The sequence below is a fragment of the Harpia harpyja genome, chromosome 5 (genome assembly GCF_026419915.1).
Source record: "Harpia harpyja isolate bHarHar1 chromosome 5, bHarHar1 primary haplotype, whole genome shotgun sequence".
Lineage (NCBI taxonomy): Eukaryota > Metazoa > Chordata > Aves > Accipitriformes > Accipitridae > Harpia > Harpia harpyja.
In genome coordinates this window covers 49,459,147-49,603,019 of record NC_068944.1, presented here as the reverse complement: position 1 = coordinate 49,603,019, position 143,873 = coordinate 49,459,147, and the positions used below count along the sequence as shown (strand labels likewise).

At 40.0% G+C, this 143,873-nt stretch overlaps 7 protein-coding genes across 11 annotated transcripts in view; 3 read left to right on the top strand and 4 right to left on the bottom strand.

The window, feature by feature from the left end:
• LOC128141816 (carbonic anhydrase 3-like) overlaps positions 1 to 13,697 on the bottom strand; it is a 15,504-nt gene extending 1,807 nt beyond the window's left edge. Inside the window, exons 1-7 of the mRNA XM_052786988.1 lie at positions 13,584 to 13,697; positions 13,310 to 13,507; positions 10,000 to 10,118; positions 7,956 to 8,048; positions 6,056 to 6,121; positions 3,371 to 3,526; positions 1 to 2,159 (exon numbers count right to left, since the gene is read on the bottom strand). The exon at positions 1 to 2,159 is cut by the window's left edge and continues 1,807 nt beyond it. Of these exons, the coding sequence (XP_052642948.1) occupies positions 2,040 to 2,159; positions 3,371 to 3,526; positions 6,056 to 6,121; positions 7,956 to 8,048; positions 10,000 to 10,118; positions 13,310 to 13,507; positions 13,584 to 13,620 (789 nt within the window). The 5' untranslated portion in view covers positions 13,621 to 13,697 and the 3' untranslated portion in view covers positions 1 to 2,039. The remainder of the gene's footprint in view (positions 2,160 to 3,370; positions 3,527 to 6,055; positions 6,122 to 7,955; positions 8,049 to 9,999; positions 10,119 to 13,309; positions 13,508 to 13,583) is intronic.
• Positions 13,698 to 38,623: 24,926 nt separating this feature from the next.
• On the top strand, positions 38,624 to 45,285 carry LOC128142278 (carbonic anhydrase 1-like). The gene is given in 4 exon segments (XM_052788233.1): positions 38,624 to 38,630; positions 38,737 to 38,931; positions 44,119 to 44,288; positions 45,223 to 45,285. Coding segments are annotated over 4 exon segments (435 nt in total).
• Positions 45,286 to 60,659: 15,374 nt separating this feature from the next.
• On the bottom strand, positions 60,660 to 81,391 carry LOC128141818 (carbonic anhydrase 13-like). 3 transcript variants are annotated; one of them, XM_052786992.1, is made up of 9 exons: positions 80,632 to 80,653; positions 74,936 to 75,133; positions 73,790 to 74,577; positions 73,179 to 73,243; positions 70,924 to 71,042; positions 67,505 to 67,600; positions 66,289 to 66,351; positions 65,215 to 65,370; positions 60,660 to 62,880 (listed from the first exon to the last, which is right to left on the bottom strand). In XM_052786992.1, coding segments are annotated over exons 4-9 (549 nt in total). In that variant the 5' UTR covers positions 73,180 to 73,243; positions 73,790 to 74,577; positions 74,936 to 75,133; positions 80,632 to 80,653; the 3' UTR covers positions 60,660 to 62,766. The 3 variants fall into 3 exon arrangements, with proteins under 3 accessions (XP_052642952.1, XP_052642951.1, XP_052642950.1); XM_052786991.1 differs by having other exon boundaries at positions 73,179 to 74,577; XM_052786990.1 differs by lacking the exons at positions 73,179 to 73,243; positions 73,790 to 74,577; positions 80,632 to 80,653 and adding an exon at positions 81,250 to 81,391.
• A 794-nt stretch (positions 81,392 to 82,185) lies between these two features.
• On the top strand, positions 82,186 to 88,701 carry RBIS (ribosomal biogenesis factor). The gene is made up of 3 exons (XM_052786722.1): positions 82,186 to 82,357; positions 87,069 to 87,185; positions 88,533 to 88,701. Exons 1-3 carry the CDS (start codon positions 82,238 to 82,240, stop codon positions 88,599 to 88,601), a joined length of 306 nt encoding a protein of 101 aa, XP_052642682.1. The 5' UTR covers positions 82,186 to 82,237; the 3' UTR covers positions 88,602 to 88,701.
• Positions 88,657 to 105,303, bottom strand: E2F5 (E2F transcription factor 5). 2 transcript variants are annotated; one of them, XM_052786724.1, is made up of 9 exons: positions 105,047 to 105,303; positions 98,991 to 99,100; positions 98,169 to 98,330; positions 96,868 to 96,911; positions 94,039 to 94,103; positions 92,078 to 92,349; positions 91,176 to 91,369; positions 90,734 to 90,778; positions 88,657 to 89,395 (listed from the first exon to the last, which is right to left on the bottom strand). In XM_052786724.1, the coding sequence occupies exons 1-9, from the start codon at positions 105,191 to 105,193 to the stop codon at positions 89,286 to 89,288; spliced, it is 1,149 nt and encodes a 382-aa protein (XP_052642684.1). In that variant the 5' UTR covers positions 105,194 to 105,303; the 3' UTR covers positions 88,657 to 89,285. The 2 variants fall into 2 exon arrangements, with proteins under 2 accessions (XP_052642684.1, XP_052642683.1); XM_052786723.1 differs by having other exon boundaries at positions 91,176 to 91,376; positions 92,082 to 92,349; positions 105,047 to 105,297.
• On the bottom strand, positions 98,296 to 128,614 carry LRRCC1 (leucine rich repeat and coiled-coil centrosomal protein 1). 2 transcript variants are annotated; one of them, XM_052786720.1, is made up of 21 exons: positions 128,474 to 128,614; positions 128,104 to 128,309; positions 127,703 to 127,768; positions 126,752 to 126,919; positions 125,016 to 125,185; positions 124,709 to 124,918; positions 123,729 to 123,931; positions 122,777 to 122,963; positions 122,302 to 122,450; positions 120,918 to 121,122; positions 117,665 to 117,804; positions 116,177 to 116,378; positions 114,949 to 115,134; positions 113,535 to 113,709; positions 112,617 to 112,780; positions 111,543 to 111,751; positions 111,197 to 111,334; positions 109,210 to 109,345; positions 106,993 to 108,593; positions 98,991 to 99,100; positions 98,296 to 98,330 (listed from the first exon to the last, which is right to left on the bottom strand). In XM_052786720.1, exons 1-19 carry the CDS (start codon positions 128,530 to 128,532, stop codon positions 108,471 to 108,473), a joined length of 3,096 nt encoding a protein of 1,031 aa, XP_052642680.1. In that variant the 5' UTR covers positions 128,533 to 128,614; the 3' UTR covers positions 98,296 to 98,330; positions 98,991 to 99,100; positions 106,993 to 108,470. The 2 variants fall into 2 exon arrangements, with proteins under 2 accessions (XP_052642680.1, XP_052642681.1); XM_052786721.1 differs by having other exon boundaries at positions 123,768 to 123,931.
• Positions 128,615 to 133,774: 5,160 nt separating this feature from the next.
• On the top strand, positions 133,775 to 140,267 carry SLC7A13 (solute carrier family 7 member 13). Its single transcript, XM_052788459.1, has 4 exons — positions 133,775 to 134,498; positions 137,061 to 137,192; positions 138,880 to 139,244; positions 139,994 to 140,267. The coding sequence occupies exons 1-4, from the start codon at positions 133,775 to 133,777 to the stop codon at positions 140,237 to 140,239; spliced, it is 1,467 nt and encodes a 488-aa protein (XP_052644419.1). The 3' UTR covers positions 140,240 to 140,267.
• The last annotated feature ends 3,606 nt before the right edge of the window (positions 140,268 to 143,873 follow it).

Sequence of the window (143,873 nt, the reverse complement as noted above, 5' to 3'; positions counted from 1 at the left end):
AATTTTCTCAACACCAAGACCAACTGCATATGGATATGAGAAGAAATTTTACATGTAAGACATAGTACAGTAGAAAAAAATGTTGCTTATGAACTTTCTGTAGAAACATTTTTATGTGTTGAGAAGATGTACAGATTCAGGAGTTTAAAGAAGATCCAAGAGACTCTTAAAATCAATACTGTTCCAAGTACTGCACTCGTAATATCAAAAGCTGATCTTCTGATAAGATTAAGCCAATGCCAAAACATTTGTAAACAGGATTCAATCAATACTTTAGTTTCTGCTGACATGAACTTGGTTTTTAAAATGAAACTGGTTTATACTAAGCAAAATACACTTCTAATAAACTGAAATATTAATTCTCAATGGGAATTCAGCAATTCTTCGAATGTTTCTAAATGAATCCAAAGATCAAACTCTGCCCTCATTTCATTCCTGAATTCTCACTGAATTGTGCTGGTAATAACAGCAGAATTTGTCCAATGTTGCCTATTCGTGACTTCGCTGTTGGAACACCATTTTTCTAGTAACGGTGAAGAGTGAAATAGTGAAGGAGAACTGGGAGATGCCTATTCTAGCCATTTGTAACCCTCCTTTTTTCAGACTTTGACATACTCCTTATAAATGTTGCTGTGAACATGTTTGTGGCAACATCTCCAGAAGAATGCCCTCTGCCACCTACTGAGTTAGAGGAATACCGAGAATCCAGAAGCTTCATTTACAGGAGGCTTTACGCACCACCTCTGAGCACCCAATCTCCTGTATGTACAATACTGAATACACCCTGATGGTGAATATAACGTAACAGATCTTTACTCACATAGTCTGCATGTGGGTTCAACCTAGACGGTACTTGTGTTATGCTGTTTAAGAAGCATGCTGAAAGGATAAAGTTTACATGATGAAGGACAGGGGAAGATGATTTAGAATTTCCTGTCTGCCAGTGATTCCTTGCTCGGATCATATATGCGAGCTGATGTGTCTCCCCAGAAAGTAACAGAGCTAAACAGACTCCACTTCAGAGTCTCTTGATTACACAGAGTTACAATAAATAAACACTTAGGTGACTTAACCTGGATTTTTCAGTAGTGGGGAAGACAAATGATGCTTATGAGTCATCTACAAAGACCTTCTCCTTATGCAACAAAATCCCTAATAGGTGAAATCATTAATATGCAGACTAAGGTGTCAAAAATAAAAAAAACAGGCAGAGCATCAAAACTAAAAATCCATCATCCTGGGAGGTAACAGAGCAAGAGAAGAAGGCACTTCCCCCTCAGCAATACTAAAGCTGCTATACTAAATACAAGGCAACACGACACCAGCAGCACTCTACAGCTGGATGGGTGAAGTAACAGCAGCAGTTAAAGAAGAAAAGATCAATAGGCAGCAGCAGGACATGGCAAAGACAGCAAATGCTGAAAGGACAGCAAGGTATCTTTTCTTCTTCACACACAGAAGCTGAGTATGCCTGAGTGTATCCCCAGAATACTAATATAATCTTGGATAACAAACTATGAACAAGAGAGGGAAGGAAAAATCTGGTATGTTAAAGACAAACTTATTCTTTGGATGTTCGCAGTGGAGGTGGGATATCTGAGGAAGATCACTACTAGGGATGCTGTAGGAGCAGCCATTTTACGTCCTGTTCATGTACTATTGACCCACTGTTATTTCTGCTTTCCTGAACTACTGGTTCATTTTTCTGCCTTTACTACATTACCTTTGAAGTTCATTTTAAATATTGAAACTGAGCCCATTTTTCTTCCAAGACCACATGGCAGGGGAGTGACTGTATCACAAATGCTGAGGCATTTGTGGTCAAGAATCATGTATATCTCACATTTCCTTATTAAGGTTAGTATTCGCATACAGTATTTTTTCTGCTTTCAAAATCAGATTCAGTTTTACCACTCAGAATTTCAAGCTGAGAAACACAGATCTGGATCCAGAGGAAAAGCAGTAGACAGCAAAAGCTAGCTACACTTTGGGATGCAGGGATTTTCTCACTCGGGTTCAGCAGAGTGAGACTTGAGACTTCATTTGAACGAGGCTCTCACTATCCTGCCCTTCAAAGGCTGAAGTGGGCGCCAGTTATCAACCAGTGGCTTCACAGGTTCGTTCTCACCACTCTTGGAAAGGGTACGGAGCTTCGCCATCTGCAAGAAAGAAAAATTAAAGTGTCCTTGTGAATTCACCTGGAAGCAGTGTAGACCTTGATGCCTAGAACAAACTCTTGAGGCAGAAAAGGAATTTTCTTATATAATGACAAGCATACTGGTAGAGATTATTGGTAGAGATCACTGCAGCCCAACAGCTAGCGCTGTTTCTGTGGATCTTTACACTCTTCATCCACAGAACAATGCATCATCTGACCCTTGCCTGGAATTCTTTTAGGATTTTCCCTGACCCACAATCACAATGTGGAAAAAGAGTAGGGGCCTCCTCTGACCCTGCTGGAGCCAGACTGCAGTCAAATCACTTGTGAAAATATGGCTATCCATGAAGGAGGATGCACATCTAAGCCTATGCAAGGTAGTCTCATAGAAAAAGCTGGTCTGCAGAAGTTCGTATTTTGTTCTGTAAGGCAGAGAAATGTATGCCAACTGGATTATTAAGTTCAATCATGAATTCAGCACTTAGCCGTTGTTCTCCAAATTAATTTAAATTCAGTATTGCTTTGTTAATTGTTACCTTTTCATCAGAATGCAAAATAAATCTGTTCTGAAAACTGCCAAATCAGTAAAAAGGCTATACCCCGACTTGTACTGCTGAAGCAGAAAATAGTATAAAAACCCAAAAGTTTTAATGCAATAACTAAAAAGAAGGTAACCTTACCCAGACTGGCTCTCTGTTCTTTTTCCTGTGTAAATGCACATTTGAGCTATATGAATACAATTAGTACATTAATTTGTATTAACATTCAGGTTTGCAGGTTCTAGCTAGTTTGATCCTTCTCACTGACAGATTTTAGGAAGTCAAGGTCTCAAGCAATTTCTTAAACTGGGAAACCAGCTAAATGTTAGTCTCACTTGCCACTTAATGCTGAAGCACAGAGAATGAACTGAGGCTGGTGTGGTGGCTGAATTTTGTGGCTTAGGGGCACTTCTGCCTACGCAGGTTTTCAGGATCCCAAGAACACTCCTGCTGAAGCTATTCCAGGAGGTCTCTAGAAAGACAGCCTGATTCTCAAGGTCAGTTTTACAGTCCATTTCAACAGTCCATTCTCCAGGCAATTTCTCACAGTCCTCAGCTAAAGCTTTCCTTATCAAAAAACGCAAGGTAACATAGAGCTTGCAAATCATCACACTGACATACTGTGACACTGTTGCGAACTGGTAAAGGAGCAGCAGAACTAGCTGGAGTTTACCTGGTCTGAGCTGACTTCAATCGGCTCCCTCAAGAGAATCCAAGTGATACACTCCTCACATGGGGGTGTAGTGAACGAACCATGGTAGGTCCAGTAGTCCCGAGATTTGGGGAAAAGAATTGAAGGATCAAAGTGCTGAAAAGGAGCCTCTTTCCCCTTAGAGAAACAAAAAATAATTCTCTGCAGTAACTCTAGGGATATACATCTTAAAAGACATCAGTATCTATGTTATTACAAAGGAAGTAATTAAATATCAAGATTTATGCAAGAGATCAATCTCCTTTCCTTTCTGTCAAGCATTTGCCCCACAATTAATAATAACTGACATTTTGATTCCATTAATAAATGAAAAGAAATTACAAACTGACTTGTGTGGAACCAAAGCAAATTCATTGTTACATTTTTCTATTCTGGGATTATCAAAATTTTGTTTTATTGTGGGTCACTTGGGATAAAAGTTAAAGAGTGTGGCACTGGATGTACTGGTACCCTTTTTATCCAATAGAACACTGGCCAGGCATTTATCCCAGATTTGTTACAGTCTTCTCCTCTATCTGAAGGAATTTAAATCTGCATCTCTCTCCTCCCAAAACTGTGCTCTAACTACATTGTCATGGTGACACTCTCAATCTTTTTCTTGGCACTATTACACTTAATGTAAAAAATCAAAATATTTCCTGGAACAGTACTGGATTCTGAATGTCTTACAACTAAAGGTGATTATGACCAGACAAGGGAGAACAGAAGACACCAGGCAACATTTCCTGAGACGTTTTTCTTTTCCACTGAATAGGATACTCAAGAGAGTATCTCCACAGGACTGTGATGTCCCCTCAGGGCAACAAGAACTAAACAAGAAATTTCAGTTCTCTACTGGTATTTAGGATGCAGTTCTGGAAAGAAAAATCTATTATTCCTAATTCCTTCTCCTATCATGTAGAATCTTCCTTAGATTGGAACACAGTATTACTCTACAAAGTGCAATGGGAGGAGCTGAAATCTTTGCCACACATCTTGCACAAAATATGGGTAGAAGGAATAACATCAAGACTCCAAATATATCTTCCTGACAAAATTACTCTGTAAGTTCAATATGAGTTTGCAAATGACTTCACAAACAAAATTGTGCTTTTTCAGTAAATACAGTACAGTGCCCAAGAAACTCCTCTACCTGTAATGCATCACAGCAATTGAAACTGCATGTGCTATAAATACACCGGTGATACCATCCATTATTCTTTCCTAAAAAATAAGTAATCTTGGTAAAATGTGTGCAATGACAAGAAAGAAAATAAGTGTAAGAGATAAAACGCAAGATGTTGTTGTTTGCATAGGCACCTATCTTTCCCTGCTTTTCTTCAACTGTTGCTTTTTCCAGAACCATTACAGAGAATATCTGTATGTAGGAAATCAGACTTCTATTTTTTTGTTGTTAGAAGTCTTTAAATCTCCAGTTAGGCAGTCTCAGATAGAATGTAATGGAGTGGATATCACTGCCATCTTGTCAACATTGTATGACACAGTGTTTCACAGGGTGATTGATCAACTTTTTATTAACTGTGGCAAAGTTCTTCTGCATGTAAATGTCCAAAAAATGATATAGGGATTATGAGAGAAAGCTGAATCTGTATGAAGACAGATATCATTGACACAGCAGGGGGAGCAATGGGCAGGGTGAAAAAAATGACCTTCAGTTCCCTCAGCAGAAAGAACTGAATTGTGTCTGAAGACTAAGAAAATGTTGAAAAAATAAAACTAATATGACTCTGGGTGAGGGGAGAACATACTTCAGGCTCAGACCCATACATCAATGGCAGTACATACATAACTTAAATGCAAGAAATTCTGCTGAATTTGGAAGAAAATGCTTACAAAGTTTGTAAAATTCAGTCCTGGTGATCTAGTGGTATGTTCAAAGTCAAACAAAACAGGGACTTTTCTTTTAGCATCATTAGAATCATAAAGCTTATAATGAAGTAGAATTGCTGAAGTATACCTAGAGATTAGATCTATGTTAAATAACAATAGATGCAGTATCACAATTATCTGCAAAGAACTCCCTTCTGCAGTTCTATCTATGCAATAGGTATGGACTTTGGTCCTTAGATCATTAATTAAAATGGAATACAGTTTAGAATAGGTTTGCAATGCTATTTGTGCTGGTATCATAGGAAGCAGAACCTAGGACTGGTGCAGAAACTGTACCATGTAGTTCTTTTTATAAATGAATTCAGTTCCATCTTAAAACTAATAAAGTTTTTTAATCTCCCTTACACTGACTGGGAGCTTGCTCCATCATTCCTACTAGTTTCTTCTCATTTCAGGCTAACTAAATCTCTGACTCAATTTTATGTATTTGTTTTGGCCACTGCTGTCCTCAAATTCAAAAAGCTTTTCATGCTTCTTGATATTTGCACACTAGCATATTTTTACAGAGCAGTATCAATAAGACTATCAATTGTGCACACAAGCATTGATACAAAATCCTCTACAACAAGAATAGTTACAGAAGTCAGGAGTTATATGTTTACTTAAGTAAAAGAAAATGTCCTGCTCCACAGTCCAATGTATCACCTCTGGTGCTACTGTTAGATATCAGAATGATGCCAAAAAGTGAATCTGAACTTCCGATTTCTGCTGCTGCTGCTTTTCAACTACATTATATCACAAAAAATGTTTTGATACCTTGGTCTTTATGTTGTCAATTTCTTCAAGAATTCTCTTCATCTCTGGTTTGGGAGTTTTTCCAACCTGTAATGCAAAGCACAAGTACTGTATTTTTTCATAACGTTCCACAGTATTTTAAAGAAATTCAGTACATCCCATCTGTCAAGTTAGGCAGCAGTACTCTCAGAGCATCCAGTATAGACTGACACAAAATTATGTGTGTTAAAAGAACATCCGGAATAGCAGACTCAAGTAACTGGCTTTGCAATTAAAAAATGCATTGCAGGATTTTACAAGGCATCTCCCACTGTATGAGGAACAAGCTGCGTGCTCAGACAGTATCATCTACACCCTCCAGGGCCTAGCCCTTGGCTCCTGGTTTGAAAGCAACCCACAACCGCTGTGAGACATATGAGCACTTGGCGAAGTGTTGATAGTCTGAAGAGCTGGAGTTCCTGCAGACACTTCAAACATGCTGCAGCACATATGCAGTCAGATCAGACTTGATGTAAGACACATGAGGAGATTCATGTTATGACCTCCTCAAGCTACGGGGTCACTTTATTGCTTATGTTCATGACGTTCAGCACCTCCAAAAGCTTTGACACGGTTCTGCATCCCAGAAGAGTAAAGATAGTATGCATAAGACATGCTGTTACTGCCATGTCTTGTTCCAAAATAGCTTAAATTAAATTCTTCAGGAGATAATTCCATCTCTCTTTCAGCAATATCCAAAACCATGACAAACCCAGAGGAAAACAATGGCTCCTAGGCTGAAGAGCAAGAAGAAAACAGCAAAAGAAGGCCAGAGAAGATATACTGATACTACTTACTTTTCTAGACCCTTTAGCTGACCTTACCATGGTTAATAGGAACATAAAGTTGTGTTTTACAAGATAAAGCTTTAGCCTACAATAGACCAAAAGAAATGACAAAGGAAGAATAATTGAAGGACATAGTTATAGGGGAGAATCTGGACAGGTGCTGATCTTCAGTTAAACTAACCAGGTCAGGCTGGCTCACAGTATAACAGAATTAAAATGACATTGGATATAGCCTGTCCAGGGACACTGTGGCAAAATTAATTACATCCACTTACTACTGCTTGCACAAATGCAGCTTACTAAGTGACAAAACAGTAAAAGGAGAGCTATTCTCTGATGCTCTGTTCAAGCTGAAATGCCCACCTGCAGGTAAAATGACAGCCACATAGCTGAAGTCTGCATAATTTATCACTATTAGATGTCTGCCTGTTAGTGTTTCTCAGTGTCCTAGACCACATGCAGATTTGATACTAGGATTGCTTTCTTTCTGTTAAGTTTTTAAAAAAATCAATTGGAAAATATTGGTACAGTATTATTTTTTTATAAAGCTGCTGTATTTCAAGGTTAAAATGTTCAGTGAACTTCTTTTACCATCAATTCTTTCTCCTTGGATCAGGTTCATTGAACTCCTTTTGATTCCCAGCTTATGTGGGGATCAGCAAGAGACCAAGGGAATCAGTCAACATAACCTTGCTGACAGGCAGATACAATACCTGCTAGCAGACAAAGGGCAGGAGGAAACACTCTTCCTATGCAGACTGTCCTCACTCAGTACACACCACAGTAAAGAGCTGGTCAGCTACCAGGGACAAAATTAGCAAGTGTCCCAGGCTTGAAGCTGTGTGTCTCTTTTTCAATACCACCCATGATATGTGCCACTGGTGTCACGAATGGTGTCAGAAGTCGGCTCTGAAGGGGTTAGTGCATGGAATCTGGAGGGCCCAAGGACATATGTGACTTCAGTCTGTGCATCGCTTTGAATGTTTTCCTGTAAAATGATACAGTGCAGGGAAAAACGATGGAACTTTTTTCCCTGGCACTAGAGAAAGATGAAAAATACAGAAAATTATAAAGACTGAATATTTGCCACTTACTTTCAGAAAAATGCCCACAACAGCCACACCATCAGGTTGTTTCAAAGCTCCAGCAAAATTACCATGTTTTGGATTCCAGTGCACCATATGTAACTAAAAAAATCAATGAAACCTCAATTATAAATGCAAGAAATTGCCAACAGCACAATCTTACAAGCTTTTACATTAAGTTAAGAAAAGCTTCCAGTACATAGGTAAGTAAAGGAATGGACTATAGAAAACTATACACAAGTATTTCCTATTCCTGCTCCCATGCTTCCATATGCTCACACTTTCTATAAAGCATCACTTTCCATTTAATTGAAGCATAGAAGAAAATGGAGTTTACCACACAATACATTTAAAAATTAATCAGACAATTCAACTATAAACAGTTTAACTCAAGCACGTGACATGGACACATGCAGCGCATAAACCACCTACTGACATGCACTTCATCTCAAATAGATTTCTAGATCTTCACGTTATGTAGGTAACAGCTCAAGGATTTACACTGTGTTGTATGTAGCACCTCTGGTACTGTTTTGTATCTCATGCCACTCGCAGCACATTGTACTGGAAAGGAGTGGAGATAGTAACCTGACATTTCTTTCTCATTTCAGCTTTCAACAATGCTGTATTTTTCAGGATATATTTCAAGTTTTTTACATCTCCTTCCAGAAAATCTCTGGCTCCTGTATGTAGCTCCCAATGCTGCAACCAGCAGTGTGGAATCTCAAAATAAGTAGCGTCTGGAACATAGCACCATACAAAAAAAAAATAGGAGTCTGGTGCATATTTTGAATGCAGATTTTTTTTTTTTTAAGCACAGTAACAATTATTTAAAATAACACCAAAATAATTAACACTGAATATGAATTAATGTATTGCGCTCTGTTTCTTTACTCTTGAGGATAAAGACATCATTGCTAAGGATAAAGGTGGAGCAGCGATATACTTTTGGTTGCATTCTAGCAAAATTTCATACATTCCAGGCTTTCTTCTCCTGTCAATAAATATCTGAGTACTGCAAACAAAAGCAAAGTAAAAAGTCTGTGCTTGAACTAACCAAGAAATAACTTGAGGAAGCAGAATTTGTCTGTTTAGTTGGCCACAGAAAGTAGAACACTAACACAGTTCGGCTGTGGCTAAGGAATGAGAAAAAAACCCAAAACTATCACCCACAGTCATCTCTGCAATGTTTGCGCCCACTGACCCTGTAAAATATCTGCCCAGATTTTCTCCTATGATAGGTGGGCAGAGCCCCTGTAAGCTCTGCACCTTGATGGTATAGGTGGAAGGCAGGAAAACACTACTCAGACCTTTTGTGGGCATAAGCATGTATTTTGAGCCTATTCTCAAATAGATGGAGGAAGCGGGCAACTTTTGCTAGTAATTCACTAGCATCAATGGCAAATTCACTTACATTTATTACCTGAAGATGTCGTCAGGTCCTAGAGCAGCCATTAATTTTAGCAAATTTGGAAAATAGTGCAGTAGTTTACATTAAAAAAACCCTCCCAACATCTCTTTATCACAGTTCCCAAAAATAAACAGAGATTTTAAAGCACAGATGTTCAGAAACTAGAAGATACTCTTTACCACTCTGAATCAGTTTTAAGGTGGATCTGATTTTGAATGTCAGTTTATCAAACGTGCTTTTAGCGAGTTCTTCTATTCATTAGTAATGCTTTCTGAAACTAACTTAGTAATTCAAGCTATACCAGAAATGGCTAAAAGTCAAAAAACATCAGCAGAAAACAGATCCTCCTATTTGGAAATAACAGATCACTTTGTCCCAAATATTTTTAAAACATTCTAAAATACCAGCAAAAACTCTTGCTTGAAGAAGTGAATTCCATGTTAGTATATACTTGCAAAGATACATTTGTTGGCAGATGCAACTTAGCCTACTGCAGGCTGATGAATATTCACAAGTTTCACAGATTTTAGAGAAAAAAACATAGATAAATGCTTGCAAAAGGGAGAATGGTTAATCTGTTCAGATGCACAATCAGTCAAATCCCAGTGAGTACTGAATACTACTATTAAAAATAGGTCCTACCTCTGCTGCATATTTCACTCCATCTATAACATGCTCAGAGCCGTGGTCATCAGAGGAACCCCAATGCAAGTGAAGCTGACGCAGCCTGTAGGCTCCCGTGAGCGGCCCACCTCTCAGCACTGCAATTGATAATCTACATCAACACTAGCCTACAAAATACTGACATACAAATTTACTGAACAGCGACCTGTACTTTATCAGTGTGGACTACCTCTTGTCAATCCAGCTGACTGAAGTGGGGGTCACAACACTCACCAGTTTACAAGATTGGGGCTGAATTCTGTTATCACTCAGGAATAGTCCTGTTTGATGTGAAAACTGTGGAAGCTGCTGTGAGCCAAGCACAGAATCAAACCCCAGAAGCCTAACAAGCCACTTTTCTCTTGGCAAGTGGACACACTATAGTTCTTGATGTGGAGACAGAAGGAAGGTATTCACAGCTGATTCTTGTCAAGAAAATGGTCTGTTGTGAAATGGTTGGGGATAGGACTCTGAAATTAACCCAAACGTGCTTTGAAGTGTACCTCTAGCCCATGACTGGCATACCTTTTACAGTTCGGACAACTAAACAGTGGTTATAGCATAGTTTGCTGCTTCTAAAAAAAAGAATCTATCTCTTCAAAGTGCAGGAAGAGAAAAGAGTTTAGGTCAAATGAGTTAGAAAAGTGTTCTTGAGCAAGCAAAAGCTATAGTCCACATTTAACATTGCCACTGATGAAACAATTTAAGAAGCTATTATTTCTGATGTTCTGATGTTAGCCAAATAATGCTGACCATGCATCAGTCTGACAGTTTACATCAGTTCTGACTTTCAAAACATCACACCTGCTCTTTCAGTTTGGGGATTCTTTTGAACAGGGACTCCTCAGAGGATAAACTCTCAAATACATTTTTCATTCATTACGTAAGGCAGGAATGAGACGTGTTTCCTTACACAGAAAGGTGATAATGCAGGTCACAACTGCAGTGCCAGAAGACCTTGTTTAAATAGCATTCAAGTTTGAACTTCTACCAATAGCTTTGAAGTTCAAAGTTAACATTGAAATAATATTTAAATCCTCTTGTGCCCAATGGTCTCAAATTAATTCTTGATATCATATGTGTTGGAATACCTACACAGAGCAAGAGGTTTAACTTTGCAGTTTCTCTTTTTAGTTGGCAGGTGACACAGCCATTGGGGGGGGGCAGAAACAAAGCACTGTGTTGAGTTTTAGGCATGCAGTTCCCCTTATTTTTTGAGTTTGTTCACACATAAATAAATTTTCATAACTAAATCAATACAGTATTGAGTAAGCCTTCTGTAGAAGCCTTTAATGGAAAATAAGTCACGTAATAAAAATAGTTGTTGTTGTTGTTATTATTATTATTATTATTATTCTTTCACTTTTCAGTGTAGGATAAATACGGCATAGACTCTAAGGCCCAAATCCTCACAAGTATTTGCTTGCCATTTCACACGGGAATTAATGGGAGGCAGGAACTTTCAGGAGCTTAATTTATGGGATCTACCTACACTTACAAGCTAAATCGGTATCAGAGTTGGAAACTCATTTAGCAGTTGTTTCTTACAAGTGGTCCTTTCCAGAGCTCAGATCCTGTGAAGCACTTGGAAACAGCACTTCATAATGGTATGCAGATCTCTCTAGCATAAAAATAAATCTTTTTAACATTCAAAATTTTCCATGTGATTAGATCAAAAAAAGGTTATCTTCAAGCTAGATTTCTTTTTCCAGTTAAAATCAGATCTGTGACCACTACTTATTCTCAGCTGCTGCCACCACAGAAGCCAACGAATGAAGGTAAAGTTTATGAAATGCTCTTATGTGTTTTTTCAGAGCTGTCAAACGTTGCATTTGATTCCAGTCAGACACATCCCTATGAAAAGCTTGAGCTCTACTGTCCAGCAGCCTGAAGAAAGTTAGTAATAGCAGCAGGGAGTGAATGTACACCCTGGGTGCCCAGAGGGACAACAGAGATGATGGGGAGGGGAGAGGCAGGGAGAAAAGGGAGGGAAGGTGATTCAGAGGAAGGGCTGCACCAAGGGCTGCAGTCTGCTTGGCCAAATCAGGGTCTTTATCAATACAGTACCCTGGGCAGACACGTTCTTGAGCAGCCTCTGTCTAAACATTTCAGCCTTTAGGAAGCTGCAAAGACAGCAGAACCACCATGTGAAAACATTCATAAGCAATTTACTTCCCATGCTTTGAGTCATGGCATTGATTTTATGCAGTGCTTGCAGAAGAGCATTCCATGTTATAACAGAAGTGCAGTTTATGGTTTGTCTGAGGCCACTGTGTAGAAACTGGGGTAATAAATACTAAAGCACCATACAAATACATAACAAAGAGATTGTCCCTATCCTAAATAGCTTAGATACTGTCTGCGAGATGTGGAACAGTAACAGGTAGCTGTAATGGTAAACAAAGCAGTCCAAGAAAACAATGAGCTCATCAAGATAAACGACATAGTGATCTTTCAATGTACTGCAGATATATTTCATTAATTATATAGCTTATGAAGAACAAAATCCCAATACAAATGCCATCAAAGCAGATGCAGAAAAATACAATGGAAAGTAACTGTTTTCCATTAATTAGATTGCTTTCCTTCTTGATAAAGGACTGATCAATATTGCATGCTCTTGAGATGTCTTCGCATTATACGGTATTGTGAATTTATTATTCATTTTGACTGTTGTTGCCCATCTGCATTCAGAGCTATGCACTCATACAGCTCTGGAATCAAGTTTTGAACAATTTAACTTAGAGATTAGAGACTGCTCTCTCTCAATTAAATAACAAAGCCATTTCATAGATTTCCAGGAGCTATGAAATGTTATTTTCATAAATGCTATTTTCATAGCTTTTTCAGGCTGTGGAGGCTCTTAAGACTTCCCACACAAACAGAAGAAATCAAGATCACAGTCAGTAGAAACACAATGGGTTTTGTGTTTACAAAGTGCCTCAGAGTGCACACGAAAACCCCCTGGATGACATTCCCTCCCCTTGCACAAAAACTGAGGATGTGGTTTCCATGTTGAAGGAGGTGGCTTGGGGAGGAGAAGTCCACCTTCCAGCTGAGTCTGTATTTCAGGGGTGCCCCTGCAGCTACAGCCTCCCTGTCCCACCGATGGTGGACCTAAACATGGCCGGATCCACCAGAACAAGCACCGGGAGCACCTTTTTTATGTACCCAAATGACTTTTCTCTGCCAGCCTCCGTAGGCTGGGTACCACAGGATGCATTTTGATTCCCAGCACTTTGCAAACCTCGATTCCTAACAACCCCCGAAAGCTGAACCAAAACCCGACCTGATCGATCGAACATGTCGTCGAAGACGACTCGGCAGGTGCGCCCGTTGTTCAGGATGGTTTTCGCTGCCCCGGGATCGTAACTGGCGTGCCAAGGGCCGAGAGAATTGTCGTGCCGCACATCTTTGCTGTTGATCTCAATGGGCGACTGCTTGTCTCCCTTGGCCATGGGGTAGTTTTCATGCCAGTGCTCGGGTCCTGGGGGAGGGTAAGGCAAGGAAATGTCACCGCGGCTCAGACCCGGCCCGCCCGGCGGCCCCGCACCCCCACTCACCGTTGTGGCTGTCGTAGCCCCACACGGACTGGGCCATGGTGCCGCTGCCCGCGCCCCGTCCCTCGCCCCCCGCTGCGGCTCCACCGGCGCGGTGGCCTCCTCCCTCCCTCCGTCCCTTCCCTCCTTCCCTCCCGCCCCGGGGCACTTTTTATAGACCGCCGCGGCTTCGCGCCGTCCCCTGAGGGGTGGGCAGGGGGAGGGCGGCGGCGGGAGGCTGCGAGGCGGGCAGGGGTGAGGGGCGGCGGGCAGGGGTGAGGGGCGGCGGGCAGCGGCGGGGCGGGCAGAGCCATTTTCTCCACCCCTGGAGGAGGCAGAGGGATGCCGGCGGGAGCCGCCGGCTCCCTTCATCCACCTCCCGCGGGACACGCCTCAGCCCGCCCTGTCCTGGGAGCGGGAAAGAGGGGGCTGCGCCGCCCCGAGGGCCCGAGGAGAGCGGGCGGGCAGGTACTGGTGCTGAACCTGCGGCAGAAATGGCGGGAGCGCCCCGCAGCCCCCACGGAGGGTCCTGGGGCCGGGCTCGGGTGGAGGAGCGGCTGCGTGAAGAGCGAAGCTGCTGCGCAAACTCGGGGAGCCAGACAGAAGGCAACGCAAGAACCCCAGCCCGGCCCAGCCTGCGCGTTTTCCCCCCCATTTGCGGGCAGCGTTGCGGGCGTGAAGTCCGCCCGGATGATTTCGGGCGAGCTCCCAGGGCGGGCAGGCTTGGGAGCTCTGGCTTCACTGTTCTCACAAATGCTCCCGCTTAACAGCTCCGAAAGACACCGTGTCTGCCTGAAATGGTACCTCATGGCCTGCAAAACCACACCCTTATGCCAGGCTAGCCTCTGCCAGCCCCAAGGGAGGCCTGGCTCTTTGGTCAAATTCGGGTTTGATGTCCGGTCAATTCTCCTTCGCGCAGGGAGCTTTACACCAAATGCGTTTTCTCATGTTAGGCAACTTTGCAGTTAATATTTCGGCCAGGAAAACAGCTGTTTTTCAGGTGATGGAGAGTTAGTGATAGGTATGGTTGTGTTTGTTGGTTTTGTCTCTGCATCTGTGTTGGAATACTCAAAGATTTTCTTTCAAATGCCAGCTTCGCTGCAGTCTCCCCTGGCTTTGTCAGTCCATGTTATCACTGCTGCAACTGTATCTACCTCCAGCTAAATAATACCTCAAACTACATACCTCAAGCTAAATAATATCCCAAGCTAAATATTTGGGAGTCAGCCAAGAAGCATTGTGAACCATGGAGATTTCCATCATAGTTGCAGCAAACTTGCTAAAATGCTCCTTGTACCCGTCAGCGCTGGAAAGTAGCATGGAAATAAATCTGCGGCTTTGAGAGGTTGCAAACCCCTTGTGTTGGTGAGGTACAGGGAAAAGGTTGAGAAGCTGCAATATACAGAACCTAAGATTAATTTGGTATATTTCATGTCCCAAAACCAGCTGGAGGGTAAAGGTTCCCCTTCTAGCTTACCAATATAGCTAGGCTAATAAATAACTAAATACGGACTTTGTTTAGGGTAACTACAATGATTTCTTTAAACATGTTTAGTAAATCCTTCTAGCTCTGAGGTTAATCATAAATAGACAGCCCCCCTTTGAGAGAAAGGTAGGACAAGATCTCTCACTTAGGAATCTGCATCTGAGAAGATTTAAATAGAGATGTATATAGTATCTTTACGTAGAGAAGAAATGTCAGATTGAAACTCACTAAATCTTAGCAACTTATACGATATCATAAGAGGCCTCTTACTATCTTTAAAGGTACAAAGACGTCCTCATTATCAAAGTGTCCTTCAAAAAATGTAGTTTCTTATGTCTTCCTTAGGCAGAATTAAATTAAGAAAACACTAGGAGGTGATTTAGGTACAATGGTATGGAAAATGACATCTTTTCACTTTCAAAAGAGAACTCTGAAATAAAAGAAAATACAATCTTTTACTCTGTCATCAATCAAATGGATAATGCCATGTTTGTTGCAAGGACAGGCATGTAAAATTGACACCTGTTGCAATTTTAATTCGGAAAGCTTAGACATTAATCCTTTTGAAATGGTTTCTACCTCATCTTCCTAGAGAGAAACATTTGTGGGCTCATGAAATTCTAACTGGAGCAGCTCATTTTCTGTCTGTATAAACAGACAGCTTTGGTGGGCTTGTTTATTGAAGGCTCAGAGAGACTTTTAATCAACTTCATCTATACAAGGAATGCTTATTGGAGCCATTTATGGAGGTAAGGGACATGATTTGTATTGCACAGAAAAAGGTGCAAGTCAGTTCTTACCCTAGTATTTCAATTCATTGCTCTATGTGAGAACTTACACAATCTTTTCTGTTAAGGAGCCCCATGCCTACAGCAAAAGTCTTCATATTTTAGCTTTCCAGTGAGCTGGTCCTGTTGCACCCAGCGGAGCAGATCTGTCAGCTTCTGCACATTGCGGCTTCTAGACATTGCCTCACGCGTAAGCGACAAATGCTAGGATCAACAGTGTAGGTACTTGGAGTCAGCCCCAGGCACTGAGTCATATCACAGTGTCTCACTGACTTGGTGGTGGTGGTATTCTTTTCCTGTTGCTTTCATCATCAATGGTAGAGCAAAAAGAAAATGTAGATTTATCTGCATTAAGAGATAATCACAAGAAAATTATTTTTGCATCCCTTAGGACCTACCTTCACATTTATCCTTTTCTTCTGATACTGGCTCAGAAATTCATTATCATCTAACTTGCATAACATCGCTTTCTCTAGGAAGTAAATACTTCTGTCATGGAAAAGCCATTATAAATAAGAAAAGGCCACAGTTTTAAACATTTAAGAAGAGTGGTGTTACCTAGTGCATACGCAGCTGCATTGCAGTGATTTGTTTCTATTTTCTAAACCTCTGACATGTTTAGAAAGCCAGCAGCCATATGAAATAGCAAAGGCGAGAGCATAACAAGATCAATCTATACCATTCATGAAAAACTTCATGATTTCTGCAAGCCCAGCTGCAGTACCTTCACCCACAGTACCTCAGTATGCCACTAATAAAAGCATCTTCACAATATCTTCTGAAAAGAAATGATATTATACCTGTTGTTCAGGTGGAGAATTGAGTTACAACATTTTTAAGGAGGGCTTTCATAAAAGTTGTCCTACATCTCTTTTACACACTTTAAAAAATCCTGGCTGAAATTGCTTACCTGTGAGTAGGCAAGAAGACTGTAAAACAGCAGGGAATCCAGTACAGCCCTCCTTGCCCTATGCTTTAATCAGGTCACACTTGCTCAGGAACATAACTGCATGCAATAATAATCAGTAGCACTGGAAGACATAGCAAGTTGACATCTGTTTCATCAGAAAGATAAGGTTTCAGAAATCAGGGAAGCAAACGTAAGAGGAAAACTGGGGAATTGAAACAAACTGACCAAAGCAAATGGCAAATTTTAGCGGCATCATTAATGGCTGGGGCTAAAAAGTATTAGTGAAGTCATTATCTGTGATTTTAGTTGCAGAAGGAAAGCTGTGTATCTCTTCATAGTGTTCAGATTTTGTCCTTAAAGGTAGAAGTGATCTGAGTGTCAACTGCTAGGTGAAGTGCAGGCTGAAAAAATACAAAATCTGGCTTCTCTCAGACTGTCCTTTTAGAATGATCCAACAATACAGCACCTACAATGTACGGACTTAAGTAAAAAGCAAGCGACGTAGCATGGAAAGAGATGTCACTAAAGGACGCAGCTGATGTTTCAGCTTTGAAAGATGCCTGCCAGACAGCTTCCTATCACTGCTGTATCTGTAAAAATGTAATATCAACTAGTAGTATAATACAATTCCAGCAGATATAAACCAGCAATCTTCACACTAAACTGCTGCTCTGTTACGGTAATAAAACCACCCATGTAAAGTAGACAAGTGCATGCATCATACATCCTGTAACTGAAGAGAAATGCAGTGGGATGAAATGAGACCGAAAGTGAGAGGTTTTAGCCTACAGAGTAATTGCAGCCATGCTTTTGTCTGCAACTGGTACCCAATCACAGGATCACAGCTGGGCACTTGGTGACAACAGTTTACTTCAAAAGCTTAGGAGAATAAATAAAACATAGTGGTCCTGTTGGATACCTAACCAATACAGTACTCTTCATCCAAAAGAGGGTTTTGTACATTTGTCACCTAAATGAAAGATCAAAACAGGGACCAGTACTAATTAACATGCTATAGCTATGGGACACTGTCTGTTGGACTTGCAGTTCAGATGCAGTATTTACTTCTAAACAAACAAAAGGCACAATCATGCACATCTCACTTACGAAAATACCTTACCTTAAATCATAGGCACTTTCTTTGAGAATGGAAAGCAGGAATAAGTGGAGTCTGGAAAATGGCTCAGAGCCATGGCTTTACCCAGAGCACACAAAACACGTATAGAAGAATGATGCATGGAAAAGTGACTTACAGCAGCTTTGGGCTCTGCCAGCCATGACTGGCTTGGCCAATACCTTGACATAACTAGAACAACCAAAGTGCTGCTCCTCCTCAGCATGCCAATTTCCAGCAGTCTCCAGGGGACAGCGTGACAGCTAGGAAAGGCTGACTGTAAGGGGACACATAGAAGTAAATATGCCAGCAGGATGTAATTCAAGAATTCCCCTGCTCAAAGCTAAGTTTTCCAGCTATTTCCCATGGGTGATTTCATGCAAAGGGCTTTACCGGAGCACAGAACGTGCCCACAATGAGCACATTGTTAAATGAGCAAAAGCATTTACTCAATGCCTGTGGCCAATCTAAATATAAAATATCTTCCACTATATTTAATAGCTTGTGGAAGAAAACAATACAACAGAAAGGAATCTGATAATACACAATATGGAAGGGGCAGCAATGTTTTTTGACATATTGCACATTGCATGCCAGGCAGTGCAAGAAAGGCATGTCACTCAGTGCTTTTGATTGAGGGATGCCATGGTGGCATGCCATAGCCAAAAAGCCAAATTGTCATATGCCTTCCACTTCACTGAGATGCCATTCTATGGAAAACATTGTAGGCATGAATGGAAACCCCCATGGACGGCCAGATCTGTGCTGGAAGATCTGCCAAAGGAAAATGAGAAGCATATTGGGTCAATTTTGTTGTTTTTATACACAGTGAGTTCTTTAGCTACATTAACTTTATTTAATGAAAAGCAGAATGTAGCACATTTAGACAAACATTAGGCAGACTTTTAATGCACCTTTCCATTTCAAAAGGCATACAACTCAGCAGTCTGCAGTTCAGATTCTAGGACCTTGCTTGCAAAATCCAATCATTCTCCTGTTGTGGCTCAGAACCTACATTACCATTTGCAGAACTTAATATTTAGTCCATGAGATATAATAAACATGGAAATAATAAGCCAGACTTCAGATTTAGCAAAAGGAACTAAACAGTGAACAAGTTTTCCTTGTGGCAATCTATTAAAATGAGCATAGACTTAAAAGACTATCAGTAGCAAAAAAAAAAAAAAAGAAAAAAAGTAAATTTACTAAATAGCACATACAGATCTGATACATCAGTATACTGCCTGTTTAAGACATGTCTTCCAGATCTGACAAACTAAACTGATAAACTGCAGGAAGATGACTCCTCTCTTTTTCCCATAGGGATTTGCTTGTGTGGCACTCAGACTGAAATCCAAATCTGAGCTGGGCTGTCTACTTTTATACACACTGGCACAGTCTGACTTGAAATAATCCAAGTATGAGAATCTGACCTATACTGTTTGCTTTTATGAGATCTGGACGTGTCTGTTTGGAAATTCCAGCAGATTGGCAACTCTTCTATATCAAGGTAGAGTTTTATGTATGACCTTCATCTTGCGTGATACTCTGGCAGTAACATCTACCTGGGAACAGTCCTAACCAGACCACAGAAATGCTAAGATGAGGCTGAAGAAGTTCATAAGAGTTTTACAAAAGACACCTCAATGATATATGTCACATAGTTAATGATGCCACAAATCAGAAATACTTCATACATATTTTCCAGTGAGACACATACTCCTAAAAGAGAATTTTATAAGAAAATCATTGGATTTTTCCAGCCCTTGCAATATGCCCTCTGCAGGCAGCAGAGTTTTCAGCTCTTAATCATCTTCCAGAAATCCCTTGAGATGCCTGCCTCCCAAGGCCCTGAGAAAGTCACTCCTTATGAATCCATACCATTTGCGCACTTCGAAAGGTCAGAGCATAGCATCCCATTTTTATCAACACCTGTGCTTCTCTTCACTTTAATTTCACTCTGAGACCACAAAACAACTTTGAAAGCATCATCTGTAGGTCATAAGAAGATAACTTGATGTGTGGAAGTATAAACATTTATATGTGTATAGCAAGTGTAAGGACTATGTAATTAAAAAGGACTCAGTGTAAGGAACCCTATGCTTGTCAAATACACATGTATCAGCAACACATATTGAAGAGCAGGTATCAGAACAGAGGGAAAAAATACATAATAAAAAGCCTTCAGTAACTGAGAAACAATATTTGCTGGAAATGTTAATGTTCTTTGCAGAAGAACAGTTTAAGAAATTAACAATATATCTAAATGTATTGGGTTTGTGTGGCAAGGTTTTGGTAGAGGGGGGTTACAGGGGTGGCTTCTGTGAGAAGCTGCTAGAAGCTTCGCCTATGTCCGACAGAGCCAATTCCAGCAGGCTCCAAGACAGACCCGCCACCGGCCAAGACTGAGCCAACCAGCGACGGTGGTAGTGCCTCTGGGTTAACAGATTTAAGAAGGGAAAAAAGTTTCGGCAGGCACAGAAACTGCAGCTGGAGAGAGGAGTGAGAACATGTAAGAGAAACAACTCTTGGTGCAGACACCCAGGTCAGTGAAGAAGGAGGGGGAGGAGGTGCTCCCGGCACCGGAGCAGAGATTCCCCTGCAGCCCGTGGGGAAGACCATGGTGAGGCAGGCTGTGCCCCTGCAGCCCAGGGAGGTCCACGGTGGAGCAGATATCCACCTGCAGCTCCTGGAGGACCCCACGCCAGAGCAGGTGGATGCCCGAAGGAGGCTGTGACCCCATGGGAAGCCTGCGTTGGAGCAGGCTCCTGGCAGGACCTGTGGCCCCATGGAGAGAGGAGCCCATGCTGGAGCAGGTTTTCTGGAAGGACTTGTGACCCCATGGGGGACCCACACTGGAGCAGTCTGTACCTGAAGGACTGCAGCCCATGGAAGGGACCCACGCTGGAGCAGTTCATGAAGGACTGCAGCCTGTGGGAAGGACTCACACTGGAGAAGTTCATGGAGGACTGTCTCCTGTGGGAGGGACCCCACGCTGGAGCAGGGGAAGAGTGTGAGGAGTCCTGCCCCTGAAGAGGATGAAGCAGCAGAGACAATGTGTGATGAACTGACCCCAACCCCCATTCCCCATCCCCCTGCACCGCTGGGCGGGTAGGTAGAGAATCTGGGAGTGAAGCTGAGCCCGGGAAGAAGGGAGGGGTGGGGGGAAGGTGTTTTAAGATTTGGTTTTATTTCTCATTACCCTACTCTGGTTGACTGGCAATAAATTAAGTTAATTTTCCCTAAGTTGAGTCTGTTTTGCCCATGACGATAATTGATTGAGTGATTTCTCCCTGTCCTTATCTCAACCCACAAGCCCTTTGTTATATTTTCCCTCCCCTGTCCAGCTGAGGTGGGGAGAGTGATAGAGCAGCTTTGGTGGGCACCTGGCATCCAGCCAGGGTCAACCCACCACACAAAAGCTTTTTTTTTTTAACAAATCCCACAGAAGCAGAATAAAAGAATAATATGCAGTGATCCTAAGATGAAATCTTTAAAAAGCTGTCTGAGGATACAGTAATAGAGCAGTACCTAATTTTACAGTTGGTAGTACATTACAGTCTTATGGACAAAATCCTCAGATGCCATCCTCTGCATTCTAAGTCTCATTTCTATGAATTTATACTGATGCATCTCCATGGGCTCCTCTGCAATTTTCTGCTTTGTCTAACATGATCACAAGCTTGGGCTATGGGTTCTAAAACATGACTGCTCTTTAAAGTTGCCAGTACAACAAACTGAAATGCTGTTGGTCTGATGGTTCAGCATGACTCAGTACAGTGGCCTGTCTAGCACAAAAGACTTTGCTAGTTTCTCTCCCTTGATTCCTACCTTTCTGTGTCTTTCTGTTCCTCAGCCTCTTTCTTCAAATTTCTTTAACTTTCTCTGTGGTTTTACTCTCCAATCTCTACAAATGTGTTGGTTGCCCAATGCATCTTTACATTATGTATTTTGAAAAAAACCCTCTACTCTTTTTTCTCCTGAATGGATGCCAAGACTTCATGGTTGGTTTTGAGATCGATGCTAGACATATTTTATGTGATCTAGTCAAACTCTGCCATTCAAATCTTGTAGTCATTTCAGCAACCTTACTCACATCCCCACAGTAGTGCTGAGGTACAGAAATACATTTGAAGTATGGAGCCAAAGTACTCAGACCCTTTCAGAACGAAGCTCTTGACTCTTGACCTTAAGGGTGCTTCTGTGCTACCTTAAAAGCAGTAAAAAGTATCAACGTAATACTTACCTTTTGGATATTTTAATTGAGGTTTTTTTATTAGTAAACCTTTATGTCATTGTGGAACTGTTCTTCCTAGACAAGCACAGAATATTTTCTGGCACAAACACTCCACATCTTCCTAACTTGTATGCAAAGAAGACTAGTAAGGGCCTTGATGTGATAAGCTAGAGGTAAATAAGGAAATTGTGCTTCATGCTTGCAGTGAAGACAGTGTCGACTGTTACATTGTGCTGCACTTCAGGCTTTTTTGGAAGCAGTAATAGCATCATACCAAGGAGCGACACTGGGGGGTACCCTCTGGTATTTGCTGCTTCTGCCACTACAGTAATGGTCACGCCTTATAATCAACACATAAAGAGCTCAGTAATAGTGAACACTGAAACACTTTTTGTTATCCTAGAGCATGCAAGCACTGGCTGCTGGTAGCCACATGTGTGATCTGGAACTACAGACTTTGGCCCTCCCAACAGCAGTGATTGTATATCCTCCCTAGATTGTCACAGGCACAGATCCTCATCACTGTCATTGTAGGAGAACACAATTTTGACTGCGGAAAGCGGTTGACAACACAAATAATTCTCTTCGATTCTTCACATTTGCTTGGTGCTAGGTTGCTGTCTTTCCCTCAATTCTAGTGATTTCAAGAAACTCCTTTCTATGTAGTCAAGCAATCATTGTAGACTTTAGAAATGCTTTGCTTTTGCCCAGAGTTAAGATCAATGAAACCTTTGTGTTCAGGATGCACACTGAGGTGCATTCTCTGAGGACATGAATGATGCACCAGTTCACTACTGCACAGCCCGGATACAAAATGTAATTGACCTCATTCCTTAGTAGATCTTATTGGTTAGTTTTAAGAAAAATGCTTGGCTGAAATGGCGAAATAAGAATTAAATATATGATAATGAAGAATCACAGTTCAGGAAATACCTATAAGAAGTCTCAAGCCAGTCAATATTAGCGGTTTATATAACCAAGCAGTATCTGCCAATTTCTCAAACATCCCACAAGGACACAGCAAAGATTTCGCAGCTATTCAGAAAGCAAATTCCTCCAGGACAGCACAACTGTAGTGAAAGGGATATGACAAGAAACGAGAAGCCATTAAATCTAGTCCTGTCTCTAACACTGATGTCCTCTGAGGACCTGTGGGTGTCACTCCCTGGCCAGCGTTCATGTTACTGTAATCATGCAGAGTACAACACCCTACTCCCTATCTCGCAAGACTGTGTTAAAGATGAATAATATGATTACTGCAAACTCTTATTCATCAGAACACCCACACAAATGCTAAATGTTAGCTATCTACTTTTTACAGGAACACCTTCACTGAAGGGGGGAAATCTGATCTGTTCTGGGTGTCTGCACTGCACAGCATCACTAATCTATTTCATTATTTTCCTGTAGAGTTACGGTCTGCAAGTAGCATGCTGGGTGGAAAGAACAGCAGATTGAACACCCACAGCAACCTGAAATTTATGTTAGTATTTCTCAGTTTGCATCCCTAAACATTAGTGTTTGTAAAGCTAGTTTCACTATTCAGTCGTCTTCTGTGTGCTTCTGGCTGGGCATTTTCCCAGCTTTAACTACGTGCTTTTTGCAAAGGTTCTCTACAGAAATTATAGCAAAGTATTTTAAGGCATTAGACATGGAAAATATTTTTCTAACCTTGCATCACTATACCTTTTTTGACAGAGGCAATGAACCTAGTGTTTCAATTATAGGTCTTACACACACAATTGGGCAACAAGCCAACAATTTTCATCTGTGTATTCCAGGACCAGTAGCATTTGTTTAGCTATAAATTCAGAGATGGTGTAGGTTATGATCTTCTATCAGGACTGGGAGAAGACATGCCATGATTAAGCCCTTTCTCAAAACAGTTTAACCTAATTAATCACTTTCCAATTAAACTCCAGAGACTAAAACCTAATAAAATGTAATAAAATAAGGTATTTCTGATGAGAGATCAAGAGGCAGCATATGCTACTGCTCTCATTATTTGTCTTGCAGATGTCTTACTACTATGTAAAAAGAAAGGTAGAGATTATGTGAGAGGAACATTACAGTCATGCAACGTATGTCTTTTCCTTCTCTCACCTGGAATGTCTAGTATTAATTTGGACAAAGCAAGAGTAAAGTACAAGATGCCTCTTGAATTTCTCAGGAGGCTAGAACTGTATGACATTTCTGCCTCTAGCTTTTATCTTTTTATAATTTTTTACCTATGCTATGATTTGAACCTGTAAAGGTAGAGCCAGTCTATCTTTAAATGTGCATATGTCTTCATTTTCTGGTAACAAATTTTTGTACACAGAGAACACATATGCTTGTGTAACCAAAATATGTTTGCAAATGTATACAAGTAACTTCTTAATACTAGATCCTGAGTAATGAACAATATCAAATTTCAAATAAACATTAGTGGCACCAGAAGTAGTATCGTAAGTCAAATTCTCTGAATTAATGTCAGATGTCAGTTGCTAAACAGAAAATTAAAAACAAAAACAAGGTAAGAAAAAAGGTATTTTGAGTTAAAACTATTTTTAAATCTACTTCTATCACTGACATAATTTTCATCATTTGGTTTATTTTGAATTTTTAAAAATAAATTTAATTTGAAAATACAGTCTTGCTTAGCATAATGAATGTATCAAAACAAAATGTTTTATTTTCTAATATTTCTCCCATTTCTTTCAACAATCCCTATCACCAGGTTCATCTTAATCCCCTGATGACAAACTACATAACCTGCCTGCCTAAAAAAATTTGTTGAGCTCTGCTCTCAGTTGTATTACTACAAAACCCAGGGAACTGTGTGCGATTCCAAACTGACTTATCATTCTAGGTGCAGCAAATGAATGAGGGTCTTTAAACTCAACTACCTGCCGTCAAAGGCAAGATTTCAGTGATAAGGCTCCTAACTTTTACCCAAATCATCCTATCACGCACAGATAACTCCGTTTCTCAACTGCAAAGTCCAGTGACTTGTTTTCGTATGCCTTCACATATGATGATCTGGGAAGGAAAGGCAGATAAGGGTTTTCCTCTATCAGCCAAACAGTGCTCATTTCAGCAACTTGTTAATGCTTTTTTAAGAGGGATTTTTCTTTGTTGAAAGTCAAAAAGAAGAATTTCGGATCAGCTGTTTATATCAGCTGAAAGGCAAACAGTACAGCTGGTACAACTGCAAGCCAGTGCAACTGTAAATGATTAATCCTCGCACATGCTTTCATGGAGTGCTTCTGAGAGTTTCTTAAAAACATGTCTCACAAGGGTGAAGAAAATCCTCATCCTGTAGTGCCACCCATCTTTTAAAAAAGTTTATGTTCTGAACAAGCTTCTCAGTTTGCAAAGAATCAGAGAACCCAGGGCAGAAAAGAGTAACAGCAGAGAGTTTTATACTATCGATAGAAAATTTGATGCCCAGATAAGCCTGCAGAATATGAACAACAGTTTTTTTTCAATAAAAGAGCTAGTTATGATATGTTCTAATGCTGATATTTTATTCTGAATTCCAGCAAAATAAGCTTCCCAATGTGAAAGGACAATAAACCAAACCTGATAAAAGTTACCTTGTCACAAAAAAGCATAAGATCACCCTTGTCTTGCATTAAAAAAGCCCCAGTCTTGCATCTTTTGTTCAATAGGTGGTTACCCTGGACCTTGGGCTGGTAACTGGAGTGTTGGGGGATACTGTAAACACAACTACCAAAAGATTGCCTGCTGTTGGAAGCAGTGGGGAGGGCAGTATTTCAGTTTTATAAATAAGTTCTGTTTTACTCAGCTATTTTGCTGCAGTACTCTACATTGTCCTGTGCTTAACAAAGTTTAAATAATGCCATCATCTGAGTATCCAATGCATTGTTCTTAAGTTTTTATTTCTACTTCTCTGAGTTTAATAAAGGTCTGTGTTTAACTACGTCTTTGAGTATAACAAAATAATAAATTGTAATCTTGTAAAAAAAAAAAGTATTTAGTATGGTAAAATAATAGATAATCTACCCAAACCACAGAAGCAAATTCAAAGAATTCCATTTAAATAACTGGATGCATAGTTTATGAATTCAAATAACCCTTACCTAACACAATCTCTAAAGCTGAGGGCTTAAGTCAGCTCATATTGACTAGCAGTGCTCTAATCCCAAAATTTTTTAAGACACAAGGTATCTTAAGTCTCCTTGTTTCATTATGCATGGGACACCACCTTCATTAAGTACTGCTGAATTTATCAGCTTTGACAGCGGTCTTTTGCTTTTAGTAATAACATATGGCTTTCCTTTTTTTGGGTGGTGGTCTACTGACTCACATCTAATAACACTGGCTACTAAGCATCCTGAAATACCAGAAAGTGGACATTCTGGATATGCAGGGTAATTTGATACCCACACAATGTCCTGCCATTCTGCACGCGTTTGATCTCTCTGCTGTGTTGGATGTACAGCGAGTTGAGCATGCACATGCGGATCAGTAGTGCAGTATGCATGCAGCAGGTTTGACACATTCTGCATTTACTTCCTACGCACTGCACAGAGGCAATGGGAGCACACCGCATGGCTGTACTAGACTGACTCCTGACCCACTGGATATTTGTTTTGTCTGGGGGCAGGGGTTGGTTGTTTTTAGGAATGACTTCTTAAAATCCTTCATACATGGAATGGGTACAATTGCCTAGGGAAGCATTAATTGTCTCCTTACCCTGCTGCCCAAGGGTTTTCTAATTGCACGGTCAACTTAGCAGGCTATTGGTGTTGATGGTCCTTCTCATACGAACATACTTACCTCAAGCTGTGGTTTAAGAAGCCCAAGGTCACACACAAAAGTGTTTCTCCACCACAGGTTTATGTTTTAATACTCAGTCATGCTTATATACAGAACCCAACTGCACGAGTGATGCTAAACATGAGTCATTTGGTATGACAAGAGTTCTGCTGATTTTTGAAGAGAAGATGCATTAGAAACTGATGTCTCTCCTTCAACAGTCACCATTGTAGCTCCAGTGCCTCAGTGAAGGCAAGTCACATTCCCTGCAGGGAAAACCTCCTTATGGATCACATAAGATATAATTATCATCTATCATCCAAACCGATCATAACTGTTAGCATTGACTCAGAAAGACTAAGATTTGCTGTTACTAGACAGTCACTTAAATATTCAGTGAGTCATTTGCTTCTATGACCTAATAACTAAAGCTTTCATTTATTTAATACAGTGAGGAAGAAAACAGGAATTCAATGGACCACCGATACACTGTCATGGTGACATATTGGTGCTCTGAAGGACAAGATGCTTGCAAGATAGTCTCAGACCTTCCTCTGCCCCCAAAATTAGAGAAAAGGACTGCTGCTGGCCGGCTAAGCCATCTGACAAGCAAGCCCAACCTAGCAGAGAATTTAAGCATGTGCAGAATTTTAAGTTTATAACCAGTTCTTTTGATTTCATTTGGAGTGCTCACACTTTAAAGATGCTTGTACACTTTACAGACACAGTTCAGGTGAGTAACATTTTTTGTCACAGATATTGGAGTTTTATTTTAAATAACAGTGGTCTGTTTTTAAAGTCACATAAAATTTCAGTTTTGAAGAAACTATGAATTTGTTTCAAAAATTAATCTAACTTGATCTTGTTATGGAATTAGCTTACCAGATGTTCTTTGGGTGTGCTGGGGTGGACTTGGGAGAATCAAGCCTGCGCTTCCCTATTTAGTCAACGCATGTCTCAGCAAAGCACTTTATTTGTGTTCTCTTGCATCTCTAGCAGATGGTACAAACTGCCTGTCCTTTCTAAGACAGCATTAACCACACTCCTGAAAAGCCTTCACATTGCTACTAGTCCTGCTTCTTCTCTGGTGCTTCCTTCTGTTACCCACGTGTCAATGGCAAAGGCCAAGCCACATTTGCTGGTCCTCTACGGGAGGAAGGATCTCCCATGCTCTTTTGCTTATTCTCCATCAGAGTTTGAACTGTTACATATATGTGTACTTTGAAAACTCTCTGGGAACAGAGTAAGATACATGCAGAACAGACAGTCATCCTTCATAAGGTTGTTATGTTAATACCATGAATACTTGTGAACAGTAAATAAAACAGCAATGAAACCACTTCTGAGAAAAGTAAGCTTGCTTTTAAGAGACAAGGGATTCTGTTGTCTTCAGCAATCCATCTGCTTTCTTCAGAATTTACAGCACAGATTAGAGATTAAAGAAGCATCACCTATGGACATGTAAATAAAAATAACATAAGTTGGTGACAATTAATTGTGATGTGCTTATTATATTCCAATATAATAAGTAAACAGTCATTCAGCAATCACAGCATCATTAAAGGAAAAGTATCTGTTTCAGAGTTTACAAGATTGTCCTGAAATAATGGCAGACAATATTGTGTTTATAAGATTTGTTCTCTGTCTGCACTTACTACATGATACTTGATCTCACTATGGTATTGCACTTTGGAATGGAAAAAACCCAACAGTTTAGTCAGGCTTTTAGGAAGCATTAGCTAATTATAGCTTTTCTAATCCCCTTCATTTAGAACTAGTCTCCTGTTTGTAATAGCTGAAATCATCCCCATCTTGCAACATCCCACACAGCCACTTGCTGGATACCCTGTTTTTTCTACAAATATGCATCTCTGAACTCTCAATTCTGTTTGTTAGTTCATCTTAACAAAGTGATAGATTCTGGTCTGTTTGCTGTTTTACATTATTCTCATGATTGATTTCACCACAGATAAAAATTCAGAGAACAGCCATTATCAATGTTTGTCTTAATCCATATGTAATGAATTATAAAAATCATTGCACAACAATGTTCAAAATTCCCTAGGCAATGCCCACATCTCTGACTCATTCTTCTTCTCTTTAACTCTGGACATATTCTCTATACAACACATTCTTTGATTCCTCTATCTGATCACAGAAAATAAACAGAAGATAAACCAGCTCTGCTGAAACTCAATATAATTCTTATCTAGTGTTCCAATATTTTTCATAGTGACAGGGAAATGTTTTATAACATTCCAGTCACAGGACCATAAAAACACTTAGGTAGGAAGGGACCTCAGGCAGTCATCTAGTCCAACCTCCTGCACAAATAACAACCCCAAAATATCTCACGTATGTTTCAGAACATATATTAAAATGACATATATTAGTTTCACTAGCATATGACCTGCTTGCAGAATTTATTCTTAAAATGGTTGCTAAAATTTTATTTCAGTTACTGATAAAAATTTTGGAAAGAAGTAGAAGAACTAGTGGTCTCAGTAGTCTCTGAATGAAATAAATATACTTCCAGAATGGTTGGCCATGTAAAAAGAAATGTGTAGGGTTAATATACCAGAACCATCCGGTTACACCGTATGCTGATGTTCAATAAGATAATAGTGAAACAATAAGGGAAAATAGTATATCTGAAGTCCACGATCTTGCATTAGATGAGGTTAACCTTCCTACAAAGACAGCAGGTTTTAGTACAAAGGCAACAACAGCATCACATGGACAATTAAGAAAACATCCAGAGCACTACTTCTGTAAGAAAAACAGTGAACAGAAATTCTGTGGTTGCTCTGTGTGGCAGAGAGCAATACAAAGATGAGAAAAACAAGGACTAACCTTCACTTAACATTAGTACCTTCATCAAAGTACAGAATGACTATTATAAAGGCCAGAAATATTTTACTACTAATATCAAGCAGTGCTAAGACAGCTTTCTTCTATGTATCTGCGTTAGAGCTACTCAAGGTGTGTGAGGGAGCCACAGGCTAGAACTCTTATCCCACCAGGTTCTCCTACACATATATTTCCTTTCCATCTTCCCACGTCTTCAGTTCCAGTCTGGCCCCATGTTATTCTGCAGCTCTCAGATTGTTTTTGCATCACTAATACTTCTGCAGGTCCTCCATTTCCTGTTGGCATTTTACAGCCTCCCTCCAGACTCTTCACAATTTCTTGTTCAGTTTCTAAAACACAGAACCCAAAATATCTTTATTTAGAACTGTTTTCTTGTCACTTCAGAAAGCTGTCAAAGAGTGCTGTTATTGAGATCATTTGAGTGGTTTTAATCTTCCACTGAAGAAACACAAGGGCATAGTCATTCTGAGTAAGAGCAGGCATTTTTTAAGACCCTGCTACTGGGAGGTGCAAAATTGGGGAAAACTGCAAAGAAACACACAGAATGTGAATTCTTCACAAAAATAATAATTCTGATTTTTTTACTATCTATCCTGCCAGGTAAAGATATTCTTCAGAACTGAAATGAAATAGCTGGGAGACTCTTTCATGGTCTCCCACATCCCTGCTCTGTCAGCATGCAATGGGATGGGCAATGGCCAGGGAGATGGTCAGGGATAGGGAGATTTTTTCAGGATTTCTTCTTAACTTCTCTGAAGAGGTAAGAGCATGAATGAGTGGGTGTGCCACCATGCACTTGTCTCCCGTCAGTGATACTCTTGCTCTCTGTCTGTTGTCACGCTGACGTTATCTCACTGGCTCCTTTCCTCCATTTCAGTCTGTTTACATTGTTTCAGGTTTTCAAGGCCATCTCTGCACAGAAAAGGGCTGGAAAACTTCTTTTTTTAAACTGAGAGGAGACCTGCAGTCTGCTCTGCTGACCTGGGACTCACACAATTCTCTCTGATCCTTTGCCAGTACACCAGAGTTTATTTTTTTGTTGCCTCTGTGAGAGGAATAGGATAACTAGGCAGTACAACATGTGATTTCATGGTGGCAGGGAGCATGGAACATGCAGTTAATCTGAACTGCAACAGAAACTAGGGGAAAAAGGGCAAGGTCTATTTTTGACATTTTCAGGCACATCAGGCTTTTATCAGAAATTTGGGAAAGCTGCTGTTCATTTAAAATTAGAAAAGGTATCATGATTTATTTATTAAAAACAACTAATTCCTCTTAGTCCTGTTTAGCATCATGGGGCTCAGTAGCAAAGATGGTTATGGAATAAACATATGCAGTTTCTCGCAAAAACCTTGCTCAATTTCTGTAGAATTTGCATTAAATCTTGATCATTCCTCACATTCCTGTACTTCTGGTTTACACGCTGGGATGTCCCAATTGGCATGCCTGTTAGTTTCACTTCTGTAAGAACTCTACACAGGGCTAAGGTGGAGTTTTTTTAGTGCAGCTACAGAATGACGTGTCTGTAGGTGGCAGAGTTGGTCTAATGGCTCTGGGGTACTTGTGAATTCTGTGGCTTTCCTGAAAATATGTCTGTTTCTTAACAAATATGATTCTTAGATTGCAATTGTTAGTTGTGGTAGTTTTCAAACATGCCCCAGTGAAAAAGGAAAGGTACCGACAAGTCACACTGTGCACCAGCCAGGCTGCCCACGTGCCATCAAGCAGCTGGATATGTTTGGATACTTCTACAACTTGCACTATGCTTGTGGAATTTAACGTGGAGCATAAAAAGAGAGACTACTGCTAGCATAATAATATCTTTAGAATGAAAATCAGTAAAACTACATCTATGGTACATAAATATGCTTATTTGCATAGGTACATATTTGCATTTTACATTTGTAACAAAACTTGCGTGTGTTACTTGTGTGGGTGTTTTTTCAGCCGTTCAGTAGCTCAAAAAGAGAAATACTTTTGCAAAACAGCTGACACTGAAATTATGTTTTTTGTCCTGTCCCTTTGTCATTAAGAACTCTTTTTGAGAAACTGTGACAGAAGCACTGCATCCCTAACTGGCCTACAGAAATTATTCTTTGTGACTATCACCGATGTGGACAGTAAAATTAAAAGGTATGACAAATTAAAGTCAGAATAGTCAGCCAGAAATATAGCCAAATAAGCCTTGAATTGAGTTTTAAGCAGCATTTGATGAAAAAAATAATAAAAAGAACAACAACCTTTTCAGTAGCCACATACCATTTGTTTTTCTACTGCTGTTTTGATAGAAGAGTTAGCACTTTTTTACCCACTCTTCCTGAAAAAAGCATATATTTTAATGCTTTGTCACTGACAAAAGGAAAAAATCCCCAACCTTGTCAAAAGTTTTACTGCTCCTGTTTTTCACTGCTTAGTCTTTCAAGAGACTGGAAACAAAAAAATATTCTCACCCACCCAATGCAGCTTACAATCAAACATAGATTACATTTTCTGTAGCATTTTGACAAAAATTCTAATATCAGAAATTGCTTTTGGACAACAACCTTACCCTATAAAAATAGTTATGTTAGAAGATGTCTTTGAATTGTCCCATTTCATCCATGTTTCAGGTGAAAGGTATACAGGCTAAGTTTCTTACTGCTATATCTTCACTGTGCTCAAGCAAGCAGCAGAGGGCACAGCTCCCTGCTGAAAGCCTTCCAAGGAGCAGGTTGTATGTCTATGCCTCATTCTGCTTAAAATGTTTTCTGTCCCTCAGGAGCGATGTTTTGATTAAACCACTGCAGTTTCCACAGTGAGTAATGCCTCTGAAAGAAGGCATTTCTCTTTTACTATTTATGCAACTGTCAATTCTGTACAAAATCATGAGATTTAGTTATGCCTAATGCAACTTCCAGAATACAGGTGTTATCACAGACCACTGAAGTAATTATTTATATACTGTTTTGTACAGAACTCCAAAAATTGAATATGTTTGGTTACCTTGGACAAACATCTGCTCCATACGTAGAGCTCAGATTTGTTCACAAACAATAGCAGTAATACTTGGCAAAGCCATATTCAAATTGATCAGCAGCTCCAACTGAAGGGTCCAAATCTTGCAAATGCATCATGCAGGTAACAATTTTCAGCAGTCCCATGGCACACAAATGTGATTTTCAACTTCTGGCCCCAAACTCTGAGGTCTGTGGATTCTTTTCAAGGTGAAAGACAACCAAGAAGAGCAAGCCCGCTTTCAGTAGGCTTTGATTTTCTGTATCTTTGCTGGTAAATGTTTAAACATCTGGAAGTCAAAGGGCTGAAAACCCTTAATGTTGGGGTAATGCAAGTAAAACATACCATCATAGCAGTCCATCTTTCATATGTTATATCTATAAACCAGATTAAGTCTGTTGCAGCTATATATGCTTCTTTCATATGAAGGTACAGAATTAAAAGGAAAAAAACCCCATAGAACCCCATCATTTCTGATACAGATTGTTTAATGTTGTATCAGTCTAACTGCAAATAATAAAATTTGTATTTATTACCATGCCATGTCGACCTACAAATCTGTTCTATTATCTAAATGTATTAGTTGCAATTCAATATATTCCCTGAATATGAGGTGCATAATTACATTCATAAAGTTTTGTTAATATTTGTTAGAAAATATGGACTACATAAGCTCACAGAACACCTGGTAACAAGAAAAAATTATGAATACTTCATTATTTGGACACAACTTTTTTCCTTGCTTCAGACTCTGGGTGTTCTCATAACTGGGACAGGGAGTTGTAGGACAGGCAGTTTTATATTTTATAGGGCTGTCTGCACATAAAAATAGAGAGATGGATTATCTTTCACCACTTAAAATAAATGCTCAGTTAGTATTAAAAGCCTAAAACTGTAGCCCATAGCAGATAAAACTCCCCTGTTAGGCTGACACTTTTCCCTTAACAAAGGGGGGCCAGGTTTGATCCTATCCACAATAACCAGCTGTGTATAGACAAACTGAGCTGTGTCTCTCCCATTAGCAAAGCCTGGTGCAGGAAGCAGGCGCAAGGTAATATGAGACAATAGCTCTTTCACAGCCATTGCGGTCCTATTATCTCCCGCCTTTATGCCACAGGCCAATATTCACTATGTCTTTTTTTTTTTTTTTGTGATCCTTATCTCTTGCACCCTATGGAATACTTTGCATAATAATGGCCAGAACTTCCTCAGATCAAGTGATGCCTGATGGCTTGGAAGCAACCTCCTTCTAGTTCACTCCAAAACTTTCATAACTTTGCAACTCCCCTCTCACTAGTTTACTTACAATAGCTACAAGGGAAGATTATCTAATACAACTTATTTAATTTGACCAGAGCATTACAAATAACAATATCTTGATTCTCTGTAAACGTTAAAAAGGATCACTATGAGACCTGGTGAAATTTTTTTGAAAATTTTGTAGGATTTTTTCACAAATCAATTCACTATCAAGATACGTAGTATTTGGCACTTAAAAAATGAAAAAAATCCTTTGAACATTCTTGTAATTTAGTATTTTTTGGAAGAGTTTTCTTTTTTTTTCTGGCCAGTGTCCTTAAAATAAGACTATTTTACATTCGTTCCTATACTATGTTAATTTTTAATTTCTTACTCACAGATGAGGTCAATAGGTATCCTGCTATACATAAAGTTAGACACATCTATAGTGGTTTGCAGGTTCAGAGCTTTAGACATTAAAATTTTGTCCACAGTCATCTGGGAAGCCAGGGATCTACTTCTATTTATACTGTGAAGGTTTTGCCAAGGATATCACATTTCTTTAATCCCAGTTTCCTGGAAAGGTGCTAACACTTTCCCTGCAGAGTGTGGATGGCCTAAAATGTAGAGGCAATAATTGGTAGTTGATGGAATATAGGCTTGTGTTTTAAGAAGCTTATTACCATCCATGATCCTCAGCTTTCTTATGCCCTGTGCTGCTGGGACATTTTTTGTGGTTGCTGTCTCAGCAATTTAGTCCCATAGTTCTAATGCATTAGTGTAACGTGACAATGTCTGGACTACAAGTACTCTGAGGAATGCATGAAAGCCACAAAAATAACTATAAAATGCTTTAAATCATATTATTTTAACTTACATTCCTAGATAATCCCTATTGTGATTTGTAAAAAGCTTTTATTTTGGAAAATAGCTCAGTGCTCTTTGAGTTCAGAAGTGTTTCCTCCTCGCATGAAGTTGTTGTAAAAAGCCTTGAAATGTTTTTTGTCAGAAGACGGAACTGAAAGAAGTCGCCCAAATGGCAAGTGCTATGCAACAAGCAGTAAGATATCAGCCACCCTTCCTAAGCTGCATCACCTTAGTTCCTAGGAGTTCGTTTCAAGTCAAACCTAATTTCTTTGTCATCTGGAGAAAGGCTGATTGTACAGCCACATTGTAACTTCAGGAATTAAAAAAAGTGGTAAGTCCATTCAAAGAAATACTGGATTCTTTTTCTTTGAATCCTGGTTCATGAGCTCTTCAAGAGCTCCTTCATGACATTAACCTTACTCTCTACATTCATACAGAAAAAAACCATCTGTTTTTGACAGGTTTTATTTGAAGTTGTAAGAACCAGCAGCTTAGACTTTAATTAAGAAATACTAGTAATTAAATATTTTAGAAACAGTGATAGGGTCATAGTTAAAAGGTGAAGTGCACTTAGGGAGGTATAAAAGGGTGTAACGGGAGAAATCATAAGCCAGTTGTGTTAGGTTTCAAGACGCAAACCAGTTGTTGTGTCAGTCACACACACTCTGCTGCATTTAAATCAGAGGTCTAGAATTACTTTAGAGCCTGGCTGATGAGGCAGTAAAAAGGTCACAATTCTGAAATCTTGGCTCCTCTTCCAAGAGATCATTTTACTGAATCTCTGCCATGCTCACCTCGCACAGAAAGAATATTTCTCATAGTCAGAAAATTGACATTGATTATCTGATCAAGCATAAGATACTATGGCAATTTTTCCACATTATATTCCCATTACATCTGTCTAACAAGACAAGATTTATATTTCCTTTGGCTATTATTCCTAAAACTTTGTTCCTTTCTTTGTTAGAAAATTCAAAATTATCTTGCCCCACTCTTCTGCATTCTGTGTCACTGAGTTTCTTTATATTATATTGTCCCCACATCATGCAGGAACACACCATCTGTTTCACTCAAACCATAAACACAATTTCAGATCTTACTGGATTAGTCCTATCTAACTAGTCACTTGGGTTTTTTTAGCGGTCCAGCTGATAGTTCTTGACCACTGACAGAAGGTCTTTGATATTATCTATATAACTAACTCACAGTGACCAACACTGTCTACAGATGACTGATAGCAGACAAGGAACTGAGGTGTCTCTGTCTCTTTAACCATGCTGTGAGGGTGAACAACTGCAGTCGATTTGGTGCTGTGGCTCTCACAGGAGTGAAGGAACTTCTCCTACATTATTCTAAAGGAACGATAATAATTGACATCAGATCTGGTCAAAAGTCAGGATTTCTGTTCTGCAAGAAACACATTCTGTTTCAAAACAGTTCTTTAAAGAATTTATAAATTTTACTGATGGCTGCTAAATCCCCCCCACATGCATTCAAGAGTTCTTACTCTCAAAATGAAAAACTTTTGAGCCATGAAGACCTTTGCCCCAATGTACCAGGCTTATCTGTCCCTCCAGGACTCTGTCCTAGAGGACAGGCAGGAAGCTGGGAGGCTTACATGTCAGTAATAACCTTGTAACTTGGACTCAAACCCCAAATCTTCTCCTGCAGCAGGAGAAAGTCTCCAAGTCCTGAGTGCCCGGGATGAAGGTGGCCTTTTGGGGGCTCCTGGGCTGCCTGCTCTATGGCTCGGTTCTCCAGAGCAGTGGATTGAATCTTTTTAGTGTCTGGTGCCAGGTTTGGTTTCTGAAGCCTCAAAACAGTCACTGACACCAGCCTGAGTCTGTTTCAGCACTAAACATGGCAGTAATTTATCAGAGCCATTCCAGACCGTAGCAGCCAAGACAGCAGCAGGCCTCCTGGTTCCCCTCACCCCAACAGGGTGCTGAAGGCTTGACACGAGCCTGGTTACTGAGGTCTTCAGGCTCCCTGCTGGAGAACTACGAGTTAATAACTGGCCAGGTCCAGCATACTTAATATTTCCAGCTGATCTATTAGTTTTGCTATCTTTGTTTCTCACATAGCGCCCATAGTAAGGTTGCCCAAGGGTCATAAATTGTGTACCCTTCACTTCAGGCAGAAATTTCGTGATGTAGTGGAACACTGATATCATCTTAGTAATCTCACTAGGAAATTGGTCAGGGACTAAGCAGGTGAAGCTATCTCTCTTTCAGCAGAAGTTTGTTGTAGTAATTTTCCTTTGAACATTTTCCATTCTGGTAAAACATAATTTCTGAACAACAACAAAAAATTAACAGAAAATTGCAATCCACCTGTAACTGAGACATACCTAAAAGCTGTCACATTCCTAGGCATCGATGCCAGAAGTTTTACAGGTTGTAACATTACTTGCACAATAGTATCTGAAATTCCTGACGTCAGCTGTGGACATCTGCAAAGGCAGATATCAGTAGTTTCCTATTACTGAGAATAGTCTGTAAGAAAAACAGGAAAATGTCAACAGGTTCCATTTTTGCAATGCAGGATGACAAGGCAATGCTTACATAGTCTATGATAAACCTTATTTTATATAGAAATAATTACTCCATACACTCAGTTCAAATTGTTACAAATATAGATAATACCACAACTATTTAACCATGCTGCAGTACTTGTCAAGCATATGGTCCTAAAAATACAATCCTGCTTTTAAGCACGTGTGAAACAGAGTTTAAGCCAGGCAAAATCCTATATGTGTTACTAAAACTTAACTTTAAAACAAAGAGTGAGGGCATGGTAACTTATTACTGAAGAAATAGGTGACTGTGTGTAAATATTCTTGAACTACAAGACAGGATCTAGTTCAGGACAAAACTTTGGAAGTTGCATTTCAATCATGCACTTAATTAGGTATCAGTCCCCAAGAAGATTGTCTTGAAGATTCCCAGCAGTACAGAAATGGCTTGAGATCATTCCCAAAACATCTGAAGCTGCTAGGACTGAGTAAGCTTTGGACTTCCTCTTTTATTAATGAGAGCATTGCTAGTCATATTAATGGAATATTTAATAATATGTTGATCACTTCGTTGCACACTGATGTTTTTATTTGTTTTCCACCACTAAAAGCTACTGAGATTGACTATTTTTTTAGTGATTGTCAAAATTAATGTTCTAAAATTCACACACAGATATCTTAAATCATTGACATGGATTTTCAAAAAGGCTGAGCATCTATTGCTTTCTGTGTAGTCTGCACTTTTATACCATAATTATCCTTTGCATTGTGAAGATTTAGTGTAAAGGTCTTTGGACCACACTTGAACAGTTAGAATGATGTATATTTTAATGTGGCATCTAACTCATATCTGTCTTAATATCAAAATCAATATCAAAAAGTAAACAGATTGCAAACCACACTGTTTCCTTATTACAATCCTTTCTCTTATCACAGTTTCTCATGCCATTCTGAAATCATAAGAAATCAATAAAGGTTGGTTAGAAAATATTACTGTCTTTACTGTTTAGTCAGGCATATAAAAGCCCAGGTGTAGGTTCGAAATTCAGAAGAAAATCAAAGCAGAGATCTTGTCTTAACAGCTTTCATCAGCACCAGTAGATTTTTTTTTAAAGAAGACAGTACGTTGCAAGGAGAAAAAAATGGCATGTTTGAACTGGAGTTATCAAAGAAACAATGGAAAAAGCTATCTTTAATAGAAAATCAGATTTATTTATAATATATTGAATATTTATTTCTTTTTCTTATCAAAGTTCTTCAGAATTAATGGATTATTAACATGTCAGGTATCTGTATTATGTATACAATTGGTTCCAAGGGAAAGTGTCATGAATTCAGTATTAGTACAGAATTAGAAGTAGAAAACTTCAATTATTTATTTATTTTGCCTAGGACCTGACCACTGGCACAAGTTATACTCTACTGCCAACAGAGACCACCAATCTCCTATTGATATCAAACCCAAGTCAAAAAAAGATGCATCTCTGGAGCTTCTCCGGATCACTTGGAAACCTTCCACATGCAAAGAGATGCTCAATGCTGGATATTCATTCCACGTGAATTTTGAGGATAAGGACAATCAATCAGGTTAGTAAAAAGGGGATCTGGAGAGGGGGATGTGAGACATTTTCTTTTTTCATTCTCTTTTTCTCTAATTTATAATAAAAAACAAGACTAGTTGCCTTTCAGGAGTATTTATATAGATTAGGGTATGCTTGCTAATTTTGTTATACTATTTGGCAACACCCTTTAAGAGTCATAGAAGATCCAAATTTTGTTCTTTAAAATTAGGACTTGTTGGCAGGTGTTCTTGTGTTAATGGCAAAAGCACTGGTAATTTTCCAGTAGGAAACCTCCAGGATAATCACTGATTTGGGGAGGGGAAGGTAGGAGGAGAGTTTCTAAACACAGTTACTCAATTGTGCTTTTTTTTTTAAATCAAAATGCAGTGGGAGAGTTAGTTATACATATGTAAAAGTTACTCACAGTATAACTCCATATGGAATGACTGTGGACTAGGTTTTTTTCCTCAGAGAGTCTTATTGCCTTGATAGCAAAGGAGGAAATTTCTTTCTGCTGATGTAGAATACTGCAAGGGATGCAAGAACTCCAGGCACATATTTCTAAGCATCATGCACAAATACAGGTGCCTGTCACCACAGTGGGAATCAATACACGTTTATGTGCTTGTAAGGAAGGAATTAATGATAATGACCAATAAACAGTGTCAATAAAATCCGAGTACACCTGTGGCATCTCATAATCTAAATTCAGAAAATATCAAGTACCTATAACTGTTACTTCTGTGAAGAAAGAGACCTTTAAAATATTGTCATAAATAATACAAATATTAGTGGGAAGTGAATTCCATGAAGTAGGATGGTTTGTTCTGCAGTTATTAAAATCCAAGCACTGTTTCTGCATTATTTTTCCTTTTGTTTTCTCTCTGGAGTAGAAGGTGTATTCACATATATTTCACCTGAATTTTGGAACTGTATCAAGGAGACATGCAGATTTACTATAACCAATGCATTAGAATTAAAACCTTCAATAACTTTGGCCTAACTGCACAAACAGTTGGGTTTTTTTTTTCTCCAGATGTTTAAAAATAATCTAGTATCAAAACATGTTAACATGTTAACATGGAGAAAACTGCCTGCATGTTATAAAAACTTTGAAATCTATAATTTGCCTGTCAGGAAGACTTTATTGATTGATGTTTTTACCATACTTCATGCATTTGCAGTGCTGAATGGCAGACCTCTCACTGGAACATAGAGATTGTGGCAGTTTCATTTCCATTGGTGCCAAACTGATGAGCAAGGCTTGGAGCACACAGTGGATGGAAGGAAATATGCCTCAGGTAGAGTCAACCAAAGAAAAGTCAAAGTCAAGTTTTCAAAGTCTGATCACATATACCATCCCTAGGGGAAAAAAAAAATGTAGGTAGCTTTGATAATTATTTTATTTTGCAAAAGCAATACCACCTCTGTGCGTGCAAAGTTGACTTTGCAAGAGCAAATTGGGTTTTGTGGCCAGTACATATTAACCTAAATTTAGATAATCTAAATCCATATTTAAATAATGAAATAGGCTTGAAAGGTATAGGTATAAAAGTGAGTAACATCTGCTAAATGTTAAAAAGATCAGCTGTACAAGTACATTCAGCTTAATATTAAATCAGCTGCTTTTTAGAGAGTCTGACTCCAATGCCCCATTATAACTGTAGCTGGAGCTCCTCAAAGCTACAAGCACACTGATCACTCTAAGGTGGTTTTTTTTCCTGGCTTTTCAAGAACAGCAAATAAGAAGGAAACCCAGAAGAGATTAATGAAGCGAAAAGGTAAAAAAGTTATCTAGTAAGGGCCCCAGCAGCTGTCAAGTACATTAAATGTCTTCAGATAATGAAACAAGGTCTGTTTTACAAAAATTTAAAACCACCTCTAAAGTAACAGATTTTATACGTTTTCCAGTGCCTTAGTGTTCTGCTAATAGTCATCAGCATGCCAACAAACAATTCATGTTCAATCCATGTAATGTTATCTTTGGCAGCTTTTTAGATTTTAGGAACATTACAACATGACAAACTAATGAGATGGATTATACATTTTTAATTTAGGCATTAGGAACACACAGCCGTAAGTGTGTTCCTAATAGGAAATTTTCCGCTGTTGAAAGTGCTAAAGCTATCGCATTTGATACAGCCAAGATAAGAAAGGGGTGTCCCTTTAGAATTGCTTTCTGCTGTAAAGAGATAGGGCACTTAAGCTGTGTTTAAGCAGCACATGATTAAGTGTTTATTAGTTTGCTTTGAATCAATAGTTTAAAATATGTTGAAACAGTAAAGATGTTAAGTTGAAAAGACAGCAATTCAGCTATAAAAAAATACCAGAAATTTCTAAAAAATCTGATTTAAATCAGAATTTTAAGATTGTGTGCATTATATGATAATTTCCATGTTCTGTTTCTATATTTAGAATCTCCTCTTTGTATTTTAAGAAATTTTGATATTTTTTGTGACCATGTTGCTGAAACATTACACAAATAATCAAGGACTCGACTATTGCCATAGAGTTACATAGTTGTTAAGGAATCGCTAAGCATATTCATAGGTGAGAAGGCATTTAAAGAAATTCTTATGATTTCCAAGTTCTGTAAGTTTTGGAAATTTATATTTCACAAAAAATAGCTTAAGATATAATATGCAACATACTAGGCTGAACAAAAGTTCCTTAAAACTCTATTAAAGCAAATACTGTCAAATACTTCTTGAATGTTCTATATTGAATATAAACTATCCACAGCCATGATGTTCATGGCCATACCATCAATCTTTTGCAGTAAATGGGACTATTGCGAATAAATATTGCTCCATGCGTAACAAAGTGGTTACACTCCTGAAAATGCTATTTAATGTATTAAATTTTTCAAGGTATGGAAATAAAGGCATTGCACAGGAGACTGTTAGCAATAGAGTTAGAAAAATATATGTCCCTTGTAAGTTGTGACTTTCTACATCCCTGTGTACTTACCCCTAAATTGCTTTCAGGACTATGTGCAGTTCTGCCTACCCCAAGATAAAGCCTGGGTATGAGTCCTGACAATGCCAGGGCAAATCAGCAGAACACCGTAAATCTGCAGGTGTTCACAAGAGTGTTCTTGGTTTCATGGTCAGACCCGAAGAGTGCAGAGTGGCGTTTCTAACTATTTTACTCTAATTGCGGCATTTCTTTGTGATAGAACCAGCAAAAATGATCCTGTCAATCGCTTTTTAGCTTCATCTCTTTCACTGGAACACGGACAAGTATTTGAATGTAACTGAGGCTTTTGACAAGCTGGATGGCTTGGGAATTGTCAATGTTTTCCTGAAGGTCAGTTACTGACATACTGAAAACACGTCTCTTCCCTTTCCTTATGAAAACTGCAGTCAGTGCTTAGGACTAGGAAAAACACATCTTTGTGTTAAATCGGTGGAGACGACTGTCTCTTATCCTGATTTAGCCCATACTGCCAACTTTGCCCATGCTTCTACATGGATGTTTTACCCAAATCCCCAGTTCATCCATAAACCCATTCAAGAAGAGCTGTACTTTAAAGCATGGGTGCTAGTGAGCTTGTGGTGTTTTGTCCACCTTTGGGACTGCTCACACCTTTTGTGTTTGCTTTCCACTCCATTTGCAGCAATGTGAACTTTCACAGAAAGACAGTTTGAGTCACATGTGCTATTACTGTCTATCAATCAGAAAAGAAAATTCTAAATTGGAACTCCAAGAAATCTCGAATCTATGCATATTTAGCCTTTCAAAACCAACTGCAGCAGGAAAAATAATTTCTTATTATTAAGGACTTTGTTATATTAAGGAAATATCATAAAATAATATTATATATTACTATATACTGTTAAAATATAATCACTCATAGTTCACACTGCAAAAAGGATACCAGCAAAACCATCTCTCTGAATGCTTTCAAAGTGAATTTCAAGGATAAGCACATATGATCAAAGCAATCATATACTTCTGAATCACAGATTATTTTTGCACTACTGTTTGCATTAATCTGCAAAGCAGAAGCAAAACTTCCTGTTATTCCCTCAAAAGTCTAAATTTTGTCTCATTCATAGTGGTTTGCAAAGCTAAACCAATCAACATGTATAAAGTATATTCTTATTCTTGATTCTGTTAGAATAAAACTATTGTTACATATTTAGGATTTTAAAGTTTTTTTTTTTTTTTATTTACAGCTTGGCTTATGCAATGAAAACCTGAAGGCCTTGGATTCAGTAAAGACTGAGATAAACATTATCACAGCCTGATCATGATAATATAGAGAGTAGTTAAATTAAAATCTACACATTCTCTCATCTGCCTTTTTGAAGACTTCAGAATAATGCAGGGATTCAGATGAAGGAGGCTGTTGAGATATGGGAGCTGAAAGCATGATTCTGGACATGAGTTTATGGGATCCCATAAAATATTTTGTATTGTTGGGGCTCCACTCTGTAGACAGTTATGGGCTCTTTGTATAAGAGTAAGAGTATACAGTTCCTAATTCCTACCTAATCCTACATTTCCATCCGTCTGTCTATTTAAAATTACCCTTGGTGCCCATCACCACCATAGCCTCACAATAATCAAACTGAAGTCTTGCTCTGTTAAAGGAAGGAAAAAAGGGAGAAGAAGTAACACCAGAACTGCACTTTTCTTAAGCTGTCTTGTAGAGCAATGACTATTCCCACTAAGCCTCTCATAAAGGCACAAAATAAGCGCAGATAGAATCTGAATATCTGAATTTTAGTGAAGCATGTTAAAAATACACTACAGCATCTCCCACAGGATTTTAAAAAGGAATGTAGACTTTGGCCCTGGACTTGCAAACATTATCAACGTGTATGAATCCTCCCTTTAGTCTCTACAGACAGCTGAAAATTAATTATATGCTGAAGTGTTTTGCTTGCTTAGGAGCACAGAGTTCAGTATTTTGAAAAAAAAAACCACACCCACAGCCCATTAGTTAGTGATCACTGAACTCTTTGGTATCTGATACCATTTGAGGAGGAAGTTGGTTTTTGTTTGTTTTTTTTGAGTAATACTCCTCATTGTCAGTGGTGCCAGCCTAGATGTATCTCGGTGTCAAACTCAAAGGGCAAGCAACTCACCTCTGATGCTATGAGAAAACATTAGTGTTTTGAAACTACCTCCTCTGATTTAGGAATACACTCCCTTGTAGCCTGAGATGTAAATCCTATCTTACTCATGGGTTTCATCAACCCAGCATATCTTCCACAGGGTAAGTAAGCTCCCTTTTCTGATTTTGATCCTTCAAGCCTACTGCCTAAATCCATGGATTACTGGACCTACAATGGCTCTCTGATTTATCCTGCCCTCCATAGCAGTGTCATCTGGATTATCATTAAAGAGCCAATTACTATCAGCTCAGAGCAGGTACAGTGTTACAAGGAACAAGACCCTTCTTGTCTTTTAGCTTCAGGGACATTATCACTTTACATTGTATTGCTGCATTTTATTAAGTTCATTTGTCTCATTTTTACTCTAAAATGAGTACTACCTTTACACCACATTATTGCTCTTAATAAACAATATTCTGCCTCAGCTGGGTTAGGCTAGTCACGTCTTACAAAGTCTTGTGGGAACTGAGATAAGATGACTTCAGACTGGTGGAGTTGCTTCCATTGCTCCAGGAAAGGCGATTTCCTTATTTGAACTTCCTTGCAGTGCTGTGTCTCCCAAAGCAGAAGCCAGGCAGAAAGCTGAATTCTTTCCATCTTCATTCCTACAAGACTCCCCCAAAGAAATTCATATTCTCATCAAATCTCAGCCAAAAACCTGCCTGAGCAGGGAGTTTGATGACATGCCACAAGATCAAACAGCCAGAGTATAGTTCTCCATTCAGTGCTATCAGAGAGTGGATAGGAGCTGTACCAATTGCTTTATTATTGCATTATTTCCTAACAATGTCTGTAGGACAAGCTAAATATCCCTCACTGGCCTTATCGAGGTAAGTGTTCTTTCTGTTCTAAACTCTTATGAAACTGTCTTATGCAGTTAAATTATTGCCACCTGTCCTTCCAAAGGTGTTTGAATTGATATCTTTCCAGATAAGGCTAGTTAAGTACTTTAAATCTTTGAAAATAAAAAGCATGCATGTAGAAACAAATTGGTATTATGAAGATCCTTAATATTTGTTCAAGGTGTTATTAACAGGGCTGTTCAATGGATAGGGGACAGAAATTAAGTACAAACAGTTTGACATAAAAAGCAATGTTTAAAGCAAAGTTGAGTTAGTTCTAAGGCATTGGTTTTTACTTTCACAGTTGGTGATATTTTTAATTTATCAAATCCCAGGTTTTTTACGCAGGTGATAGCACAGTGGTACCAGTGTCTGAAAGTTTCTGTGACAGTTGGATATAGGGGTGAATAGGATATTCAAAGATGGTTGGTTGTTCCAGTACTTCTGTGGTACCATAAATCCTGACTGACCACTTGATTAATCCAAGATTATGAAGCTTAATTTTTTAAAAAAATAGAAAGTTAGTTGGGAAGTATAACAATTTCTCACTGACATTCAATATAAAAGTGAAAAGTTAAATATATCCCTTCTTTCCTTGCCCCATTTAGCTGGCTCAATTCTGTGCAATCCTCTCTTCTGCTGAAGAGGAAGCACCTTGTCCCATACTGAGCAATCACCAGCAACCCCGCACACTGAAAAGCAGAGTGGTGAGAGGCTAATTCTAGACAGCCAAAGCAAATCTGGAGCTCAGTCTGCTCATCAAGAGCAACACATCCAAACAAAGACTACAGAAAAATCTGCCAAAGAAATGAGAATGTGCATGGGTTCTTAGCTGCAATATTCCTGCCCTGCCAGAAGCTTTTGTAATTCACTGTGGCATTGGGCTAGTGCTTTTACTGAAATTATGCTATATTCTTTTTGTGGTAGGCAACTAGTCTGTTTTAATGCATAACTTTTAACAGTGAAATGTACTTTAAAATTTTTAATGAATCTTCACATTCCTTCTGACGTACTAAGTAAACCGTGGTGATAAGAAGCAAAGTAATTGTTCAGAGTGAAATTAATCAGTACTCAGCTTCCCACAAGGAGAGTTTATGCAATTGTATGAGATGTCTGTTGGCTTTTGCAATGAAATTGCTACTGTTAATGGCAATTACTAATGGGTTATTGTTGATTTGGCTAATAAAAATGGTTTCTTATTCTAGTTTAGCTGATATATGCCTGATTAAAATTAAATTAATAAAGGACTTTTTGAAATTAAACAGTATTGTAACAGTGCTACACTATCAGTGTTTTAAAAGAAATTGTGTGATAATTGCTGTTTTATTTCACTTGAAGATCTAATAAAGAATTGATAGACGTATGTCCATGGAAAAATAAAGCACCTTGGTCTGGCTGTATGTTTAAGTCACACACTTAGGGCACCAGTTTCACTATTTCTCAAGCAGAGCAGTACTCAGCTTTGCAAATGGCTCCAGCAGTGACAACTAAATTATGTAATAGCTGGCAGTGGCAAAGGTCTGAAGTAGATAAAGTCATACTCTACAAGGAACAACATAAAGCATTAGAACAGAAATTAGGTTTCCAGTTGACCCTATTATGTAACTTAAATGTTATTTTACTGAAATGATGAAGTACCTTCATTAAATTACGTAAGTGACTATTATCTGTTGGGGTTTTGCAGCACATGTTGCTACAGATATAGTTTCTTCTTTAACATTTGCATGCTTTTGACTATACAGTAAAAGCAGTGCTGTAAATATTTACAGTTCCTCACACTTCCTCTATAAAATACAGAAAAATTTCAAATGCATGTTCCCAACAAATTCAAAAGCTGATTTGCTTTAAATGCAAAATATCACCTCTGCTGCAGTCAGCTGCATTCAGTGGGACATATACCTAGGTCCACCTTTTCAGCTAACCAGTGTGTGTATCCAGCAACGGGATCAATAAGGCTTTGGTCTGTGACTTGCCACCCTGATGGAGTGGCAACAATTATCATACCAGAACATGTGAAATGAATAACTAATTACTTGCCCCAATCTGATTATCTTATACCTGATTGCCTTGTGTACCCTTGCTGCCTTGTGCCATTAGCCTGTTAAGCACAATGATAGAAGTCAAGACTTAATTTGGTGCAATGCATTTGTAAGAAACACAATAAAATCATACCAAGACCTTTCTTTATTCCGCTCCAAAACAGATGCCACATTTATGGCTAACTTTCCGTATGAAATAGGTTTTGAGATATCACAAGCAATTTACTCCTGAAAAAAAGGAGATGTCATTTAATCTTATTTTCCTAGCTTGAAATTAAAGGAAAAATTGTTAATTGAAATTGCAGAAGAGTGAGCACAAACTGCAGATAAGCACATAGCAGCTAAAATGTAATACTTCAGCTTAGTCTTAGACCTTCACTTTATGAACAAGAAACTCCCTTTTGTCAGGAAAGCTTCTTTTCCTAATAATATCAATCCCTGATGCAGAATCACGAACAAAATGGGAGCTCACCCATGAGCATGGGAATGAGGAACTCAGTATTCAAAAGCAGGCTCCACTTCTGTGCTAATTAAAAAGCAGAAAAATCAACATTCAGTCAGATATTCCTGCCATCTTCATCAGCAATACCTATTCTTATTACGTTATTAAGCAAAACTAGTAAAATGCCTCTTTCTGTTTATAAGCTTACAAATTACTAAGGTAACTGATACCTTCTTAATGAGCGATCTCCAAACCATACCACTTTTCTCTGCCTTAGTGCAACAACTACATCATCCCTTTAACTGCCGTGAACAGGAAAATAATAGTTTTCACTCCTCTCAGTTCTCCAGAAAAAAAATATGACGGTGCTTGTGGGAAAAGCGAGAACAGAGACACAGCTATATCAGTTCAACTGGTTTCAGAGGAGGTATCTTCCTTCTGATGGCAAAAAAATTAAACTTCACAAAGAGATCACAATGGGCATACATATGAGAAATGGGAACAAATCTGTGAGGCAGAACAATAGCTTCCTATACAGAGCTTTTTCATTCAGAGTCTCTTTAAAAAGCTCTCTAACTAGTGTCCTGAACTAGATCTTGTAATTTCTTAGATTTAAAGTGGGCCTGAGCTGCAGAGCTGTGGATTCAATCAGTTGGAGACCTTTGCATGTGTGCACAAGGGTGACAGGAAGTGGGCAGCTGGATCTACTGATTTGTCTCAAGTTTGTCTCCAACATAAATGACTTTATCCTACTTCTTTTTGTGTAACTCCTTTGGAAAATAACTTTAATAAAATACAAGTGAAAACATCAAGTAGGAACACCTGTGAAAATCAAGTGATTATGACAACCAAGAAAATGAATAAGCAATCCATAGTCTAGGAAACGGTAAGGCAAAGGAAATGTCCTTGATCAAGGAAAGGCAAGCTCATTTCATAGTATCTCTAGATTTTGACTACCAGCGAAGGAGATATCTCTTATCTTTATAGCAAAGAAAGAGAACAAAATATAAACAGGATTTTATTTTAGGACATAAAACTATCACTATATTGACATCTAACGGTACTTGCTGGCAATATAAAAGAGATGGAAAGGAAAACTACCCAGTGCAGTAGTTTGAATGGGTGGTTTCTCAATGCCAAAGACTTGAGGAAATTACACAGAAAAGCATAAATATTTTAAGTCTTATTTTAAGAATACAATTTCTGCCTTTTACCAGAATTAACTGTTTTCTCATTTGCTACTCCATATTTTATCTGTACATAAAAATATTGGTATCTGTGTGCTGTGCATCAATAAGCAAACCCCACAGTAACTCATCTTCAGTCCAAAATGACAGAGAAACAGGCAAATGCAAGCTACCGCAGTCGCAACTCATCTAGAGAACTTCTGCTAAGCTTCTCCTCATCTTTCAAAGACTTTCAAAATACAGTAACTCTGCTAAAATAAAGTTCTCTTGCGTAGCTCCGCAGCTGTGAAAAAGTAGTTAATGCTCAGCATTTAGTGTCTGATCAGCAGAATGGGCTTCCAGTCAGGCTCCAGCAACCCCTTCCATCTTGATCTCCTGGGCACATTAACCAGGACTCCTTCATTGGGGTTATAAGACAAAATTGGGTTGGTTAATGTTCGACATTAATTTTTTCTTTAGAAAATCCTTCCTAATTCAACTTTTTCCTCATGTGTACTGTTATAACCACAAAGGTGTCAACTGATAAGTGTGCTTTGAGGATGCCCAGGATTTTACTGTAGGGTCTGTAGATCTTTTGGAAAAGGAAAGACCTTGTACAAGAAGTCTCACTTCTTTCACAGGACTTTCTAGGAATCTTCTGCATCTTTAATCCCATCTATAACAGGCACAGCAATGCAGAGCTGCAGTGCTGAGCAAGCCCAGTGGCACAGGATGGGAAATGCAGGGCTTGGAAGCAGCTAGCAGCAGGGCTTGGAAGCAGCTAGCAACAGCACTGGGCAGTGGAATAAACCACTTAAAACTGAAGTCAGTTGCAGTAGACCACTTACTGAGAAAATGTCCAGATGTAATACTCATCTTGAAACTTTTAAAATTGTTTTTCAAGCAAAACTGCTTGTCAAAACCAACACATTTGCTAGCTATTCTGAATTTCTTGATTGCATTATTTATCAAAGAAAACAATAGAAAAAAATTGCTGAAAAAATCCCACCAGGATGAATGGGGTACTGCTGCCTATGTTATAGTAATGCATTATAGCTTCTTTACATGCCTTATTCAAGTTTTTCTGCATTAGCACAGAGCTCAAATAAAATGCATTTATTTTTTGAGTGCTTCAGCCATTAAGCCTTTTGCAATGCTCTGAGGTAACCAAGAGATCACACCATAAAAACTTTAAAATCAACAAACTAAATTGTGCCACAGAAGTCACCATAGTGTAGCTAGAGCTAAGACAGCTTAAATATAGTGTATGTGTAGGAAAAATACACCTATGGGATTGTGTTTACGCCAGTTCAGTATACTGTGACTGATTTCTTTAAGGGGTCTCCACTGCAGCGCTAAGTGACCCAAAGGTGTAAGGTTCCTCTCAGAAGGGTGCTAAAGGAGCCCAGGTGACAACAAGGCACCTGCTCCCCTGAGGGACCAAGTGCCCTTTGTCCCCAAGGCGTCCTGGCAGCTTCCAGCAGACGAGCAAAGAGTGGTGCTGCCACAGGGCGCTGGCCTGCTGGGGCCCGTGGATCCAAGCGGATGCGGGACCAAGCTGTGCCATTTTGGGAGCGGTGACAGCAGCAGCACTTTCTGTTACTGCAGCCTGAAACGAGCACTTCTCTCACCACCAAACTATTGCCACCTGATGATCCCCTTTTAGATATCCATTACGTTCACTTCCTATTTTGTCTGTGGAGAGCTACTGCTCACATTTGGATAAATCTGTGAAATCAAGAGGCTGGAATATCTTATCCCTAATATCCACTGTATTGGGCAAGGTGTAGCCTCTGCTTCATTTTCTCATAAATATACACACAGACACACTCCAGGGTGGAAATTTAAGAGTGATCTGGGGAAAGCCCTGAGCTTCCCTCTCTCTTCCCACCCGGGGGGGGAATCAGCTTCATTCCTCACATATCCTTGGAACTGCATTTACCTCTTCTCAGGACACCCGTGAGCTTAAATCCATCCCACCCAAGCACGAGAAACCCGAGGATGGCTGAGGGGCGACCGAGCGTGTCGCATGCCCAGCGGCCCTTGGCACACGTCACTCGGTGGGACGATGGCTGCCAGGGCGATGACACCTCAGTAACTGGATACGGCAGGGCAAGGGGGCAGCGTGTGTCTGCCATGGCCGGGGGACAGGCCTGCGGCTCGGCTGTGCGTGACCTACACCAGGCCCCGGCTGCAGCTGTGTACCTGAATTCAGCCCCCGCTGAGGCCGCTGGCCACCGGGCTCACCCCTACGTAGATGGGCACTGACTTTGTCAGCATTGGGTAAGACAGTTTCCTAAGCAGCATTTTTGACTTTTTGGTCACAAAAGCATCAGATCTGCAAAGGAATCCTGGTGACATGGGGATGCGCTTTTTTCAGACCACACAAATTTGATTTGTGGTGATGATTTGGCCTGCTCTTATTCTCACTGAAATCTTTAGCAAACTGCCCGTTGACCGAAGTTGAACAGGGTAAAGCAGTGAATGAGGCTGAAAGACTGAAAAAAAAAAAGTGTCTGGCATGACAAAATCTAATGCAATAAAACCTCATCTCTATCTGGGACATTCGGTTACCAGAGCAATGTAGTAACATGAACCAATATATAAGACCAAGTCATGCAGTGCCAATACTTTTATAAATGGTACCTCTGAACATACCCTCTCCTGCCCTGCTGTAAACTCACTCCTTCAGCTGGAGGGGTGTTAATCAGGAGAGAGCTGAGGGCCAGGGCAATCTGGTCATCTGGGCCACCCCTTGAAACCAAACTGCTTCCTGATGATAAAGAGACACTAACCCTTAGCACTCCAACAACATGCTGTCAGAAAACATTTAGATTTACCCTTGAAAAATGTGTTAGGACAGATTTGGTAGTAATGGCACAAAAAGCTGTCAGCAACTGATGCAATAGGACCACCCCTGCCTTATCGGGATGTTGCCCATGAGGAAGAGCAAGGAGGGGGACATCCACAGCCGCTTCTGTGCAAGCAATTGGGCTTCCCTGCAGTCCTCTGGGAGGGGCCAGATCTGCACATTCTCCTCCTTTCCTCACCAAACTGTGTGCGCTTCCATTGATTCGCACTGTTGTGAAGTGTGGTCTAATATCCTTTCACAGAACCTTATTTCTTAATTATCTACATGAAACCATATAGGCCATTTCTGCAATGGCAACATACTTTGGCGGCACAGTCCAATGGAGCCATTGTGTCTTCTGTCTTTGAAAATGCATATATGCAAGAGGAATGCCTGAAATGGTCAGACTCCAACTATTCAGAGTGCTTTCAGCCCTTGAACAAGTCCTGTAGGATTAACATTAGGCAGGATTTTACAAGGCTGCCAGCTAACGATGTTGCATTTTGCATTTCCATTACATATCCCACAGCAAAGTTTGTAACATGGATTTTTTTTTGTTATTGGGTCAAGGGAGAGAAAGGCTCCAGGAAAAGCCTCCAGACAGCTTTAGACAATTATTGCAAAGGAAAGTTCTGCCAAGACCTACAGAATTGTTTCCTATTTCACTCATTTTACCCAGCTTCTGGCCTCCTAGGTTTCCCTGGTATGAACATTGCTGAGCTATCCTGTGATCCTTTAGCTCTCCTTCCAAGTATTCGTTGTATGCATATTTCTTTCTTCAGCTGACATCTTAACTCATTTGAGCACATCTGATTGATGAGAGGGAGGTGGAGAACAGATAGTTGGCTCAAGCAATTGCCAGAACAGACACTTAGTTACAGGAGATCAAGCTCTAGATCTGTTTCTGAAATCTTATTTCTGTGATACTATGGCAAGTTGGGCCAGTTGTGAAAGAAGCATAGACTGAATTGAAATAAATTATTCAAAAGAACAATATTGTAAGTATAAAGGAGTATATATTAAAACTTAATTGTGTTCAAGGCTGTGACATACACAGCGTTCATACTCATGTTCTGTAGATCTGCAAGCATACAGGTATATAGTTATTCCAATGGGATGGTTAGACTAATGATAAGATTCAGCAGCTACTCCTAAGCCCTTATTCCCAAAGGTTATGCTTTGAAATCTCTAAACATCACAACAGAAGTGACCTAGCTTGCCACAGGGCTGGAGCTTCCATTAACTAGGAGATCTCTCAGGTAGTCAGTACTTCAAGGAAATTAAAATCTTCTTTTTAAATGCCTAAACAAGGAGTTAAGTACCAATTTGAAAATACTGATGTAATGTGACTACTGCAAAGCCACAAAGAAAAGTGGTGCAAAATTAGGAACAGAAGAGTTTCTGTGCAGGGCTCCCATGCTAAGGTGGCTCAGTCCCCTAGAACAGACCAACCATTAAAACACAGCTTTCCAAAACCACCTTCCACTGCTCTCCCTGAGACAGATATGTGACCTGCCCCTGACCTAAAGTCAACTCCTTCTACACATCCAGTTTTCCAGGCTGCAAACCAGAAGGCCCCTCTTTCTTCACAGAGAAAGAAGAGGAGGCTCAATTTCTAATTGCTCCTATCCTCCTTAATCTCACCCACATGCTCCTGGCTTTGACCATGGGACCAGTTGGTTCCAGTCTGACCACATACCTAACAAAGACGATGGCTGTTTCCATAGTTAAATCAGCAGTCACTTTTGTGCTGGCTTTTGCGACACAAAAGTCACAAAAATCTTGAGTTTCTGCTGAAAGACAACAAACTAATGAACAGAACAAGCATTAATGCACCCTTTTTGCAAATAAGGAGTGGCACAAGAAAGGCTTACAAAAGGATTCAGAAGATGCATTTTGGCACCTATAATGAAACTTAGGATGAATGCCAGTGGTTAAATTCAGTAAAGAACTCCAGAAAGTGGATGCCAGCCTGCCTCTCATTTACGAGACATCTAAATACCACTGTCACGCAGGAATGCTGTGTGCAGTGGTGCCCACGCAGCAGCCAGCTTATGGAGACTTAAGTGTCTAGACTAAGTGGGGACAAGATGTCATGCAGCCACTCCAGTTGGATTCAGAAAGGAGAGAGGTGATAGTGAAGCCCTGGGTCACACTGCTGCATGTGGCACTCCTAGCACACACCAGAAGTGTTAGCTGTGCTCATACTAGCAACTGGAGAGGGACAGGACTTGGCCATGGTCAAGTGGAAGCTCCCCAGAGTGGTTTTTGCAAATGTCAGCTAGAGCTTTCTCCGAGAGGGCCCAGACCAGGTGAAATGATGGTTCCCAGTAGACCATATGGAGAAAGGTACACAGGAAAGTTCAGCTGTACAGACTCAGGACATGTTATGGCCCTTGGTCCAGGACCAGAAAGTGGGCCCTGGCTTGTTTTACTTACCACGATAGGCACAGCTGTTAAGTTCACTGCAGAGCACAGCAGATATGCTCCATTTCCCTCTGGAAAAGCAGGGGGTGTTGGTAGTTAGCACACTCATTCAAGAAGCAGGTGGCTTTTCCCTGCTCAGCCTGAGGGATCCCTGGTGCCTCTGCAAGTGTCCTGATAGGCAGACTTTGAACCAGCTACACTGGTTTTTAACATGAATTCTTCACTGCTGTAACTGGCTAGTACTTACATTGTGGGTGTGATATTATGCCTCTCTGTAAACTCAGAAAATAAAGTGACAGCAACAAGAATATGCAACTATATTATTTCTTTTTAACTATCTAGCCATTAAATTGGTTAGTGGTTTTATACCTTGGCTGGGTAGCTTTTTCCCTGCCAAATGAGAAAGGTAATTCGTAGTGCCAGTAAGAAGCATTAGCTAATGTTTGTACAGTGCCTATCAATACAAGAGTGCTAAGTACTAGAAGTGAAGCACATCTCAGCACTCAAAGACCTGCATGCTGAATAGTTGACCCAGTGCCAGACTGCCATGACTACTGACTCTGAAGAGGCTGAATATAGCCTTAAGCCATAATAGAAAAGAAGTCCAGTACAGACATATAAAGTCACAACATGTAAAGCACAACTAAACAGCAATACACACTTTTCAGAAAATGAAATGGAACTTTTCCTGTTTCAATACAAAGCAGTTCAGTCAGTCATATTTTCCTCTTGCATGAATTACTGGATGCATGATGCAAGAGAAAATTCCTTAGTTTATCTTTAGTTTAGTCTTTTTTTTTAAAACTCAACCTGTTTTAGTAGGAGCTTAGTGCAAGTGGCTCTACAAACACCCCTGAACACATTGTCATGATGCAACACACCAGCGCCAGTCACTAGGGAAAAGTGAAGCACAATCATAAGACTTCTTAAGCAATATCACACCTAAGCAGTGTGTATACCCGAGTGATGTTCAGATCCGATATCCTGGGTGTTCCCACTCTGCTATTAGATGGCTGCACTGCAGGGCTAGGTTACTAGATTACTTCCTGATTGCGGTAACCCAGAGGTGCAGGCAGTGTAGGTTGTATATACCCTCTGTACACTAACACAGAGGGTGAAATCCAGATCAGTAAAAATGACAGTTATCCAATAAATTAATAAAAAAATAAGAAAAAAGAAAAAAAGCAGTAGGCCAGAAAAGAACATTTTGGTAGTGCATTTTCCTGTCCATAATTACAATTCCCACCTTTCTATAATCATGAAGATCTTTTTCCAGTTAACACATATTTAGTGTGCTTGTGTGAACCAAGAAGCCTGCCTTGAATCCTAGCAGTGATATTTGGATATCTCATAACTGAGAAAGACAGGTAGGCAAACGCTTTCTGGAACCTCACACAGAGAGTGAGGTGATAGTGGTGCCATGGCTGAAGTAAGCACCACCATTCATCGGAATCAGTCAGGAAACTGAAGCAGAAACCGGTTTCAAATAACTGGTCAGATTTTCTATATGAATCTTTACTGTTCCCTTTGCAAAACCCCTGCTCAATGATGATCACCTATGCTTAGTTGTATTTACTGCATGTGTGAATTTGTCCTTGCACGGAGTTTGCTCCCAGAGCTTCAGGCGCTGGCACAGTCTGCCCATGCTCTGCCCAGCAGCTTTCCACATGCTCAGGGAAGTCCAGCTAAGCCAGAACATGCTGGAGATACAGAGCCTGCTTGGTAGTGCTGACATGGCCATGCACAGTACACAAAGGCACCCTGTACACAAATGACTTACTTTTTTTTTAACGCCTGCGGAAACTTCCAGCTAGAAGAAAACACAGAAAAACTTAACCTTGCTCCTATCGTGGTTGTTTCTGTCATGTGGCTTTTAGGCATGTGTAGAACTATGTGATGGTAATTGCTTATGGAAAACAGGAGAGCATTTAAATACACTGATTCACCTAAATATGATCTTTTAAATCTGAACATCTTTTGTTATGTATCTGAAAGTAATCCTTTTTTTCATAATCCTTGTTTCACTTTTAAGAAAGGGGGTAAGTCACAATCAACAGCACATCCTTAATACCTGAGTTGTTATATTGCATACTCTTCTTCCACAAGCTGAGACTCCAGGACACCGTGGGTGTTATTGGGGATGTTGTATCGGTGTGAAGGTGACACCCAGACCATTGCCTTATTTACAGTGACATCTACCGGCAAAAGCAATCTGCAAAGGACCACTTTTTATATAAGAAGGGTTTTTTTCGGTGTTCATTCTCCCATCTTTGGCATTTTTTTCTTCATCTTCTTCACATCTCACCTCTCAGGTGTTCACAGTCAGTTCAACGTTTTAGATTATTGAATATAGTTTAGTCTGTTATCATCTTTTCAAAACCAATATCCCTGTCCTCTATCAATCATCCATCTATCTCCAGAGTATATGTCAAAACAGAAGATTTTGTATCATCAGCACTGTTTGCTGTTGCATGTAAGACTGCTGGGCATCTCCGACATGCAGGAGACACGGCTTCTGCTGAGGTAACATCGCCTCAACATTGTATATTGAGCATTCTCACATACCTACCTATTATATGTCGCTATCACTGACACCATCCACACACCAAAACTGAAGCCCTTCTGGGCACAGGACCTTGTCTGCAGACTTCAGGAGGCTGGTGAACTCCAGTGTCAGCTCAGTTCCATAGTACTCAACAGAATCCCCTGTGCTCTAGAGTCATCCCCCAGCTCTTCCTGTATATTCTGTGTGTGTATATATACATATACATAACATGTATATAGCATATCATGTATCTACTGATAAACATATAAACAGAAAGAATATATAGAGATAGTTTAGTATAGTTGCTAAACATTTTAGCAACAATATGTAGGAACGGTAATTACATTAACACCATGAGACTGTGAGTACAGAAGAGTATTTCAAGATTTTGCTCAGGACACCTGCTGAAAATACTACACACCATGCTACAGCAACTCAAATAATGTTAATTAATAAATAGTGTTTTGCTTTTATTTTGCCATATATAGTTATTGCTATGTATCAACCAGTTCAAAACTAATTCAGTCAAACAGGTTTGCTGTAGCAGACATTCGTGAAGGGCTTTGTTCTGGGCTTTGCTCTTCTTACAAAGGCCCCCTGAACCAGTCATGAAGATGAGCTAAACTATTTTGAGAGATTCAAGGTTTCTTTTGGGCATTGGGCCAACAGGCTGGAAGTTCTTTGGCTACTCTCTGCAGACATTTTTAACAGACTTCAAAATTAATGTGTTGTTGAATAGTATGTACCACGACTCTTGTATTATTTAGTTTGATACAACAGTAAGATATTGCTCTTATTTATAACTGTATTTGCAATGAAATAGGTAACAAATACTATTTAAATAATCTTCAGCAATTTTTGGATTGCCACTGCCATCTGCACACCTGGGGACATAGTATTCTTTCAGCTATTCATACATAGGTACCTATGCTTTCTATATAACCATAAGAATTTTAAAACAATTTTGGAATATAAGTTTGGATGCCGAGATTCTTAGTTTCCAGGTAAACTGTTTATTCATGAAATCATAAACTACATAAGAAACTGGAGTTTAAAGATGGCAAAAGGGAAACAGAAATCAAGAACAAACTCTCTGAAAAACACCAAGGATGAATGGGTTCCTTTTTTTCCTCAAAATTGCCAAAGTGCTGTTTTTTTAAAAATTTTATTTTATTGAAAGCACATTTCTGTCTGGTGTTCATACAACTGTAGAAAAGAGAAGAACTGGGAACAAAATGTTGACATTCAAATGGCTGATGCTTTATTCAAAATATTTTCAAATCAGAGACAGAAAAAAACCTAAATAGATCTTCATAAAAAATACATTTCATCTATCTATCTGTTGCATGCAACCTGTACGATTTACATCTGAAAAACGAAACTGTCAGAAGCATCTACGAATTATTCAAATTTATGTACCCAAGTACGTGGATGAAATTTGATAAAATAGAGGTGACACAGGATTTGACTGTGCAGCACATCAGTTCTGTTAAGTGGAGGCAGAGAACCTTTGTTTTCACATGACAATCCAGTACTCTCCTGTCAGAGACATTCCCTGTCCTCAAATTCTGCTGCACGAGAAGCCAACACAGATCACACATGCAAATCTTTCACCACAGTGAAAACTTGTACTCGGTATGAATGACGGAGAGGTTGACAGAAATAGGAAACAACATTAATTTACAAACATTTTTGTTTAAGCACTTCGGCATTATCTCCTGTCCCACGAAGGCAGCAGACACCCAGAAAAGGCCATCTGTCCATAGAGTAAGCACTTCACGAATAAAAGGTATGGAAATAACAGTATCTAAGAGATTAAGTCACGGACCAAATCTCTATTAGGCTAGATCTGTATAAACGAACAATAGCAAGACTTAATATGAAAAACAAGCAGGCTATCTATATGTGCAAGAACATCAGTGGAAACAGAACACTACTGTATTTTTGTAGGATGCTTTATAAGTTAAGGTTTTTATCCTAAGTCCTAAAGAGATGCCAGGGAAGAAGCATCAAAGAAAAATTAGCATAGGCAAGCAATGGTAATTAAAAATGAAAATGGAATGAACTCTTTACTCCACAGCTAAAACTACAAAGCAAGATCAGATTGTGGGGGGACCAACAAAATATGAGTTAGGTCAGAAGTTAGATGTAGTCTATCTAGCAGCACAGTGATAAACGAGTGTCCTGGTTTCAGCTGGGATAGAGTTAACTGTCTTCCTAGTAGCTGGTACGGTGCTATGTTTGAGTTCAGTATGTGAAGAATGTTGATAACACTGATGTTTTCAGTTGTTGGTAAGTAGTGTTTATACTAAAGTCAAGGATTTTTCAGCTTCTCATGCCCAGCCAGCGAGAAAGCTGGAGGGGCACAAGAAGTTGGCACAGGACACAGCCAGGGCACCTGACCCAAACTGGCCAACGGTGTATTCCATACCATGGGACGTCCCATCTAGTATAGGAACTGGGAAGCAGGGGTGGGGAATAGCCGCTCGGGGACTGGCTGGGTGTCGATCGGCGGGTGGTGAGCAATTGCACTGCGCATCATTTGTACATTCCAATCCTTTTATGATTACTGTTGTCATTTTATTAGTGTTATCATTATCATTACTAATTTTTTCTTTTCTGTTCTATTAAACCGTCCTTATCTCAACCCACGGGTTTTGCTTCTTTTCCCGATTTTCTCCCCCATCCCACTGGGTGGGGGGGGAGTGAGTGAGTGGCTGTGTGGTGCTTAGTTGCTGGCTGGGGTTAAACCACGACAACGAGATTGTTACAATGCTTTTTTATACTAGTTAATAGATAATAAAATAAAAAAACATCTCTAGAGCAGCATTTCTCTGGTATTTGTGCCTTCATGCTGAGGCTGCAACCTGAATGTGCTCTAAGTCTCTCAATTATTTGCAGCTTTTAACATCTGAAGGCTAGGCAAGGTTTATCTCTAGCAATCTGCTCCTTGCCTACCTAAAGCTACAAGAAACTAAATCCCAAATTTCCTTTCCATTAGGTTTATAAAAAATGTATTACATATTTCTTTCTATTATGTTACTTTATTCATATGCCATATTCTGCTTTTTTCAGTAAAGTTATTTTGAAATTGATTATTTGGAAGACTTGGTTTTTTTTCTCCTGGAATTGATTCCTTGAATTCTTTTAGGTCCCAGTTCATGTCTGGAAGGCCAGTAAAGTCCTGTTGCTTCAGCAGACAAATCTCTGTAGGAGCAGACAAAGCACAGGTACGTAGCAAGTGGGTGCATGGCAGCAAACAGATGTCTGCCTGATCTTCAGTCTCCTGTACTCCAGAAGGAAAGACAGCTACTTCCCAGGTTTTTTCTTTGACATAAAGAAAATTCCCAGCTGTTGTTAAACTCTGTCTTTGCAACATGAAAGACATCATGAGCATGACTGGCAAAGGCTATAAGCACAGCAGAGCACACTGCTTCCCTCCTGTGTCAAAACCAGCAGAGCTGACCCCAAGGCTCTACTGCAGTTTATTTAATTCTGAGAGTAAGCTTATGGGTGATCAACTATCCAGCTGTATACAATTCTTGACAGCTACTATTTTCAGCAAATACCCTATATGCTTTTTGGTCACTGAGCATTTCATTCTTCTTAGTACAAAGGCTCCAAGTGTGTCAGAGGGTAAACAGTTGATCAAAGAGATCTGGAGCTGGGGGAGGTGATGACATATTTTAGCCTTGTTTGCTCTAGAGTCATCTTAGTACAGTACAGAGCCCACACTTGAGATTTAATTCCCTGGGAGCACATCATGTAGTCCGGTTGAGATTCAGCGCAGCTTGGGCACAGAGCAAGTTAGTGACTGAGGATGCAACCAAGTGCTCAGTGCTGAGACTGGGTCCATGCTCTCACCTTACACTTGCAGCAGATGGATAACCTGGGAAGCTGTTCCCAAAGGATTTCAGGCAACTAAGCATTTCTAGTCTTTTTCAGATGCCACCACTAGCTTTCAGCCCAGATGCAGTACCACGCTAGGTCAATCTAATGTGAACACAGCATCTCCACATTGTGAGAATTACTGTGAATGTCTTCTAAAACTTATTTGCATAACTCTATAAAAAGTCAATAGTTCAAAAAAGCGCTATCAGAAACTTTTATGTACAGTTGATTGAATGTCTTACCACTGCCAAAGACATTTTACTTTGAACATAAAAAAGACACCTAATACTACATTGCCCAGAGATATACTTCAAATGAGGGGTGACAATTTTTTCCAAAACTAAAGCTGCAGATGCTAGTTATAAAACTGCAGCCTTCTCTATAAAACTTTAATCTCTTCAATAGAAAATACAAGACACATTCATAAAATCCATTTTTTATTTTGATAAAATCCTTACAAATATCAAAGCACTGGATCAACTCCACTGTTTTCAATACATAAAAAACATGTAAAACTTTTGTTTCTGATATGAAGCAGTAGCCTTATTACTTTCTCTTCTGAGGCAAACAAACTTTATCACCTTCGTGCAATTTGTAAACATTTTGTTCATGTTCTGCAGCTACTTACATGACAGGAAAACATATCAGATCCAACACTAAGTCTAAAAAAGGGTGTGAAAACACGCAACACACTCCCGCTCTCTCCATGCACACTTTCCAGACGTCCTCATTCAGAAAGAACCAACCTGAGGTCTTTTCAGCTGCATTCTTCTCCCTATACCAGAAAAGAAAAAGTGCCTGCAGGTTTTTCCCCTTTGGTTCATACTTGTATCTGCTGCCGCTGCCAAATGCCTTTTATTTTTCCCATGCTCTATTTGTGTTCTTTCCTTCAGAAAACATTCAGAAGGCATGGAGAGGCCTTGCAGCAATAGTAGCTGTATTCTGGGGGGGAGAAAACAAAAAAGTCCACCTATTTTAAACTAAGCTAAAATATCTATGTCTCTATGTCTAATTTACTCAGTTATAAGAAGGTATATAAAGTCAATCCTGATCGTGATTTCCCTCATGTTTGTCTATCTAAGATCAAAAGACCTGTTGAGGTAAAAGGCACACCCTATAAAACCTATAAAAAACCAAATTAATAGAGAGCAGTCATGGAAGATGAGTTGGTCAGAAGTACTACAGAGACTGGTGGTAGTTGCTGGCCATGAAACTTGTAGCTGCCTCTTTCAGGTATCACTGGTTTTCACTATGTAGTTCTCACAGTCTGAGCGTAAATCTAATCCTATACTAAGCTATATCCTATGGCAAGTTCATTAAAAATAATAAAAATAAATTTGGCGTAAAACAAACAATTATATTCAGATAACAAAAGCTCCTGAGAGGAACACAGGCTCAAGTCAGTTCATAAAGACAGACATTTCAACACATTGCTATTGAGGGTTACCCTTTTATTAGGTATTAACTTGAATCTGATTTCTTTGGCCTGCTCTAACTGCTATCTTTGGTCTTGGAATATAAGTGCAACCACCCAAGTTCAGCTATGACAGCAGAACATCAGCCAGTACCTAGGAGATGTTACATACCTGAGTAGTGGTGTGCTCCACAGCAAGATGTGAAGTATACAGCATGTGTTTCACACTGCAGCATGCAACGCTGTCTAGTATGAAACAGTCTGGAGCAACAGCTACCCCTGCCTCCTGATTTTAAGCGGTAGGAGTCTGATGCTACATGGATATAGTGTTACAGTCCCTATTGTTCACCAAATGCAACAGACTGGATTTAGGAATGAACAGTTCCCTCTATGCCTTTCCACCTTGCAGTTTTCAGGTTTCAGGACAATTTCATCACTATATGTGGTGGAATTCAGGAATACCTAATCCACCTGATGTGATCCTGCAATATACAAAATCCTTACTATTTGCTTTTAAAAAAAAAAATCAGTACATCATTACTGCTATGAAGCAGTCAGAATAACAGAATGATATAAATATCTGTTTTACTTAAATGCTGTTAGTCATTACTGCTTTTTGTAGGAAGGTAAGCATGGTATAGCAGAAGTCAGCAATGAAATCATATCAGCCTTAAAATATTTTTTTCTTGAGACTTACAGTGTGAAGTCTTATATAGAAGCTAAAAGTTATGCTAGAGACCAGAAGAACAATCCCAGAACATTCTTTACTGCCATTAGTATCAGGGATCCTGTTCAGTAATTTGGTAGCAAATTCTGGACACCTCCTTCACCACATCTGACCCTTATGATTAGCACTGCCCTCTGTACATGCAACACTAATGCCTCAATGCTCCCAAACCAATGCACTCAAACACAGTCAGACCTGTTAACATTGATGAACCTGCAACAGCTCAGGGCATACTTGTCTGTGAGAAATGACTGCATGGTAACTAGTAATAAAACAACACCTACTTGTTAAAACAACTCACAAAAAAAAATTAAAAATCACAAAGTATATTAACTATTAAAATGAATTCAGCCTTTGGTTTCAGAGGGAGACTACTCTGGCTTTACTCCTTTAATTCCTTCTGACTTCTCGTCCCTTTAAAGGCTGGGGAGGCCGGTAGTTTCTCAGCAAGCAGCAGGCGACCTCATCCTCAGCAGTGCTCAGGAGGCTGCGGAATTTGGCGAGCTGCAATCAAAAGAGACATAAGGTTCAGCAGAAAACCCTCACGCTCATACTAATGAAAAAGCATGTAGTAAATATTAAAGACACTTGTCACCTTTTTTCCGCCAGGAAGAATGGAACTGTATTTTTCTATGGCATGTGGGGAATGGCAATTTCACCATTTCTGTCCTCGCAAATGAAAAACGACGACTACCAAGAAGACCTCCCAAAATACACATCAGAATGAAACTGTGCATAAGGATTATTTGTCTCCTATATTCACACTTTGTCTTCCATAACCTGATCTAAACCAGGGTTTTTTTATATTTTTTAGTTTGATTTTATAGTTTGGAGATTCTGGAATGTTTCATGCCAAAAATTAGATTTCTTTTGTGCACCTATGTATGTCTTCTTGTTCAAAGAGTATATTCACAATTAACCTGGAACAGTAGGTGTGGTGCTATAGAAAGCTTCCGTAATTAACAGTTTTCATATATTAAACATGTACTCAAACCAGGAAAGATTCCAAATTCTTCCCTTGTGAAGACACAGAACAAGCAGTTATTCATATCTCAGCCTGAGCTTCTCTGCTTCAAGCTGATCTCAGCAGAAACACAGATCAGAGCTCCATGTCTAAACCTCGGGAAATCCGAGTCTGATTTCTGACCTGAAGTTTAGTATTTTGTCTAATTTATAATATTTCTAATATTTACTATTTCTTTATACCACCTTACTTCCCTTCTAGGTTACCAAAGCTAGGACAGCACAAAAATCATTCCATTATAATAGAACATTTAGTTGTACAGCACATTGCATCTTAATTGCATTAAGAGCAAAAAAAGTCAATACTATCTTACTTCACACCATTCTAAAGCTAACATTTGTAATTCAGGCTCCCTGTGAGTTTCTAAAAACTTGAAATTTATTTTTAATTTCTTTCAACCTGAAAACCGCACCAAAAGGAGGTAGTAAACTGTAAAACCCTGAAGAAATACAAACTTGAGGAATAAGATTAAATGGCGAAACAGTATCAGTCACAGTGATGACTGCTTGATCACAATGGTGGACATTACTGGAAACAAACACTTTTGACTACATGCATGCTTGTATGTATAAGAATATAGCACATTTATACTTTAATACGTAAGGTATAGCTACAGTTTGTGAAAAATGACTAGTGAAGAATCAACATATTTGACATTGCTTCTGACATCATGTCCTCTGAACTTGTTACGCATGGGTGTTTGTATACAGTATTTCACATTTTAGAATGCATTAATTATAGATTAGCCCAAATAAGAACCTTTTAACCTGAACAATGGCTTGTCTTTGGGAAGTTGATACGTTAACACAAATTTTCAATCCTAGATCTGTACACACTGCAGTGAGTCTTACAAAGCCAGATTGAGGGGAGTTAGTAAGAGATACAGATGAGAAAAATGCACACACTGAGCAAATACATGACTTCAAATCAGTTACAAACAGAATCTGAGGTCTCCTGACTAACAAGCGTCCCATTCAGTGAACTGTCTTAACATTTCACGCAAAACTGAAGTCACCATTTCTGCTGAGTATGCAGCCTAGGGTATTGAATTTTCTGAGGTATTCGTAATATTGACCATGAATGAGACAAACACTGTGGTACAAAAATTTTAAGGGTTACAGTATGCCCAGAATATTGATAACATATTGCAGGTGACATACTTATCAACATCCAATATTGGAAGCTATGATCTGACACACTTGAGTGTCTCTCCAGTGGGAAAAACTCTTTAGACCTAAGATGATCAACCCACTGGGTGTCACTGTTGCAACATTAATATATAGCATGAAGCTTCATTTAATAAGAACTGTAAGTAGACTCTTTTATGTGGTATCACGCTTTTCCTAAGATAGTTTAACATAAACCCCAACTTATTACAATTGTATTTGCTTTTCATTATTCTAGTAAATTCACCAAGTTTTACATATCTGGAATGCAAGAAGAAATTTATTATTCATCTGCCAAATAAAAATGCCAGAGAAGAGGTTTGAGCTGGATATGCAAATAATAAAATTGAATGGAATTCCAGGATTCCTAAGCATCTCCAGAACCCTTTTTTCTGTAAGTTCCTTGTGGGTTATTTTTGATTGTTAATTTTTAGAGTATGCACATTCTTTTTTAAAAATGGATAATAAATAGCTGTTATGCAAAGAAAGGCAACAAGAAGTCAGGATTTGATAGACATATTTTGTCCTTTGAAAATTTGATAAGGTATGCAATGCCAAGCTCTGCAAAAAATGTATTTTTGGGTCGCATTTACAATTTCAAGTCTTACAAAAGTAACGTTTCTAGAGCAGTGAAAAGTCAAAAAATACCTGTTCAGAACAAACACTTATGGGCTCTCTCAGAACAATCCAGATGACACTCTCAAGAAGAGGTGGAACAGTGAGAGAACCAAAGTAAGTCCAGTAGTCCAGGGACTTGGGAAGCAGACAGCTAGGATCAAAGTTTGTGAATAGTGCTCTTTTACCCTGGAAAGAAAAAAAAAATAGCTCATTGTGATTCTAGATTAAATATATTTAGAAATTTATTTCTTACATGAAGCTTAAAAAAAAAAAGAAAAAACAGGGCAATATTATTTAAAAGCAAGAGGCCAAGATAAATCATGCCAAAGGAGGTACAGCTTGTTCCACTATCGGGCAGGCTGGCAGCATCCTGGATGATCACAGCAGGTGAGCCAGTGCCCTTCTGATGAGGTCCTACCTCTGCGGCAGCTTTGCTGCTGCTATCCTTGATGCCAGCAGGACACTATCAAAGGTGTGTTAGCATAGGCTCCCCATAGTAAAAAATGAGATGGAAGTTGAAGAGAGAGGTGAGAAGATGTTGGACTTTCAACATGGTTTCTATGAGGCTGGCAGAGTAACCCCACAGGTTACTGCCACCTGCTCCCCTCCCCATTCACTCCTCCCAGGCCCACCGGTTACTACTTCTTCTCCCTGTTTCGGCTACCAGGCCAGACATGCCTATATGAAACATGATGTTGTAAGGCTGGCTGATTTCTCTCACACAAACAATACCTTATTTCTCACCCTGTAGCTCAGCAAAACAGGGGAGGAAACCTTTCCCTCATCTTTTTCACAACTTTCCACAAAGCATGTTCTTCCCCTGTTACTATTCTCATAGCAACAGATTTGTCAGAGACTAGGTTCTGCAAGGAATTGGCCTTTTCCTCTGATCTCCTATTGTATACGAATTATTCTTTCTCTGCTTAGTTTTCAACTTCACCTAACAAGAATGCTCCTAAACTGTCCCAAATCAGAGTTAGGTATGGATAGCTATGAAACTAGGGACTAGGAAACTTGAAGGTGAAGGGAGTAGCAGCCAGATTACCAAAATAACCAAAACAACAAAAGCAACCACCAATATTAGTATTCTTTTAGAAGCATCACCTTGATTCTGATGGTGTCCAAGCGGTCAGTAATCTTCTTCAGCTGAGGGTTGCATTCACCAATCTATTAACACCAGAGAAAAAAGAAATACTTGAGCTCCAGAGAAAAACAGCAAAAATAAAAAATCAAAAAGCAAATGCATAATGAAACTGTTTTATATAACTTTACTTAAGTGACTGTGAGATCTGATGGATTTTGTGAGTACGAGCCTGTGACTAGCTGGTCCTTAGAAATAGTACTCATTGTAAAGAAGATCCACTCCCTCGCTGACAGTATTTATTCTGGCTACTCACAGTAATTATTTCAGCTACAAAGGACCCACAATCTTTGCACTGCAGGGGAATAAAAGCAATTTATTTTTCATGTTTTATATGCAGGATATTAAAAGTTGTAGGCTTACATCTGAAATTTAAATTGCTTAAAACAGTGAAAACTTTGTTCTTAGGTATCCCAAGCAGAATTTGTGTGCTAAGAAATCCAGTGAAACTTTCCTTGAATCGTTATAATGTAAACTGGAAAGAGACCGAATTACTGAAGCAGTTCTTTGCAACTGCTGCATGTAATGGCTCCCTGACTGTGCCAGCACCAGCCCCAGCTGTGCTCAGGAGGCTGTGGCAGCCAGGCAGAAACCACAGATTTGCCCAAAGCCCTATCCTTTGTCATGGATTGTGTGAATTCTCCATCTGCTTCTTCATACAGAAGTCAATGAAGCTGTTGCAAGAGTTTAATTTCATCCTAGAACAGGTACAGAGGGCAAAGAGGTATATAATAATTCTAAGGAAATTCTCCAGTTTCTAGTTTTGGGTTTTTTTCATTATTATTTTTCAGAAGAAACTACCAGCTCAGAAACAAACCATTAAAGAAGTACTCAAATCAATTCAGATTGCCCTCCTAAATAAACCTGTTAGTCAAGTACAAGTTATTGGGATCCATATAGGGGCAGCTGAATTAAGTTCCACATCTTACATTGTACGGGAGTGCAGACTAGGCAAAGTGAAGAGTCTCACTGTCTTGAAAATCTATTAATCTGATATTTTTAATCTTCAAGGAAGCACAGCTTTCTATATTGGTAAGTAAATAGTATGAAGGAAACAGTGTAATTTAATGCCCATATAAAACAAGTATCTCTTTAGCAATAATTATAGCAAGCATCACCATTATTCCTTTGGGTTCATAATGCAGATTTATTAGAAGGGCTGAGGCATTCTTTTCTTACCTTCAGAAATACAGCCATGACTGCTAATCCATCTGACTGACGAGCTGCCTCAACAAAACTGGAATACTTCTCTGAGTTCCAATGGACCACGTGAAGCTGAAAACCAAGAGACACAGACAGCATCAACTCCCGCTGAACTCAAATAGTCACTAATTAATACTACAACTTCACTGGTTTTGATATTCTACTTTGCTCTTTTGTATTCAGAGCCATTCAGTTTTCTAAATGCAAATATTTCATGAGATTGGTGAATAGGTAGTTCACACAAATGGCAAAAGCATTTCCAGTGGCTGGGTTTATTCAAAATTTAGCAGCAATCAGCACACAACAATGCCTGGCACACTGCTGTTGGGTCCCCAGATTTCGAACAGAGAAGCTAAGACAAGATATCCCATGGTTATATAACTAAAGCTTTTAAATCCATTTTTAGTACAGCTGATTTTAAAAAGTGATTGAAAATCATGAGGACGTCACTAGTATTTTGGTCCTCTTTTTCTTTAATCAAGCTTTCAGTAACATTAATCAGCCACATAAATAGCTAGAAACAGGAAGAGAAACACACATTAAACTTGCACTGACCCCTTTTCCCTTGTTTAGTTTAAGCTGAACTTCAAAATTTCATTTTTGATACCCTTCAATTGTCATTTTCTATTATTACCTGTAGTTAGGCACTTACAAGCAGCTTGATTATCTCAGGTTTGAGCATTTGCATTTCCAACATGCATTATTCTGGAACCATCCTGTGGTAGTTGCTTAAGCAGCTTAAAGACACCACCTAGGCAGGTGGGGAAAGGAAAAGCCCATGACGTCTACCCCCATACCACCTCAGTCCCTCCTGCTAAGCCAGGTTTCCTAAATCCTGGCCACGCTCCACGGCGGGAGCTCCTGGTTCCCGGGAAGTGCCAGGATGTCCCAGCCTTGAGCAATGGTCCGACTGCCAAACTGGAGAGAGCACAAACACTCACACAGCACTTAAGACTAAGTACTTCAGAAACATTAATTACTCTCACAGATCCTCAGTGGATTAGTAGATCTTATTACCCATAGTTTTTAGCTATGGCAAGAGAGGCTCAGAAGCAGGGCATGGGACTAGCTTTTCTAAAATCGGTGCCCATCTTTTCAGACTTTGAACTTTACTCTTTAGGAGTGCTGAAAAGCAACTCCACCGAATGACTTAAACTGGGATGAACCCCTGAAAAAAAAGGCTTCCTTTTGGAACACAGCACTTCAAGACCTCTAAAGTAAGAGCAATTTAGGAAAGCTGGAACTTGCTTTAAAGGTTTTCTATGGGAAGCAACATAGCTGCGTGGCTGAAATAGGGATCTAGAAGTGTGAAGATTTTGACTCTAAATCTCAGTCCTTGCCTAACCTCTATGAGTTTCAATTTTCCGTATCTGTAAAATGGAGCTCTTATTTGGTGTTACAGAGTATAAATAATGTTTTTTAAGCACTTGGGCTCTAAGGTGCTGAAACATTACTTCGGCAAGTAAGGAATCCCACTGAAATCAATAATAAGGCATGTGTGCTCATGATGAAACACATGCTGGCTCACAGCTGCAGAGATCCTTGAAGGAAAGTTGTCAGGAATATTATAAATTAAACTGGCAAGAGAACATAGTCCACTAAGCCATTCTCAGGTGCATTAATATCCTGGAGCTCATAGTGCCTGCACCACTCACTATTACAAGTTCACAGAAGCTACATTAAACAACTTTTAAACAATTACATTTTTACATACACAAAAAGGAAACAGATACTCTCAGTCAGAATTGACTTTTATTGTGGATTTTAAAAAAAGCAAAAAACCAACAAAGAACAAAAAGGAAAATTCCCGCACCTAAATAAAGCCCACTCCTATTCCCTCATAGCTTGGCCAAAAAAACCCCAAACCAACCCCTCCAAAAACCAAAACCCCCAAACAAACAGAGCTGTGAAACACTTTTGGGTACAGCCCCATTCTCAATGGCTTGTGACTTCTCTTTAAGGAATATATGCCGTCTTACCACCGCTCTGTCACTGCAGCTTGTGAAGAGACCTTGATCAGACCATACGTTGTCACAAAGAATGGAGCCATGGATCCCTTCTGCTTCCTGGTGGGCTTAGGGGGCCGAACCTTGCAGTCTTCTTTACCTGTATACTAATTCTTTCTTCAACTCAGTCGATGCTTTTTCTTGAAATCTTACACATCTTCCTTACGAAGGTGAGCACTGAAACCATCCTCATGTCTCCTTCTGAGGTATTTTCTTTTGTGTGAACAGTGCTCAGAAGCCTTGATCTTAATTCTGGGTTTCTTATCCCAAAGCCAAAGTGACATCTAGAGAGCTTCTTGTGGAGGGCTACCCAACGAACAGGTAACGGAAAGGTTTTTAGACTGGCTAGCAATTCAGAGATATTTTCTCCTTCCATTTGGTTTCTTAGATGGGAAACATATATATATTTTCTCAGCTAGAAATTTGGTTTTGGTACTTAATGGTTTTAAAGCACCTCTATTAATTCTTTATATTCCATCTCACCTGGTTCCTGTGGAAAACATAAGCCTTTAAACACTGCAAATGTCACTTTTCCCCATTAGTGTTAGAAAACTGATTTTTTTTCTGACCACTATCTCTTACAGCATTTCAAGTAAAATCTGACCACACCACTGCGCATACATTTCATTTTTTTTCTTCTTTATATTATGTCTTTTTTTTGTCCATTACTATTTATTTTTATACTTTTTACTCCTTTTTAGCCCCAGAAAACTCTTCCACTGTCTGAACTATGTGTTGTTAACGAACTCAGCCTCATGAAAATACTCCATGTTACTTCCATTTGCAAAGAGGAATCAGATACTGAATACTTTTTACTGTAGACTACTCAAACGCACCGAAGGAGACAGAGCAGGAGCGAACTCTCCATGCCAGAGCAGACAGTGCATTTCTCCCTGTGGCACGCTGCCTCCACCGAAACGCAGTACCTCCACAGACAGCAGGCACCCCACAGATATTAAGGTGTGGTTCTCAAAGTCATAACCATCACATTGCTAAATGCACCACAAAATGCAACGCTCCTAAGCACTGCATAAACTTTACACTGCACAGGCCCCAAATCAAATAATCCTGTGGTTTTTAACTGCAGGTGAGTTTGAAAATATTCTCCAAGGGAGAGACAGTGAAAGACAACGTTTAAAATAACTCTTGCACATTAAATCTTGCTCTTATCAAGCTCTTGTCTTCTGTACTCCTTTTTTAATCCTCTCCAAATCTTTCAAATAGGTTCTCCTTTGAGAAAGGACCAAACATGCAACACTTCAGGAAGACCGCTTGTATTTCAATAAAATGGGGGGAGAATGAAAAGCGGGAAGAGGAGGGGCAACATTATTCTTACAATGCAAAACTAGTCACAAGCTGAGGTACAGATGACTCCATGTAAAGCCTTACCTCTGCTGCATACTTCATCCCATCCACCGCGTGCTCGGAGCCGGCTTCGTCGTTGGACCCCCAATGGAAGTGAATCTGGCGCAGCCTGTAGGTCCCGCTGAGCGGCCCCCCGGTCAGCACTGGAAACCCAAGCAGAGGAAAAGGCTTCACTGCAGGAACGGGAGCCGCTACGCACATCCTCTAACCTCACACCAGACTTCAGTCTTCGGACAGTCCCCTACTCCTTCTCACAAGCTGTCTCAGATGGCTTCCCATTTCTTTGAAGTACTACAGAAACCCTTACTTGTCCAGGATATGACTTTCAAAATTGCATTTATGTGTAATTAGTGGGTTATGGCCCGCTAAAGGGTATGTTGTTGTCACAGGTTTGTCTTGCTATGGGTTGGATATTTCTCAGTAGATGGGAAAATGTTTCTATTTTGCAAGTGGTTTCCTCTCCTGAATTTATTTAAAAGAATCACTGAGAAATTAAGCTTAAAATACAGGTTTTACGAACAAAGGGGAGGATCAGAAAAATATAATGTGAACATAATTTCCTCTCCTTTTTGAAAGTTGGAGGAAAGTAGGTGGAGCTTAAAAAAATTTTCCAGGTTCTTTCCTTCATTTGCAACTAGAGCCAGTTACATCAGATTGAAGTCTGAGAAAAAGGAGCATATACTAACATAAATAAAATGAAGCCAACACTACATATGCATTGTACAACTGCAGTATTACTGACACTTAATTAGCCAGGGCTGGAAGGAATGTCCTGTGAGGAATGGCTAAGGACTTTGGGCTTGTCTAGTTTGGAGAAAAGGAGGCTGAGGGGTGACCTCATTGCTTTCTACAGCTTCCTGAGGAGGGGACGTGGAGAGGGAGGTGCTGACCTCTTCTCCCAGGTATCCAGTGATAGGACATGTAGGAATGGTTCAAAGCTGCACCACGGGAGGTTTAGACTGGACATTAGGAAGCATTTCTTTACCAAGAGGGTGGTCAAACACTGGAACAGGCTTCCTTCAGAGGTGGTCGATGCCCCAAGCCTGTCAGCATTTAAGAGGCATTTAGACAATGCCCTTAACACCATGCTTTAACTTTTGGTCAGCCCTGAATTGGTCAGACAGTTGGACTAGATGATCGGTGTAGGTCCCTTCCAACTGAAATAGTCTGTTCTGTTCTGTTCTATTCTATTCTATTCAACTTAACACACGTATGGGTGGGCTTTTCACTGTTTTGCTTTTGCAAGTGCTTGTGCCTCTTGCTAATCAGATTTGGAACCAAACCATCTCTGCACAGAGACCTGAATGTGAATCACATTCAGAAAGATTCCTTATTCACCGCAAAACAAATCACCCCACTCTCCCAGCTCTGTATCTCCTCTGATGGTTTGGGAATTAGTCTGAGCTGGTTTACTGGCTCATTACAGAGATTTTAAGGGGAAAGGATGGGAGCTTTAAACAGATGGTTTTTAAATTAAGAGCACTGGGGAGGACAATAGTCATTTTTTCTCTCTTCTAGGTTTACTCCAAAACCTAACTTCATTAGGAACAAAATACACCAAATAAAGATAAAAGAAGAATTTCTTAAGTTGCCTATCTGCTAACACAAGTAGCCTGGCTAATGAAAAGGAACTGGAACTGTTTATCTGTGGGGAAAAATATTTGACCTCCTTAAAACTTCAACTCAAAAACATGCTTTTACAGAGCATATAAACCTAATGAACAAAGGGGATGGGGAAGTGGCACTCCTAAAACAAATTCCTTCTTTCAAGGACTGAAAACTTGGAGGCAAATGATCCTGGAAATGTGTGAAGATCAGTGTTCTAGCTGGCTGAGGGAAATCAATTACATAGAAATGGATCAGTGTTCAATGAAATACTTCTGCTGAAAAATGTGGAAAATGGCCTGATGGTGTACTTGTGCCACATCATACAGTGATAGTAAAACCCTTCCATTCCAACAGTAATTAAGGAAGAGGTTAGGCAGAAGCCATTTAAGGCAAATACCAGTATCTCAAAGTTTGAAAAGAGCTGGAAGAAGAGGTCTTTGGAACATCAGTAGATCAATTTCAGAGAATGGAGCTAATGTGGTACCGAAGAGGATAAACAGAATCACACAAACAGTTACAGACTTGACAGCCCAGTTTCAATGCCAGCCAAAGTGAAGAAATAGTTCATATGGAAGTCAGTTAATAATGCATTGAAAGATGCTAATGTATTTAGTACCAATTAATTTGATTTTTTTTTTTCCATAAAACCAACATATGGCAGGAGTGCTTACTTCACAGGGGTGCCCCAGAGACCAAATTTTGGCCCTAGAAAATTCAGTATTTTTTGATCAATGACCTGAAAGAAAACAAAAACATTACTGATAAAGTTTGTCAGCGACAAATATTAGGGAAAATAGTGAATAACTCAGTTTATGGACACAGAAGGATTTGAATTCTTTGATAAGTAAGGCATGATAATGGCCAAAATGTAAAGCCATGTATGTGGCCTGAAGAATCTAGTCCATACATAGAAGATACAGAGTCTTCTGAAGGAGACTGGGGTTTATATTTGTTATCTGATCAACATCTGTCATTGCTTTGCCATGACATGAACTATATCCTTGGAGATACGGCCTGAGGAAAGCAGTAAGAAGAGGATCACATTACCACTGCTTTGGTACCAGTGTAGAGCCTACAGAAATACTACGTTCAGGCCCTGTCACTTCATGGATGGAGTTAGAAAGTGGAAGAGGTTCTTGGTGTATTCATATTCATATTTGTTACTTTTTAAAAAAAAAAAAGAAAAGGAGTTTAAAGGCTGAGTTGATCTAAGTCATACCAGAAATAAAGTGTGATTTCGATTTTTAAATTGTGAGGGTAATTAACAATTAGAACAACTTACCAAAGGCTGTGGTAGTTTCGTCATCGCTGGAAATTTTGAAATCAAGATTGTATGTTTTTCTAAGAGATGTGCTTTAGTTCACCCACGCCTACTAGGCTTGAAGCAGAGATTAATTCTGGGAAGTCCCATGGCATCTGACACACTCGAGGTCAGACCAGATCACTGACGGTCAGCTGATGGCTTTCAGGCAACATCCAATGTTGCTTGTATCGACAGGAAATTTAAGAATTAAACTAAGACTGTCCAGAAAAGCAAAGTATGATGCTCTCTCCACCTATGTCTCTCGCTGTTGCCACTATAAGCTAACTGGTCCTCAGGACTAATGGACAGGGTGATCATAAATTAGTCTTTCTCTGGCTTTGACCCTTGTGAAAGCATCATATGGGCCTGGATCCTCAGCTAAGCCTTACACAACCACAAGAGGATTTTATTGCTTGAAGAATCTGTGCTCCTACAGTTTCAAGGGGAGGTGTGCTAGCTTGCCTACTATCCAAGAGAAGGTTTTGAAGATGAAGGCACTAACATTACAAAGACTATGGTAAACCAGAGAACTTCTAAATAAGAATTATTGCTTGCAAAAAGGGAAGCTACATACTCCTAGAAAAGCCTGGGACAGTAACACTTTTCAGAGAAGAAAAGGGATCACTTGGGATATATTTCATTTATTCTGTATTGGCTCCTTCCTGACATGAGAAGTCCAAGTATGGATTGTAAAAAGGGAAAAAATATATAACCAAACCTGCAGCTAAAGTCAGATAAGAGACTTGAGCGATTCGGTTGGAATGAACCTGTAATGAGACACAAAGGATTCATCTGCAGTGAGAGAGAGCAGCATTTGAAAAATTGTACACAACACTGTTCAAACAGGGGGGCTGGCACTATCTAGCTGGTTGGGGTGGATCAAACCAACCCTGTGAAAAGGGAATCCTAGCACTTTCTGAGAAATGCAACCTCAAAGTCGTGTCCACATATGTTCCCACATTGTATCATGCTGAAAGACAGGGAAAAAAGGAATCTCTCATCTGGAGGAGCAAAGCCTTATTGTTTATGAGGAGTTCATACCCAGCAGTGAGACATGCCCAGGCTGTATGTGATCTATTCAGGAAATGGTGGAAGAAGACACAGTGCAACAGGAAAGGAACAAACCTGATTTGTTGATGGTGTCATCAAACTCAACACTGGTGGAGTGCCCATTGTTAAGGATGATTTTAGCAGAAGCCGGATCGTAATTGGGATTTAGAGGACGGAGAGAGGGATCATACTTGGTTTCCTCAGTTTTGATGTCGATGGGTGACTGACGGTCTCCATTAGCGACAGGAAAAACCTCCTTCCAGTGGGCGGGCCCTGCAACGCATTGAAGAAGCCTAAATTGATGGCAGTACCCTGCTTCATATGAAAGAAAACTCTGCTTGAATTGTTCATGTTTGCATCTTTTAAATTCAGAAAGGGTGCATCAGAAAAACACAGATCAAAATATTCAGCTACTTTTGCTGCACCACATTGCAACAGCAGTTCTCAGGACCCCTTTATCTACCTTGCATGGTGTATCTAACTGTATTTGGCCTTTGAACAAGGCCACATGCAGTAGGTAGATATTTAACTATTTACAGTTAAGCCTCAACTATGCACAAGACATATCTAACAAATGCTCATTCAAATCAAGCATCCTGTATCCAACAGGCACTGTGCCCCAACAGATTTTTTACATGCCATTTTTGTCTAATACCATGTTTTATTACGTGTTTAAGGATTACCTCTTGTCTATCCGAAATCCCTGCATTAAAGGTTTTTTTATACGTTAGTCATTGGCTGCAAAAGACCTGAGAACACATCTTCTACTGACTATGCTGAATGAGATGGGGAGATGTCAAAAAAGATAAAAAGGCTGAGTGGTGCATGGGCTCTCCTGGGGCCTGATGGCAGTGCCTGTAACCTAAGCATCGCTACACAACTGATCACCTCCTCCCAGTGCATCAACGCTGCAAACCAGCTGTCAAAACACAAGAGAGAGTGTCACCCTCTAACCATAAAGTCTACACAGACACCCCCACACACACATACACACACGCTAGTATAGTGCTGACAATATCAGCAAAGAGCAGGAATACTCAGGACAGTGGTGCCTGCACAAGGTTTGGATTTCTACCACCTCCTGCTGATAAATGAGAGCAGATCTTCCAGACACAGACTTGCACCACCATTCACCAGAGTTAGCTAGAAATTAAAACACTAAAGAAGCTGTTAATCAATACTAGTGATCTCGAGTTAACCTTCCTCTCTCCATGCAAGCTAAGCCAAAAGTCAGCTGAAAAGCATTGTCTCTGTAAATCAACAATATGGATATTAGAAAAATGGCAAATGTCATTCTAAAATAGTAAGAAAAGCTTCACAGATGAGACATGTGAGGTGTCTGTTCTTACCTACTAAACATTGGAGGGACCTCACTAAGAATATATGTGCCACTGTTGAACCATAATTGAATAATAAACAATGTAGAAAGAGGCCATACAAGAAAAATAGGAACAATAAGTTGCTTGGGGAATGCATTCTATAAGGTAAAGATAGCAAACAAGGTTTAGGATGGAAAAGAGGGTAAGGTAAGGGAAAATGGAAAAGGAAAAATGGAAAAGTCTGCAGGGCTATTATAAATAGTATTATAAAGAGCATAGCACTTGTTTTTCCTCCAGGCTTATCATGGGTAAGAAGCATAATAAATCAACTGAGAAAGACTGGATGTAAGAAAAACTTAAAAATGATCATTGAAACTGATCTTGTAAAATCTGCATCACTGGAAATCCTCATAACTCCCTATGAACTCCTACCTACGAAGGTAACTGATCTCAGTCTAAAAATCAGCTTGTTGGTTTGGGTCTTTCTGGATGGCTTATCACTTAAATAAACAGGAGAAAAAAAAGGATAAAACTATATTACGCTGTGATTAATAGCCTAACATCAAAAGTTGTCAGATAGTTTTCTCTCCTCGACTTCAATCAAAGTGAACATAGCTCAGAAACTCACAGGTGCTAAAAAAACCCAAGCACCCCGGCAGTAAATCAGGGAGGGAAGTACCCCACGGCACCCTGGGGAAGCAGCTTGCACGGCCACCTGGGCAGAGACTGATGCTCCTCTGAGCAGCACCGAAAAACGGACGAGGGAAGGAGTAGCTTGTAAAGACCAGCCTAAGACTTAAACCTCAGGTAGCACAAAGGCAAGGGCCTTCAGTCTTGAGTTTGTTAAAAAGTCCTTTTGTTAATGACGTCATTAACTAAACTCATTAAGGAAACCGCTTCTAAGCAGAAGATAAAAATCCTACTGGTTTGAAATATAAAGCTGTTTAAACTTAATTCTTCCCACTTCACAAATGGTCATCAAAGCTATTCAATATTTTAATGACATATAGTAATTTTAATTTATATAATTTTAATTGTGTTTAGATCCTAGTACCCTGTAGTTAGAGATGCAATGCACAATTTTATTCATAAGAAGCACCACTCCATCATTTATACCTAACTACTGTGGTTTGGGATGCTCAGAAAAAGCTTATTGCTACTTAATTTTAATGTTTCAGACATTCCTTAACTGAGAAAAGGCAAAATATATTTATGTGCTTAACTACTTGGTCCTATTGCTCCATCTCAGAAATACCTATAATTATTGTACATTAAATAATATGAATTATTTGCATTTGGAAATAATATGAATGTGCCAAAAAGAGGACCCAAGTCTGTGATCCTGTCATTAGCTAATTATTCAACAATAAACTTCAGTTCTAGAAAGACATTGTACCTGCTTCAGTACTTGTCCTTAGCTTGGATGACCAAAATCATGTTTTGCTATGGTGATTAAACACCTATCAGTAACATAAGACTGCCAGAAATCTGACTGTTCAAAATACACAGGAAAATATCACGAAACTTCAGGTCATTTTGTACCACTAGGTTATATCAAGTGGTATTCCTTACTAGATTATCTACCAGCAATCTAATACAATTATCATACTCTTACCACTCTGGGAAAATTGTGACTCAATTCATTACAACAGACCCCACCCCAAAGCAAACTTTGTGTACGCCTGTTGGAAAATAAGTCATTACAGTTGGAAGAGATGCTCAAATGCATGTCATACAATCAGATTCAAGCCAATGGTGAAAATTTCTCCAGGGTGAAAATTTCTTCTGAATTTGGACCTGAATTACATGCTTCCATCTCAACATAATGTACACTTTAATTTTCCAGATATGTACTTTAAGACATACCCAGGAAAGTGTAACTCACGGGTTCACATCCCTTCATTTTTTAATTTACTGTAGGGACGTGATTAAATATACCCATTTTTGAACTTATGAAATCCCATTCTGTTGATGGGAAAATGTTCTGTTGCTAGAGGACATTACAATCAAAGCCATTGTGACCAAGAGTTAGGACAAAAAACCCGAACCATCTGCTCTGAAGATTGCATGCCTTTATTTTGGACACAGAATTACCGTATGCGATGCATACCTCTGTCACTTTTAGATCAGACTACCACTACTTATCGTACCCACCAGCACTGCACACATTCATTTCATGAAATAGATCTCATAAGGAAGGCAGTTACAAATTTGTCAGGAAATAAAACTCCCTATAGCACCTAACTTTTTTTTTATGCAGCTGGAGTTAAAGATGATGAGTTTCATCAAATGTATAGACTAACTTGAAACAAGCCTAGTGGAGACATCGCAGGATACGGTTCAGTTGCAGTGAGCCTCTATACTTGCATAAATAGAGCACGTACAGGTGAAAAAGTGGATTCTTTTTTTGGACAGTTTGCTATTATATGCAGAAAGGTCATTAGTTTGGCATGGTCTGACCTTTGCAGGATCACGTCCTCATTTATTCCTGAAGAGAATCCATTGCCCAGTTTACCATATACAAAATGCTTAAACTTATAAAGTTAGGTTTGCCAGTAATTTAGTTGCATATTGGGTTACAATAAGATTAGCTCAAATAAACAGTTGGAAATTCACAATGGGTAAAATTAAGTGCTGTTTTTTAAAGCAGACATCAAAATTATGTAATTATTCTCAGGGAGAAAAAAATAGTATAAGGAATTACGGTGGAGTCGATAATCTTAAAGGTCTTTTCCAACCTAAATGATTCTATGATTCTACGAATTCATATCCCCTTTTTATTTATAAAATGCCTCAGTGTTAATAGCAGTAACTGAATCAAGAGACATTTTTGCAGTAAAACATAATGCATATAAGTACTTTCCATACATTTTATTAAACAAATAGTAAACTGAAGGCAATTGATTTGTCTTCTAACTAAGGCAATTCCCCAGTTAACTGAAAGGACTGTTTCTGTGAAGGGGCGAGAACATTCCCCACTTCACAGGAACCCTGAGCAGCAAAGAAATGCATGCATCATGCCACAGTGAAGCCAGTTTTCAAGATCTCAGTATTATGCCTGCATACATAAGCACCATAAAAACTGTGAGGTAGGAACAGTGGGATGAAAGCAAAGGCCACGGTTTACATAGAAATAAAATAATGCCTCTTTGCATTTCAGAAATACGTGCATCAAAGCAGGGGAGAACATTTAATTCTGTGTGTAACAGTCAGCCCATGTCCTTATACATAGATATACCATATATGCAGACATGTATGTGTAATATCTTACAGTTTATGCACATGATGATTTATGTTGCTGTTATTATTGCTAAGGGGCAAATGAGTTTCCCTCTGGTTAAAAAACCAGCGCTTTTATCACTGCAGGTAACAAATGCAGAACTCAGAGTGAATGCAGATGTCTTTCCAACTCTTCAGGAAGTCAACTTTAATATATGACCGCACCAGATTTAATTAATTTCATTTTGTTTCTGCCTCATTAGTTGCAAAAGTTAATCTTAGTTTCAGGGAAACTATTCTCAGGGTCATGCAGGGCAACAAAATTTTTCAAGAATCAGAGCAATCTCCCACATCTGCTATTCAGCCAAACAAGAAGCAAGCAAACCCAATAAAATAAATGCATAAAAAAAGAAAAAGCTGAGAAACAAAACCGATGCTAGGGAAGAGCAGTGAAGTGTTGGATATCCATGCCTCTCTCCTTTAGTCTCCTGGGAAAGGTGGGGGGAAGGGGATGGACTGATGAGGAACTACCCACCAGCTGCTGGGGGCTCCAAGAAAGGAGAGAGAGAAAGCGAAACTCCACCCCAGATACGTTACCAGCCAGTAAGCAGAGTTTTATAGGAGAAATGGGGCCTCAAGCAAGGTCCAGGGCCACCCTGATAGAAATTCTGGTGCCCTCCACTTCCTAGAAGTTGAGAATAGCAAAGGAGGAGGGATAGGATAAGGGAGGGAAAGTGGGCTGCTTATCTGGACAGTGCAGGTGAAGTCCACAGCACTCTTGGAAAACATATGGAGAAACAAATTTGAAAAACAAGACTCATTTACGTCTTCAGGGGAGGGGTAGAGTAGACTGCACAACAGCAGATAACGCGCCTAATCATTGCAACATCACTGCGATCCACCACCACCCAGTTTTTCAGGAAAAGTATATCCACCCAGAAAAGATGGAACAAAAGGACCAGGAAGGAAAGGTAGCACTCATGCAAACAGTATTCCAAACTTGAAGTAATAATATACACGAAGCATACTCCTATAGGCATTAGTATGTGCAAATATATAGCTTTCTCCTTTTACTATGACGGTGTTTTATTTCTCTGTGTATTATAACAGACAACACAAGTTATTCCATTTATTTTATCAGAGCTGAGTCTCCAATTTACAAAAGCATTTTCATTTCTACTTGCATGACCTGTGAGCCCGTCTGCACACAGGAGCAGCGTTTGCATGACTTACAATGCAAAACAGAGGAAAGTCTTTAAGCCTGCTGATGAGCGCATCTTGGGACTTCAAAGACCGACGAGATTAAGGAAACCATGAAACAACTAAAATCCAAAAGCACCTCCTCTTAGGCACATAGTTATACATGCAAATGACCAATTCCAGTACCTAGTATTTCCCACCGTATAACAGAAGCAGAACACCCCCCGCCATCGGAAAGGCGCTGCCGATACAGCAGATCCGATCATCGTGGCCGTCTAACACTAATACTCGATACGTACAGGCAACTGATCCGCTAGACGCGCAAACCAAACCCCTACAGGGAGCGAGAGACAGACCCGGCTCAGAGCCACCCCCCAACCCGGCACTCGCAGGGGATGCTGCACGCACGGAATCCCTCTCGCAGCAGCCAGCCCCGCAGCAGTCCGAGACAAAAACCTCCTCGGCCTCACGTGGCACAGCCTCGACAGCGTTTCGGCTCTTTCGGCTTTCCCATGGGCTCGGGAGCTGCCGAAGCCAGCTGCGGGAGGTGCACTCGGGGGGTGCCCCGCCGGCCGCGGCCGCCCCGCTGGACGGCCCCGCGGGAAGCGCCGCCGGCGCCGGCCCATCGCCCGCCGCTCCCCGCCGCCCTACCGTTGTGCTCGTCGTATCCCCAGTGCAGCATGGCTCTGGTCTCCTGACGGGACCTGACGGGACGGGACGGGACGGGACGGGAGACGCGGCCGCGCCGTCACCGCCGCCCGCTTTGAAGGCGGCGGGCGGCGACGCCCCGATGCTCGGGCGCCGATAAGGAGCCGGCAGCGCTCCGCGCCCGCGCAGCTCGGCCCCGGCCCCCCGGCCCGTCCGTGCCGGTTCTTGCCCCGAGCCCTCCGCCGCCCCGCGTTCCCGCAGCGCAGCCCGGGGGGCAGCTGGCAGCTGCCGTGCCACCTCGCAAGGGACGGCTCCGACGGGGCAGAGGTGCTTGCCCCTCCGCCAGCCACCTTCCCGCAAGTGGCACGAGTTGTGCAGCAAAGAAGGACGGGGAAGTCAGTGTCTGTTCCTGGGGCTACCCCCCCCTCCCCCCCCAAAGTAAAGCAAAGTGAGGATGGCTGCCCGGCCCCGCGGCGGGCCCCGGTGTTCCCCTCCCGCCTTGCTCCCAGGGGGGTGAAGCCAATTGCCTTTGGAACTGACCGTAGAGACATCCACGTTTTACCGGCGGGGCCCCTGAGACAGAAGGGTTTCCCGCAACCCACTCGAAATTCTTTTTTTTTTTTTTTTTCCCTTGCAAACCCTGTGTTTCAGGGGCTGTCACGCACGTGCTTCAGCACCGTGGCGTTTAACTCGGCGGCCCGCAGTGACGGGCGCAGAAAGCCCAGCTCTCCCGTGCGGGAACCGGGCTGCGAAGAGCGGGAGCAGGCGCGGCGGACGGGGACGGGGACGGGGACGGGGACACCGCCCCGCCGCTGCCGCTCCCCACCGCGGGGCCGGGGCGGGGGCGGGGGGGGGGGGGGAATGGGGAGGCACAGCGCCCCCTGCCGGCGCCGCCCAATGGCGGTGCTGGCGGCCGTGGGGGGGGATTGGCGGCTTCCCCGGCGCGCGGCTGTGACGTCAGCCGGGCGGCCGTCGTGGCGGAGCCGCCGCCATGGGGAAGAGCCGGTCTCGGTCGGCGAAGGCGGCGAACGTCTTCCGCATCGCCCGCAGCGGCGCCGTCAAGGCCAAGGCGAAGGGCAAGGCGCGGCCCGTCACCTCCGGGCTGAAGCAGGTGAGTGGCGCGGAGGGGGGGGACGACGACGGCCTGCCGGGGGGTCGGCGCGGTGGCTTCCCACCGGAGGGCCTCCGTCCCGCCGCGTCGCCCGTAGGCCCCGCACGAGGCTTCGGCCTGGCGGGCCCGGCCGCTCCCGCGGCATTTCCTCCGGGCCGGGCTGGCGCGGCCTTTCCTCCTGTTGGGCCTCTTCTGCGGGGCGGGGGAGGCGCTCGTGACTGACTGAGCAGGGCTGCTTTATGGACAGAACCCTTCTGGGCACAACGTTGCAAAGTACACGATTTCCACCTGAAAATTAGGCTTATATGTGGATGACATCATCTTCAAGAAGAGAAGCACGAAAAGTTTATTTGACTAATCTCCTGCAGGCATCTGCCACATACGACTTAGAGCTGGTCTCCTTGCGGCGGCTCATTTAGAGAGTATATAGTAGCATCTCAGGATGTCTGTCCTAGGGAATGTGATGCTAAAGACAACATCAGTAGTTCAGTGAGTTTACGTTTACGAGACCACGCTTGCAGCGTCACTGATGGTGTAATTCAGGGTACGGTTTAACAAAATGGCTTGATCCAAACCGTGAGGCACAGATACTGCAAGGGGAGGTCCTGCTCCTTCCTGTCACCTTCCCGACCCCAGCCTCCTTTAGCAGGCTCCGGCCTCTGTTCCCACAGCTCTCCTTGATGCTGGCTTGGGAACTCATCGCATACTAGGTGATTCAACTTGCTAAATCAGCAGAAAAAGCAATTAAAAATGCATTTTGCGTTTTTCTGTGCTGGGTTGGTGAGTTGAACAAACTTAATTATGAATGAGTGCAAAGAGAAACATTTTTTGGGTGAAGAACCAGAAAGGATGGAGCCTTTTCTGATCCAGGAGCTCTTTGTTTGTCTCAGCTGTCAAGTAAAACCATGTCAGTGAGATACAGTGAACAGATCTAAGAGTGCGCACTGCCATATGTTTTACTCTTAATTCCTCTTTTCCCCTTTCTTGCACCTTAGATGGGCTGCGATGCTCTGCAGACCCTTCCTGCGAGCTGATTCAACACACTAAAGCAATGGAAAAGTAAACAAGCAAAAATGATTCTGCCCTTTTTGTGTCCAGAGAGCACCACAGCCCAGAAGAGGGAGGGATTGGGTCGTGTGGCTGGGAGCGATGCAGGGGAAGAGGGATGGAGTTGATCTAAGCAAGAGTTTTCCTCTTGGTAGCAGCAAGTCGTTATACGGTATCTCCTTCTCAAACCCTGCCTCCAGCCTGAGATGTGTGATCTGCTGAGAGTTCAGCTGGTCCCTCTAGGAAGGCATCTGAGAAAAAAAGCAGACGGTTAGTGGCTTATTGTTCCCATTAGATTTAGTTGTAGTCTGCTGGGCAGAGTTAAACAGCAGCTCTAAAAAAAGGCCCTTTCAAATTTTCTCCTGCAGGCTAAAGCCACTTGACAAGTTAATCTGGTAGACAGACAGGAATGTAACAAACTTTGGAAATAAACAACTTCATGTTGCTGGCATCACATCTCCGCTTAGTCTAGAGGGTTCTGTATAATAAAGGGAGAAACAAGTTTAAAAAAACATATTCAGGAAAAGTCAGTAGCTTATTAGGAGTAAAATTTTATTCTGTGCGTTTGAAGCTGTATTCTTTAATTCATTAAGCCTTTGGGGATTTACTTATCATTAAGCAGTATAGGAAGATGCTCAGAAAAATTTGTTAAAATAGGTTTATTCTTTAACAGAGAAAAGCCCATTGTAACTATTCAAACAACTTTTGATATAGATACACGTGCTAGCTATAGGGCCTCTTTCTGTGGAGGAGTCCTGCCAGAGTAGCTGAGGATACCAGATATTAAAACTGACTGGATCCTTTCAGCACCCCTGTGAAGCTGGAAAATGGTAACAAGCCCTGATGGGAAACCTAAGATCTTTGAAAATTGCATTGTCCATGGTCCCATCCACTCTTGATTTGAGTTAGGAGCTGAGTCTGTATTTCTCGAGTCACAATCCAGTTTATTATGAGTTAAAGTGCTAATCTGAGTAGGCTTATTTTATCAGCCTCTTGCCACTACTTTTTTACTACTGGTTCTCTTGCTCACTTAGAATAAATGGAATTGTTGTTAATGTATACACGCTCTGAAATTCTGGAAGCTTTGAAAGCAAAATGAATATGTGTCACCGTTCGTGGTTTGCTTCCCCCTGTGTAAATTGCTGAGAGGTGAACTACAGGGGTAGCCTTTGGAACAGCAGTAGGTATCCTGAAATTTGGGGTTGCCTGAAGATGTATCAGTGTGCTTCTGGAACATTTGCAATGTAATAGGCCATTATTTGGCTACGATCCTGTTTCAGACTTGGTGCTTCAGAAGCAACATGTGCTAGGGCTGAGATCAGCTGAACCTTACTTTGCTGCAGCGGTGAAAGAGTCTATGCCCCCTTGTATCCACCCTGCTCCACAGATTATTGTCCCCAGAGCACAGCACATGTCCATATCTTAGCTCTTCCCCTTTGAAAGCAAGGATCTTTGGTGAAATAACTTATGAAGGCAGACTTGGGCTAGTAAGTGAGGCTGAGGTGTCCAGGGACTACATACACATCCCCTGGTCTGCTACAGCCATAGAAGATTCTTTAAATACCATAGCAAAATCTGGTAGACATTGTTGGCCAGACCTATAGTATGAACATGTAGGAATGCAAGGTGTGATGTTGAAAGGCAAACTACTGGACGAAATTAAAAATGGTAAGATCATTTACAAATTGTATTGGGTTTGTGTGTGTCATGGTTTAACCCCAGCCAGCAACTAAGCACCACGCAGCTGCTCACTCACTTCCTCCTGCACCCAGTGGGATGGGGGAGAGAATCAGGAAAGAAAAAAGTAAAACTCGTGGGTTGAGATAAGAACAGTTTAATAGGACAGAAAGGAAGAAAATAATAATGATGATGATGATAATAATAAAATGACAGTAATAATAAAAGAATTGGAATATAAAACCCAAGTGACGCACAATGCTATTGCTCAGCACTCCCCATACAATGCCCAGTTAGTTCTCAAGCAGTGATCCATGCCCCCCGCCCAGGCCAACTCCCCCCAGTTTATATACTAGAACATGACGTCTCATAGTATGGAATACCCGTTTGGCCAGTTTGGGTCAGCTGCCCTGGCTTTGTCCCCTCCAAACTTCTTGTGCCCCTCCAGCCTTCTTGCTGGCTGGGCATGAGAAGCTGAAAAATCCTTGACTTAGTATAAACACTACTTAGCAACAACTGAAAACATCAGTGTGTTATCAACATTCTTCTCGTATTGAATCCAAAGCATAACACTATACCAGCTACTAGAAAGAAAATTAACTCTATCCCAGCCAAATCCAAGACAGCGTGGCAAGGTTTTGGTAGTGGGAGCCTACAGGGGTGGCTTCTGTGAGAAGCTGCTAGAAGCTTCGCCTATGTCCGACAGAGCCAATGCCAGCCGGCTCTAAGACAGACCCGCCGCCAGCCAAGGTCGAGCCCATCAGCAATAGTGGTAGCGCCTCTGGGATAACAGATTTAAGAAGGGAAGAGTTGCTGTGGAACCGAAACTGCAGCTGGAGAGAGGAGTGAGAATATGTTGAGAGAAACAACCGTGCAGGCCCCAAGGTCAGTGAAGAAGGAGGGGGAGGAGGTGCTCCAGGCACTGGAGCAGAGATTCCCCTGCAGCCCGTGGTGAAGACCATGGTGAGGCAGGCTGTCCCCCTGCAGCCCATGGAGGTCCACGGTGGAGCAGATATCCACCTGCAGCCCGTGCAAGACCCCACGCCAGAGCAGGTGGGTGCCTGAGGGAGGCTGTGACCCCGTGGGAGACCCACGCTGGAGCAGTCTGTGCCTGAAGGACTGCACCCCGTGGAAGGGACCCACACTGGAGCAGCTTGTGAAGAACTGCAGCCCGTGGGAAGGACTCATGTTGGAGAAGTTCCTGGAGGACTGTCTCCTGTGGGAGGGACCCCACACTGCAGCAGGGGAAGAGTGAGGAGTCCTCCCCCTGAGGAGGAAGGAGTGGCAGAGACACTGTATGATGAACTGACCGCCACCCCCATTCCCTGTCCCCCTGCGCTGCTCTGGGGGAGCAGGTAGAGAAAATTGGGAGCAAAGTTGAGCCTGGGAAGAAGGGAGGGGTAGGGGAAAGGTGTTTTAGGATTTGGTTTTATTTTCTCATTACCCTACTCTGATTTGATTGGCAATAAATTAATTTTCCCCAAGTTGAGTCTGTTTTGCCCATGATGGTAATTGGCGAGTGATCTCTTCCTGTCCTTATCTTGACCCACGAGCCTTTCATTGTATTTTCTCACCCCCATCCAGCTGAGGAGGGGGAGTGATAGAGCAGCTTTGGTGGGCACCTGGTGCCCAGCCAGGGTCAACCCACTACACAAATGAAGGAAGGAACCCTTCCTGGAACTTGACTCCAGCTAAGAGGAGCTGAGGGCAGTATAGCAGGGCCTGTCTACAGCCTAGCTTTTGTTTTCTCTGTGTTCTGTTTCTGGATCACTATGGACTCCGTTTCCAATAGAGCAAGTTTAACTGCTTTCATAATTTTCAATTTATTAGAACATTAGTAGTACATGACTAGATGATATAATTAACAGATAAACCTACTAATATGCACGTAATGCTGGCTGTGTAAGTTGTACAAAAATGGTGCAATTTCACATGCCATTGGAATTTCTGTTAAAAATACCAATGTGTGTTTTTTCTTTTCTCCCAGATAAACATTAGAAATGCTGAGAAAGTTAGCACAATAAATAAAGCATTTGCTGAAGTTCAGAAAGAAGTACAGCATCTATCAAAAGGCACTACAGCAGAACCTCAGAAGAGTCATAAGGTAATTTCCCTTTGTAAAAATCTGAGGAGGGAAATGAAAGGACTATACATGTTCAAAGCATTATATTCTGGCTCTAAGACTGCAGGCAATTCATGCAGTTGCTTTAAAGCTATAAAACCAGCTTTATTAATTTCAGTTATGTTGTAATGTTGAATATTCAAGTGCTATATAACTACTAAAGTAAAAAGAGAAGAGGGTGGGCAGCCAAGCTGGAGCATGCTCCCAAAACGTATTTTAAAATTATGTTGTAGCTGTTTTTTAATTTATTTATTTAAAGTTAATTCCAGCTGCAGCTGCTTGATATGAGACTTATGTCTCAACATGGATAGACACAAAGTAAGGATGAACCTTGCCATTCCCTACCTGAAGAACCTCATAGTGCTTTGAACCAAACAGCTCTGCCTCTTTCTGTTCCGATCCCCAAGCCTTCCTATTCCCTCACCAGATCTACTAACACCTGAAATTGCAATTTCTGTACTAGAGCTCTTCTGTAGCACTTAAGGTTCAAGACAGTGTTTCACTTGTCTTCCTTCATCTAGTCTCTTAAACAGGGCTACGTGCAGCCTTGCGCAAGAAATAATTCACAGAATTTAATTGCTGATGAGTTGCTGTGTATAAACTCTTTACGCTGACTCTTTCTGGTCCTCTGGATGTGGTTTGGGGGAGAGAGAAAGCAGATACAGATAAATCCATCCTGGCTGTTGGCGGAAGTAGAGGGACTTGGGAGAAGTGGACACGAGTTGAGTGTTATTTACTGTGCCTGGGGTGATCAAGTTTCTGTATGGCTGGGAGCAACAACATGAGTGTCAAATGCCTTAAGGAGAGGCTGAGGGAAAAATGAAACGTAGATGACAGTGCTGCCAGCACAGGATGAGGCCGAGCAAGGGTTTCCAGGCAGTTGGTGCCAGTGGCCCTGTTCCTGCTGGTTTGTTATTGCAGACAGCCAGGAATTTGGACTATACCACTGGTCCTCTGCTAGTAGGGCTATACATGACATAATGTTGAATCCCTCAGGCTGTAATAGTATTTTCCCCAAAATTGCAAAAGTGCTGTCAAGAGCGCTTGCGAACTAAAAGCTGAGCCTATTTCCATTTGGTCATGTATGTTACATTACTGGCATGATGCTTTGTCTTTCTCCTGCAGAATAAAGTATTGGCTGCTTATCTGTCAAGTTTAGTGAATCCTGTAATCCCCCAAATTATTGAATGATGACTGCAAAATTAGCCTAAATTAAATATGTAAAGACAAACTAATCTTCTAGACAACAAGTACTTATTAGTGTTTTTCTTCTAAGCAGACTAAAAAGAAATTGCTTTCTACTTTAAACTGAAAGTCCTTTTTTTTTAGGTTTCCACAAATCTGGAAGAGGAACCCGCAAATGTGGATGCTGCCACAAGCCTGTTATCTCAGTTGTAATGCATAATGGACAATGAAGGGATTGCAAGAAATGAAGATCACAAATACTGATGGCTTTGTTTGTACAATTTTATTAAAAAAAAATCTTGTTAATATACAAGTATTGGCACACTTTAATACAAACTACAAACAGACCTTTCCTATCATCTAGGAAAGTGGAATGTCAGAAGTCAGTGTGAGAAACTTAAAGTGCTAAAACAGAAGGCACTTCACAAAATTGGTTCACTGAAACAATTTAGCATAACTCAAGTTGATATCCTTCACTTTTCAGCTTGGCAGTGAAAGCTTCAAAATTGATGGAAAGGTTAAAAAAAAATATAGAAAGCTTCTTGGCAGTAAAGCTTCAAAGAAAATGCTGTTAACTGTGAGCAAGAAGCCTAATCATTTTTAAAAAAATGATCAAAAGGCTATAAAGCATTTTCACTTTTCTTAGTAAAGAAAATTCCAAATAACTGGATTACACAGAGGGCACTCAGGTGAAAAAACTTGCCAGAATTTTTGATAAAAGCCCTTTTTTCTAGTTGTTGAATTTGTTTTGTGAAGTAGTTAAAGGAAGCAAAAGGAAATATACTCCCAGAGTCAGTGAACTAAGAAGTTATACATTCATTATTCAAATACTTAGGTTATGAAGAAGTCTAGAATGTTATAGTTAGAGGTAGATAAGTAGTCTGGTTGACACAATATCTAATAATTTAGTATCTGCACATCAAAGAGATCACAGACTCCTTCATTATCATCCAGGTTAAAGTTGTAGTCATCTCCGGGAGTAGGAGAGAGTCGTAAGAGAGGAAAAACTGTAAAGCAGGAATAGTTTAGTTTAAATTAAAACACTTTTGGAATATCAGCCCTATCTCATAATTCAGTATGTTTGTCATCACCACTATCAGGGTTAGTCTTAATAATTAAAATGGTCTTGATAATCTGACAAGCATGCTAGGATACATACTGTGAATACCTGTATTGCCTTCAAACTAAGGCAGTAAGTGACATGTCTACATTTTTTGCTTTGTATTTTAAGTGAATTTGCTGAAACAGAGTGATAGCTGTGGAATATGGACTTAAATTCTCCTTCTGCAGCAAAGGAGCTCCTGAGCAGCTTTTGAAACTTTCATCAGAAAGCCATTTATATTTATATTCCTTCGTCTTGTTACAGTATTGCATATATCAGCCTTCAAATATTTATCGTTTTAAGTAAGGAAGTTACCATTATCCCTATTTTACAGATGAAAAATGGAGGCTAGCAGTTTCTCTGTGGACTGCATTTCAAGCATGGACTTGAAGCCATCTTTTGGGGAGGGAATGCAAGAAGAGAAGCCTCAGCCCTCACGCTGCACCTCAGGAACACTAACCTAGTGCAGATGAGCTGGGCATGCTGTACCTGCTCTGAAAGTGGAAACTATTTCCATTTCAGCAGCATATTGGCACATTCACATAATCCCATCATGCCCCTCGGATCTTATAATTACATGGTTCTTTCTGGATAAGCCCTGAGGTCTGCTTGGAGGGCAGATAGTAGTACAGGCTGCTTACAGAGCGCAGGGCAAGAGGAAAAATGCCAGCTGAGTTCACCTTTTTGCCTGCACCTCAGTGAGATAGAGCAGAGAGGCAGGGAGCATACGATCTTATTAGCTGTGGTTCAGTTCTGCACTCATGGCCACCAAGGTGCAAGAGCAGAAGTGGGTGACATTTGTCTGTTCTGTTAGTGTATCACAGCTGGCCATGTATCAGTCTGCATGCAGGCAGGTAAATATGTTCTGCAATGTTTACTCAAAGCTCCTGCAGGAAGCCTGAGGCAGAACAGAATTAAACCAGATTTTTTTTTTTTTTAAGGCAGCACTCTAGTCATCAGCCTGTTCTTTCTTTGTTCCTGAGTTAAGGACTGGTGAGTTACTCATGCATGTAAGTGCTTGCTGGATTAAGGCTTTCATATTTCGATTGTTAAATAAAACTGTTGCAGGGAATGGAAAGGGGAGCAAAGACAAGAATGACAGAGGAGGCAGTACAGGGGAAGGAAGTAGTTTCATACTGACTCTTGGCATCAGATTTAACAGACACCTACTAAGAGTGCTGTTCACACAAAAACGATGCTGCTACTTGTGATTATTAGAAAAGTAAAGATGCTAAATACTTACCGTCAGAAGACATGAGTTCATCAATGATATCCCCACTGATATTTCCTGTGAAAGACAAGAGCATGTGTTTATGAAAGGCAACAATATTCGCATTAAAACAGAACTGCAAAGTACAGTATGGCTCGTGCAGTGTAGGAGCTGTGGAGATGGCACACCATGTATACGTAAAATATATTCATCTTTGTATCCCTCAGTTTTTCCTGATACATTTCTCCCACTGATCCCTTATAACCCTACAGCCATGTACAATTTGAAGCTTATTTGGTGGCAGAGAAAGGTATTTTGCTCAAAATGAGTTTGCTACTCAGAGCTGGCTCAGTGGCTTCATTAGGAGATAAACAGAGGCCTGTCATTTCCTCTGTGTAACTCATCAGTAATTTGGTCACAAAGAAGGGCTCAGGAAACTAATAAAAACATTTAAACAGTAACTACTGCTTCCTACCTGTGGGCTCTTCCATCTTTGCTATGTCGAATGAGTTTGGCTTGAGAATACAGTTAACATCCAGGGGCAGCAAACCCTGGTAGTCATTTGAGCTAGCTGTAGCTTGGGTGACATCTCCTGTAAGGCTGGGGTACAACACCGACTCTGGAAGGCTGGAGTAAGGAGCTGCTGGGGTTGTACTGTTCTGCTGCACACTGCCGTCTACAAAGACACGAAAGGCATATTAAAACGTCTGTTACAGTAAAAGGCAACACAAAACGCCTGCACCTGACTTTGTCTTTTGAGGAGAACGTGGCCAGTGTCTGGGATGAGGTGAGAGGAGTCTCCCCCTTCCGAAGTCACAGGCGCTATTTAATCAGGACCCTCAGAAATGCAGTCTGTAACAATGACAGCATTTTCTAAAATCTTTTCCTATTACCCTACTATTATTATGAAAAAAAACCAACCCTGATATTCAGGCAGTCTCTCATTGTGGCTATGTGGAAGAAGGTAAGTGACCTTGTGGCACAAAAGCTGGAACTGGTGCCTGTATTATCTGTCTCATTAAAAGGTACATGTTCAAATCATGTCCTCTGTTAGAGGTTGGCAATTTCATTCCATACTGCATTTCTGGAGAAGCACCTCAGAATAATTAACAGGATCACATCCAAAACCTGTTTGGTATAAGATGATAAGCTACAAGAGAAGAATGTGTTCCACCAGACAGAAGACAGAAGAAGAAGAGGGTTCTCTCTAACCTCTTGAGAGCTGTTGGTAAGCCCTTGGGATAGTTTCTTAACAGACAGATGCTACGCTATGCAAATTCTTGACCTTTCCTTTATCTACCACCTTTTCTAACAGTTTCTTCTTTCCCTCCAGTTCCCTACCTCCGCCACCCATCTGAGGTAAGAAAAACCCTGGACCCACCTGATGGCGTGTCCGCAACTGATGTTTGCGGTAACTCTTGTCCTTGGTTCAGATCATGTTGTTCTGGTGGATTTTGAGGAGCTGTAGCAGGTTTAAGGGGAGTCGCTGGAGCTGCAGGCTGAGATGGGGGCTGTGCAAGGTCATCGGGCGGAGGAACTGGAAACACCATGGGCTTGGAGGAGCTTGATTCTTTATTTATAAGCAGCACATGGATAGGTCCTGAACTACTTTTAAGATTGATCTGGTATTTCTTCTGTCCATTCTGTCCCTGTGAAGGTGGTGTATTTTGAAAGTTACCGTTCCTTGAGAACTTGGAACTTTACAAAACATAACAGTAACTGCATAGCCTTATTTCCCAGAGAAAGTAATGAGGATGTTTGAACAGAATTCTCAAACTGATGCAGAAGATAAATACAGCGCCCTTCTAGTTAGATCGCTAGGAAGAGCTACGAATTGGCACAAACTTAACAAATCATACTCAGGAAAAAAAAATTTAAAACTAATACGTGTGATCTAATAAAAAAACCAAACCCAAACCAGATTACAAACCTGTAATGTATTTACCTGACCAGAACACAGTTACAGAGGACACAAATATACAATTCTTTGAAGTGCTTAACTAAATCTTGAATTCAAGTTACATGAGACTTATAGCAGGGCTACATCTTATCAATAACAACGATAAATAATGATTTCTGTACATTTACATCTCTTCCTTTTAAATGGAGCTTCAGAATGATCTTGGTTGGGACCAAGCATCCTAAAACAGTTGGATATCTCACCCAGACTGAGTGAGCACAGGATCATGAGTCAGTAGAAACAATTTCTCAGCTGATTTGCGAGGCCTTCTTTTGGCAAGTTACTTAAGCAATACAGCTAGGACTAACTTCCCCTAGCATAGTCTCAGTGAGACCGCTGACTCTGCAGTGGCTAATTTAGCGAATAGGTTTTCAGCAAGTATGTTCTAGGAAAAATGAGGATGAGAAAAGTGGGAAAGGAGCCTCAGGGAAGGGGAACCAAAACAAAAACATCCAATTTGAACTTGGTGATGAAGACTAAGATCAGCTGTTTTAGTCCTTGACAAAAAGCCAAAAACCCCACCCCAATATCACAGCGGCTAACTTTGGTCCCACAGAGAACCTTACCATTGCCTGAACTGATTTCAGCAGAGATGGATAAAGATAGTACCACTGATCAGCTTCATGGTTCTAGCTTTGGATGCTCTTATGATATTAGACTGTGCTTAGCCTCACTAAAAATAGCTTGTGAAACTTCTCAGGTGAATTTCAGCCTTCTACAAGCATAGTGGCTATCATGCTTCATACAATGCTCTCTCCCAACTATGTAAACCCTATTTAAAACAGAGCACTGCAACAAAAAAAAAAAAAAAAAAAAAAAAAGAAAGAGGGACAGAGGTAAGTAATTTCGCCTCCTGCTTTAATCTTGCCCATTTAAGCCTTTTGGCTAAAGCAAGACCGCAGTCTGTTTCTCTATCCAGTCTAGTACCATGAGACTAAACATAAATTAAATCTAAACTAAATCTAAATGAAACCTGCAACTAAATCTAAAGGGCTTTTTTGTAAGAGATCTGTTTTAACAATACAACAAAGAAATTTGACACATAAAAGTCACTGCTAATAAGTTCTAAAGGGAATTCATGACAATTATGCCTAATTTGGAAAGTTGCAACATTTGAAGGCATGAGAGAAGAAGAGAGGGCAAAGAAACCCACTACTATATCTTGTTTTTAATAGAAGACAGAGTTACCATTAGTCTATCTAGGTGTACAAACCCCACTTTTTCCCCACCCAGCCTCTCTTTTCTCAACTGAAACCATCTTAATTTTTATTTCTTTCCCCTCCTGCACACAGATAGAGATAAACCCTTCACTCTAATGTAGCTCTTCTTTTCCACTGTCCCTCTAGAACACTTAGGTAAACAAGAAACCAGTACATACCATTTCGGGTATAGGTACTTCTAACTGTGTACCACAAGGTGCTTGAATTGCTAGAAGTGTGTCTCCTGGTTAAATAGCAATTTTTAAGAAAGTGTTAAGTGTGCATATTTTTCTTAAGTCTTGCAAGGTATCCACTCAAATGAGATATGGTAATTCTCTAAGGCCACTTAAAATACTGCATAATTCTAGCATAAATAAACTTGTGGTGGGACTTGCAGATTTCCTGTAAGATCCAAGTATATAGCATAATATAAACCACAGAATTCCAATACTTAGACCATAGTTGCAAGAACCTTTTCTCATAGCGATACCAGATTTACCACTTCCTTTACCTGTTTGTTACTGTCCCCAGATCTCCTAGCTGTGTACTTAACGTGAGGTGAAAAAATTAATTAGTTTCTTTTTCAGCTAAAACAGCTCTCCGGTCCAGCTCACTTCATGGCTTTGAAGAATGGTGGCAGTACAGAAAGACTTAACAGAAGGAAGAAAAGGTATTAATGATCGTCTTCAGTGCCAGCACTTCCAAGTGTCTAAGTTTACACTTTCTGCAGCACATACAACCAGGATGTAACAGCTGACTATCAAACTCACCTGTAGCTTACTATGGACACTAAATCGTATTGGTTAAAGTCAGGAGATCACAATTACATCAACAGCACTGGCACAACCTGCCTTACACTGCAGGTCACTCACCTACCTGCACATCGTCTCCCCTCTGTCCATAACTTGGAATAATGCTTTTCCTTCTCTCCTCCTAAGAGACACTTACATGAAGTATTTACTATGTGACTGGCATACTAGATGCCTCCACATTTTGTAATGACTAACTCTTCAGTAACAGCTTAGTTTTGTTGAACTCCGCAGTAGTTGTCTAATCTTGCATTTTTATGCAAAAACAACCCCAAATTTCCTTGTGGCAAAGAAGAGATGGTTCTGAGCCTAGCTGGAGACTGAACAAGTCTTCCCTCGGGTACCCCAGGATCAGGAGAGGATGTCAAGGGAAGTAACTTCTTTGCAGGACAAACAGGGGATCAGGCCCAGTCAGCATGCGTTTATGAAAGGCAGGTCCTGCTTGACCAACCTGATCTCCTTCTATGACCAGGTGACCCGCCTAGTGGATGAGGGGAAGGCTGTGGATGTTGTCTACCTGGACTTTAGTAAGGCCTTTGACACTGTCTCTCACGGGATACTCCTTGAGAAGCTGGCAGCTTATGGCTTGGAAAAGTGTACTCTTTGCTGGGTGAAAAACTGGCTGGATGGACGAGCCCAGAGGGTTGTGGTGAATGGGGTGAAATCCAGCTGGTGGCAGGTCACAAGTGGTGTTCCCCAGGGCTCAGTATTGGGGCCAGTTCTGTTTAATATCTTTATCAATGATCTGGATGAGGGGATCGATTGCACCCTTAGCAAGTTTGCAGATGACACCAAGTTGGGAGGGAGTGTTGATCTGCTCGAGGATAGGAAGGCTCCACAGAGAGATCTGGACAGGCTGGATCGATGGGCCAAGGCCAACTGTATGAGGTTCAACAAGGCCAAGTGCCGGGTCCTGCACTTGGGTCACAACAACCCCATGCAGCGCTACAGGCTTGGGGAAGAGTGGCTGGAAAGCTGCCCAGCAGAAAAGGACCTGGGGGTGTTGGTTGACAGCCAGCTGAATGTGAGCCAGCAGTGTGCCCAGGTGGCCAAGAAGGCCAACGGCATCCTGGCCTGTATCAGAAACAGTGTGGCCAGCAGGAGCAGGGAGGTGATTGTCCCCCTGTACTGGGCACTGGTGAGGCCGCACGTTGAGTACTGTGTTCAGTTTTGGGCCCCTCACTACAGGAAAGACATTGAGGTGCTGGAGTGTGTCCAGAGAAGGGCAACCAAGCTGGTGAAGGGCCTGGAGCACAAGTCTTATGAGGAGCAGCTGAGGGAACTGGGGTTGTTTAGCCTGGAGAAAAAGAGGCTGAGGGGAGACCTTATCGCTCTCCACAACTACCTGAAGGGGGGTTGTAGTGAGCTGGGTGCTGGTCTCTTCTATCAAGTAACTAGTGATAGGACGAGAGCAAACGGCCTCAAGTTGCGCCAGGGGAGGTTTAGATTGGATATTAGGAAAAATTTCTTTACTGAAAGGGTTGTCAGGCATTGGAACAGGCTGCCCAGGGAAGTGGTGGTGTCACCATCCCTGGACGTATTCAAAAAGCACGTACACAAGGCACTTCAGAACATGGTTTAGTGGGCATGGTTGATGGCTGGACTCAATGATCTTGAAGGTCTTTTCCAACCTAAATGATTCTATGATACTATCTGCAATTTTTGGCAATTTCTTCAAACCTCCTTTACAAAAGGAATCTTTTTGATTTAGCAGCAATGCCCCATCTTTGAACTTCAGCTGGCTCCATTTATATATAGCATCATCAGGAGCTCCCTGTGGCCACAGCTGCCACCAGAAAATGTTATGAAATTTCGACCTGCCTCGTCTTTCTGGTGGGTTGGACCAACATGTCCTGTCCCTGGTGCCATTAACAGCCTAAGGCAAGCTGCTGCAAAGTATGAATACATAAAAAGACATCAAAAACCAGTACTCCAAAAGCAGCTGAGCTTCCGTTTTACACAATCTGTGACTACAACTAGAAAATGCCAGAACTGGCTAGTGATGAACATTATGAGAGGTATCTACTTAGTACTGATCACTATTGCTTAGTACTGATCACTATTGAATACTTCTAAATTCAAAATACTTCTAAATTCAAAATACTTGCAGGGAAAAAGCAGGATAATTAGCAAGTTAGTTTTCAAGTGGAAGATCGGGAAATCCCTCACTGGAAGAAATACAGCCTAGCAGCAACTTACCATTGAAGCAGTTGCAGATATCTTCATGGGTGACATATGAAAATGTAATTTATGTCAAGGAACATTTTTCTTAAAGCAACAGGAAACTGGTATTTGTTGCCCTTTAAAAGAAGTTTGTCCAAACTGAGCCTAAACTATAAACTTATTGCTGTTACTCAGAGGTGTAATCAAGGCATGATTTTTGGCTTTCAGAATGGCTAGTTAAAAATAGCAGAGTACTGTTTTTTAAAGGAAAAAAAAAATCTGTATCTGTGAAGAAAATACAAAAAGAAAAAGGTTGTGTAGCTTGAATGAGCAGAGAGGCTTCTAAAAAAGGACAACATGTAAAATCTTGTTTTGAAGAATACCATTTACCTCACTAACTTGACACTGTAGGACTCAAGTAAGTATCAGGACTTCTCAGAATCACTCAAAAAAATTGCCAGAGGGGACTTGAGAGTTCATGTGCCATCCCATTCCCCTGCCTCAAGGTAGGATCAACTGTTAAGACATTCCAGACAGACATTTGACTCCCCTCTCCTGGAAAACCTCCAGGGATGGATATTCCACCATCTCCCTGGGGGGGTCAATTCCAGTGCTAGCTCTCCCAAAGGAGAATTTCTCCTAACATCTAACTTCAATCTCCTTTGCTACAAAATCCATTTTACAAGAACAGTTTCTGTAGAGCAACTCAAGTAATTTTTAAGTACTTATCACTGGTGCTATAGATAAGAAGGGCACTTTCCTGCTCCCAATCCCAGGTGTCTATTTGCTCAATATCTTGCAAGACAGCTAAACACATGGTTACGAGCAGTGTAGCTGGAACCCTCTGCTCATGGGGTATTTACACACAGGATTTTTTTCCAGTTCCAAACCCAACAAGCTTCAGGACTTTGTCAACTCAATTTATCTTTGGGTTATAGCTTAATCTTTTCAAGAAAAGGAAGCAACACAAAAAAAGATTGATGTAAAGCACTGGTAAGAAAGTATCTATGCAAGTGCCGGAAAGCAATACAATTAATTTAAAATAAGACACCAGGATTATACTATGGACTTTAAAATTACTGCCATATATATATGTGTGTGTATGTATATACATGTGCTAAATTATTTTCAGGTTACCAATCATACAGTCACAGAAGTCAAAAAGTCATGTAAATAAGACTTGTATTTTCTTTGTTTTTGAACCAAAACCAGAAAAAATATTTGCCTTTCCACGCTTCTGGATAAAATGGACTACATTATGCTTTATCTGTTACCTACACTTTAACTGTTGCTGTAATTCTAGTTCCAAGATGCACACAATTAATTTAAAAGGATATTGGTGGTTTGTAGAATCATCCATGACATTCTTGATACTTTGCTGAAGCCACAGTTTCTGCTGATCCAATTCTTTTTCTTTAAGCTCTAGATCTTCAATTTCAGCTTCCAGGTACCTCAGCCTGTCTATGACTTCTTTTGTATTGCAACCAGCACCTACTCCTCTTAAAAAGGCATAAGGGTTCATGAAACCACAAGTGAAAATCTAAAGCAAACACGCAAAGATAATTTCAACATTTTGAAAATCTACTAATATTCAATATGAAGGAAATGAGCGTTTACCCTCCCAACAGTGTTTTAATAGAAAAATGAAAATTCTTAACTTCAGATCAAATTTAGAATTCCCCTCTACTGAAATTTATTTTATTTTGGAATGTAGTTTTTTTTCTGCATTGGAGATGGTTTGCAGGCCCTTCCTCCTTCCCCTCTAACTCTCAGCTTGAGCTTTCACCTTCAGTGACCCAAGAGAAAATAGGCATGGACAACAGGAGTGTAGCTGGGTGAAGACAGTGTGTCCCGATACCCCTCCAGATTCATCTAGAGTAAATTTTCAACTACAAGTGCTATTTATAAAGTAGCACTACAAGTTTTCTGCAAGTTTCTCTTCTGTATGCTTTAAACTTAATTTTATGTATCAAAGATGCAAGTTAAAGGGAAGACAAGTAAAGTTCATTTGCAACTTTACCGTAATTCTAAAATGTCGTATTGCTCATTGATGAGTGTAATGTTAATTTTACGGTGTCATATCTAGTCAGGAGAAGTGGAAAGAGGCAATTTTTATTGCTCTTGAGCACGTGAAAATTTGCAGAATTGACATGGCTTACTTCCACTGAATGCTGTTTTTTGACTTCTTCTCAATGAGATCAATCCCCTCCAAAACATTGGTGATATCATAGATCCTTCTCTTCTGCCTCACAGCAAGGGTATCAGCAGCCTGTCAAGAGAAGAACAACAAGTATCAGCAACTTGCATGCTGAGGGCAAAAGACAGTTAAGCCATTCCCTTGGAAAAATGCCAGCTAACGTCATTCTGAAGGGAGAAGGTTCAGCTCTTCAAGAGCCAGATGCTCAATCATGAATTCAAAAGTTCAGCACCTGCACGTAGTGTTATGAAGCATGCTGAGAGGAGTCACCTCTCTGAAGGCCAGTAGCCCTACCCTCATCAGAGAAGAGAGTTCACATGTGTTGCAAAGACTGTGTTTGGTATTTGGAGCATGTGCTATTCAACTGCACAGAGGAGCTTGCAATGCTCTTTTTGGAAAGTAGGAGAAAGAAGGGAAGGCAGACAGCAATGGCCTGCAGTGGAGCAAGCCTCTGAAGCTAACGATGTATTAAGTTTATCATTCCTTCCACTGACACTGGAGGTACTGCAGTCTTTGTTTGGATTAAACTGTGCCGGGATACGAAATGACAGGGCTGTAATTTCACAAAGTGGCTGAGGGAGAGCTGCAATACTTCCAGCCAGCATCATCCTCTAACACTTCACGGCATGAATCCGCCTCACGGTGTACCTGGGCTCGCTCAATCTGTCACATGGAGTACCAAGAGCTGTTTCACAGCCACCAGGACCCTGGTACAGCTCACAGGGAGGCTCGCTGCTGTCACGCTATCACTTTTACATTACAACTGGCTATGCTGTGTGTCTGTGTGCTGTCACAGCTCGGCACTCAAAGCAAAGCAGAGCGTCAGGCAGAGGAAACAGTCTGCTTCATGTCGTAATTCTCTCCATGGTGACTTTTACGTACCTGATGCAAAGACTTAAGATAAAATAAGCAAAGTTGAGCTAGTCGTGCCTTCCACACTCTCCCCTCTTTGATGCTGTAAAGTGGCTCAAGTTCAAAGAATATTAACCAAAAGGAGAGAAAGCAAAGAGGAGTCCAATTTTGTAACTACTCAGGACACTCAAGATACAACAATTACAAGGGATTATACGTATTAAATCGATTAAAAGAAAAAAGGAAGAAAAATAAAGAGAAGGATAGCTGGCAAAGACTTCTGCATCCCAAATATGAACTAATGCATAAAGCCAACTGATTTCCACTATAGGCACATAATGATTTATTTCAGTTTGTCCAATCTATTAAATTGATGCTTTTAGTAAAGTTGCCTGTATGAAGAGTACAACCTGAGACAACCACAAATAGGAAGGAAAACCAAATCCATTTTACAGCAAAGTCCATATAACTCCTTTTACAGTATTTTCTGAACCATAAAAAAACTCACTAATCTTCCAAAGAAATGACATTTTCCTACTAGAAAGTTAATTACTAGAACTCAGTAGTACAATTTTTTTTCTGCTAGTGAAGTAATATTAAAAGGAAAAAAAGAAAGAATGGAGATTAAAAATAATACTCTTAATAGCCATGAAGTATAAACACTGCTCTTTCTCCTTGACAGTGATGTACCTAATAAACACTGTTTCTACTGATACCGTTATCAACATTTATCTTTTGTATGGTCTTCTGTAGCAGTCTGTTAAAATCTTTTCCTATCTAACAAAGCAAAATACATACAAATACATATACAGTGCACACTTCAGTTCTCTCCAAGGAAACAGGCACTTCAATCACTTGTATCAGCAGGTATGTGCCTGCTATCTTAACCTATTTTTGCTGCCTGCATACACGCTGTTTCCGACTGCGAGAGAAGCCTTCAAAACCTAGGAAGTGACAAAATTGATGCCGTCTGTGCAATGTTTAATCAACACCCCGTACATTTCACAGTCTTCAGAGGCACGATTCCTACAAGCACCCCACATGATTCAGTGCAAGGAATGGACAGCACACACTTAATCGGCTGCTATTCAACATTCTGCTTTCTTCCCATTGCTCTACGTATGGACCTAGGACTTATTCTACCACTCATGGTTTGAACGATGAAGAAACTGCTCTGGACACAGATTTCATTACCACATGAGATTCTCCAAAAGGCCTGTCTGTACAATATATATTGTATTTCATATGCCCAAAGCACAGCTCCCATTAATACCAGCAGTGGAGATTCACCACTGCTGCAAACCAGGCTCCAGCACCCCAGGTTAGACACTGTGAAAAGGAACGACACAGTTACATATGTATTTGGCTTGACTGGCCCTGTATATAATTCAATCACAGCTACAAAGTCCAACTACTTACAACAAGAATTCCAACAAAGAAGTCAAATGGGCCAGTCTGGGAAGTTTAATCCAGACAGTCACTAGCTTTCTGGTGCTGGTCTTGTAACCTAATTATCTTCTCAAAATTTTATGGGGTGTTCCACAGATATTTTAAAAAACAATTGAAAAGTTCCTGCTCAACACTCTAGCAGTTACCGATATGACACCTTCTTGTCGGCACATGGCTCAGAAATTAAGCTCAAGCATTCAGTTCCTCCACACAAACCACGCACTAATGACTTCAAGAATTAAAAGAGCCTCCTGAGATAAATCTCCTGTTGTAAAAAACACTTTTAAAACTCATAATTTCTCAGCCTATGTTGAGCAAATGGTTGAAGCAGATCCAGCAGCACAAGAAAGGGACATCTACCACAATGGCCCTGCTAACATGGTTGGACGTAGCTTCCACACTCCTTCCCCTGAACCATTTGGAGTGTCTTCATAAAATCTTTTTAATGTAAAGCTGCTGCGCCCTAGTCATTCCTCCTAGTATCTCTTCATACTTTGATTAAGTACATATCCAAGACAAGCACTGTATGAGTGTCTCACAAACAAGTTCAGAACTGGAAGAAAAACATCTAAGTGCAGGGCTTCAGTTCTGCGTGCATGCAGATCATGCAACTTCTGGAATACAGAAAGCATGCTGTTCAGCACAGTTTCAGCTGCACGCATGCTCACACACACAAAACCCTGCCCAGAAATAAAGCAACCAACGAGAAAAAGGGTAATCGAGAGTTTGGGTGCATTCTCACACAACTACTTCTTTGCTCCCTGGGAGCTGACAAAAGGTAGTGGGAATCATCAGCTGCACACTCACTGCATTAGCATTGAAGAGCAGAGGAATTCGCTAGAGCACCGTGGCATAGTCATAACCGAGAGGCTTAACAAAGCAGAACGGCCAGCAACACCTGCTTGCTCTCCATGTGTCAAAGGAAAGAGGTCCTGCATCTTCCAGACTGTGCCCGTAGCAGATGACAACATCTTCTTCCCAAGAGGACTGTCAAAAGTTCGGTGGGGGTTTTAAACTGAACGGCGTGCTTGGCAACCTGTACGTAAAAGTACTGAGCATCACTGCACGCAAAAAGATTAAAGGAATGTAAAATTTAATAGATAACGCTTTTTCTTCTTCTGTGGAATAGGGCAAGTGTAAGCCAGTTGTTATTTGCTCCTGATCAATAAATTTCTAAAGGTAGTAACAAACAAGTAGGTTTTAGAGTACCTGATGTTTTGCGCTGATTATCAGAAACACTGCTCAACTTTGAGTACAGCAGGGATGGCATTCTGCTAGAAACCAAGCCTATTTAAGAAATCAAGGCAGAAGCAATTGTATGCTACTGAAGAGAAAGAATCATTCTATTTTGGGAGTCATTTCAGATGGGTTATCCCTTATCCACTCATCTTGCTCTTTTTCTCTCTTCCCTGCAATTCGTGGGTTGCTGCATATAGGAACTTTCTTTTCTTTCCCTTCCATCTCAACCCTTAACATCTTAAGCTTATTTCCATAACTAGATTTGTTTATACAGGGTTATTCAGGGACAATTATGCAATTATTTGAGAAGAGCTGTTTAATTTTAAAGCAAGCACTGCAGATTTAAAATTCCAAGTAAAGAAAACTCTCACTTCTACTCCTGCAATTTGTCAGGTATTAGCAGAGAAGTGTCCAGCACCAAAACATTTCCAAAAAAATTTCAGCATACAGACCTCCCAGGGCTCCCTGCACCTAGAGTGAGGAACCGTGCCCACACATAAGACGATGCATCACTTCTGCTTCACGATGGGTTAACACACGCATCCCGAAGTATCCTCTTAACTATAATTATAGATGTATCCAAAGATCACCAGGAAATGAGCTATAGAACAGCTTTTCATTCTCAATTGCTAAATCACAAAGCTACAAGTATGCTTAATGTTTCCAAATTGTATTTTCTTCACAGTGCACTCCTGGTTTTGCTACAGAAATACTGATCAGCAGCATCAAACAGTCAATATCTGTCAGTAGAGAGACATCTGAAGATGTTCACTACATTAATCATTTCTTGGAACACTCTGTTCCGTTTCAAGACCATCCTGTTCTTCAGTTCCCTGAGCATATCGACATAACGCGCATGCTGGTTTTCATTTTTCCTGAGATAAGTGGCTTATTTATGAGAAATACTGGTTACAGAATGTACATTCTGACTCACTGTTTATGAAAGTACCAACGATTTATTCACTGCAGTTAGTATTTAATTCCAACAAACAGTATCCTGTAATTCAGAAACCAGTCTCCAACAAAGGTCTTGAGCAGAAACGTCTATGACTTGTTGCAATGCCCGTTTACTTTGCCCTGCCTATCAACCCTTCCACTCCCTCTGGGTGGTTCCCTTCTTACAAAAGGGAATGAGAAACATCATCCCATCCCTCTACACAGCCCAACTTTATTGTGCAAATCCATCCTCTTTGGGTCTTTAAGCTAAGTTTTTTGGCCTGTTGTCTTACAAACTGAGTATGTTTTGCTTCTCAAACTGACCTGGAAGATGTTGCAGCACATGACAGATAATAAAGTAAGCTGCACAACAATCCCCAAGATGTGGACAGCTTAGTTCCGTTTTACTGAAGAAAGAGGCAGTTAAATACAAAGAAGTTCATCAACGTGTACAGACCACAACACAGCTAAAGGAGTATGAAACCAATCCAGTATCCTTCCTAGTTCACCCTGAAGTTTCACTAGCCACTGTAACACCGCTGAAGTGCTTGTTCTCTGAACAGAGATGCACAAATCAGAGAGCACCGCTCACCTCCTGTAGCCCACTAAGAATAATCAACAAGGTCAACTTTCCAGAAAGGACTTCAAGTAACCAAAGCACCAAGACAGCCTCTTACTGCACTTTGCTTAACTCCTCAGCAGTTCACTGAGGACCTTAACCAGCTGGGAAAAAATTCACCTTCGCCTCGACGCACCGCGCACGCCGACAGCCCGGCGGGCCCGAGCAGAGCCCCGGCCCCTCAGCTGGCGCGGCAGCACGCTCCAGGGAACCGGCGAGTGGGGTGCTGCGCCAAGGGTCCCTCCCGAGACGGAGCGACCTCCCAGCACCCGGACCTGGCGCAAGGCGGGCTCATCCCAGGGCCTCGCCGGGGGAGTCCTGCCTCCGGCCGCTGCGCTCCGATGCCTTCGCACCTCAGGGGCAGCAGGCTGCTGAAGCGGGAAGCGGATGACGATGATTTGCCACCCACCCCGCCAATTAAGTGCCTTTTATATACGTAAAAAAAGTACTAAAAAGGCAGCGGTCTGTTTTTCCCTTGCTAAAAGGATGTCGAGGGGGACGGGTGAGAAACAAGTTTAAATAACGGCCCGTACACTCAGTCAGCGTGCAGAGCAACGCAGCAGAGTAAAAAAATAAACAAACACCCCCCCGCCAGTGAACTACGTTTTACGATACACGGAAACCATTCCACCCTCTTTAAAAAGGGCCGGAGCGCGTACTTCAGCCGGCCGCGGCGGCTGTCAGCCATCACCGGGCAGCCGCAGCCTGTCAGCGGCCGGGGCACCCCCCGCCGCCCGGGGAGGGAGGGAGGGAGGGAGGGAGCAGGCGGGCGGCCCGGGCCGGCCCCCGCGCTGCGCCGCCCTCCCGGCAGCGCGGCGGGGCTGTGCGCGCCGGCGAGGCCCGGCGGTGTCGCGGGCGCCGTGCCACCCCCCCCCGCCCCCAGGCCGCCGCCATGGCGCCGCCGCCCCGCCCCACCCTCGCACCGCTTTGAGGTCCAGCACGCCGTCCTTGGCCTCCTGCAGCAGCGACACGAACTTGGTGGTCAGCAGCCCCAGGCTCTTCTCGTGGCGGCTGCTGCTGCTGCTGCTGCTGCCCCCGCCGCCGCCCGCCGCCTCGGCCGCCGCGGCCATGCCGCCCGCGGGGCCGCCCCGCCGCGCCACGTGTCGCGACCGCTGCAACGGCCCGAGCCCGGAACGGAGCCCCGGCCCGAGGCCTGCGGCGGGAGGGGCGGCGCCGCAGGAAGTGACGCCGCCGCCGTTGCCTGGACACCGGCATGTTTCGGCCGCGGGGGGCGAGGGGGCTGCCCGCGGGGAACGGGCCGTGCCCGCCCCTCGGGGCTGGGGCTGCGGCCGCGGGGCGGGTGACAGGGCCGGCCCGGGGCCCGTCCTCCCGCGGAGGCCGCCGGCCGGCAGAGCCGGGGCGGGAGGGGTGAGCCCGCGGCACGGAGAGGAATTGCGCGTGGCTGCGGCGGGCCGGGCCCGGCTTTGGCTGGGGCTGCCCTGGGGCGGGCGGCGCAGGCCCACGGTCCGCCTCGGGCGAGCGGCCCGAGCGCCTGATGCGCCCCGCAATACGATAGCGCCTCGTCGCTCGATTCACCGTTTGCACTGGATACAAAAACCCACTTAGATTAATTATAAACGGTGTTCTCACAGCGCCCGAGGGGGACGCGGGACACGCTGCTGGTCTGGCGAGAGTCACCGGGGGTTTAGGATGCTTTCCTGGTCCCTTGCACTGGTGTCCAAATGTACCCGTTCAGGTACGCCTCTTTCCCTCAGTTACCACCAGACAGAAGTAGAGAAGCTTTGAAGTCCACACAGCATAAGAGTTCAAGAGATGCACTTCAAGAAAGAAATGCTGTGGGGAAAAGACCCTCAGGTACCCCATCACACGAGGCAGTGGAGCACATTATGACAGGACATTACACGGAATGTGCCATGTCACCCAGGAGCTGTACGCCTTCATAGCCAACAGCACATTCAGGGTAATACATGTATGCATAGGAGCAAACAGGTCCTTGAATTCTGTCCCTCCTGGTCTCGGGTAACACAGGAACTTCATGACTGATTATACATTCAGTATTGATTTAAACAGATCCATTACCTTGTCCGGAAATGAAAGCAAAACAGAATCTAATAACAGAATCGGTTTTAAATTGCCATTAATGCAGGAGAACATGCCTTGCATTTGACAAGCTCAGAGTTCACATTTCATTTATTTTTTTTTAATTTATTTTATACCTTTCAGTAATGTCAGGCTGAAATTTATGCTTGCGAATAGGTAAATTTGGCACAGCTTTGACCTATACCATATTTTTATTATTTTATAATTTTGAAGATAGAAATCACTTAAATATCTATTAATGAAATCAGAAAATTTTGGAGGAAAAGCTCTGAGCCAATATTAATAAATTGAATCAGGGTTAAGAGTAAGTTCTTTTACCTTCCTGGTGCATTCCAGGTATTCAATTACTTCACCCAAAGTGTAGCTTGGTCAAATAATAAGCCAAGAAAAAAGAAGTGCCCAAGGAAACACTTGATCAACATGACAGAAAAGCACTCTGAAGTGGTGCAGCCTTTCTGCACCAGTAATATCCATTTAAATACTACAGAACAGCTTTCCAGGTGAGCATTTCCTCACGTAACATGGCTTCTGAAGAAGCAGGAGCATGTAGAACACAAGGTGAGAATGAAAAGTCATTTTCTCCTGCATTTAGGTAACAGTGATATATTTCTGTCAGCGAATCAAGAGGGATGGGAGCAGACCAATCAATTAGGCTAATTTTAAACTTCACAACAAAACTTACTAGACTGGCATTCATTAACCCCATTGTGCTGAGTTGGTTCTTATACCTTGCTGTTACCATGAAGTTTTGCATATTATCAACTCAGCACACATTCAAAGCAGTCAGTCCTTAACAGCTACATCCTACCTTAGCTGGGGGTGTACAGTGGAACAGAGCAGATGCCTCCTCGTTAGCGCTGACAGCTCCAGTCCTTGCTGGTCTCAGGGGCCAGGTGCAGGAACTCAGGATGCAGGGAGCCAGCACTGAAGCAGGTGTCTGCTTTCTGTCTCCTCCCACAAATTTGGGAGCTTGCCATTTTATAAGACCACGCAATCTCAAGGCCATGTTACTGTGCCAAGTGGGGTGGGGCTGTTGTTTTCCCAGCCACTGCAGGTGCCTTATTCAGTTGTTGGCTGTTTTTTTTTATTTTGCTTTGCTGCTGCTTCCTTTTTTAAAGCAAAAGCAGTCTGTTCCCAGCTCTCAAGGTTGTGCTTTCTCAAGGACCAGCCACTGACCATCAGTGAGTTGTTTTTGCTGCCGTGGCTTCTGCTTTCAACTTGTGCCCATGTTTTCAAGGCCTTTGTTACATCCCACACTTCAGCTGCTCTTCGTAACAAGAGGCAGCTGGTATCAAGCTCTGGTTCACACAGCAAGTTCTCATAACAAGTTGATAACAAGCCCAGTGGCCCTTGCACAGTTAGCCAAAGGCCAGGGCCTTTTACTGGCACTAGGGCTTTTACTGGGCTGCTGGGCACAAAAATGCATATACAGTTATACTGTATCAGCGTGCTTATGCCTGGGTTCTTCTGAACAAGCTGATGGTAAAGTCGGCTTAGTGGCTTCTATCTCATTGGAGCAACAGGACTATGCTTTAGCTCCTGCGAGGTGGGAAGAAATAGCTCCACCTGGTGTACCACATAACTGATTTTACTACTTACTATTTTACTTACTACTACAGCATTAAACACTTCAGAGCATGGTATAGTACAATAACATTTTAGAATCTTCTGAGAACAAGCAAATGAAATAAATGCCCAAGTATGTGGAGATGGTAAAGTCTCCATCATGAAAGAAGTATAAAAATGATATTAACATAAGGCTTATGATTAGCTTCCATAAGAAGCTGTTAGTTTATTATCTCCTATTTTTCAAAAGCCTAGTAGGAAGCCTGTTCCTTCAGAGAACCAAAATACACTGCCAAAAAAGCCACTCTAAGTTGCAGCAGTCATGCATTCTTCATCAGCAGTGGCAGATTAAACATAGTTTCAGGTAAATTCTTGGATCTCATTACAAGAATCTTTACCCCAGTGAAGCAGAGTTTCAAGCTCTTGTCTTAGCAGCAAAGGCCCAACCTTCTTTTCTCTTATTAACCATACTAATTCCTAATTTCAGATGATGCTTTTCATCTATATATTTTTTGACCCATTTTGGCAAAAGTTAAAAATAACCAAAGGTTAAAAATAACTGTTATATAAGTAACGTAAAAATATCTATGTCTGATTCCTGAACCATCAAAATATATCACAAAGAATTTATTCTCTAGAAAACAAGGAAAAGTGCATTGTAGTGTATGAATTTGCTTAAGTTTGTGTAATACGCATTCTTAGTGTACGTATTAATAATCTTCAAAGATCTTGTTGAATATCATTCAGTGCATGTGTAAGTCGTCTTATTTTATTTTCCATGGCTTTTTTATTGTTTGCTGTTTCCTGCAGAAGCTGCCGCATTTCTTCTTCAACATAGTAAACCTGAAAGAGCACATAAGGAAAAATAAGAATTCTATTTGATCTCTAATATACCTAAAACTATATAATCTTGGCAATTCTTAACACCAATAAGCAATGCAGGAGTTATACACTTATGGTAAATAACCAATGCACTACTTTGGACATTGGATGCAGTAGCAGAATTTTGCTTTAAAAAAAAAAGTATTAATTTGCTAGGAAATAGTGAGTAATGTATTAAAAACCAAAATACCTGCTACACAGAAAAAGCACCAGTTGTCACACTAAGGAAGAATGCAGTATATGACAGGAAGAGTAACTGTTAACACTGGCATAGGTGAGTGAAATGGATTATCTGGCACAATCATCATTATTCTTGCCTGTACAGATAAGGAAATGCTTAGCTATCGACTCATAACAGCTACATAGCATGCAACTTTACTTTGCTTGAATACAGAACCTCATGATGGTACAGCGCTAGAGATTTTCTTGCTGCGCAAAGATTGAGTACTAAAACAGGGCTTTCTCGTCCAGAGATTAGCCAGATAGATACAGACACGTGACTTCCAAGCACCACTGTTGTAGCAGCTGTAGAAGAAAAATGCAAATACAGTAAACATAAATTTAGTATTAACATTACTTTTTCATTTGCTGCTTCAATTTGTTTTTCCTTTTCGTTTGCCAGCTGCAATAGTTGTTCCTGATGAGCTGCCAACATTGACTCCAGTTGTTTTCTAAAAGCATCATCCATTTCATGAAGCTTTTCCACAGCAATCCTAAAAAGTGATAAAAACAATAAATCACACTCCTGCAAACAACTGAATTATTTTGCTTTGCCCAGTTCTGCCTTCGATAAGGTTTTAACAACAGACATGAAGACAATTATTTCAATATCTAGCACCAGAAGATGTCCTGTTTTCTCAAGCACGTGTTCTAGTTTTATGCGCCATGTTTAGGGTTTCTGGCATTCCTCTTAGCAGCAGCATTTAATCACTAGCAAAGAATATGAAGATTCGGGCTTGTTACTGTCAACGTGGATAAGAACTCCACTTATTTTCAAACATCTACTTACTATGCTTTTGCTTCCTGAGAAGTCAATGACTGAACTACGTGATTCTGTAAACAGCCTGTAAGCCTGTGTCTCACAGAAATAGAAAAGCGTCTGCTTCACAGTAGTGAAGCATTTCCTTCAAGCAAATTCTCCTTTTAGGGGATAATTCTAAACTATCTAGCAACAGAAAGCAAGGCAAATTATTCCTTATTGTAATTATACAATTAATTTACACCAATTTTGAGAGAAAACAGAACTATTTGGGACAAAATTTCAGTTTCACCACTGATCTTCCAACAATTCCAAAACCTAGTACTACTGACTATTTGAGGTTGTTGATTTTTGTTTTTTTGTTTGTTGTTTGGGGTTTTTTTGAATCAAACTTGCCCATCAAGATATTTTCTTTTATTTATTAATCAGATTACCTTCCTTAAAATAACAGCAAAAGTATAATTAATCAAAGTATTTAATTTAAAAGTGCAAAGCCAAATACTTTAGTCATACTAGCTTATTCCTTCAGTAACAGTGTGGTTATCACTGCTAGATAAATAGGCAGTCTTATTAACTAGCTAATCTTTTCTTAAGAATAATTGGGAGGAAGGAAGAAAAATAAGACAAGGGAGCCAAAGAATAAGGTAAAAATCACACTAACAATCTAAGCTCATGACAGGCAGCAGTCTACCATACTTCTCCATAATGCCAGAAGCATATGAAATAACTAAGCATCATCTAAGTCCCTGACTATTTTCTGGGTTATGACTATGTTTCAGTATCATCTCATATTTACTATTAACTGCTCAAAAAAATTGACAGTACAAGAGGAAAAATAAAAGAAATTAAAAACCTGTTGCTACTTGTATGGGAAGAGAATGAGAGAGAACTTCTAAACAGTCTGTCACAGACTGACATATTTATTAGTATTGTTGTGATAAGTATTGAGGATCTGTCCTCAATTTCCTACACAGTGCACAAGGTATTTTCATCATCCTACACAGATGTTTGTGAAGCACTGTGGCCTCTCCTCATAAGCCCAAATGCCAGCCACAGTTGCTTGGCTTGACCTGTGATTTGCAGTCAGTTTGTCCTACGCACCCTGGTCACAAGCTAGAAGGTTGACAGGCTCATGCTCAAAGAAACCCTGCTACAGACTGTGAGACTGTGCCTCACATGCACAAGCATCTTTACTGCATGACTCCAGCCAGCATGTGTGATGACTGTAGAAGAGTCCCCATCATGTAAGCAAGACATGGAGTTTCCTCAGAGGTAAACCAAAAGCATTGTGGTAGAATGGGCATACTAGGGAGGAACGAGTGTAGGCTCCCATTATTTTCAAAGAAAATGGGAACATAGCTAAGAAGTTTCAAGGACGAATGCTATAACTGAATGCAAGTTCCACAAAGTCAGTCACCTGTATAGCAAGAATTACTTTTATGCACACAGAGTTTGCAGCAACTGGGCTCACCAAGTACTTAAAAGTATTATGCATTCTTTCACCATATAATCAGACATTTTTGTATATATATTAACAGTGAAACTCTATACAAGCAGTCACAAAATAAGCTATTAAGGTGTTCACCTCTGAGTTTGAAGACTTTTATTTCTCTCTTCAATCAGCTTCTTCTCTTTGACATCAAAGCTCTCCTTCATTTGTTTAACCTGCACCTCCAGCTGGCTTAATAGCTCTCCTTTACCTTGCCACTTCTTTTTCAGTGTGCTGAAAATAAAATCACATATTTACAATGAATGTAGATACCACTTCTTAGGAGGGCAGACAGTTTTCCATGCTTCCATTTTTCCACGCTTCCATTTTTCCACATTTTTGTGGGTTTTAACAGCAAGGAAGTACTCCCTGAACATAGAGTAACTTCAGAGCAGTGTTGCATATTATTATGATCCCAAAGAATTATTGCCACTTGTATCACCTGTGTGCATTCTTAATGTCATCAAGTTCTACTTCTTTTTCTTCTAGCAGTTGCTTTAATTCCTCTTTTCTTTCATTTTGCCTTTCTAATTTTTCCATTAGCTCTTCAAATTCAACAGCTTTTTCATCCAGTTGTACTTGAAAAAATTTCTGAGCTTCCAGATTTTCTTCCTGCAGTTTTCTGATTTGTTTATCTTTTTCTTGTAAGCCCTTTAGAAGATAAATATTTTAGAACACAAACTCCCTTCATTTTAACTTTATTGTTACCCTTTAAGAGTATCTGTTTAGTCTATGCTGGAATAAAGCAGAGAAGGACATGTGAAAGTTTACTTTTCTAAACATATTATATGAAAAACACTTAGGAAAGCAACAGCCAGTTAAATAATCATCATCTGAAAGAAGTCAGAATTAAAAAAAAAAATTCATGAAAACATGAATCTGAAATTGAAAGCAAGAAAAAGTTTAGAACTCTAATACAACAACTTATTCTACATACACAAATCACTGAGCTCACATTGTTATGTGGCTATATAGTGAGTAACATGTCTAACCTTAACTGACATAACACACTATAAAACTTTGCTCTGATGAATAAGCTAAAGTCTTAAGTCTCTAAATGAGATGAATGGAATTAATAGAATAAAACATAGTAGCTCTGCTGTTTTAAATACTCATTTACAAGATTTACAAGCAAAAAAATACTTACATTGTAAAATAAACCTAAACCAAACTTTATTTTTTTTTCCTTTTCTTTTAAACAAACAGGAAGAATTATGCTGTCCTCGGTTTTCCTCTCTCAAAGTCATTACCAAGAATAACTTGAAGCAAGGCAAAGAAAAAGGTCTTTACATAAATATGGTTCAACGAGAGATTTGAAGTAGCATCTCTGTACATCAAGTTAATACAAGGCCCTCTTCCGCTCTCAGTGAAATCAGTTGCCACTGGCAGCCTGACTGTGCTTTCTGAGTTAGTAAACTAGGAGAGCAGAGCCAAATTTCATTACAGCCTTTACAGTAACTTTCACTGCAAGTCTTAATTTTAGCTAAGCACACAACTTGTCAGACATGGCACTTACTTCTTTTAATCTCCTAATTGTTTCTGTCTGATCATCCACTATTTTGTTTTTAATTCTTATAGTATCACTGTCCTGTTCCTTTTGCTTTTTTAACATCTCAATCTCATTCGTTAAAACTTCAATTTTTGCCTCCAGTTTTCCCCGATCTTGAGCAAGATGAGCTCCTAGATAAAACAGGATAGTCACACTACAGCACCCATTTTACAGATGACTTCAAGATGTATAATGTCCGGGGGGGGTGTGGGGGTGGTGGTGGTGAAGGTAAGAACCACCTTAAAAACATAACATGACTGACCATTTTACCCACTGGAAACACTGTAGGGCTTTAATGTGTAGGTAGGTAACACTTAAGATGAAATGTAGAACTGAAGGTCTGTATTTTACCCTTTGAAAACTTCTTGGATAAAAGTCAACAGTAATTCTTACAGACCCAGCTAGTCTCAAAGAACCCACAAGGTGGTGCTGAGTCACACGAATAAGGGAAAAATGAAAAAAGCCCAAGCTTTTTTTCACCCAATATTTAACTTTTTTTTTTTTTTTTAAAAATATATACTGAAATTTTCACATTAAACTTATCTGATAGACAAGTAACATCACATAACACTATCTACAAATCCTTGTTTTCCTAGTTTCATATTTAAAAGTTCTTTGTATAACATGGTGTTTTGACATTTTGGGGAAATACATAAACTATATTTGCAACCAAGTACCCCAACTGCTGTTATAGTTCCTATAATGGCCTGTGTACTACAGAAGATCTGTTTTTGCACATCATCTTTATGACTGGATAAGATCAACAAGGCATCCAGAGACCCTGTCATGATTACAACTATATTGGAGTGTTTATTTGAAAGGTATGACATTGAACACCACCATTTTTTCTGCAAAATGAAAAAAAAAAAAAAAAAGTTATTTTACCCTGTTGTGCCAACTCCTGCCCCCATATTTTTCTTTCCATTTTTAACCCATCAATCACAGATTCCTGGGCTGTCATCTGAGAAATAAGTTTTCCATTTTCCTTTTTCAGAAGTTCAACTTGAACAGCCTTCTGTTTGTCCTCCTCAATCAGAGTTTCAAGTTCTTCTGTTCGACACTGTATGAATGAACATTGAAAAAAGACAATTAAGATCCTTTAAAACAAGTAGTCAGAATTCCAAATCAATACTAAGCGGCTAGGAAGGTAATAGTTATACACCGCAAATTAAGTTAACTGAGGAATATTCTGCTTGCATACAGGGTTCTATCTGCATCTCCTCCCAATAACGAAACACAAATGTTTGCTTCAAATAGACATACTTCAATCCCAGAAAACTGTAAGGCTGATTTCTAAATAGCCACCTTATCAATGCCATTATAAACGCCTGTTTAGAATTATAAATGCACAAGTCAAAAAAAGAGAAACAAAGTCAAGTTAAGATATTAAAAACCAAATCAAAAGAAAACAGACAGAAGCTGGGATAAACTTCCACTTCCCATGATAAAGTTTTATCTTCAGTTATGCGGGCTACTTTGTTTTACAGATTACAGCTGTTTAACATAGCTATTTTTAAATTTTGTTTTTAGCAGCATCACTGACTTGCAGAATCCTATTCTATACCGCAGCACAATGTTTGGACACCCCAACTGCAACATGTACAGAGGAGATCAGAAACAGCTGTGCAGGGGTTGTACTGCACAGGAGTTTTAACATAAAGATGGACTGGATACATACATGGACCGGATCACACAACAGTTTGAAAGTTACGTTCCTAAGATCTTAAAGAATTATTTACAGACAATGTAGTACTATATGTTACCATATGGTGATCAGTAGTGTAAGGTAAAGCAACTGAGCCCACAGTATTTAACGTTAAAATTAGACAATTAGTAGATAATGACTAATACTGCTAATTTTATGCAACTCTCAGATAATAAGCTGCTAATAACGACACTTGATTATTTGTTCAATTTCATTTTTACTTCACATACAGGGACCACTGCAGAACCATATTCCAATTACTTTGAATTTACAAAGGGTGAGGGGCTATTAATGTAGGTTTTTAAATTCAGTTTAGAGTGACCACTTGACGATATACAAACTGCTAGAGTTCACAAGGCAAGAAGTGCACTTCTGAAGACATGAATGGTCTAGATTTTGCTATATGGGGAGCAGTGTTAGTGAGAAATAGAAGTGCAAGATTCAAGAATAAAGGCTGATGTGGAATACTCTGTTTCAGAGCAGCGGGAAACGCATGTCTTTCAGTCAATCTAACTTGTATGAAATTATTACTTTTATAGATAAAATATTACCAAAAAACCATATATATGTGTTTAAATGTTTTGAAACAAATACCTTCAGGTTTGCTGTAGCTTCTTCATTTGATTTTGTTAATTCTGCAATCTTTGCTTTCTGTTCTTTCACTATACTTGTCAGGTCTTGGATCAGACTTGCCATTTCTTTTTCCTTTTGTTCAAACTCAGACAGGGCTCGTTTATGTTCAGCTAGATCAGCAGCAACATTTTCAAAACGCTGTTTTACCTGAAGTTTTATAAAATAAGACTTGAAAAATGCTAACATTTCGAAGAAGTGTGTATACGTACACACAAATGACATTTGAATTTCAAATAAAGGAAGAAACAGAAGTTCATCAACAGTATGTGAAATTAGTGAACACCTGAAATTGGTTTTCTACCAGTTTGTTGGTGATAATTCAACTCAAAAAACTGGTTCTGCTCAGCTACGGATTTGCAAATAAATAAATAAATAAATAAATAAAATTCATGGGTAGATGGGAAGCAGAGCAGAAAAACCATAGCTTAGGAAATGAAAACAATGTCCAATGTCTTGGTTTAATCTCATTGTTAAGATTAACATTAAAATCTTGAAAGAATAATTTAAAATTAATTCTATTTTTTTTTCCTTCCAAGGGAAGGATTTGAAGGGTGAAAAAACCAGTCTTTTCTTTCCCTTCTTCCATATATCCAACTGATTTAAAATGAAGAAAACCAAGTTTAAGTGAAGGTGAAGCATTTAAAAATCTTAGTTCATTTAACATATGAAATAATGTGAACACTAGCCATAGAAATAAGTTATCTAAGGAATTTAGTAATCAAGTTCTGAATTTGAATTTCAAAATGCATATCCAAAATTTAGTTTTGAAAAGCTAAACAATAGGGAACTTTATTATTAAATACACTGGTATACATGTAACCATAACCTTATCAAAGCACCACAAAGAGTTTTTACAATAATTGAATATATTCTAATGGAACTCAACATCTTTTAGAAGATATTAATACCACCAGATAGAAGTTTTTCTAATTTCTTTTGATTAACTTTTACGTATGAACAAAAATGCTGGGTTTTCTGAGTGCTGACTTGGCATTTGGTGTCTATGTTCTCATCATTGATATTTCAAAGCTTACTACCAGAATTTTTAGATGACTCCTTGGACCAAAGACCTTAAGGATCAAAAAACCCACAAAAAACCAACCAAACAAAAAAACCAAACCCCAACCCAACACATTTAAGAGAACTACAACTCCACCTACTTTGAGATGAAATGTTCTCTTAGTCTTACCTCTTTAAACCTTTTTGCTTCAATAGTTAAAGCTAAACGAAATTCATCTTCTAACTCTTTGTACTTCTGGTTTAACATATTAATTTTCTCCTGAAATTCTTTAACACGCTGTTCATGCCTTTGTTCCTCTTTAGCCACTTCTTTTGACAAAGCATCTTGAAATTCAGGTCCATTTAAAGCAACTCGGGTTTCAAGTTCTTTCCTGAAGTTACCAAACATATACTTGAGACAAGAACTGCAGTATCTCTCAAAACTGTTTCAATTCATTTCCTTAGTATTTCTTAAAAAGGATAAATTACATAACAAATGGGATAAATTCCTTAGTTTCACAGACAGATTGCAGTCTTCTATGACAATGTCTCTGGGATGAGGAAGAGTGTGTTGACTACTGTTAAAACATCCAAAGGAACAACCTTACTTTTTAATTCAAACTTTTGTAGAAATTATTCAATTGCTTTTTTGCTGTTAATTAGCATTTATTTGCTTTGCTACTAAAGATCTGGAAGAGACATTGGAGTTGGGGAAAAGCACTGTATAGCCAGATACCCTCTTTGGCAGTGATTCTCTTCACCCTCACTGAACACCTGTTACTTCTCACTCAGACCCAAAACCTGAAAAGCAGCAGCAATGGAGACCTACAGGGTTCCAGGATAAGCCTCCTTCCTGTCTGGAAGCATCTCTATAGGAGAATGTTGAAGCAAAAGCACCCTGTACTTTAAGACTACTCTGTTCATCTGCTTTAAAACACAACCACAAAATGTATCCCCTGTCTTTCATTACATCTTTTGGAAATTTATGAGATAATAATTGGAAGTTCTCAAGACACAGCTATCAGATTCTTCCCATCTAAACCTGCCGTTATCTTAGTATCTCAATACATTTATCCTTGTAAAATTTAGCAAAGGTAACCAGTTTATTTTATTAATAACCTCCCTCACATACTAGTATACCACACACCACTTGTTGCTTTAGTTTATACACACATTTGATTGTACTAGCTAAACAGTATAGAACTTATGTTCAAGTATTCTCCAAAAAGAGGAAAACATCCAGGCAAGCCACCCACACACCCTAAAGAAAGACACTGTAGAAGCTGACTTTTTTTGGAACACTTTGTGTTATTGTAGTATATACAGATCTTCAGGAAATAATCTGAATGCGATTTTATTTCTATATGATTATTTCCTGGATTAAAGATCAAGTATTTAAAATAAAGAGTTCAGCCATATAATAACAAGAACCTATCAAATGAAAGGCCAGAAGAACACACTTGCCTTCATGAACTGATGAGTCAGGAATCCACAAGATACGGAGATATTCTTAAATGAGCAAGAAAATGGGTGAGAAGATGTCTACATTTTTACAAAGACCATCTCTCCCATTAAAAACAAAACCACACACGCTTTGCAGAACACATTTAAACAAAAAAAATGTTTGCAACACTAGCATCTCTATTAGCTTGTGAAAAGAAAAGAGAAAACCCCATACCTTTGCTCTTGCTCTCTTAATATAAGAAGTTCATGTAGTTGTTTTACTTTCTCCTTCTGTTGTCGGAAGGATATTCGAAGTAACTGTACTTCTCTTTCATTTGCTGATGCTCTAAGCTCTGCTTCTTGCACCTGTTTCATCTGTGTAGAATTCATAAAGAGGAATAAGATTTTCTTGAAACTGTAACTTACTCTTCATGTCTTACACTAGAATACAAAGGAACAGGTGCTTTTATACAGTTTTATACATGTCTATGTGGGCCATTATGTTTACAGCAAGCTCCACAATTCTCAGTATTTTTCACAAAATTTTATGGAATTTATTATGTTACCTAGCCCAAGACAAAGGAAGGTTTTTTTGGTGTATTTATTTATTTTTTAAACTTAATATATTTTGTTACACTTGCAGAAATTTAAGACAAGATGTTTATAATTAAGTTTTAGCTTAACTTACAACACAAAGCAACTTTCATGAAGAAACAAGGACATTTAATTAATCTATAAAGAACTTGAAAGTGTCCTGCAGAAGTCGAAAAAGTATATTGGCAGAATGATTTTCTCAATTACAAACTTTTGTATTGTAATACTTGTATTAGTTTCAAGCAAAACATTTTTACAGGTATTCAATATAACTTTCTTGTTTCAACACTCCAGTTACAAAAAAATGTATCTTTCAGAGTTTTACAGTTTAAAGTTGCTGAACAGAGCTGCTTTCTAGTGATTTTACAAAAAATGGAGAATCAATATAAACACCAGGTGGCATACTCGATGCAAGCTTTCATGAGTAATTCCATTTTATAATCTTAAGCCTTTTACATACAAAGCTGTCTTTTCTGACTCACCAAGTAGGAAAAAAATTATATGAAAAAAGTGATAAAAAAGGTTTTAATTACTCATGAAATGGTAATTCAGAATCAAGACACTTCAGAAGGCTGCAAGTTAGAACATGCAACAGAAATAGCAGAGGCAACGTTAATGGAGATATTCCTACTCCTAATCATTATTTGTAGCATTCATCAAGGATTGCCTTTTGTGCTCAATCAGTGAGCAGCAACAACTTATCTTGTCAATCTGTCCTCCTAAGCAAAGCAAAGGGTCTCCACCTTCTGTACTTACACAATTCTAATCTCTTTGCTTTCCAGAGTATCAAATCTGTGAATGGTTAATGGAGTACTCAAGTTTACTCTAAGTGTCAGTTATCTAATGGCAGAGCTAGAACACAGAGACAAACCAGTTTACTTTCTAACTCTCACAAGAAAACAAACAAAAAACCCCCAAACCCCACAAAACAAAAGACCAAAAAAAATTTCCCAAGCCTGTTTTCTTTCAGAATTCCATCACAACTATCCCCTCAACTTGATTTTTGAACAATCAATCAAAACAACAAATAAAAAGTTAAGGAACAGCTGTATGGAGTGTCCTGCACTGAGAAATAAAACATTCCAACGTTTATCATCTCCTGCAGTGTCCCTTAAGATACATAAGTGCTGCTGCATGTTACGAGTTCCAGCTTGAGAATGCCATACAGTAGTTCATACAGTAACTTCAGTTGTATGAAAATTGTTGTGAGGCTTGAGTATGAAGCTAAGTTTTTATGTTCTACATGTTAAGCCTCTTCATGGGTAACATTTGGATGCACCTCACTGTATTCCTGTTGTTTTGTGGATGAAGTGAAGCAATTCTCTACTAAACTGAAGCACTTAAACCCAAAAATTTCAAGTGAGAACACATGCAAATGTAAAGACTGCCAGAAAATAGGGTACACATTTAGATGCATAGTAACTTAACTTATTTGCATAGTAACTTATCTTGAATCCCTTAATCTAGTAATGTTGACTGAAATCCCTAAAGTTACTCCCTAGAGTAGCCATAATTTACCACTGAAGGTAATTGCCAATATGTACTATGAGAAAGCTCTATAAAATATGCTAGAATTTGTTAATCTTTGAGTTGATAATAGGCCAAAGGTATATTAAATCTGAACATTCAAAAAGAGCATTTAGTTTTTACAGCATGATTAATAATTATGTTTCAAAGAATAATCAAGAGTATTTGCTACAGGATCTTAAAGCCAGGAGCAAAGACTCTCCCTTAAGTTTTGCAGTGGATAAAAATGATGCTACTACTATCAAGAGAGATTACTTATTTCTATAAACTCATTAAAGGAAAAATAAAAACCTCATACACCAATAAGTATTTCCTTTCTTATAGGAAAAGAAAAAAACAAAACAAAAAACCCAACCACTTCTGTAAATCACTAAATTTAGTGCTTTTCAAGGTGACAAGCAGACACACGATGTAAACTGATGGTCACTTCTGGATCCATAATAGCTCCAGGGTATTTACAGGTAAGGAAAAAAAAATGGAAGAGCCACTCAGGTGCCTAAATAGGAGCCTAAAGTGGAGGGTGGTTAATCCATAACTTAAATGGCACTTGCAGTTAGGCTGTCAGTACACTCCCCAACTCTGTTTCCTTTTAGAGTATCCGAGTGATGACATACCCTAAAGCACCATACTAGCAGTTCAGACTTTTCAGGATGCATATATTCGGATTCAATTTCTGTAAGTGGATGTGTTCAGTGACACAGAAATGGGCTGATACAGGAATATAATCAAACAATAGGAAGAGATATTGGAGGATGCAGCAGTTGGCCACTGAAAATTCACCAATTATTGTCAGAAACAGTGGCAGTATCTGGTCCAGCATCTTGATATTATGTATTTGTATACAGAACAAAGTGCCTCTGACGACAAAAGCATCATCTTCTCCAGCTGTAAAAACAAAACCAAAAAAATCCCAAGCAAACCCCCAAACAACCAGAATCTTAAAATAAGTTCTCAGCAATTACTGTTTTGTTCTGGTTGCAATTAAAAGCATCTAATTCTTCAGATCAGCAAAACAAACAGAAACACTAGATTTCCATCTCGCTAGTAAAATCCTTGATTTCAGCAACACTTCAGAAAAATTGTCTTTGTTACTGTACATTTTCAAAAAATATCAACTCTCAGTGTTAAGTACATAGGACTTGTTCTCCTTTATCTGAATTCGCATTACATACTTCTATTTATAAAAGACATTCATTGACAATTAAAAAGGATACTTGTTATTAACTACTACTATGTAGAAAAAAAGCCCCAGCTTTTTTTGTGGAAAACTCAGGCTTAAGGCTTGTAAAATCTAGTGTTTCTTAATATCTAGGACTATAGTAGTCATCCTGTTGCCATTGTAGTATTTACTCATGAAAGATAGTTACCTCTATTGTTCGTTGTTGCAATCTCTGTGTCTCCATCTTGGATAGCGTTTCTTCTAAAGCTTGGATGGCCTTCTGATGTTCTGCTTCTTTATTTCTTGACTGATTTAACTCATTAGTAAGTCTTTCAGTTTCACCCTTCAACTGTTGGACATCTGCTTGCAGTCTTGTTTTAACATCTCTCTCTTTCAATATCAATTCCTTTAACCTGAGAATAAATAAAATAAAGTTGTATTACAAACATTTTAGTATTTAGTTTGATGCCAAACACCTTGAGAAAAAGACATTAGTAAGCATTGTAGCACCGTATCTTGTTCTTTGCTGGGTCTTACTATTTACAGCACTGTCATTAAAACCGTTTAAAAATACATAAAATACTACTGAAGTCATGTGTAGCATTACCATATGGAGCTTCATTTTAAAAGCAACTAAGCTCGAGACAACCTCATAGGTAGGTCTTTAAGGAAATGACATTCCAGAATCATTTTGCTTTACACAGAAGTTGAACAATTCATAAATTTGGAATAATTTTCTTCAGAAAACTTTGAAATATCCGTAAATATTCTAATAATTTTTGATATAACATCTATCTCAAAAGAAAAGAAACATAATAAGCCTCTTATCCAAGGTGGTATCAAATAAAGGTGGGAAGTAAACCTAGAACAAAAAGAAAAAAAAAAGGGGAAATAATCACAGTCAGTCATGGATGGTAACTCAGGAAGCATTTGTCTTGTTTCTTCCTTATAAGAAAGGAAGTGTGTCTTTGATAAATACAATGCAGTTAAGAGAGACAAATAAAGCAGACATCTCCAATCATAGCTGACAATAAACAATCCTTTGTTAGAAGGGAGAACTTTTTTTTTGGGGGGGGGGGGGGGGGGGATGCTGCTCAGAACTTACATGGATGGCAACAGCAGTCTATAGGAAGACATGCTAGGCCCAACCTACACAACATATTGCCTATTGGCTAACTCTGGTCTGCCAGAAACATCTTTGTTCAAGTGCACCACGCAGGAAAAAAAAAGAATGCTCTGTGTATAGGTGGAAAGGGAGATTGGGAATTGGAAGCTGAAAGTATGATAAGAGACAGCTACTAGAGCTTGAGCTGAAAGAGAAAGTACAATTACACAGATTGCTTGGAAAGTAATAGCTAGAAATGGAGGTAAGCGACACTGATACTGTTCTGAGAAAAGAACAGGAAGAAAGCTGTAGAGCTGCAGAAAGGAATTTCTTTAGGTAATAGTGAAAGAAATTCTAGCACTACTGCTTGATGTGTTATTTTCCAAGTACATTGTTTAAAGCTGTTCTCATTTCTTAAGCCTGTAAGTTGAATTGTCTTAAATTAAAAAAAACAAAACAAACTCTTATACTACAGCATTCTCCCTACCTGTTTGTAGTGTATACAGCCATACTTTGAATATTCTTTTCTTCTTTCGCATGTTTCTGTAGCTCTCTGACATGCTCTATTAATTTCTTCTCTGCTTGCTCTGCTTTCCATCTCCTTTCTTTCTCCTGATCCAGTTCTTGAATCAGCGCCTTAGCAAGAACGCGGTAAGCATCAACTTACTAGGAAACATTCAAATGTAGCCAAAAATGACAAACAATATTCATAATTGTAGAACAAGATTTTTTTGTCTTTCTGGAATTCATGGATGACAGAGGAAAGTGCAAGCGACCAGGTCAAAAACCCCCATAAAAGTGAAAATAAATTCTCTTCCAGCTGACACTACAAGAACTCCACTATTTTTTGATACTATCTACATGCAATTATTTTTGTCACCTCCAATTTTAAAGTTTCACCAGAAGACATATGCTTGGCTTCAGGAGAAGACATATTTAACTTGAAATGATGCAAAACATACTTGGTATGTTGATTCTTCTGTGGCATTTGAATTAATTTCTTCTACTTTTTCTATATTGCTTTGTCTTCCAGTTAATATTTCAGCTTTTCTTCCCACTACTTCCAAGTCTTGAGTATCTGATGATGAATTGAGATGACAGTCTCTCTGACTGGAGCGTGGACATGTTGAGGAACTCTTCTTCTCTTCCCTATAATAGCAGGACATCAAGGTGTATTTATGAATATGCAGAGTTTAAACAATAACAGGGGATTCAGACACCTTTTAAGGGACAAAGTTTTACAGTTCTGTGTAGAAGCCGAGTTGTAGAGAGTTCAAAACCACATAGAAAATAATTTGCAATCAGATCATAAAACAAACAGGTGAATTCGAATCTTCAGCTGTAAAAAATAATGTAGTACTAGTAGATGCTACCTGAAAAACATCTTATGATCACATAGATATGAAACAATGTTAGAGAAGCACAGTAGCTGTAGTAGCTGACTAAACTAATATATTCCAATTTATATAATCTTCTATTCATCACTTCTGATATTTACTATATAAATCAAACAAATTACTATGGCATCCTCAGTTTCATCACAAAATATGGACAGTTATATTCTTGACCATTGTTCTGACACCATGAAATTTTTACTTTTTAATGACTCAATTCTTCTGTCTGTAGAGAATAATTCTGTCACCACAATTTAAAACAAAGATGAAAATATAAGCTATTAGAAATCTGAAAGTGTTTGTTTTGGAATCTTCAGTTCAATTTCCTTTTCCCCTAAAGACAGAAAATGCTCATATAGGGAAATGACTGAGTGAAGCTTCAGTAGCTAATAATTTTTAGAGCATTAACAGAGCTAGTTTACCCAACCACTTTCAGCAAAATGTTTCAAGTCAAACTACATTCACTCTGACAATATTCAGCTTAATTCATTTTGGCTTTATGTGGCAAACACTGGGATACCTGTCAGTTACTTTGTTCTTAAGATGATTTGCATGATACCTAGTAGATAAGGTAGTTTTACGGTAAGTAGGGATCTTGCTTCTTCTCACAATCTTTCTGTTGTTCTCTTTCCCACTCTCATTTTCACTCTCAGAAGTTGGATCTGTGTCTCTCTTAGCTTTGAGAACATTTGGAGGAGCTTCCCTTTTTGAGGCATCAGATACCTAAGAACAGATCGAAGTTTCATCTATACGTTTTACAATTTCTAATTGGCTAATTTCTAACACTTATTCGGGTGCTATTTTTAAAAAGTTCACACAAAATAATTTTGTTAGAAAAGTAAATAACTGCTTCCAAACAACCCCTTTGCTCCTTGCTAAAACATTTTGTTGTTTTAAAGATAAAATAAACCCAACAGAACAGCATGCTTGAGAATGTATAGTTGTATCTTCCTGAAATACCTGAAGTTCGGTAAAATCCTTAGATGCAGACACTTGGTGCAAAATGTAAAACAAATACAGCTCTTAAAACCAAAAAAGCCTTGCAAACATGCAAGGTACACCACAAACTGTTACAAAAACATACCTGACAAACACATCAGACCAGCTATTAGCAAAATTAATTTTTACCAACTCTATAATCAGATATTTTGCTGCATTTCATATTTTACTCTGGTTCAGTTACTATATTGATAGCTTCAGGGTAAAAAACAGAAAATAATTTTCTAATATAATATGATCAGATAGTTCTCCTAGTCCTGTACACTATGATTTTTATTCAGTATGAAAGTTTTTGTGATTCAGAGTGCAATCTTCAGTTTTAAAGACTTGTTTTTATATTATTCCCAGTTTCTCAAAATTATTAAGAACACATTAGCATGAAGTCAGCACATACACAGAAGTAGAAATGCTCCAGTCTGTCCCAGCAAACTTTTGCATTATCAAAAGGTACACCTCCTTTTACAAACAAAACTTTCTGTGCAATCACAGAAAAAAATTCACCTTTTGCAGTATCTGTGAAATTTGATCTTCTATTTTTTTAATCCTTATCTCACTGTATATTTTATCAAGTTCGGCCTTCTCTGGTTCTGAAGACGAGACAATCTCTGTAGAGGAGCTGATGGCACTTTGTACTGGTATTCTTGTACGTTGATGAAAATGAGCTAACGCCTGGTCGATATGTGGTGTCACCACTGGTAAGGTTACATAGTTCTATCAAAAGGAAAGACAATCCTTGTAACATTGAGTTGTATGCAATATAAAAATAAAATGTATCAATTTTAAAATCAGTACACACAAACTGTGGCACCTGATCTTTGGATGAGGGGCACCCAGATGAAACCAAACAGCCCAAAATGTCTTCTAAACACTGGAAATCTGAACAGTTTTCTTCTGCTGGGTCCACTGGATCACCAGAAATATTTCTTCCATCTAGAGCTGTTAGCTGGGGCAACGTCTGAAGAACAGTTTCTCTATAACCTTGCAGAAAAGGCCACATGTAAATTGAAATTAATCTCCGAAGGAGGTGTGTAGTATATTTTAGGTACCCTGTCATCTTAAATTATTTGTTGCATTTTTAATAGAAGAAAAATAAGTAGCGAGATATCTACAAGTGTCTCGCCTTTCCCCACATGTAAGGCTTTCAACAGACAACATTACAAAACAAATTAACTGGGAAGCTGCCTGCCTAGTCCCTGTCTACACAGGGATTTCCCCACCATCATCAGCACACTGCAGTTGCACAGACAACCTTTTAGTATCAGCGTACTGCACCAAAACAGTTGTATCAAGTGCAAGGATACACGAACATAATGGAAAGGCAGGTTCTGAAAAGTCTTAGAGAACTTCATCCTTTTTCAGTGAATTAAATAAGGCATTATGAAACTCTAACTCATTGAAGCTAAAAGTCTTTAATAGAATTTGGGCTTCTAAACATTGCAGTTTCAAAAGTAAATGCCACCAAAGAGGTAGATAGGAAGAGGCATGTAAACACTTACAGAAGAAAACTAGTGGAATTTAAGTTATCCAGATAACTTTAATAGTCCTGTTACTGCTTCCATTGTGCCTGAATGCATTTGTAGAACTTGTTCATGGGTGCTTTTGAAAACACTACCCAAGACCTTATTTGGCTTCCCTCAGTTATCTCTGAGTTTTTTCTAAGAACTGTACACATATTACACCTGTATCAGTTATATGCTCATGATATGGTTGTTATTTTGTGTTATCGTAATTCCGACTGTTCTACTCCTTGTAATGAAATTATCTTTGAGCTGTCCCAAAAGTATCAATCCTCCACTTCTACCTTCCTGTAGGAGATTTTCCCCCTTATACACAAACAAAGAAAACAAACAAAACCTGCACCAAACCAGGATGCTACAATTTAACTTGTTTGAACACAGGGTACAACTTTTAAACAGCACAAGAAACCTACCCCCAACCCATAAGCTCTAGGCAACACAACTGAAAGTGATGTATTCACACGCATTCCTCTAATTTGTCTCCATGCTGCCTAGTGAAACCCCTGCCTACTTTTTGATGAAAATGCTAATTACTGCAGAGCATCTTAGAATCTGTCACTGCTTACAGAGGCTGTGGGAAAAGGAGGAAAGGCTAATAGTGCTCACTACTGATCTTCCTGTTGTAGTCTCTATCAATACAAGACCATCTACTTCCCAAGCCTGCCCTCTTTCTATATGGTCAATATCTCTATGTACATTCTTCAAATTCTCCACCCACCTTATAATATTAATATGCCTTCCCTCCTATTTCTGCAATACTTTCTCCTCCCATGACTCCTTGTCTATCTCCCACCTTAACCTAAAATATGTGAAAAGTTGAGCCTTATCAAAGCATATGAGAAGTTACATTTTGAGAATATTCCGGGGGGGGGGATTTATGGAAAACAAATTAATTTTGACAGAATTTAGATTTCTGCAGGCTGGCCAGTTTATGAATGAATTTGCAAGTTTCAGAACCTGGCTCACAGCTTAAGGGAAGTCACTGACTTAATGAGCACAAAGTATCTACCCAACATGAGAGCCATACCTGCTATGTGACAAACTGGATTGGCTTTTCCATTTTTTTCCAGTGTCAGACTCGTCAAACAGCGCAGCCCCTTTGTGCACTGAAGTAAGTGATTAATATTGTTTACACAGTTGCTGTGAAGGTCAATATGGCTAATCTTATGACTGGTTCCATGAAGGGACTGAAATCCTGAAAATTTAAGAAAACAAAATAATGATTTCTGCTACAATCCTAGACTGTAGGGTTTAGAACAAGTGGCATCTTGTTGAAAAATATTCAGTAAATAATACATCATAACTGGAACTGATGCAACAACTTTTGCTCCATATCCTTGTCTACGTACATTAATTAGCTATGGTACACTACCGCACAGCACAACACTTAAGCTAGTTATGAGGGCTAACTTCAAAGAAACAGATTATTTTCTCACTGTTAACAAGCACGTAAAAATAAACATTTTGCTTGGAGTTCCTTTTTAAAACTTAGTTCATTAACAAAATTGTTACCAATGTTCTTTTTAATATTCTGTCACAAACTCCCTTGATTCTGTAGCTTAAAATCTTAGTCAGAAGCAACAACTGACCATTTCAACAAACTGATTTAGAAGAGAACTTCCATACCACATCAAAATTTGCATTTTTGTCCTACAAAATGGAAAGATATGAATGTTTTGGAAGTATCTTCCGAGACTATTGCATTTTTCACTTTGGAAATAAGTTTGAAATGTTTACTATGCTACTTTGTGAACAAGCTTGGCCTTGTCAAATACAGGAGAATAAATTCCAGTTCAGAACAACCCTTCATGTTAGAAACTTGAAAGCTGAGAGTAGCAGCAATTACCACCTTTAGTAGCATTACTCAGCCAATTGGCTGAACTACTAGAAACTTCTAAAAATACACTTGGTCAAGTTTTTCAAAATTAAAAGTGAGGCAAATGCTTTTTATTCCACCGCACATGCCAAAGTCACTTACCAGAGAGATCATGTATGCGATTATACGACAAATTCAGTACAGTTAAATTAAAGAGTTTTTCCAGTCCTGAACAAAATGAGGAAAAAAAGAAACAGTAAGATTTGCAGAAGAATGCTCTACTTTCATCAAATCAAAACTTGCAGAATAAGCCTTTAAAAATTATAGTTACAAATTATGACAATAAACTATAATCATAATATAAAAATCAGGTTTTCCTTCTAAATGAAGGCATTTTGCTATGATAAAGCTTACAGAGACTATATACTCTTTCAAAAATTTAAATAATAATACACTTAGTAGCTCATACTAACTTCATATAACCTTAATTATAAGCAAGCTCTAACACAACTCTTAGAAAAGCTTCACGAGTCGCTAAACGGACAGAAACAAAGATTGCAGACCCTCCACTTTTGTTATCAGGTTACAGGATAAGCTTAGGGTGCGCAGATTAGCCAGGGAACTCAGCCCCTCGATCCGGCGGATTTGGTTTGACGACAGATCTAAATGCTGCAGATTCCAGAGGTGGCCGAGCCCTTCGATTCTGGCGATGCGGTTACAGTGCCCGTTGAGCGTGTGCAGGTCCGAGCTCAGCGAGACCTCCAACAAGCTGCGAAGGAAAGGCACCTGCCATCAGCCGGGCAGCTTCATTCCCGGGCCGCTCTACCCGCCCCCCCTCGCGGCCCACCACAGCCGCGGCCGCCCCTCGCCCCGAGGGCCCAGCTCCCCGCGCCGCCTGCAGTGGGGCACCTGCCCCTCCGGCAAGCTCCTCACCTCTTAACGCCCTTATCCATGAGGCTGAGCTCGCCGGGGATGGCGCGGTCCCCCGCCATACTGCCGCCTCACCTACACGGACCGCCACTTCACTTCAAACTTCCCTCGCCTCCCAACGGCGGCGCGCCGTGCTTTACGGCCGCGGCACAAAGCCCTCACGACAACCCCACCGCAAAGCGGCGCCTCCCGCCTTTGATTCCCGCCCCCTCCCCCCTCCCTCGCCTGGCGCACGCGCAGAAGAGGGCGTGCAGGGCGGTTTGCGTTCTCCTTAGGGAGATGTTTGGGGGCTCTGGACTTTTTTTAGGGCCGACGCAGTATTAAGAGTTTACTCCAGTCGTGGCTCAGAGCTTGCCACGGGCTCAGGTAGGCCTGGCCTGGCCTGGCCTGTCCTTGCCTCGGCAGGGGCCACAGAGTCACTGTGTAGAAGAGGGATTATCTAACGCACGGAAGCCCTGGCAGTGCTTCGAGCATTGGTTCAGTACTTGCCCATGGGCCTGCCAGCTCAGGGTCTGTTTGGTGAAATCTGGGGCTCCTACCGGATTTTGAAGAGCAGGGAGATCCCAGGTCTGTGTTGAGCTACTGGGGGGTTTCTGCTGGCCACGACTGGGGGATCTTGCTCAGCATGGCCTGCTTGCACAGCCAGGGAGGGCCTCCATGTGACTATAACTAGTGACAAGGCACTGGCTGTTACAATACAACTAGGATTTGGAAGAGAAATGTAGCTAAAGGTGAATTTTGGTTAAACAGTTTCAGTGAGGCTGGACTCGATGTCCTAATAGACTTCTTCCTTGGACTGGGCACTGTACATGCTATTTAATATCAGTGCTATTGTAGTACCCCTTTAACAGTACCATATTGACAATTTCTTCATGAATGGCTTTATTTTTCAGGGCACTACAGCAGCACTGTATAAGCTTAGAGTGCAACACTGAGCATTTGGTGTGGAAAATGCAAGCCTGTCCCGATATAAGGAAGGGTAGATTCATCTAACCATCTAAAAGTAGAAGCAGAATCATTTCCAGTGGGCAGTTCATGCAGCCATTGCTGGGATTGGATGAGTCTCAGCCTATCTTTTGCTATTTACTACAGGGGAAGCCTAACAAAGTCCAGACACTTAGCTTTTAAATGTCTGCATTTACACAGATGGGTGCTATTGTTGGACGTGCTTGCCAGCCACTGATTATCTGTTACTGCAACAAATCAATCAGACTTCACACATTACAGCCCAACAAAGAATGTATAGAGCAGCTCATGCAAACACACTTACATTGATGTTTTATCAAAGAGAAATACTTAGGAGAAGTGAACTCTATGGCTAGTATGAACAGCTGTATAGGATGCAAGTGCAAACATGGTAGCATGTCACAAAACAGTGACTTTCCCCATGTTTTTTGATTTGCCATTAGCTGACTACTATGTGGGGTCTGTTTCTTGATCAATAGCAAAAGTAGAATGATGTATCTGCCAAGGAAACAAATAGATCTGTAAGACTTTTAGTAAAAGGCAGATGGATAATAAGTTTGGCAGGGTACCAGGAAAAAAAGAACATTGCCAAGGCAGTAGATTGTCACGTGCCTCTACGTGCAGACTCATTTGCTAAATAAAAGTTTGTGAATACATCGTGGGGTCCGGTGTGGCAGATGGTAAACTGACTTCTATCTAATGGGACTTATGGAAATCCTTGAATAGCTGTTGAGCTCCTTTCAGAAGGCAAGACAAAGAAAAGTACTTTGAAATGTCATATTCCCAACAAAAGGTGAGCTAAAGAAGAGGAGATAAAAAAGGAGGATTATAAATAAAATTTGTCAGTCATATTAAATACAGTATGTCCCTTGACGTATGCCATGGAAGATTAACTGTGACTGTTTTTTTCCTGGAAGGTCTCTTCAGGTTTTTCCTTTGTTCCTCTGCTTTTTTATCCTTGGTGAATGTCAGCAGTAGGAAGCTTCTTCAGAGACAACACAGAGGAGTATTTATTGAAACTTTGCAAGACAAATTAGGCTCTAATTTTTGCTACATCTTCTCCCCTTAAAGGATTTGGGATGATGCTGAGAAAAGTCAATACCATGCTTGAAACACTATGTAGTTAATTGAAAAGGAACTAAATAAATGTTTTAAAATCTGACTTTGTTTAGACAGATGGGCTGCTTTCTAGTCCACCTAATCAATGAGTGGATCATAGGAAAGACCTAGTGAGTACAGTCAGAACTTGACAAGATTGAAATCAAGACTCCTTATCCAAGTACTTTGAAATTCAGTTAATTACAATTAGAAGATAATACATATACATTTTAGGCCACAAAAATATTCTTCTATTACTTTTCTGTATTGGTTTCTCTCTTAAATCTAGAGAAACTACAGTGACTGAAAGTGTCAGTCATGATAAGCATTAGATGGCTGATAATGAAAAACTTGACATTGAAGGGTAAAAGATTTTTGAAAGGAAGTTAAAAGGGAAAATCCTAAATGGTAGGAGAACTAGAAATGATCAGCTGAAGTTTCAGCTTTCAACCGTAGCTGTTATATAGCACTCTCTTGACCTCATTTTACTGTCAAAGAGAACTCAGTAGTTGGCACTCAAAAGAAATGTCATCATTCCCTGTTGACTATAAAAATTACAGTACTTTGGCATTTTATTTTGATGATGATATAACCTTTCTGTCTACTCCACATATCAGGGGAATCTTAGGCTTGTCTTACAAACATGTCTGGGTTATTTTAATCATTTATCTTTGCCCTGTATTCAGCGGTTGAGTCTATGGATAATGTCATCAAAGTGAATGTGACCAGGTAGTCAGTATGTAGTTGGGTGTGAGGCAGGAGACATTGACATATGAGACCTTGAGATAATCATGTAGACTGTGGCAATTTATCCTCTCAGCCAGAGGGAGAAGTTGGACATCTTACAGAAAACCTGGGAAGTGAATATTTATGATGTGCCTCAGAAGACTCTGTCCTTACATATTGAAAAAGAAAGCAGTCTGGCTGAAAACTACCTGTCGTGTAACTAGCTGTGTTTTACTGAGTTCTGCCCCGGTAATGCTCATGTTAGTGTACTGTTTCCAGAATGTCAGGTTTTGTTGGATTTGTAGGAATGTTGTCATTATCTCTGCTCTTGCCTCCTCCTTCTCTGGCAACAACACACCAAAATGAAAAGCATACTTTACATAAATCTCCAAAGCATTTCACTGAAAGTCTAGAAACATTTATCTGAGGTAGGCAGAAAGCACACACAAGAAAGTAATAATCTCAGTGGGGTTTTCTGAAATCAGGCAGCTTTGTCAGAAGTAAAAACCCCTTATTAATCTGCTGCTTGGGAGATTTTGGAAATGCCTTTGTTATACTGGAAATTAACATACTTTAGGGTGAACAGTGAAACAAAATCAATTGCATCTGTACTTTAAGCCGCCATTTAGTGTAATATTGATTTGTTTTAAAATAATAATCCAAATCCAGCTGTACGTGGTTGAACAGCCAAAATAAAGAGTTGCAAGATTGCTGGATATCAAAAAACGTGTGCATTCACAGAAAAGGAGACTCAGAAAAGGCACTGAAATAAAACAGGAAACTACATATTTTAACAATTTAAAACATTTGTCACACTTAATTTCCAATTCACGAATACTGGTGAATAAATATTTGAATTACTATGAATCATTCGTAGTACATGGTAAATGCATACTTGAACTTAAATACATATTGCAATTTATAAAGTGAGTAAATGCAATTTAAAATGCATGCTAATTTTTATAAATAGAGGTGTGTTTGGTGTAGAACTAAAATTTTTGTAGTCATAGGACTTGGTGTTTTTTGAAGGTGAAAGTATATAGTGAGCGCTGCAGTGATTTGCAGAAGATGGAAGAATTATCTTATGGTTAAAAGCTGCTCTGGAGCTGTGGGTTCTGTCACTGACCATTCTGCATAGTTTCTGTGTGGTGATGGAAACCCACTTTAACCGAGTCATTGAAAAAATTAAAACCTAACAGTCTGTGCACATGCCTATTTTAACTAAAGCTCTTTTACATGATAGCATATTACATAAACCAAATTTTTCAGACAAATTTGTTTTGTACTTGAGTGAAAATCCTGCTGTTCAGGACTGATCTGAACCACTGTGTCTTCCAAGTTGGGCCCTGTAAAAGCCGTGAGTTTTGTTTGCTGCGTTACTGAGCTTTGACCTTTGGGACAGAACTGGGTCCTCAATTTGACTGCCAAAAAGTAAGAACTTTACAGCAACTAGTTTGGGTGCTTAACAACCCCTAAGGTGTATACTGAGCTTCTTTTTTAGTTAGTTTCCAGCTTTCTGCCCATTTTTCTTTACATCCCTTAAAAAGAATAAATAAATTTTTCTTTGGGCAAAAGTCTATGGCAATGGTATATCCACATGTGATTGAGGAGAAGCTCCTTTTCCATATTTTGAACATATAATATACCACAGATTGTTAAATACGTAGAAAAATCAGTGGCTGCACCTTAAAGGGCACACATCAAACTGGTGGGAACTTTCAGCCTTCATCTTTCTGTTCCACAGCCCCCAGACAGACAATGGTGATACAGCCCCTTCCCCTCACAGCAGTGTCTGAAGATTAATACCTGCTTAGGAAGTGCTTAGGTACTACTATAATGATGAGTGCTCAAGAAAAACTGGGAATAAACTGGTAATTTTCTTTCTAGGGCAGTGTTTAATGAGCGAAGTATGAACAAACTCCAGTATACCCGGTGACTGATGAGCATTTGGCAAAACATACTGGTGATTGCTGCTTATCACTGTCCATTTTATGTATTGACGGTGGAAGAATAGTACCAGGCTGTTCAACTAATGCCCATGCCACTCTCAATGACATAAGGAGGGCTGATTTCTTTCTTCATGCTGCCATACTCTTCCCCTTTCCCTAGGTCTGATGCAGAGGTCACATTTACCCACCTCTCGCAGTTGTCCCTGAAGACATACATAAAAAAATTGAAATCTGTTGATGAAAATCAGCCGAGAAATGAGCATTTACTGTGCATTATTTGTTATGTCATTTTCTTTAAAAATACCTCCAGACCTAAATAATTTCTGAAGTACATATTAAACCAACATGTACATGATTTGCCAGTGTTTCTTGAAGTATTTGGTTAATCATCTTCACACAGAAGACATCAAAACCCAAAGTATGCTCTCTTTTCTGAATGATTAAGCCAAGCTTCCCATAACATTTCACTAGCAAGTGACAGTCTGCTAACAACAAAGTGAAAGGGAAATACATGTAATCCAGCCTCCGAAGTCATATAATCTGCTGTGAAAAAACAAGAAAAAAAATGGGGAAAGGAAAAAGCGATGATCCCAAAGATGTAAAAAGAAAAGAAAAGGCCAAGATGCAACTCAAAAGAAATATAGGTTATTTTGATGGGGTAAGTTTTATTATAGGATCAATTGTTGGGGCAGGGATCTTTGTGTCTCCCACAGGGGTGTTAAAGCATTCCTTACTCAACATCGGCGTCGCACTAATTATCTGGACTGCGTCTGGGCTGGTTTCTCTGATGGGTTCCCTATGCTATGCGGAGCTGGGAACCTCTCTGCCCTTCTCTGGAGGAGAATACAGCCATATTAAAAGAGGCCTTGGATCCCTACCTGCCTTCGTGTTTATCTGGACGTCAACGTTTACCAAGCCAGCATCAAATGCTGCTCGAGCCTTGCTGTTTGCCGAATACGCCACCCAGCCCTTCTACGGCATTTGCACTGCACCAGAAGTGCTGAAGAAATGCTTGGCCTTGGCCGTTCTCTGGTCCCTGGGGATTTTGAATGGCCGCAGCGTCAAAATGGCTGCGTGGGTGCAGACAGTTTTCACTCTGCTGAAGATGATGGCCTTGTCTGTAATCGCCATTGGTGGCATAGTTCTCCTTGTTGGCAAGAGAAAGGAGAGTCTGGCGAGGTTTGAGGATGCGTTCAGCTCAGAGATTCCCAACGTGTCACAGGTTGCTGAAGCCTTCTTCCAAGGACTGTACGCGTACGGTGGCTGGTGGTCCCTCAATTATATGGCAGGTATCTCACTCCTTTAGATTTTGTTCTGCAGTCGCCGTTCCTATGTATGTCAGCTCATCTTGGTAGAATTTGTCTCTCCTTCAAGACCATAGGGTCTCTCACGTTTTATGTGAGTACTGTGTTTGTTGGAGCTGGCAGAAGAGGTGTTGTTCCTCCCCTGGGAAGTTTCTTGCTTCTTGTGCAATCTCCAGAATGAGGCTGACATTTCCAGAGGAGTACAAGAGAAATCAAAATAGTTAATTTAATATCTCATGCATAAACAAATTTTTTCATACCTTAAAAAGTTGCATTTTGTCTTTCTCAATGTCAGTGTCAGTGCATTTTTAGAAAAGGATTAGGATATCTGTGCCAAACTATGTGCACAGTAAGGGCCAAATAAAAAAGATAATTGATTAATTTGTACTCAAATATCTGTACCTTCTCTGAGGTTATGTGGCTGGTTTGTACATGGACAAATTCATTTTGAATTGTGTTAAAATACAGTAATTTTATGGGATATACAGGATGATCACTAGTCACTTCCCTGGAAAAATAGTTTTGCACAGAAGGTGAGGAAGAATCTAAAGAAGGTGGTATAAATCCTTTCATATAACTTGTGCTCAATTTTAAACATTCAAAACCTTTTTGAATATCCATTTACTTATCCTATTCTGTATCTGATGACACACATGGCAGTAATAAGTAGAGCAGTTTTTCATGAAAGCTGCAGAGATAATGTTCATAATGTTAGTTATGCATGTCACAAGTTAAATTAATAGTGTTTTATAGTATCATCAGATTTATAGAATTAAGTTGTAAGCAAGTGGATGTTGCTTTTGTATCTTTAACCCTATTTATCCACTGACCTCTATCACATGTAAAACATTAAATAAACTGAATGTGTGAAATGCATAACACAAAGTTCAATGGTGAGAACAGTGTGAAAATAGGGTTAATGTTTAAAAAAATGACTGTTATTATTTCAATCCAGCTATTCCAGTGTTAACAATATGCTGCAATAAAAAAGGTGATATAGATCAGCAAAGTATAATTTTGAAATCTTAGGATTTCCTTAGAGGCAATCATTTAGCTTTGTAAACCTGAGAAAATACAAAATTATTGGTAAAATATTAATTTATTTTCTGATCAGTTAGCAGTAGTAATAAATACCATACACTGGGCAGCACAGCTGTTTAGACAGATGCAACCTATGCAATAGTCCCCTTCTGAACTGAATTCCCTATTCTTCAGCAATAACTTAATTCCTGTGAGCTTCAGCTAAAGCATCAGGTGCCAGCTGGACAGCAGGACTGTAACAAACCACAAAACAAATGGAAAGATAAATTTAAATTGGCAGTTTTGGTGATTGTCCTCTTCTGGGCTCAAAATTACCAAGTGTATTTCTTACATTTGAAATAAATCCCACATTCTCCGATAATCCGTATCTGAATTCTGCTGTTGTGCTCATTCAGTCCCTCTGGCTCTGTGCACTACAGCCGGCGCTGGGGCAAGCTCAAAGCTGAAGTTCTGGGCAGGAGACAGAAATTATATTTGAGGGAGGAAAGAGATTTCTGTCTCCTAAAAAGAGCTTAAGTAAGCTGCACATTTGACTTTTCATTTCTTCACCCTTGTGAGTTATTGGTTGGCAATACTCAGGAAGGCTTCTGTAAATGCTGAAGGGAAGTGAGGAGCGGAGAGGGAGCGAGAGGGGAGGGATGAAGGAGTGAAAGAGACAAAAAAGACCCTTTTTGACTGAGATGAGGATGAATTATTAGGGTTCTGGAAGCCAGCCCCATCTTTGCTGGGACACATGGTCAAGAATGTGTGCCAGTACCTCAGTTGTTCAGCTGCAAAATTTGGAGTTTTTTCTTATTTGATAAGAGTAGGTTTAAGCTAAGATGGCAGGCTTACCACTAAACAGTTTTCCTCCACCAGCTTTGCCCTCGAAAAGATAATCAACAGCAGAATCTAGCTGAGAATGGCCCCCTTTTAAAGCCACTGCATTACTGCTCTTCTGACAATACCTTCAGTCTCTCCTGTTACTTTTTCTGTATTTCCCGATATAAGGGCAAAGAGAAAGGGTTGGTGCAGGAATAGGAAAATACACTCAGAAAGTTTCAGGTCAGGACTCATGAGGTGATGTAAGAATAACTAATCTGACTTGAAAGTCTCATGTTTAAGCTAGTGATTTGAAAGTATGGCTACTTGAATATTTCTTACCAAATCAATTTTCTAATATAAGTCAAATCTGTGTTTAATCAAATCAAAGTTAGCAGTCCTTTTGTCATTTTTTTATCAGTCTATCAGACCTCCATCCATCCCTACTTCCAAGATAGTTGAAAAAATAGATTCTAAATAGGGATAATAAAAAAAAAAACAAAAATTGATTAGGCTTCTTTGATAATAAACTGTTTGAGAACCACTGTAGGACCTCACAACCAGCATAGCTTAACAGCCATGATTAGGGGTTGGGGCAGGACTTTGGTATCAGTCTTGGCAAGCTCTGTGCAGATTCACTACTGAAACACACTTGCAGAAGCTACACTGCTTGCTTTATTAGTCTTTTTAAATTGTATTTTTCAGAAGAGATGAAAAACCCTAGCAGAAATATCCCCTTAACTGTGATGACTGCTGTTCCTGCAGTAATTGTTTTTTATTTACTGGTGAACATCTCGTATCTGACTGTCCTCACACCTAAGGAAATTGTCTCTTCAGGTATGGATTTGAATTTTTTAATAAAAAGGTGTGGTCCATTAGCATACCCATCTGATGTCAATTTACTGGATTACTTCTGCTCATCTAACTTCACAGTCAGGAAGTTTGGGTTTCATTCTAAGTTTTAACAGAGAATTCTTGTTTAATATTACTGGATTGCACAAGTTGGACTGAATGCAGACAGATGTTACTAGGTGTTGAAAATGTTGGCTTACACCTGCACTGTCTAAAAAGAAATCAGAAGTGTATTAAAACCTGGAAAATCAGGTGAAGATCAGGTCTCTCTTGAGTATAGAGAAGGCCTTTGTTTTCCTGTAGTTTTAATCCTCTCTCCTCCTTCCTTACCTACCTCATGGTGTCTCAGGCTAAAGCCATTACTGTTTAGGAGGTGGACAAGTCTACTGTGATAAGTAATATAGAAAAGACCATGGACACAAAAATGTAGCCCATTTGTATGGGTTATTCATGATAAATATGGTGATTCCTTAGAAGAGCCTATACAAAAGTCCAAAGTATGTGAAGCTTCTCTCAAATCCTGTACCAATAAGCTATCCATGGAAAGGTCCAAGAGGAGCTGTATTTCTCCCTGATTGTCCAAACAGCACCTTTTAAATACCACTGTAATGAGACTGAGCTGTCAGACCTTGACTCCAGGAGTGGCAAAAAACATACCTCATTTGGATAGATCAATTATTTTTTTTCCTGTGAAAACAGCTCAATAACATAAATGGGAGCAGTGTACTATCACTCAGCACCTTGTATTAGCGCTCAGCCATTGTCAGGCTGTCTGCTGGGAGAGATGCATACATACATTTGCAGACCCATCCTACAATGAAAGGCAGAGAATACCAGAGTATTTGTGAATAGCAGCTGCCCAGCTGGCATGACCAGCTCCAAATGTACCAGGGAAGCTGTGCTTATCTATGTCAGCTGAGGAGATAGCCTTAAAATTATAGCTCTTGTTTCAAACATTGCATTGCTGTAGTTCTTGTTCTTTCACTACTTTTTTTTTTGGGGGGGGGGGGGGTCCCCATCTCTAATAACTTCCTATGCTGTGCAGGTCACTGCAAGACCTGTATTCCTCATGGCAGTTGGTTATAGACCCACTAAATATTAGTCCTCGCTACGATATGGGCTATAGATAATTTCCAAGCAATGTTGAATATCTCTTGTTCAGAAATAATCTTTCACATTTCCCAGTTCCACCCAAAGCAAAACCTCATTAATAACACGCTCGCTGACCCGTCTCCGCATGTACATGCACTCATGTTGGCAGTTTCCTCATAACAGTAGATCATGTCACTACTGTGGTCACACCGGGGACCAATGCGTTCATTTTCTTTCCCCGCATGGCCTTGCCCATGCGTGTATGTTTGTGATTCATGGTGGTGAGATGCAGCTTGCTCCCGCTAGGCAGTCCATTACCGTGGTATTGGCCCCAGCAGGTTTACCCGGCTTGCTCTGGCAGGCAGCACTCCTTCTTGCTGTCATCCCCCCCTGGAAATTTTTAGCTCCTGAATTAAATACCCTTAAGATTAGATTAGTCATGTTTGACTACTGTAACAAAAACCCAGGCATTGCTGGTAAATAGTAGGTGTTTCTTGTATTTTAAGTTTCATTTCTGTTGAGTCTGTCAGTAATTCAGGACATGGTACCTACACTACACTAATGCTTTGCTTTCTTACAGTTGCTGTGGCAGTCACTTGGGCTGATCGAGTGATCCCCTCTGTTGCCTGGATCATTCCTCTCTCTGTTGCTGTCTCAATATTTGGTGCCCTCAACAGCAGCATGTTCACACTAGGTCGATTAAGCTATGCTGGAAGTCAGTCAGGACATTTACCTGTTTTAATATCCATGCTTAACGTCCACTCCTGTACTCCAGCACCAGCCATGATTTTTTCAACCACCATTGCATCCATTTTTATCATCCCCTCTGACCTTATTACGTTAACAAATTACTTTGGATTTTCTGCCTGGCTTATGATTGGATTGACTTGTGCAAGCCTGATTGTACTTCGATACCGGGAACCTCATCTACATCGACCATACAAAGTAAATGGAAATAAGTTACAAAATATTTTTCCATTTTTTTTTGAGTTGTGGGTAGCATGCAAAAGTTACAGAAAAAGTGCAAGTCAAAAGTGGATAGTCAGCACAAAAATACAAATAATAATCACCATGTTTAGAGCCTTATTCAAAAACTTTGCTTCACTGTAGAAGGAAAAGAAACAAACAGATGGTCTCTGCCCCAGAGAGCTTGCACTTGAAAACAAGAGGTGAATATATGCAGAATGGGGGAGATGTGCAAACAATGTGAAACCATACTAGTGTGGAGCAGTAACCAGAACAGTGTGGGATCCGGGCTGGCAATTCACAGTTAATTAAACCTTGATCTGCTGTCATCTTTCCTGACACAACCACACACATTAAGGATAGGTTTAATTTCCTCTCAATCTAGCTGTCAGAAAGCTGGGTTAGAAGCATATGCTTACTGTGAAGGCTTCTTCTAGGCACCCAACCCTGAGTTTCTTTTAGGAGCCCATAATATCATATGTGGACAAATGCTTTTCAGGTACTGCCTGTCTCTCCCCCTTGATGCTAGCCTGAACAAGTATTTTAGAAAAGATGCCTATCTTGTAGGTAATTTGAGGTCAGATGAATCTCATCCTGGGTGAGATTGCAGCAGCATGAGAAATGGTACTCTAGTGTGGCAAAGAACACGTTATTACTCTTACGAATGAGGCATAAAATCACAGTTGGTCAATTTATTTCCTAAACCAGTTTTTTTCTTTCTCTTGCAGGTGTTTCTACCAGTTCCATTTGTGATGGTGGCAGTGTCTTTCTTCTTAGTTTTAGCTCCCATAGTATGGTCTCCAAACTTGCAATATGTTTATGCTTTCCTGTTTATGCTGGGAAGTCTTATTGTTTATCTGCCTTTTATACATTTTAAATTGCATTTTGCATTTCTTGATAAAATTACTTGCCACTTACAGCTCCTGCTGGAAGTCTGTCCTGCTGATGGATCTGCTGAGGGCAAATGTGAATAATGGCAAATGTTTAATCCCAGTACAACTAACAGCCAACAGAGGATTTTGTTTAACCAAGATTGTAGAAGATACAATTTAGATGTTAGGTGTGATATATAGGCGTGTATGCATGTGCATGCATATGTGTATATGTATATACATATATAGATGAATATACATGTATTGCATACATATATACATATATATACATATATGCATTTATATATATACATGCGTGTATAGATACATATATGCATATGTATGTATAGACATTAGCATAATGAGTTAATATGTATGTATTTTTGTGTGTCTGTGTGTATACATACATATATGTAGATGTATATGTATACTTTTTTAATAGGTGCAAAGAATCTCTCTTAATCTGGTAGAATCTGTAAAACACTCTCTCTTGCTCCTGAAGACACAGTTAAAAGTTGCATATATTTTTGCAATAATAGAAATAAGACTAAATTACAGCACAAATAATTATCAATATTATAATATAATAAATGAGTAAATACATACTTAATAGCATTATTATGTAAGTATACTTTTGGTCTCCAAACTAAATTGTCTGAATTATTTTTAATTCATAGTAGCTGGTTTATTAGAACTTCTGGTTTTGAAGGCTTTATACTTCTGTTCATCTGCTACCTTTTTTGTCTGAATTTATTTTTAATAAAAACCTTTGAAGAACATCATAAAATTGACTGAGACCTTTCTTAATCCCAAGAGAACCGTACATGGTGCATCTTAGCTACTTTAGAACAACACATACCAATTCAGGGTGAAATCTTACAAAACATCAAATAAGGCAATAAGAATTGTTTGTCCTCTTTGTCATGGCAATAAAACTAAAGATGTGTGGATTATTTTACTCAATTGTTGACATCTTAGCATTAATATTACCTTATTCCCTGGTTTCTTTTCCGTGTTATTGAGAAATAAGGGCTTTTTTAGGCCCCCTCTCCTCCATTTTTATTTTGTTTGTGAAAGCAAGATAAATAAATTCTTTATTTTGCTAATTGGGCCATATTAAGTTTACTGAGTATTTAAACTTAAAAACAAAGAACCAGTACACAAGAAACATCACATAATTAAATGATTAATCTATTAATATATGGTGTTATTTTTATAATTACAGCCAAATTACTTGTGTAAAGTGGTTTTTCAAATCTATTAAAGCTTGGCAACACAACCAGGAGATGGCTCCAGACTAACATCTCTTACACCGTGATATTCTGGGTTGCTGGATGTTGTATTGGGGAGAGAAATAGTTTTACAGAGCATTGTATTATAACACGTACAGTAGAATGAAAAAAATTCTTGCTAGAAGATTCAATTCTCTGATGTATCAAAAATTTAGAGGTCAGAATGATAGATACTTTATACATAGCTACCCAAAGTATAGGGTACCCACCGACAGTGCTGGGAACCAATTGAAGGTTTAGGAGGATTTGACTTTGCACTGGAACAAGCCCTCAAATGAAAACAAGTACATAAAGAAAGTGGCTTTTCTGACAGCTGGTGATGTACATGGAATGAAAATTTGAAGTAAAAATTAGACCTCTTAAAATGCTGTCCATGCAAGCGAGGAGTGAAGTGAATACAGCTGAGCTGGAGACTGGATCCTGCTGAAAGCAAGGCAGGAATCAATGTTTAATTTCACTCAATAGTGCTATCACAAAAACATTTCTCTTGCTATATAAATTTAAAAAATCACAAGACTCAACAAAATGTTATAGGAGTAATATTTTAAGAACTGAATTCGCGTGAGTATTAAAAGGAAGGAAGGCTTTTACTGAGACTAAAGCACCAACCAGGGATTTGTAAATGCAGGTATGGTGCCTGGCAGTGCCATAGATTTTCAACTGACCTTGTGTCACTTATTTAAACCCATGTTTTAATATGTAAATAAAAATGGAAGTCATAAGAAAAAAAAAGCGTATGGGACAATAATACTGTGTTGTAGACCACACGGTTAGAAAAAGCAGACATTGGGGGGATGTTGCTCAACTGGATGTGTAATTTCTATGTAATTTCTTGTTAGTAGATCTACTTGAGCTTGTTTATTCCACAAGGAGTTGGGTACCTAGTGAAGACATATGTCAGGGTATGTTTGGGTAATTGGAGCATGTATCTGTTAATCATACAAACTTTGAATTTAGAGGTTTAGCAGTTTCAACAAATTAGGGAACTCAAAAGTCCCAATGAAATGTAATATGAAATAAATTGCATCTGTGTATCTTTTTGTAATACAAAGTAGATAGTTTTTCTTTTAACAAAAATCTAGGAAGTGGCACATAAACAGGCACGCACATACCGCACAGTTTCAATGGTTATTGCCAAAGGATCAGCAAAGACAAGAACAGTTAGAAGAGGTCAGAATTAAAACTGCCCATGCAAACTTAACCTGCTCCCTTTGTGAAGGCACCATACAATGGCCCTTGATTATCAGATCATAAACTATTCTTTCAATGTACCCTTACCTCATTTATTGGATAGAATGGATGGTGCCCAGATAATTCACTATTTTCTTCCAGTTTCAGCGTGTGACCTTGCACTTTTTTTATCACTCTCTGCTCAGATGCTGTTTTTGATAGACATTATTAATTTCTTACAGACTTTTCTATGGTGTTCCTCACGTCAGCATCTGAGCACTTCACAAACAACCATTAATTTGTCTTTACTCTCATGACCTGAATCGGTATCATCTTTGCTTTGTGGAAAGTGAATTAAGCTGATGTGTAGGTTACACAACAAATGTATTTTGTGTTGTTCCCTGAGATCCTTCAATTCAGATCAAGCACCTCAATGGAGAACCATTGATGGAGATTCAGGTCCAACTATGGATGTTTCTTTAACTTAGGAAGCAGGGCAAAGAGCTGGAGAACTGGTGAACATACACCTTGTATGGATATGCAGCCACTATATGCAGATTTCAGTTCTTCCGCATCTCTTAGATGGAAACAAAAGAAGTATGGCCAAAATTGTTCACTAAGTTTGGATGCCTAAGCTGAGGTACCTTGGACCTGATTTTTCATAGTAATTAATAAGTTCAGAGTGCCTATAGTCTCCTGGAATTAAGTTCCAAGAATAGTAAAAACCAAAGAAGTACAAATCATTACAGTCATTTTGGTTTACATGAATAGCAGGTATCCTGTAACTCAACTTCTGACTAACTGTGGGTAGCTGCAATTCCTTTAAGACCTATAGTCTATGAAATGTTAAATTACAAGTATGAGAGTTTAAAATTCCACCAAATCAAGCCATGAGGATTTAAGATGGGATTTAGATAATGAGGAAAAGAGAATTAATGAAAATTTTAAAAAATGTTGGTTTAAATGATTCCAGTATGACCTTGGAATTTTATAGGGAAAGAGAAGTTTGAATTCTTCTGGGCAATATTCAAATTCCTTAATCCAGCAACCCTTCTGCAAGTGCCACCTCATTCACTACATCAAATTCCATTTCTACAGCAAATGAGGGATTGGCTACCTCACATTTAGCGTCTTCTTCAACACACGCTGTTGACGTATTCCCAGATCTGAGTGAGAAAGAGGTCTTCTGAGAAAGAATGCTCTCATTAAGTGACCCACTGTTTGGAAAGGGACTCACACAGCTGAGCTGAATTAACATTATAAAAGCAATCTCG

Coding starts and splice junctions, on each gene's coding strand:
- LOC128141818 (XM_052786990.1), bottom strand. CDS start 81,280: ATGCTGCACTGGGGATACGACGAGCACAACG. Junction 75,134..81,249: donor GGGATACGACGAGCACAACG/GTAGGGCGGCGG, acceptor AATGCGTTGCAG/GGCCCGCCCACTGGAAGGAG. Junction 71,043..74,935: donor TGACACCATCAACAAATCAG/GTTTGTTCCTTT, acceptor TTGGGTTTCCAG/TGCTGACCGGGGGGCCGCTC.
- RBIS (XM_052786722.1), top strand. CDS start 82,238: ATGGGGAAGAGCCGGTCTCGGTCGGCGAAGGCGGCGAACGTCTTCCGC. Junction 82,358..87,068: donor TCACCTCCGGGCTGAAGCAG/GTGAGTGGCGCG, acceptor CTTTTCTCCCAG/ATAAACATTAGAAATGCTGA. Junction 87,186..88,532: donor AACCTCAGAAGAGTCATAAG/GTAATTTCCCTT, acceptor CTTTTTTTTTAG/GTTTCCACAAATCTGGAAGA.
- E2F5 (XM_052786723.1), bottom strand. CDS start 105,193: ATGGCCGCGGCGGCCGAGGCGGCGGGCGGCGGCGGGGGCAGCAGCAGC. Junction 99,101..105,046: donor GCGTGCTGGACCTCAAAGCG/GTGCGAGGGTGG, acceptor TTCTCTTGACAG/GCTGCTGATACCCTTGCTGT. Junction 91,377..92,081: donor AGTTGCGGACACGCCATCAG/GTGGGTCCAGGG, acceptor GTGTCTTTGTAG/ACGGCAGTGTGCAGCAGAAC.
- LRRCC1 (XM_052786720.1), bottom strand. CDS start 128,532: ATGGCGGGGGACCGCGCCATCCCCGGCGAGCTCAGCCTCATGGATAAG. Junction 125,186..126,751: donor TCCAGTTTGTCACATAGCAG/GTATGGCTCTCA, acceptor CTTTTCTGCAAG/GTTATAGAGAAACTGTTCTT. Junction 112,781..113,534: donor GCAGGAGTTGGCACAACAGG/GTAAAATAACTT, acceptor TGTTTTATCTAG/GAGCTCATCTTGCTCAAGAT.
- SLC7A13 (XM_052788459.1), top strand. CDS start 133,775: ATGGGGAAAGGAAAAAGCGATGATCCCAAAGATGTAAAAAGAAAAGAA. Junction 134,499..137,060: donor GTCCCTCAATTATATGGCAG/GTATCTCACTCC, acceptor TGTATTTTTCAG/AAGAGATGAAAAACCCTAGC. Junction 137,193..138,879: donor TAAGGAAATTGTCTCTTCAG/GTATGGATTTGA, acceptor GCTTTCTTACAG/TTGCTGTGGCAGTCACTTGG.